The 144,179-nt window shown below is 35.0% G+C and overlaps 1 protein-coding gene and 1 pseudogene across 2 annotated transcripts; one reads left to right on the forward strand and one right to left on the reverse strand.

The window, feature by feature from the left end:
* Positions 1–3,608: 3,608 nt before the first annotated feature.
* PDF1A (peptide deformylase 1A) lies at positions 3,609–66,726 on the forward strand. Of its 2 annotated transcripts, none has more exons than XM_089820677.1 (4): positions 3,609–4,322; positions 63,920–64,009; positions 64,169–64,236; positions 66,075–66,726. In XM_089820677.1, exons 1-4 carry the CDS (start codon positions 3,858–3,860, stop codon positions 66,340–66,342), a joined length of 891 nt encoding a protein of 296 aa, XP_089676803.1. In that variant the 5' UTR covers positions 3,609–3,857; the 3' UTR covers positions 66,343–66,726. The 2 variants fall into 2 exon arrangements, with proteins under 2 accessions (XP_089676803.1, XP_089676812.1); XM_089820686.1 differs by having other exon boundaries at positions 66,093–66,726.
* A 10,099-nt stretch (positions 66,727–76,825) lies between these two features.
* Positions 76,826–79,507, reverse strand: LOC149576918 (triacylglycerol lipase 1-like; annotated as a pseudogene).
* Between the last annotated feature and the right edge of the window lie 64,672 nt (positions 79,508–144,179).

Consider the following 144,179-nt stretch of genomic DNA (forward strand, 5'->3'; position numbering starts at 1 on the left):
TGTTTGACCCCGATATCGCTCCTAAAACATTCTGAAATGCCATCTGAAGTTTTGATTTTGACTTTCACCTCTTCGTACATTCTATGAGCAGCAGCTCTGAGATGCCTAGGAATCCCCAATTCTTCCATCCTCAACCAAAGCTTGTCTCTCGGAACGGTATCAAAAGCCTTTTTGAAGTCAACAAAGCAACAAAAAACCTCTTCTTTTTTCTCCCACTCTTTTTCAATAATGTGTCTCAGAGTGACACAGTGATCCACTGTCGAGTGCTTTGGCCTAAAACCAGCTTGCCCTTTAGCACGTTTATGATTTTCTTTTGCCCATTTGCTGATCCTGGTTTCTATCATACTGCTAAAAAGTTTAGCAAAGAGGGGATTGATCATTATAGTCCTGTAGTTGGAGGGATTGTTAACATCACCACTCTTAAAAAGTGGTATTGCAAGGCTGATTGTCCAATCTTTCGGAAACCCTTCCTGGCAGATTTTGTTGAAGATTTCAGTGATGTGCGGTGCAAGAGTTTTCATACCCCACTTCAAATATTCAGCTTGAAGCGCAACAAGGTCTTTTGCTTTGCCTCCACCCAACTTCTTAATCCCTGTCTCTATCTCTTGCACAGTAAAAATATTTGTGGTATCATTGACCAAAGGTGGCTGTCCCACTCCACCCTCTTGTTCATAAAGTTTCTTAGCATAATCAAACCATTGGGTGGCAGTAATATTATTTTCAGTTTGCTTCCTCCTTGGTTGGAGTTCTTTCCAAAAACGTTTGGGGTTATTTCTGCCCAAGAAAATTAGCTCCTCTCTCCTTGTGGACATAAAATCGATTTTTTTCTTCTTTAGGATCTGTTTGTAGGTCTTAATGTCAAGGTTAGTTTTATTTGACTCTCTTAGATTTCTCCTAGCCCTCTTGCATTCCTTATCAAACCATGCATTGGCTGGAAAACAATTAGTTTCAGATTTTCTATTTTTTGCTCTCTTGCATTTTGAAAGAGCCTTGTGAATCAGATTTGATAAATCATGACTATTAACACCATGCTTATACATAGGGTGTCCCATACAAAGTTCCTCAAGAGCAGCCCTAAAAGTGTTACTATTTTCTGAAGTTAACAAAATTCTGCCCTGAGAAGGTGGGTGTTGAGGGCCTTGGATTTTTGCCCCAATCCGTCTATCCTTTGCCCAATACAAATTTACGTACAGTGGTCTATGATCTGATTTGAGATCCCAAATGTGCTCTCCAATTTCAACTTCTTCAATATTGTTATACAAATGCTGCGAACAAATTACATAGTCTACCACACTTGCCCCGTTGTATGTGTTGCAAGTGAAATTGCCCGACTTAGCCCATCTAGCCAAACCATTACAGATTATTAGATCAAATGTGCCACACAAAGTGATCAATTCTTCCCCAAAATGATTGCAGCCTTTAGCATCTTCGGATATTCTATCCCATGGATGATTTCTCTCTTCTGTGAGCCAAATAGGGTTATCATTTACTTCGGAGCTGAAAATACTTGCTTGCCAATTTGCTATCCTAGCATTGAAATCTCCAACGAGAAGGACATCCCCACGTTGTGAAAAAACAGCAACATCTTTCTTTAACGTAGCATAAGGGTCATTGTGATCTAAACCACACTTTTTATAAATTTTAGATACTTGTGGAGCAAAGTAACAAGCTGCAATCCTGAGAAGAGTGTTATTTTCCACGATTTTGAGCCATATAAATTGTTTATTAGAATCAGTCTTTTCCAGCTGAATGACACGACCTTCTTTTTCTTTTACTAGAACCATTATACCTCCATAACTTTTATCATTTCCCGCTACCTCATTCCACACTGCCATCTTCCAGTAGCCTTCAAACAATGGGGTCTTACATCCCTCATGCTCATGTGTCTCTATGAGACAAATAATGTCTTTGCCTTCCGCAATAGGCCCTAACCCAGGCCCACGTCTCCACGGATAACCTCTGCAATTCCAACAAACTAAACTTAAGGACGCCTGGGTTAAGCTTGATTGCTATTTATTTTGATGCGAAAGACTCAAAGTTGAGTTATTATCGCTAGGTGTGATTATGGATCTTGTTGTATCGCTGCCTGTTAAGGTGTTTGTTGTTGCACCTTTGTTGCCTTCTTGCTGCCCTTCATTGTAGCGGTGGCCAAAATGAGCAATAACTGCTTTTCCCTTGAACATCCAAGCTCTTTTGCCTTCATTTCTAGCTGTTCTGATTTTTTCCATTTCCATCCTTCTTTCTACTTGCTGTCTCATAGTTAAATCCTCCTCTAAAACGAAGCGAGAACCCCACAAAAGCTGTTTTTTGTTAAGTAGATTTTGTTTGTCGCTAATGCTGAGCATGACTACCTTGATTGGCCTATTTCTCTCAGCGTGTGGTTTGCCAACCCTCCAAGCTTGGCAGATTTGTCCTTGCCACAACAACACATCTTGTAGGGAATCCCTCGTTAGGTCAAGGGTATGTTCACCTTCCCCATAGTCTTTTATCCCCTTGATAATTATATTGGATGCCCTAAGCTGCCTTTCCTTGACCTCTTTGTCTTGCGTGTTCACACGAATCTTTGCCTCTTCTCTTGCCATATCAGGGTGTTTGCTGTTTTTGTCCCAAGTTTTGGTGACTTCTGCAAAACTCCTTCTCTTCTCTTCACCATCTGCCTTTCCTGGCAAACTAGTGTGAAGAATCGTTTTCTCCTTATTATGAGATGACTCGATATTTGCTGTGACCTTGTTTGTTTCCAATGTCACATTCAGGTTTTTCCATTCATCCTTCATATTCTGCCATTCAAGCTTCCCGGCTAAAAGTGTTTCTTGCAACATTGAGATTTGAGCTTTTAAAGTGTTGTTATCATCTGCAAGAGTTTTATTTGTTGCAATTAGCACCTGTATATTGCGGTAACTTTCTTGCTCCTTAGCCTCTAGGAGCTCCAACCTCCTCTTGGCCCTCAAAAGTTCTTGCACATAAAGATCTGGGCACCAAGCGAGAGGTGTGGAGGTAGGGCTGTAACTGACAGACTCATCGAAGTTATTACTACCATACAGATGACTGTCACCACTTAAGTGTGGAGGAGGGCACATTTTGACTTGTTTATGCAATCTCTGCCCGTGTTTTTGCTTGTCCTGTGACCCTTTCATACGAGCAAGTCTACGTTTTAAAATGCCCTTGAACTGTTTAACATTGACCCAGATATATTTTTCTGTCTTGCCAAGTGATGCCATTTTGACTTGCCCTAAATGGTTAGTTTCAAAGTGTACCATAATTTCTTGACCGTTTTTTATCAATGAGATGGTTTGCTTTTCCATGGTTTGCATATCCACCGTTTGTTTTCTCATTTGTGTATCCTCAATTTGTTTTTCCATTGATCAAAAGAAAGAAGGGCGAAACAAAAGCTAACAAGAGCAAATATATAAAACAAAACCAAAAAGTGCACCTTGAAACCCCTGGCTTAAGGCCTGCCACTATCTTGCTGTGGGCTGGGCCCCAGTCTTCGTTTTACCCTTGGAAACGGGCCTACCTAGGATCTGAACCCTGTCTGGTATTGTGTCTGCTGCCCTGGTCCCACTGTTTCTTGTTATTTCCTTGTGTCTGCTGCCCTGGTCCCATAAGCCGTTCACAATCTTCTTCCCTCCTATGAAAGCATGGAACTAAATGAAGGATAATGACTGTTTGTATTGCTATCACCAGGACGAGAAATTACAGGGCACGAAAATGGCAAAAACAGCACCAGAGACACTAATATAAAAACGCTTGTGGATATCTAGCATTTTACCTGAAAATTTTAGACTACACATTGTGCAGTTTTTGCGATAGAAAATAAAGCATCATAGCATTGTTGAAGTTGTTTCCAAGAGGAGAGGATGGGGCATGGATTGCTATCATCGACGGTCTACTGTAGAGCTTACAATCCATCTGCCATTATAGCGACATTGAATGTCTCTAGAAGCTGGGGAAACCTTGTGGTCCAGATAAATCATCTCGCCCCCAGTGGGAGCATTGGCTATAGGCCTGTTCCCAGCTTAGTTTCTAATAGGGTTAGGAAATACACAATTTTGGGAACACATAGGAATAATGAGAGACAAAACAAGAGGATGACAATTGTGGCTTCGTCTGGTGGATTTTTTGGATTTGGAAAGAAAAAGGCCCCTAAGTTGCCAGAAATAGTACAAGCAGGTGATCCAGTGCTGCATGAACCTACAGGCGAAATACTAGTGGAAGAGATTAGCACAGAGAGAATTCAGAAGATTATAGATGACATGGTTGCTGTCATGAGGGCTGCACCTGGTGTTGGGATTGCTGCCCCACAAATAGGAGTACCATTGCAGGTATGTTGTTCCAAGTTCTTAATTATCTTTTTTTATTGGTGTTACTTTGAACAGTGCCTAAATGATGGTTTTTGCAAGAAATAAATTTCAAAAAGAAAGCGAAAAGCTGTTCTTACGCCGTGAAATAGCATTACACGTTTTTCTAGCGTCTAAGCATGTGCCTTGATTTTGATTTATAAGTCGAGGAAGCCTTTTGAGCTTGAGGAAGGTACTTTGTCCTGCACACACCTGACAGCAATACGAACTTAACTGCACACACAATATATACATCATTATTAGTCAAATGGCTACAACAGTATTAATTTGGGCTATCTTGCTGGTAAACACCGTTTCTTAGCATCACTCACAGCTTGACAGATTTTTGGGACCCTCAATATTATAATTACGATTTGATTTGGTAAACCCGTTTAATAACTCGTCAAAGAGAGTATTGAATACCATTTTTACATATATAAGTTTTGACACTATCACATTGGTTTGTGAACTTTGTGATAATTGTAAACATTTACAGCTTATTTTGATTTAATTTTACAGCTTCTTGAGCATTCTTTATCCTAATGATGGATTGCAGAGTGTGATCTGAAACATTGATAAAAAAATGCTACACAATCAATACCAGAAACATTACTGACAACTATAATGGATTGTGGACAACTTATATTCTTAATTGTTATAATCCAGTCCATTGACATTCATTAAATATTTAGTAGCTTACCAGACAATAAGAGTGGTGCTATAATTGCAGAAATATAAAAAATGGGTAATTTGAACCATTATCTGATTGACTACACATCTGGTAGAAACAGAGGATCCTGTTGCAGTACTAAATGCATTCAAACAGAAAAAAAAAGGGGTAGCAAGATGAGTCAATTTCAGAAAATTCAGTTCAATTAATTATTATACCATTAGCTCTCTTGAATTAATGAATATTTGAACTCTTGTATGTACAGTGGCCAATAAAGTTTTAAAATATTTATTATAATCTAGATTCCCAGATCTTATGTTTTATCCTGCACAACTTTTTCTGTAAAATGTATTGCTGCCTTTTAAGTGCCTAAGATGATGTAACTGACTCCATGACGGTCAACCATTCATTGATGATTAAGATGGAAATTATGTCAGGATTTTAATAAAACTTTGGTATTGAAGGGGCAATTGTGAATGCTGTGAAGCTTTGAACCCTTTATTATTTTGTTGCAAATTATCAACAGATTGCATGCAAACTTCTGTATTTTAACTTCTGTAGGCATCAAATAACAAATTTTCTTTTTCACCATACTCTATTCCCTTGGTTCACTCGAGGAAGGAAATATTTTTGCTTACGTTCTCCTAAAATAGTCTCCCTAGGTTCATGCTGTGCCTTAGGTGGATTTTTCACCAAAATTCCTGTCTGGCTGTTGCTTCTCAACATAAACAAACATGTATGCAGGCGCACACACACACACACACACAGAAGCACACACACACACACCCATGCACACCCATATGAATACACATGCACACTCACACCCGTACACACACCCACACGAACACATGCACACGCACCTGCACACACACTTAATACCTGCTCACTTCTATCTAGAGATGCCATATGATCCTAACAGTGTTTGTAATATTTCCAATGCAGCATGCTATTCGGTCACAACCTCAACTGCAAATAGTCTTCTGGATAAGGTGGATGGATTATATGAAAACCCTATAAGCCCCATCATTGTTTGCTTTGTTGGTATTGTATGAAGACATTGGTTAGTGGATGGTTGCATTAATAAATGGCGTCGGTTTCTTTGCTTTGTCGGCATTCTTTATTGTGGACATTGGTTATAAGTTATAACATATTGTTATGCACATTGCTGACTCATTTGTATGTAATGCTTGATGGTTGAGCTCTCTTTCATTGCCTCTTCATTCTCTTTGGGTCACTTACACTAAAGTCAACATTCAAGTTAGAGTGGAAGTGTTCTGTGTATCAGCTTAGTTGTCATTTCAGGATACGTATCCGATTCAGGCATGTGAATCAGATCCTTGGATTCACGATTTTTTTTCCCCAATTAGGATTCGTGGAGCATACTGAATTCTACAGTGTGATCCATCAGTATGTTCAATTTGTTGTATCCAGCATGTTGTAAAGGAGAGGTTGTTCTTTTATTGTCCCTGTTTGCAGCATTTAAAAATTAATTCTGTAGCAGGTGATGAAGATATTATTTAGGTGACAAATGCTTCTAATTCTGAGTCTACCAAACAATCTGAAGCAAAATCTTAAAAACCTGGTTATTGAGGATTGCTTTTGTGTGAGTCAGTTATTTGAGACCGCATTGGATTGTCAATCCAACATTTATAATATGTTGCCTTATCAGAGGTGGCATTCATTATGCTTTGTCAGCTGTCTATAGGAAGTCCAGTTTAATCTCCAAATGTCTGTCGTAATGATCTAGGAAATTGTGAATGAGATAGAAAACAAATTTCTAGCAGCAGCAAGAAAACACTAATTTGAAGGCACCTCCAATGGCTTGATTGTGTGCATGCATTGAAATCGGAAAACAGTTGTATGCTGAATCAAATTATGGTGTTTCTCTAAACGGGGGAATGGGCAGTTGTACTGTTTGGATTTTGGAGCAGCTGGGCGATAATTTTTCTTTCACAGTGACTGGGCATGTTAGTGAAGATGTTGAAGTTAGTCTGACTATTTTGTCATTGCCTTGGACTTAAGCTCCCTGGAAGGAAAGATATGAAGATCGAAATTTGAAAGAACATTACTAAATCGATTGACAATTAAGAGATAAGTATTTCTAAGTTTGTACCTTGAATAATGATCACATACAATTCATGCAATAGTATTGAGAATAGCAAATCATGATTTTTTATATTAATCTGTATGTTTATCTTAACGATAGTTTGGTGCTGTGGACTATCACTAATCACTTGTTGCAGGATTACATCAAGGAGCATAATGATGTTGAGTAGATTGCTTTGTTTGGAATGGTTCTATATCAGTCCAGCTTACTTGGGTCATGGTGGCAGATTTGGCAAATAGAAATGCAACTTCAATCTGAAGATCACAAAGGATGACTCTGCCACAGGTCTAGCTCATTTGGTGTATCATCATCAAAGAGATAAGTTGAGTCAAGAGCTTGAGAGGGATGAAGAGCTTGGCACATCCTGTAGGACTGATTTGTCTTGCAAAAGGTTGCAGATGTAATTGAGACTATCTTGGACGAGTATTGAAGGTGTTGTTTGAAATCTGGTTGCTTTGTTGCACCAGTTGCTGTTGCACACTTGTTTCAGTTTATTAGTTCAGAGACCGAATTATCTCATTTCAGTGATTTCAAAGTTCATTTTTCTGAAGTGTCTACATTTTCATCATGGTTGGAGACTGAAGAATAAAGACTACCGTCTTATGACCAGTTTCTTGAAAGAGGAGGAGATGGCAACTTGAGGTTGTTCATTTCTAGATAACTTAGGTCAAGGACAAGTTCTGTGTAGAAGTGAAGATGTCAGTTAAGAGGGCTGCAATGTTGCAAGGCCAATTGCTTTAATCCATGGTAAAACTCTTCAACTGCAAAGAACAAGAATTGCAAGGTCAATTTGGATTTGACATTTAACAGCTTCTCAAACCTTTAGTATAGTGTAATTTGGGATGCGGTCAAGGAGGACAGTCCTAGACTTTAGTATCTGAAGTTTCAAAGGTGTGTGTGTATTCATTCCTTTAAGAGCATTGCAAGCTACCTTGAGCAATCAGGTCAGGAGGTTGAAGCAAGCGCTTAAAGAGTCAGACGGAGCTTGAGTTGCATAGGGAGAGTGTCAAATCCTTGCAGAAGATCATCAAGCTTGCGCAGTAATGTGACTACTAAAGCTCTTTAATTGGTCAACATTGGATTTAACCCTATTTTTATTGTGATAATCAAAGCAGTGAGAATGCTGCCCTGCTGAGAGGAAGTCTTCATTCAGCGGGAGTTTGATTTTCATTACAAGGAACCTTGGACAAGAAGGTCTAAAGGTTGATATCAAAATGAGAGGGAGTTTCAACTGAGAGGAGTCTCAGCATTCAATTGATCTTTATGTGCTTAATGAGTTCTTCTCTGCAAGAGAAGTTTGAGGTGCAATCCCTTGTTAATGAGTTCTTTGTGAGAGAAGTTCGAGGTGAGATCCCTTGTTTCACCCTCTGCGAGTAGGTATGGTGGATCCACCCTCTGTGATGAGGCATGGTGGAAATGTATTCTTCTCACAGAAAAGTCTGAGGTGAAAGACCTTGTTCCACTCTGCGATGAGGCATGGTGGAAATGCATTCTTCTCAGGGAGAAGTCTGAGGTGAAAGCCCTCATTCCACCCTCTGTGATGAGGCATGGTGGAAATGCGTTCTTCTTTGGGAGAAGTTTGAGGTGTAACCCTCGTTCCACCCTCTTGGACGAGGCATGGTGGGAATGCATTCTTTTCTAGGAGAAGTCTAAGGTGTAAGTCCTCATTCAACCATCTGCGAGTAGGTATGGTGGAAGTTGTGTGTGACTCCATGATATATCTTTTTATTCCAATTCATCCTCTAGGAGTAGCTAAGGTGAACATTGTTATGATGAGTTAATTTCTTATTGATATGATGAGATATTGTTGACAATATTTTTGTTACAACTTCTTGCTTCTGCCATGAGATGGCTAGCTGAAGACCTATTTTTTGCTAAGAGGGAGTGTTGAAGATGCAGCTTCAAAATATGCCTTCAACACTATTTTATTGATGTTGTTCCAGTTTAACACCAATTTATATCTGCTGCTCATCGTGGCTGTATAATGATTCAGCTATCTCTATTCTGAGTTGCTCATCTAATATGAGATTTCTGTGTTCATATCCTAAATCATATCATGTTAAATTTTGGTAGCTGCGAAATAGTCTTCAGTATTGATTATCTCCTCTGCAATTTTGGTTTTCACAAGTTCGTTCATTTGTTGCTGTTCGATGAGTTTCATGTTATGTCAGTTGAAGTCGTGCATGTGCTGCTGATTGGACAATGTTTGTATTTACAGTTGTTGATTAGATTTCGAGCGGGTGCATTCATTGTGTACTGACCATTTTATTTGTCTATTAAAGTCGTCGATTACAAAAGGCGACACTTCACTATCTTTTTTGATGGTCATTGAGCTCATTTCATGCAACTATTCATTTTGGTCTATTGTTCATGCCTTATTATCTTATTCATGCTATTCAAGGTAGGCATGCTCAGCAGTTTTGGTGAAACTATCAGAGTCTAAAAGAAGACAGGATGATTTGGTATGGAGTTTTTTTTATTTAGTATATTCCTTGTTGCTCATATCATTGTTGAATGATGCTTAAACGACATCATGTATAAAAGTGTCATGTCTATACGACTTTTCTATTGCTTGGCAGAGTCTCTACATGGCATCCAACTTACATGGCATATCAGCTGTTGTCAACATTGGATACACATCAGTCACTGTTAGTGGTTGCATTGATGAATGGCGTCAGTTTCTTTGGTTCATCAACATTCTTTATTGTATGAAGACATTGGTTATTGTTATGCATGTTGCTGACACATTTGTATGTAATGCCTGACGGTTGAGCTCTCTTTCATTGCCACTTCATTCTCTTCAGGTCGCTTACTCTTAGAGTAGAGTATAAGTGTTTTACATAACAATGATCAAAAGACAAAAATCTTCTTTAGTACGATTCTTTTGTTTTAGAGATTAATAACTGATTTGCACAGATTGCAATATATGAAGTGTGATGTTTCTTTAACTGAAAGAACACACTTGGTAAAGATTTAATGCACAACCATCGGATCCTTAGAGTACTGAAATGTTTTTACCGTTTTGGTGATACATCATTCCCTCTGTGAAACTATTTGTTTAGTCAGATGTTGCATACAATTTAGTGATTAAAAGGGTCAATCCATTTTCCGTGGAGCTATATATACATTATTGACTTTTATGAGATACCAGTCTCAGTGAAAAAGTCTTTAAATGACTGTTTGAGATATCAAGCTTGTACCAAATGCTTTAATGATTCAATAAAGGATCATTTTTGGTGTGGCTAGGTTTTTCCCTCGAGTAGGAGGGTTTTTCCAGGGCATCTCTTGTGTTCCATGTTTTATAATGATTTGTTCTTTGTTATTTGCTATTCGGTTCAAAACTTAACAACTGTGAATGACCCAGAGTAAAATAGAATCAAAGGTCCAAATTGTGCCACATTAGCCCTAATTAGGATTAGGACAAGAAGAAAGAATCTACAATTAATACACAGGTCAACACAAACCAGTAAAGAGCAAATCACTTACTTAGTGGGGTAACAAATGCCCAGTATTCATGTACATTCAGCAGGAGAGTGAGGCAACATGAATGCCCACTACAAATTAAATGGTTTGTCTTCCTTGAATAGGTTATTCTTGATTCCCTTCCTTAAATGCAGTGAACTTTGACTTGGGGATCTTTAACTAGCCAATGGAGATGATCAGGCACCATGTTAGCATGTTGGGTATCTTGTAGGCTTGGGTGTCTTTTCTAATTGCATCATTTAGTAACACACATCCAACTTTGAATACTCCTTTTGAATCTATCTTTGGAAGAACATTTCCATCCTTCCATGTACTTGCTTGACAATTTATAATTTGGAATCCTTTGTTGATGATTATGTCATTCTGGAATTTCTTCACATAGAACTTGTCTAGGCTCTTGGATTTTTGGATAAACTTTGATCTTTTGAATTCTTGAACCTTGAATGCCTTGAACTGAGTCACTTAAAACCTTGACATCTTCAACACTGCAACTAGAGTTTTGGAACTTGAATGTTGCCCTTGATCATGTGAGACTGGAATGCACATGAAATAATCGATATAAGAATTACATAAAATGCCTTTCATATTTTCTGTTTAAAACTCTTCCTCTTTCAAAAACAATCCTCACTAATATTCTCATCCCTCCTCTGATATTTCAAACTCTTTGCAAATTTATTTCTCTCTCTCTCTCTCTCACTCCCCCCCCCACCAAACTCCACACTTTCCTTCTCTCATGCTTTATTTAACTTGTAATGCTATATCAAATATTGAATTCAATTATTTCATGAATTTCCCCAAACTATGCTCAAAATGTGCCTGAGCGCATACTAGACGTCTAAGCGGACTTTTATTCTTTTGAAGGATTTCCCCACTTACTTCACTTTGTACCCGAGTGTAGTTTTCAAATTTAGGTGGACTTTTCTTGTATTGAAGGATTTTCCTTCATTCCATGGATTTTGTGCTCAGGGTATTTTGTGCTTTAGGAAAACTTTTCTTGTTTTGGAGGATTCTCCTCCACTTCATTTTGCACTTGATCACAATTTTGGATTTTAGGTGGACTTTTATTGTTTTGAAGGATTTTCCTTCATTCATGGAATTTGTGCTTGATATGGTTTTGGGCTTTTGGAAGACTTCTTGTTTTGAAGGATTTTCCTTATTCCATAGAATCCGTGCTTAGTGTCTTTTGGGCTTTATGTGGACTTTTCTCATTTTGAAGTATTTTCCTTCATTCCATGGAATCCGTGCTCAATGCATTTTGGGCTTTAGGCAAACTTTTCTTGTTTTAAAAGGATTTTCTCATTCCATGGAATTTGTGCTCAATGCATTTTGGGATTTAGACAAACTTTCTTGTTTTGCAGGATTTTCCTTCATTTCATGAAATTTGTGCTTAGCAAAGTGTTGGGGTTTTGGCAGATTTTTCTTGTTTTGCAGTATTTTCCTTTCTTCCATAGAATCTGTGCTTGGTGCATTTTGGGTTTTAGGCAAACTTTTCTCATTTTAAAAGATTTTCCTTAATTCCATGGAATTGGTGCTTGATGCATTTTGGGCTTTAGGTGGACTTTTCATGTTTTGGAGGATTTTCCCCTACTTGGTGGAATTTTCTTATTTTGAAGGATTTTGCTTCATTTGGAGAATATTTTTGCATTTAAAGAATTTCCCTTCATTTAGAGGATTTTCTAGCTTTTGGAAAATTTTCCTTCATTTGGAGGATTTTGTGGCTTTTTTTTTTCTTATTGGAGGGTTTTTCTACTTTTGGAAGATTTTCCTTCATTTTGACGATTTTTCGACCTTTGGAGGATTTTCCTTCATTTGGAGTATTTTGCTTTAAAGAATTTTCCTTCATTTGGAGGATTTTCTAGCTTTTGGAAGATTTTCCTTCATTTGGAGGATTTTGTGGCTTTTTTGGGGATTTTTTTTGTGATTGGAGGGTTTTTCTGCTTTTGGAAGATTTTCCTTCATTTTGACGATTTTTCGGCCTTTGTAGTATTTTCCTTCCTTCCATGGAATCCATGCTTGGTGCATTTTAGGTTTTAGGCAAACTTTTCTCATTTAAAAAGATTTTCCTTCATTCCATGGAATTGGTGCTTGATGCATTTTGGGCTTTAGGTGGACTTTTCATGTTTTGGAGGATTTTCCCCTACTTGGTGGAATTTTCTTGTTTTGAAGGATTTTCCTTCATTTGGAGAATATTTTTGCGAATTTCCCTTCATTTGGAGGATTTTCTAGCTTTTGGAAGATTTTCCTTCATTTGGAGGATTTTGTGACTTTTTTGGGGGATTTTTTTTTTGTTATTGGAGGGTTTTTCTACTTTTGGAAGATTTTCCTTCATTTTGATGATTTTTCAGCCTTTGGAGGATTTTCCTTCATTTGGATTATTTTTGTGCTTTGAAGAATTTTCCTTCATTTGAAGGTTTTTTCTTCATTTGGTTATATCAAGGGTGGTTCTAGACTTAACCATTTTTTGATTGATTACCTTGCTCATTTTTTTGGATGTAGAATTGGATACCCTTGTCTCTTTAGCAACCATAGCTTGCTTGTGGCCAAAAAATACCTGCCAAAAGTTGATTGTCTAGAAATAATAAGTTGGTCCAAAGTCAAAATAAGCTCAATCTAGGAGCCAGTAAAACTAGAAAAATAGAAAAGTTAACAATAGCAAGTTGTCCAATCTGGGAGGCAGTGAAACTCAAAATAGAAATTTCCAAAAATTTATGTCAAGGCGTTCAAAATTTCACTAACATTGTTTCTAAAAGATCAATTCTCATTCATACTTGACCTAAAGAGCATAGACAAACACACTGTTTCCTTTCTAGGTGCAAGGTGAACAACACTTTTCTAGACTTGGCCAATTTTACCAATTCTCATTCAAAACTAAGGGAATCTTAGGAGAGTGGGCCCAAAACTACCAAGAACAAAAGACAAAAAGACATGGCTAAGAGTAAAAAGAGGGTTTTCCATTTCAAATGGGGTGTTGTGTGTAAAGGTCACAACATGTGGCGACCCTATAGGTGAAATATGAAAACATTTCAAGGATAAAAACTTGATTCAAACTCAAAATCTTTGGTTAACAAATCTTAAGCCATCACGAGGAGAGAAAATAGAACTCAAAATGGGAGGAGAATCATGTATTGGATTAAGTCACCTTCAATTTTCAATTACCCAAGTGTGTGCATATGTGTTATTCCCACTCAACAATAACACTCAATATCCTTGAGATTAGCCATGACAAGCTATATATCCCTCTTAACTCCAAAAGCATTTGTAACATTCTAATTTTACTAAGATGAAAGTAGATAACATGTCCTAGGGTTAGGTAACATATCATTTTTAGCAATCTAAAAATAGATAACATGCCCTAGGGTTATAGCCGAATATTCATAACGAAATGGCATTAAGTAACAACATTTTGAAATGAGCAACTGAGATTTGCAAGTATTCACAATTAAAACAATGGCTATTTCTAATTCATATGAAAGATAACAGATTAATGTTCATAACTAACTTCTATCATACAATTAGTTAAGAACTAGTAATGAAATCTACATTGACAAGTATACATCTCATATATTGTAAAAGTAAATAAGAACTTAGAATTCATACATGTTTTTGGACTAACTGTCAATGTGTTGTGCAAGCCTTGGCATTTGGAGAAGAGGAGAAGCAATGACATAGGCTTAACCTCCCAACCACGGACCTTACCATTTCCCCACACAATCTCTTATGAGAAAGGCCCTCCCTACCCCGGGTTAGGCTTAGGGCACTATAGTCTAGCCATCCGAGTAGTGTCTGCTCAGTAGCAAATAAGGTTGAGGATATACCTCCATCAACCTTCTCTTTGTCAGTTGGCACCACCGACCTCTTTGTGATCCATTTAGGCAAGCATGCCTCTAATCTACCTTGGCTAAGGATTTAGATGGGCAAATGAATAACCCGATCACCACTGCTCGACTTGACAACAAAGTATAATTAGGACAATCATGAGCTGACTTGGATCAACAATTTCTTTTTAAGATGTTCATGCATTTGAATTCTTATCATAGTTGTTTTCCCCTTGCAAGATTCCTCTCCTCTTCACCCATTCACACTAGCTTCACTAGCCTTGGGTGCATCCTAGGAGATTGCTATTAGTAATGAGATCTTTATCATATGGTTTCTTTGAACACCTTTCTGATTCGTACCACAACTAGTATACAACAAATACCGGTGTGTAAGTTAGAATGTCATAACTTTGGATTCAGATTCTAAACAAGAATATTCATGCAAAATATAACCAAGAATATGTGTTAAGGGAACTATAAGCCGTCCCTATGGTTATGCAATCAACATATAGAGAGCTGAGATTCAGATATAAATAAAATAATAGAGCTTGAAACATATTTGAATTGTTTCTATACTGAAATATGGTTGCATTTTCATTGGTATCTGCAACTTCAACATGACTATCTTCATACCCGATAGAACAAATGCTTAATGGCATTGATAAGAACATAGAATGGAAAGAAGATTTGATTGTGAAAATCCATGACTTGTAATGATACTAGTCATTTGGTGGCAATCGATTCAACATTAAGGCTCCACCTATGTGACAAAATATACAAACCAAGATGCCGATAGAAAGAGGAAGAAAAATTGTTAAGCTTGCAGTTCAGGAATTATGCTCATAACAGGGTGATTGTACTTTGATTTTGAATGCTCTCCTTCTGTGGCCGTGGGAGATTATATGGTCTCTTGCGTGCGGTTACAAGATGGCCTCATAGATTCGAGAGTTTTTAAAAGATGGTGCCGTTATTGAGGTGGCCACTGCTCATCGATGTGGAGTTAAAAAAATAATATTTCCATGGTTTAAAAATAAACATCTATATATATATAAATATATAATTAAATATATTATATCATCATGCTATTTTGTTATATCTATAATTGTACCTATATGTATACATATATCTATATACGTGTGCGATTTAGAGTACATATGATTTATTTCTAACATCATATTCTCTCTATATACACACGTGCATATATATATATGTGCGTGTGTGTGAAAATTCAAAATTTTAATCACTTCTGAGCTATGCTCCACGGGGACGCCTCCCCTGCCTCTGTACCCTAGTACCCGTACCGGGTACGAAACGGGGACGCGGGTACGGATTTTGGCCATACCCTGTGACGTCCCTTTTTGAGGGGAAAGGGGACGGTCCCCGAAATGCCAAAAAAAGTTTCATAGGAAACTTGGGTACGGATTTCCGTACCGAGGATGGCGTTCCCGTCCCTCGCCAATACCCTTTTGCCCACGCCGTCCCCTATTTTCCAGCCAGCCGCGGGTGAGTTAAAAAGTTAAAAAAAATGGTTTTTAAAAAAAAAAATTTAGTCTTTTCTATTCCGCCTAGGGCCCACATGGATGTTAAGTTGTTAACCCTAATGTGTCTTCTTAAATAGTTAAAGTTGGAGTTCATTGCTCATTTGGAGTTGTTTGCAAGTTGGGAAGAGGAAGAGGAAAACATTGAACATTGAACAACAACAAAAGAGGAGTGTGTTTTGGAGGAGGAAGAGGAAAACATTGAACTTTCATTATGTCATTTTGATTTTCATTTCATGCATGATGATGATAGATTGATACTTGGAGCCTTTGGGCATTTTTGCTAATTGTATGCGATATTCGGATATATCATCATATCATATTCTCATTTTGATTCTAATCTTAATGGTTTTCAATTTCCATGTATTCTATGGTGAATGGTTTATCAATGTTATGATTTATCATTGTTATGGTATGCATATCAGAAATATATCTCTAAAGAAGTCTAATTCTCCATATATAAAAAATTTAAAATCCCCTATATTTTATAGCCGTCCCCTGAGGTCCCGTCCCCTAAATTTTGGCTTCGACCCGTACCCGTATCGGAAACACGTTCCCGTCCCCTAAAACGCCCCCGTCTCGGAAACTCCGTGGAGCATAGCTTCTGAGGTCTCAAAACAAGAGAGAGATAATTGTCCTTATCATGATTATTAAATGTTTAACGTTATAAAAGATTGACCAAGTAGCTCATGACTGTCCAAGGTGTACTCTATTGCCTAGTCATTAAATCCTTCATCAAGGTAGTTAGAGTCCATACCTGATGGTCTGATGTTGGACTAAAGTAGTGCCCCATTCCTTGAATTCCGTTTAGCAATGCTTTCTCCCCTTCGTCTGCTCCTGCAACCACAATTGCAACATTTCCACAATAATAACATGTTCCTCCATTTAAATCGAAATATCAAGAACATTATAACTGATAACTGTAACAACAACTAACTACCATTAATCAAGTAAATAAGTATACATAATGAATCAATTGACAAATCATTTTTACATGAAATAAAAGTTAACCATATTTCCATGAATCAAACTAACAAGTCCTTTTCACATGAAATAAACGGTTGACCATAACTTCCATTTCACAAGATTATGACATTCAAAAGTTTTAACTAACCATTGCAATGACTATAAGATTATTTTTTACATAGGTCAAAATTTGGGATGTAACAGCAACCTGGGCATTGCCCCACTGCAAGTCAAGCGTCCATAGCCCTGATGGAGTTGTCACTGCAATACCCACAATGATTTCTCAACTTTTGGCAAATTATTCTTTCAAACACCTATAGAGATTTTTGCGTACCTCCAAAGCCAATTATTTGATCTTTTATCATAATTTTCTTTTCTTTTTTATTTCTTTCATTCTTTTAATATTGTAGTTCTTTCCTTTTACTTGGTCGTGAGCAATGAAGCTCACTAAGTGGCGTTGAAGAAAGATTTAAGATTTTCACTAGCCATAATGTCTCCCAAAGAATCTGAAATGACTCAGAGCAATTGATTAGGTGTTAAAAGATATAGTAATTATGGAATCTTGATGTTAAGACGCAATAGATAATTAAACTTCCAAGTCAAAGACATGTCCTAACCAAATGATAAGGTTGTAAAAGAATAACCTTGGATTCTACAACACTTCAGAAATTGTTACCCAAGAAATAGATTGAACATAACTAAGTACAAGTGCTAGAGTGTCTTGAACTTTCACAAAGTGGAAACCCTCAAACCTTTAGTGTACTTGGCGACAACCGAAACCAAAACCAAACCAAAATGAAAGGGAAAGAAAACCAAAACCACCCTAGTAAAGCGACTTGGGGGAAAAAAAAACCTAAACTAACAAAGCAAAAACAACCTAATCTGCAGACAAACAAAATCCCATAGGGGAAGGGGGAAACAATGAGAAAGAAAAATCAGGGGAAACAAAATCAAAATCCCCTCTAAACTACAATGAAAACTAACATGGGAAACCCTCAAACCTTCAGGGTACTTGGCAACAACCAAAACCAAAACCAAACCAAAATGAAAGGAAAAGAAAACCAAAACCACCCTAGTAAAGTGACTCAGAGGAAAGAAAAACCTAAACTAACAAAGCAAAAACAACCTAATCTGCAGACAAACAAAATCCCATAGGGGAAAGGGGGAAACAATAAGAAAGAAAAATCAGGGCAAACAAAATCAAAATCCCCTCTAAACTACAAAGAAAACTAACATGAAATGCAAAACAAAAGTGAAATCTAGACTATTCACAGCGTAGGCTCTGGAAGGAAACCTAAGGGTGGAAATAATGCTTGAGGAACTGTCCAATGATGGGGATCAGGACTTCCTCTCGTGTAGGAGTCTTCAACTTTGATGCACCTATATCTTACAAATCTGATAAGGACCCATTCACAAATTGTCAAACTTGTCATGGTCACCTTTATTTTCACGGACCTTATCCCAGCAAAGCACCAAATCTGAAATCCCAAAATCTTTGAGCTTGGCCAATGAACCATCTTTTGACCACACCTTGATGCTTTGCAAACTTTTCTAGTGCTTGATCTCTTTTCTCTTCTAAATGTAACAATTGTGTCAAATGTGTCTGCACTTTGTCTTCACCTTCCATGAACTGTAGTTGTGAAATTCTCAACTGAACTGGGAAATATGAATCTTGTCAATGAACTAAGAGATAGGGAGACATCCATATAGAGTTCTTAATTATGATTTTGTTCGCCCAGAGGGTAAATCTCAACTACATATGCCAATTCTTAGGATTCTTCTCTAACAACTTTTTGATTGCACTTAGCAGGTTCTTGCCCATTGATTCAACCAACCCATTTCCTCGTGTAAGGTAATTTGATGAAAACTTCAGTGTTATCCCATAATCGAATGCCTAGTTTGAAAACTTCAAAGATTTAAATGTAGATCCATTGTGATCACCATGGGACATGCAAATCTTGTAATGATAATTGTTTCAAGGAACTTGATGATGACTTATTTCGTGCAGTTTTTAAGAGCTTAGCCTTTGACCATCAAGTTTAATAATCTGTAGCAATTAGGATGTACTTGTGTTGTCCAAAAGAGGGCAAATTAAGCAGACTAAAAAAGTCTTATCCCCACTTAGCAAATTGCTTTACTTTAGTAATCAACTGCAACGGAATAGCAATTTTTTTTAATGCACCTCAACTTCTTGGCATTTGTGACATGTTTTCACATGTTCATATGCACCTTTAAACAATTAGGCCAATAATATTCCGCCCTTGAGATTTGACGAGTGATAGCTAGATTGGTTTCATATTTATGGTGAAAATGTTCAATAATTTGCTTTGCTTCTTGTTTCGGAAACATCTCAGGTAAATTCCATCATGGTTCTTTTTGTATAACATGACTCCTTGAAGCATGAACCTTTGACTCTTCATTCTCAACGCTTGTTTCTGCGTAGAATTAAGGTGGGGATGGGAAAGGGTACTTATGATTTAACAAGTAGTAAACAATGTCATCATACCATTCATTTGGAGATACTTCTTCCAACATGTAGACTTATTACTAATCTAGGACCAGATGTTGCAATTGTTTGGGTTAGAGCTTGTCCTCAAACAAGCTCCATAGGCTGTATCTCCATGTTGTATTTGTGAATGATGGCCATTGATTTTCCTCTTCTCTCTCCTAACTTGTTTTGCATTAACAATATCTTTACTGCTGTGTGAGGAACTATGGCAGACACTTTACTCCCCAAAATTTAGTGTCAAAAATTCTTGATTGCTTTCACTAATGCATAAGCCTGTTTTTCAGCATTCGGGTATTTCAATTTTGTATTCTGTAGTGATAAAATCTTAAGTGCAATAGGATGCTCATCTTTCTCTTGTAATTTCTGAATCGGGATAGCTGCATAAGTGTGTTCTAAAGGAAATGAATATATACAGAATGACTCACTATAATCTGTGCTAAACAATACAAGACCATCTACAATACCTTGGTTGATTTCCTCAAATGCTCCCTTTGCTGCAAGTGGCCAATCTATTTTTGCACCTTTCTTTAACATGTCATCCAGTGGCTTGTCTATCTCCACAAATCCGGTTATGAACTTCCTTACAAAGTTGATATTTCCGAAGAATGATTTCAATTTATTCTGACTATCTTGTAGTCCTATCTTTGAAATGGGTTCAATGCGTTTAGGGTCAACTGACATTCCACTTTCTCTCTCAAATTACATGTCCCAACAATTTTCTTTCAGTGACAACAGGGTTACATTTCTTTGGGTTCTATGAAATTCCATACCTTTTGCATCTCTGATTTTCCTCAAATCACTTATATAATAATGCATTTTCTGCCCAAACCCCTGAAAGTGTAATCCATGGCCCTCTGAAAAGTGGCTCCAGTATTAATTAAACCAGAGGGCATTCTCCTGAAGCAAATGTGCTCCACTTGGTCATGAATGCAGTTTTCATTCTATCTTCTTCTTCTACCATCACTTTGTCATATCTAGAATGTCTATCTAGAAATGGCATCATCTAGGATCCATTCACAACTTGTATACTTCATGCAGTGATTGTACAAGATATTTGTTCTCTGAAGCTTTGTTTAGATTCTGAAAATCAACACACAATCTTATTTCTCCATTCTTCTTTCTAACGGCAACCAAGTTGGCAACCCACGATGAGTGCCTTACTAGGAAAATGATCCTTTCTTAAAGAAGCTTCTTGACTTCTTGATGTATCAATGGTTCTAGCAATGGATTTATTGGTCTCTACCTTTGCCAGAAAGACTTAATATTTGGTTTCAGTGGAATTGTATGTGTAATGAGGAAAGTATCAAAAGTCTTCAAATCTTCATATCCCCATGCAATCACATATGGGAATTCCCTTATAAGTTTTAGGATGCCTTCTTTCTCTTCAAGAGTGCATACTTTACCAATGAACACATCCTTGACATGTTCCTCTATTCCTAAGTTTACCCTTTTACATTCCCCTCCTTCAATTGTCTGCTACTTGAGGGTGCTCTATATGTCTGAATTAAAGATTTTCTGTAGCTCAATCCTTCTCTTGGGAACGATATTTGTCCTTAAATTCATTATCTCATCAATCTCAAATTGTGCTTCTTGTTGCTCTCCTTCATCGATAACTTGAGCCTCAAATACCCTCGAACTTCTCAGAAAATTAAGAATATATTATCATTAAAAACTTGGAGTTTTAAAATATTGTTAGGGACTAATGGTATGGAAGTCAACTCAACTGTGAATTTCTTCACACAATCCATGACCAGTGGTTCTAGCAAACTCGTGGATTGGGCAAGCGAGTTTGCTACATGATTGCTCACTTGATTTATTATTTCAATGTTGAAAGCATCAAAGCTTTCAATAAAGTCCCAAACTCTATTGCAGTAGCAACCCAAGCTTTTATCATGAGACATATGTTTTCAAACTTGTTTGGCTAGTATATCAAAACATACATGCAGGATCTTGGCACCCTTTTGGATAGAAAGTAGTAATCCAATGACTAATGATTCATATCCATTTATTCGTACATGGGAACTGCAATCTATGTGTCACCAAAGAAGTTTCTCTAGTCGAGATGACTAGCTCAATGCCAGCACCACTTCCTTGCTTTGAATTGGATCCATCAAATGATAGTGTCCATGCTTGATGAGATCTTTGTGCATTGGAAAATTTAGCTCCCAATTCTTCAATCCTTTTCTTATGCTTCTCTTCAGAAATTTTCTTTTCAACTTGTTTGACTTCCTTATGTCATGACACTAGAATTGCCACCTATAATAGATTTTCAACTTCAACAATTTCTTCAATGTTCTAGGTTAAGAATGTTCGCAGGACCATCTTTGATGCTTGTGGGATTACAGTTGTGCACATTATGCATGATATTTCTAAGTGAAAAGCGTTATGTATTCTGCACTAGTTAGGTGGTAATAAATTCTAAATGCAGGCATCTTTTCCCAACTCAACTTCTTGCTTAACATTTTTCAGGGCAAAGTTCCTAAAATTCCTAAATATTCCTTCATTCAGTGTTGGCTCTGGATTATTATCAATAGGTACCTCTGTGAACTTTGGTATTACCTCAGGACTTCCTCCTTGATTATAACCTGGTAGCATCAAAATTTCTCCTGTTTTGGGCACATACAATCCCAAAATTGTCTCCCCAAACAAGATCACACAATCTTCTCCATATTTGGTTTTCAATAGTCGAAGCCTGGGTGTGCTTTCTATCCTTATCTGTTTTGGGATTCCCTTCCATGATAGCCACACATGAGAAGTCTGTGGTGATGTATCCATTCAATTTTCTTGCCCAATCTCTATTCAAAAGCATATCATATCCTTCTCAAATATCTACAACGGATATGTCAATACAACTTTGAACTTGGCGGATCTTAAGCCAATTACATATGAATGTTGTTCAATTCTTTTGCCTCTGGGACGCCTCTAGGACTTCAGTTTTATCCAACATTGTCACCTTATGCATTTGCAGTGGGACTAATTCCAAGTTTCTACATATGTCTAGGGGCATTACATTACTTGACCCACCAAAACTAATTAAGTAGTTGTGTAACATTTTTCGAAAAATTCTACATGTCTAGGAGCTCTTCCATTCCCTAATAGAAAATCGCAGGCTTATGTGTTCTCAAATTGAATTCTTTATCGTTTGAGCTTTGAGAGCTACCACTCCCATTTTGCATAATGCTTGTCGTTTGTCCAAATAGGGTAGTGGTATCTCTGGTTATTTCTCTTCCTTAAGATATAGGATCACATTGTGACATGCCTCTGTTAGTTGTAGCCCTCTGGTCATTCGGGAAATTTTGCACTATTCCAATAAAGCTTAGAGGATTTTGAGAAGTATTAGGTGCATTCAATGATGCATCTTTAACAATTTTAGTACTCTGTAGAAAATTGGATTGAGGATTGTTAGGGGTACTTATAGGTGGATGTGATGCACCTTGGGAAACGATCTTTAGAGGAACATCATTCAAACTTCCCAACATTATATTTGTGATCTCAATTATTTTCATTAGCTCAATTAATGGTAAACTCTCTTTTATCTTCTTCTTGAATTCTTCCAAAACATAAGAGCTTAGCCTCTTGAATTCCTCTCTAGGAAGATTTTCCTTCTGGCTTTGTTCTCCTTGTTGAGTTGTAGGTTGCGCTCTTTTATTTTGTTGGGCATTTTTCATAGAAGATTACCCTCTTTCTCCTTGTGAATTAGAAGGTTGCTGAAAGTTGGGTGAGTCTCTTAAGATACTCAAATTACTACTCTCATTAGGATGCAAAGGTGTTGAAAAACTATTTGGAGGAGTCGAGGTTGTCAACGGCTCATGATTTCGGTAATTCCTCTAATGTCTTTGGAGCAACATTTCTAGATGTCTTCTGAAAAGCTTGAACTTCACATGTTCCTTCTACTAGGATGCTATTATAGAGAAAAGTGTAAACAAACCCATCCCTATACAGTGGTTCATTCTTGGATGCAGGTGGAGGTTGATTTCTTGATGGAACATGATAACATGGTGTCTCCATGGGATCATTTGTTGATGCTAGTGGGAATTTCTGATTAGCTTGCATTGGCATCTAATCTTGAGTATCGGTAGGAGGAAACTTAAAATCATCAAAGCTTGATGCCCGATCGCATCTAGGTGCAAGTACTAGTTCATATCCTATAGGTGGAGGGTTCTCTAGTAAATTAGTGGTCCTTGCTGCTCCCTTAAAGATATCAACAACCCTTTGAGATTGTTGACACTAATTCAGAGTATTGAATCGTTTTGTGCAACCTACACCATTCAAACAATGCTACTTTTGCTAGGAAAACTTTATCAATAGGCTGGCTTTTAAATGTTTGCGGACTGTCTAATGGAAAAGGTACTCTACCATTGTTTGGATTTGTGTTCCATGCTCTTTCTTGGTATCCTTGATTGTTGTTACGATGCCCAAAATTGTTTTCTTGATGTCCTTGATTGTTTTTTCAATACCCAAGGTTATTATCTTGATATCCCTAATTGTGTCCGTGATGATTTTCACAATGTAGTAGAGGATTTCCTTGATATCCTCTATTGTTAACTCTATGTGACTGATAATTCCTTTGTGAATTCTATAGTTGATTATTTTGATTTCTGAGGTGACCTCAGCAAACAACTCCTTCACTTGTTCTATCAAATCCTTCATCTTGCCTCTTTCTTCTTAAGTCCTTGTTGAAGTTGTTGTGTTCTAAAGATAAATAGATTGTGTAGGCATTGCCTGAGACATAGGAGCACCAGGATACACCACCAGTGGATTGGAAGGAGGCGGAAGGAGATTGATGGTAGGAGCTTAGCATTTGCAAAGTAACCAAGTGTTCTGATAGCAGTTGCTGGTTATTGCAAGCTAAGTTTCTCAGCCTTAGCATATGCTTGATTCAAACTTTTGAACAGACATGGAAGTCAAACAATCCAAAGACACTAGTAAATAGGTTTCGCAACATAATCATCTATGTAGAAAGGCTAGCGCAATCTTGAATAAGCTTTGTGAAACTTGTTGAAAGCACCAACCAACTCACATTCTTGTCACCATGTCTCAATAAATTGCCTATATAATTCAGTTGGAGTGATAGGCAATCTAAACTTTCCCAAGAATGCATCCTTAAATTCTTGTCAATTTTGTATTGAATTCACGGGCAGTATAATGTACCAGTAAAATGCTTCTTTACCTAGCGAATAGGGAAACAATCTACTAGCAACATCTTCCTCTTGAACATTTTGGTTTTGCAAAGCGTCTTCAAAAATCTTAATGTGTTCATGAGTAGTGCGGTTAACATCATTCACAAACAATTTGGAATAGAAGTACTTTAGATTCTTTGGCATATTGTGGTAAGCAACACATATTGTGAGAGGTGATGCATTTTGTGGATGCCATTGTTGTTGGGCCATTACTAAACTTCTTGTTGAATATATGTAGGTGCAGCTACTTATATAGGTATTTTTACTATTAGCTATTGAATTTGTGTAGCTCCTTTTTGAACTCCTCCTTGAGTTGATCCTTGTTGTGCGTGAGCATTTCCTTGAGCTTGACACTATGGTGGCGGAGTTTGAAAGTCTTGTAAGATCGACTATATTTAGTGACTTTTGACTTCTAGATAATTCTTTCTTGCCTCACCTAGGCTTTGGATAAAATTGTAACTCTTATAGTTCTTTTGCTCCCAACGTGGATCTTAAGATTCTTAAGTGTATCGTAGGCGAGAATGAATTAATATGCTCTAATATGTGAAATCAATGTGTACTGCCCTCCTTCTAGCACCGATTTCTATTGATGGTGCGACGATGGAGGATTTTCACACCACCAATGCTTTAGTTTTCCAAGTATTTTTGAGAATGAATTCCAATTCAACCCTCCTAGCACCAATTTCTGTTAATGTGTGTTTTATGACTCACCAACAATAGAACAAAATATTGAGATATCTTATCCTCTCTTGATTTTAAGTGTTGTGTATGCTAAGATTGCAAAAAGATCATAAAGATATTTCGAAGGTTCCGTTCATGTGGAGTCTTGATTGTGGATAAGCTCGGTGGTAAATGGGATTAGTTGTCAATCATGAGTGGCCTTACGTTTGACTCACTTGGATTGATTTCAAGTCAAACTCGATGGGAGCTATCGAAAGATATTGCAATATGGTACTTTTTTGGGGGTTTCCAACAATATGTGGAAAGCAAAGAAAAATGGTTTAGGAGTTCTTCTTACTCCTAAGGGTAATGACAACAACAAATACTGCTTTGATGAACAAATTCCCAAATAACCAACCTTTGCTTTGCAAGGTTAACTACAATTATGCAAGAACCGGTGCAATCTTAAGGGGTTATGCAAATGATTTCATACCACAACAAACACCATCAAAACAAACAATGTATGTTGAGTGGTAGAAGTTAAGCATACATAGAAATGGGTTCAATCTAATTTTGTACGGTGACTTACAATTAGTAAGCTGTCAAGAGTATGAACCAAGGAATTCATCAAAACACCGTCACATTCTCCATTGAAATCACAACACTTTATCTAACAATATAATCCAAATGAGGTAATAATGAAACCAAGTAGACAACAAAATCTATCAATAAATCACCATGAAACTAACAATAAAAACTCTATTATCTTGGTGGCTTTTAGCAACAATCTCCAAATTCCATTGCCTTAAAAATGAGAAATGAGGCCTTTATATAGGTCCCCAATTACAATGAATGACCTGGATTTAAACATAATCGAAGGTCTAGATTGTGCCACGTTAGCCTTAATTAGGGTTAGACCAAGAAGAAAGAATCTATAATTAATGCACGGGCCCACACAGACCAATAAAGAGAAAACCACTTCTTTAGTGGGGTAATAAATGCCCAATACACGTGTCCATTTGGTACGAGAGTGAGGCGACATGAATGCCGACTACGAATTAAATGCTTTGTTTTCCTTGAATAGGCTATTCTTGATTCCCTTCCTTAAATGCAATGAACTTTGATTGGGGATCTTTGATTAGCTCGTAGAGATGACTAGACACCTTGTTAACATGCTAGGTGTCATGTAAATTCGTGTCTTTTGTAACTGCATCATTTCATAATCCCCATCCAACTTTGAATACTCCTTTTGGAACTATATCTGCTTGAACATTTCCATCCTTCCATGTACTTGCTTGGCAATTTATAATTTGGATTCCTTTGTTAAGGATTATGTCATTCTGGAATTGCTTCTCATAGAACTTCCCTTGTCCATGCTCTTGGATTTTTTGGATTGAACTTTGATCTTTTAAAGTCTTGAACCTTGAATGCCTTGAATTGGGTCACTTGACACTTGGACGTCTTCATAACTGCAAATAGAGTTCTAGAACTTGAATGTTGTCCTTGATCATGTGGGACTAGAATTGTTTTTCCTACAAAATGAAATAAACGATATAAGAATCACATAAAATGCTTTCATATTTTTTGTCTAAAACTTCTTCCCTCTTCAAATAAAATCCTCTCTAACATTCTCATGCCTCCTCTAATTCTTCAAACTCTTCGCAAATTTATCTCTCCAAAACTCTCTCTCTTCACTCCACACCTTCCTCATGCTTTAAATTCACTTTGTCATGCTTAATTTAGTATCAATTATTGAATTCAATTCTTCTGTGAAATTCCAAAAAAAATGTATTTTGCTTCACTATGCTCAAAATGTGCTCGAGCGCATAAGGGAGTCTTGTTGAAATTTTTGTGTTTAGAACGATTTTACCCCATTTCATTTCGCACCCAAGCATAGTCTTGGGTTTTAGGCAAACTTTTCTCATTTTGAAGGATTTGTTTTCATTCCATGGAATCGGAGCTTTGGGTACTTTGTGCTTTAAGTGGAATTTTCTTGTTTTGGAGGATTTTCCTCCTTTCTATGGAAATTGCACTTTGTGTATTTTGTGTTTTAGGCGAACTTTTTCTATCTTGAAGGATTTTCCTCCACTTCATTTTGCACCGGAGCATGTTTTTGGATTTAGACAAACTTTTCTTATTTTGAAGGATTTTCCTTCATTTCATCGAATTTGTGCTTGACATAGTTTTGGTATTTTGGTGGACTTCTCTTGTTTAGGACTTCCCTTCATTCCATGGAATTTGTGCATGTTGCATTTTGGGCTTTAGCTGGACTTTTCTCGTTTTGAAGGATTTTCCTTCATTCCTTGAAATCCGTGCTCAATGCATTTTGGGCTTTAGGTAGACTTTTCTTGTTTTGAAGAATTTTTCCTCATTCCCTGAAATTTGTGCTCAACACATTTTGGGTTTTAGGCAGACTTTTCTTGTTTTGAAGGATTTTCCTTCATTTCATGGACTCTGTGCTCAGTGTGGTTATGTTCTTTTGGTGCTTTTCTTGTTTTGAAGGATTTTCCTTCATTCCATGGAATGTATGCTCTAACACATTTTAGGTTTTAGGTGGACTCTTCTTGTTTTGAAAGATTTTCCTTCATTCCTTAAAATATGTGCTTGGCACATTTTGAGCTTTACGCACTCTTTTCTTGTTTTGGAGGATTTTTCCTCCACTTAGTGAAATTTTCTTGTTTGGTAGGATTTTCCTTCATTCCATGGGATTTTTTGCTTTTGGATGATTTTCCTTCACTTAGAGAATTTTTTTGCTTTTGAGGAAATTTGCTTCATTCGGAGGATTTTTTTGCTTTTGAGGATTTTATTTCATTTGGAGAATTTTTTTGCTTTTGGAGTATTTTTCTGCTTATGGAGGAATTTCCTTCATTTGGAGGATTTTTGCACCTTTTGAAGATTTTTTTGCTTTTGTAGGATTTTCCTTCGTTTGGAAGATTTTTCTGCTTTTGGTTATTTCAAGGGTGTTTTTTGACTTAACAATTTTTTGATTGAGTGCCTCGCTTGCTCATTCTTCTGGATATAGAAATGGATTCCCTTTTGTCTCTTTATTAGCCATAGCTCACTTGTGGCCAAAAATTAATATAGACCTGCCAAAAATAGGCTTTTTAAAAATAGAGAGTTGTTCCAAAGTCAAAATAAGGTAAATTTGGGAGGCAGTGAAATTTACTAAAATAGACTTACTAAAAATAGAAAGGATAAAATAGTAAGTTGTTCCAAAGTCAAAATAAGGCCAATCTAGGAGGTAGTTTCCACAAATAGTAAGTATGTCAAGATGTTCAAGATTACACTAACATTCTTTGTGGAAGATCAATTCTTGTTCATACTTGACCTAATGAGCACATATAAACACATAGTTTCCATTTTAGTGTTAGGTGGACAACACTTTTCTAGACTTGGTCAATTTGACCAATTCTGATTCGAAACAAGGGGAAACTTAAGAGATTGAACCCAGAACTACCAAGAATGAAAGTCAAAAAGACAAAGCCAAGAACAAAAGGAAGGGGTTCCCATTTCAAATGGGGCAATTTGTGAAAGGTCAGAACAAGAACCTAACAACATTTTGAGATGTTGAGCACTAGGAGTAGAGTTTGATTGATGAGGACCAAGATGTGTAGCCACAGTTCAACTGGGTCCAACATGTTGAAGTTAGCATTAGGAGGAAGAACCTGAAGTCATTTGATTGTCTCAAGTGATGCATTGCATCACCTGAGACAATGGTTGACTATCTATTGACTTGTTAACATTGAGAAAGAGTTCTATAAACCATGCTTCATAAGAACTAACTACTAAAAAGCAGTTATGTATTTATTGTTAGCATGAATGTTGATGGTATTCCTTTGGGGAGTATCCTAAGCATGGGAGAGTATTGACATATTGCATTCATGATTGTGTTTGTCATTGATGTCAACATAATAGTAAGTCTGTGAAGATTGACAGAATAGCAGACAAAGATTATAGTTGTACTGTTACATCCCAAATTTTGACCTAATTTTAAATTTATTTATAGACGTTAGATTGAATGGATTTTTCTTTCATAATCGTGTGAAGAGGGTAGTTAAATATATCCGTTGTATTAACTATTTAATGAAGATGGTCGTTATCCATTATTTGTCATGTGATGATTAACCATTGCTTGGAATTATGGTTAATAATTCTTTATCTATATTTGATGTTATCATGGAACTTGTTATTATCGTGGAAATATTGCACGGGTGATTGTAGGAGAAGATGAAGGGGAGAAGCATTGCTAAATGGGATCAACGGAATGGGATACTAGCTTAGTCCAATTATCGGGTTGACAAGTATGACCTTTAATTGCCTTGGAAAGGACCTAGCTACTTGAACATCAGGATACAATCGATGGACTTGCATGAGCTATTAAATAAACATTTAAAATAAATAAATAAATAATTTAAATTAAAAATAATGCTTGCCTCAAATGGTTTTTGATTGATTTTTCCACCACATCATTATAATGTATACCTATGTATGTGCACATAGATATAGGAATAAAAGTGACACCATAATATTATTTTTATAAATAATATGATGCCACCTCATAAATACATTTACGCGCCAAGTAGATAGATATAAATTATAATTATCTTCGATTTACAACCTTCCAATCTTTTTCCATAATTATTCATTTTTTTGCTAAAACCAAATTGAGCATTTGTCATATTTTATTGGTGATCAAGAGCCAAGTCTCTTCTTTAGGAGTTATGACTTTTTGGAAGCCAAAGAGACTTCAATACCTTATTCTATTATGAAGCCGAGAGAGACCGATAGCAAAAAACATATCACCTGACTTCCTTTCACATATCACCTAACTTCCTTTCACATATCACCCGACTTCTTTTTCATCAACCGACCTATGTTTCATATCACCCGATACCTCTACAGATATCACAAATTTCTTTGCAATAATCATTGCATTTTCCCTTCTACGAAGTGCCTTTTATATTGATGTTTTGCTGAAGATGTGATAGATAATCACACTGGGATTTGCGCTTTAAGATTTCTTCCGCGAAGGTTGGGGCTGATTGATAGCGTCCAACAAGATTCCATTTTACTTCCAAATTTTATCAGGTTATGTGGTTGTCCATATTCCAAGCATTGCAATATGTTCCATTATCAGATATTACTGCATTTCAATTACTATAGCAGTAACATACAGTTTTATATTATGATGCAAATCATCTTGCGTAAATATCATTGGTTAGACCCTCTCTAGGATAGAGCTGTTTATGATAAATAAAAGCCAAGTATCCATGACATGATATCATATTTTAGTTATGATATTGAAAGTTTGAACCAAAAGATATTTATTTTGCAAGTCTTTAAGATCACATTTCTCAAATCACAGATTGTGATAAGCTGGAAACATATAATATTGATATATCAGTTGAGGATCAACAGACATAACTGATTGCTCTGGGATTCGAGCACCTAAGACTCATCGTCTATATAGCCTTGGAAAAGGTGAAGAGGTGAAATGAAATCTGCAATAACATGGAAACAAAAGTCAGAGATGACATAACAAATCTAAATTAATTTCATTTTAATAGCTCATGTTTGTTCATACTATTGTTCCCCTATTGTCAAGTCGAGCGGCGGTGATCGGGTCATTGAACCCATCAGAAAACCTTGGCCAAAGTCGTTAAAGGTATGATTGCTATCTATGATCACTTGATGTCAGTAGAGCCAATTATTCAAGCATGTCCGTCCATAACTGTGCAAACATTCTAAACACCGGAATGCTCAGGTGGCTAGAGTAAAAGTATCCCAAGCCTAATCCTAGGGTAGGGAGGGCCTTTCTATTTCAATAGATTGTGTGGGAATGAATATGGTCCGAGGTTGAGAGGTTAAGCCTAAGTCAATGCTTTTCCTCTCACCAAAAGCCGAGGCTTGCACAACAAATAAAAGACTTACCAAATACTCCTCGTATGTTCTTCTTTCTATTTCATGTAATGCATTTACTTTACTTGTATGCAAGGAAAGATAGTAAATCGTTATTTTAGTTATATCAGTTGATCATTATTACCGTTATTATAGTTAATCATTGTTACAGTTATTTCAGTTGATCACTATCATAGTTATTTCAATTATTTCAGTTATTACAGTTGATCATTGTTTTGTTATCTTAGTTAATCATTGGTAGTTAAGAGTAGTTAATGTCTCATGAAAAGGAATTCAATATATTTTGTTCAATAATTAGTTGAGGAAAACTCTATCTAGATCACTCTTATTTTGTTATGAAAATTCGTTTATTACATGTATGGACAAGGTTTTCATTGTCTGGTGATGTGCGGTCAAGGACATGTTCGACACTATATCCTGATGTTACAGTTCAATGCGTGTTAAGTAAGTCGAAGATGTATGGAAGATATGCCTGATTTATAGAGAGCAGTACAAAAACAGTGTACCTGAGAAGTGGTTTATGATGTCTGTATTATATCTTCTAACCAAAGTAACGAGAATCGGAATCGTATCGGAATCGGCACGGCCGAATCGAATCGTGAATCGGGGGTGAATCGCCGGTGAATCGGCGATGAATCGGCAAATTTGAAAAAACCCTTTAAATGTAGAGATTTTAACAATTTAAGCCTTATTTCATGCACCCTTTATTGAATATAACTTAAACACACTATAACATCATCAAATAGAAGTTGAAACTTAACATATATAAACATGGAAGTTTGTGTTTACCACATGGGGTAAAGAGTTTTTATAAGACAGTTTCACATCCAACACCTACTCCAAGTGCTTCAAAGCATATCACCCCTCTCGAAAGGCTTGCTCTATTGTTCTCTCCACCACAGACACTCCATGCTTGCAACAGCTTCAGGTCTCATCGACTGGTGAGACTTCCCACGACTGATAACCGCAGCGACTGGGGGTCTAGGGGGCAACGCCCCTAGCGGGGTCGAGGGGTAGCGCCCTCGCGGGGTCCTGGGGCAGCGCCCTGGGCGCGCTCCCTGTCGCGATACAGGGCGGGGTCGAGGGGCAGCGCCCCCGTCGCCAAAACCAAATTTGCACTCTGAAACCCACACAAAACTATATGGAACATAGTGTTTTTGTGATTTTCTTCTGATCCCACACTCTTTCTGGGAACCGCTGATGTTTTACTACCTGATTATGTCTTTCCCTTCCCTTGGGCATCATCCGTTATGCATTCTAAACATTTTTTTATTTGTTGTCGTTTTTTTTTTTTTTTTTTTTTATAACCTATGGTTCTTTTCTCTTCTCTCTTCTAGTCATGCTTAACAATTAGAAGGCCCTTTAGGGTTATAACAAAGAGGAAAGGTAAAAAAGAAAGCAAAAAACATAAGTGATTTTTTTATTATTTCCAACTAAACATGCATGCTGTTGCCAGCCGATTTTTGGCGATTTCTAATGGCGATTCAGGCGATTTTTTGAGTGAATCGCCGATACATGCGATTTAGGCGATTCACCCGATGAAATCGCCGATCACGATTTCCGACTCCAAAAAAATCGGGGTGCATGAATCTGATCGCTGAATCGGCGATTCACGCGATTTTAGCGCGATTCTTGTTACTCTGCTTCTAACAAAGATATAATTTGGGGATGTGCGGTCAGTCAGTGATAGAAGACAATTTTATGGTGATGTCAACCATTGCGCAAGCCCTAGTATCACACGTGTAAGAAGTTGTATAGATTGTGAGCTGACAGTGTTATTGTAATTATGAATTAATTAATTAGATTATTATAATTAATTAGGAAAGCCTCAAGGCCGACTCAAGGAATTATTTTGAAAATATGGTATAAAAGAAAGATGTTTTCCTTGTTTGTAATATGGTTGAACAAGTGTATCAAGTATATGTTCTATGCGAAGTGCAAAAAGGAGCAGAGTGTTTGGTGAATGCGAGTAAGCAATCCAAGGGATTATTGGATCCAAGATTTGTGATCTAGTTACAAGATCAAAAGGACAAGTCCAATTGACAGGATAGAGAAAGAGGAAGGAGCAGTACTATTCATTTCTATTATTCTACAAAGAATAATATAGAGATCATTTGGACTGTAACAAACGGATTTTCATAACAAAATAAAGGAGAACTAGTATATGAAAAAGTTTTCCTCAACTAACTATTGAAACAAAATATCTCGAATCCTTTTCATGAGACATTAACTGATTTAACTACTAACGATTAATTGAGATTGTTGTCGGTAAAATCTATATTATAGCCGAAGGGTAGAATTGTATCCGAACGGGTGTGTGACGGTTCAGTCATCCCTTCGGGAAAGTATATGTACACCGTCCAGAAGGGACTTTGTAATAAAAAAACATCATGGGAATCATTGTAATGAGCATATTGCATATATGAATGAAGTATCTGTTCTGTGTTATATCTTACTATACGACATGCGTTAAGTATCCTTTTACCCTGTACGGTAAACATTTGGCGCCATTGCCAGTTGAACTTGGAACAAAGGAAATGTTATGAAGATTAATGTCAAATTTGCTTAACAAGGATAGAAATAAGATAAAGAATAAGGATGAAATACGCACATCAGAAGTTTTAATTTTAACACGTGTGGAGCGTAGACAAAAGCTTCAGCAGATTGCTGACGGACACCGAGGGGGTGAAGGGGCACAGACGGAGGGAGTGCATTCACCTAGCAGGCCGAGGAGTGCCGAGGAATTGCTGGAAGAGACTCGACAACGATTGAATTTGATGGAAGAAACAAGGGAGGAGTTCCTTAACTTATATACGTTGGGGGTAGAGCATCTGGACAGAAGGGAAGCAACTCGCACAGCTTGAAGTGCCAGAGAGCACGAGCATGGAGTGAACTCTTCATTCCCGATACACCCGACGAAAGGATACAGGGAGAGAATTGAACAACTTCGGTTGAGGAAGATTTTTTCTCACCAGGTAACGTGGTTGTCGGAAGTAGGACCGTTGTCCGAAGCAATGCGGTTGTACAGAACAGTGCGGGTGTGTAGAACAATGCGGGTGCTTAGAACAATGCGGGTTTGTAGAAGAACGTGGGTGTGCAGAATAACGCGGGTGCTCAGAACAACGCGGGTACATAGCAAGTACCTCAGAATCAAAAGAAAGTACTAATGGTAGGACCAAAGGAGAAGTTGCTGAAGTTTAATGGTGATGGGATGACAGATCCGATTAGACACTGCAAGACGTGTGAAACGATATGGACGGCAAACGGTGTAACAAATGAAGATGATTGGGTCCGGCAGTTTCCAGTGACCTTATGGAAATTGATTGGTTTGCAGACACGGATCCTCAAAGTTAACTACATGGGAAGAAGTTAAGGAGCTCATAGCAGAGTCCCGACTACTAAGGGATGATAACGAAATTGTAGCATAAATATACAACACAAAATAGGGAAAAAACGAAACGGTCTGTGTCTATGCAAGATGGCTGAAAGAGTTGGTGGGGAAGATGAAGAGCCAACCAACTGACGGATTGAAAAAACGATGGTTTGTGGAGGGGTTACAACCGGCTCTAAAAAAGAAAATAAAGATTGAGCCTCCAGCATCGTACACAGATGCGTATAATAGGGCAATGGATTTGGAAAGCGAATGGAAAACAAGTAAAATGAAGAAGCACAAATCTTCGGATTCAGACAATTCATTGTCCGAAAGTAGCAGCAGTGATGAAGAATCAAGCAAGAAAGTTCGGGTGTTACAGAAGGATATGCTACGGATGATGAAAGAATTCAAAAATTTGAAAAAGAATCTGGACTTGGTGAAGGGAGAATTGTGGTGTACGGATTATGAGGAAGGCCACATAAAGGGTTCATGTTCGAAGAAACAATTTTGTGATATTTGCCAGGTGGCGGGACATTCCATAAAGGAGTGCCCATTTAATATGAAGTCAGAAGGACACCAACAAGTGTTACTGATGCAGGAAGTGTCCATCGGAAATAACACAAACAACGATGCAACCTTAGGATGTTATCGCAACAATAACTGGTGTGAAAGGGGTGGAAATAATAATAACAATAATAATAATGGAGGCCGGAGTCGGATACAGTACGACGCGAGTAGACGGCCAATGATACAGTGCTGTGTGTGTAACCTCTGGGGGCACTTCGCTAGAGATTGTACCACAAAGGAGACGCCATAGCTGTTATGTCGATGGTGTGGTCCGAGAGACCATGAAGATTCAAAATGCCCGAAGTAGGGGGTAAATCTATTAAGCATCAAAGCATGTGATGAGAAGGCACTGGCCATTACACATGAGCAAGCTAAGAAGGTGAAATACCCTGATGCAGAAGAAGAAAAGGAGAGGTTACAATAAGTATGAATAGAGCTGGAAAGACAGATGAAAACATGGAATTTGCAATTAAAAGACATTGCCAATACCTCGAAAAGGAACTTAGCTGAACAAAACATGATAAGGCAGGTGATGCAAATAGAAGTCCCTATTAAATTAAATGACCTCCTCATAATGCCCCAGTTATGGATGACCATTCTGAATATGATACCGCTTTCGAAAGCAATGAAGGAAATAGGAAGGGACGGTAGTAGAATGATGGCAGCAGACCAATGCTACTGACACTCACGACGGGAAGGTATCCGACAGTAGTCGAGATGGGTGTTTTGGGAACTCTACTGAAAGACACAATTATGGATGAAGGGTTAGGCGTGAATGTGTTACCACAAGATATATGGAAAAAGTTAGGACAACCTACATTGTGGCCACCTACATTCCAGTTACTCATGGCGGATCAACACAAAATCAAACCGTTGGGAACCTTGATGGCATAGCCAGTAACTATTAGAATGAACCATTTTTATTAGATTTTGTAGTCATTCCACTGAAAAGAAAAGGGTATGACGCTATCCTTGGATGGGGTTGGTTGGTACAAGGAAAAGTGAAACATGATTGGAAATGAAATACCCTATCCATGGAATGCGGAGGCCGAAGATTTATAATTGACTTGCACACATAGATGGTGGGGGAGGAGGCAACGTCGTCAGATTCAAAAGGTGGAGGTGAGAGTGACGATGAAGGAAAGAAGAGAATGGAACCGGACAAAGGAGTGTTGAGATTAGGAGGGTCGAATGATGACGACTTAGATTCCGTGAATAGCCTATTCCACTGGCGGATGGAGGATTACGAGTTCTTTCCGAGCTGTAATATGTTAAGGGTTGACGAACGTGAGAACGGAGAGGAAAATGAATGTCCAAAGGAATACAGAGAAGCGGAAGAAGGAAAGGCAGTTACGGCTGAAGTTGAAGGGAAGAACATACAGTATGAACCCAAAAAAAGGAAAGATTCCATCGTACGGTACACGGTGAATGGATTGCGTGGAAAGAAAAGGTTACACTACACCACAGATATAGTAGAAAGGTGCTAACAGCAAGAAAAACACATCGTATGGTCTACACAAGAAACAAAGAGGAAGGGCTTAATAAAAACTACAGTAGTACGGAGTGAAGGTTCTAGAATCAAGAATACAGTTATTGATAGCAAGGAGTGGTAGCCGACATAATCTATGGTACCAAGTTCGAGGATTGCGATTGAAAACAAGCTTTGAGATATGGAAAGCCTGAGAGAGAGATTGTATAATTTAAATAAACTTAATGAGCAACGATTGCAAGCATAATGGGCCACGAAGGTTATACAGGACAGGCATAATGCATGACACAACAAGCACTTGAAGTTGAAAAGATTTCAATTGGGACAACTAGTGTTGAAGTATAATGAGTGCAACGAGATTAGATCAGGTAAATTTAAAATAAAGTAGGTCGGGCCATATAAAATCCGTGAAGTGGGTGATAAGAGAGCAATAAAATTATGGATGCTTGACGGGAAAGAATGAGTCAAAGCTGAAAGTCTATCATGAAAGAAATAACGCACCTTCGTGGACGAGCAACTGAGAGACACTATAAATAATAGATAAAAAATTTATATCTGCAAATATAAAGAATTAGAATAAATGTGTAAATAAGAGAATTACGAAATAATTAAATAAAGACTATAAAGTCACCATACGACCATCAAGGAGGAGATTAAAGTCATCGTACGACCATCAAGAAGGAGATTAAGGCACTGTACGACCACCAAGGAGAAAGGTAACAACAGAGAATAGACCACACCATACAACTGTATGGGTAGGAGAAGAAAAAAGCAGGGTCCTTGAACACCGTATGATTGAAGGAAAAAAGCACCGTATGGCTGGGAAAGTTGCAAGAAGAGACCTGAAAGTGCACCGAACGGCCATACGGCTAGATTGATTGGAGGTTGGGTGACCGTATGACAAGGGAGGGGCCGTACGACGAACTTGTACAAACATTGGCGACAAAAGAACCAAGTTGTACATTTCGTACGGAAGCAACGGCCAGAGTGGGGAGACCGTATGGCCGTATGGCGTGGAAGAAGCATGGATCTATAATATCAGCAATTTAAGAACTCAAAACCACTATACGACAGGAGCTTGAGAACTCAGAACAAAACAAGGAACAGAGAGAAGGAGCCATTCCGTATGATAGGATCCTGAGAAGAAAAGGCCGTACGACTCTCCAACAAATAGGAAACAACATCAAGAAGAGTGCAAAGTGGATACCGTAGGGAGACAAGGTGACACAGAAGAAAAGTGATCGGAGGTTCTAAAAAAAAAAGAAATGACGACAAATCAAAATAGTTGAGAATGGAAAACATATGGTATCGAAGGGAAAGACATAAACAGGTAACTAAAAAAAATAAGCGGTGGACAAAAAGAGTATGGGATTAAAAGAATATCACAGAAATTGTGTGTTCTATGGACTTCTGTGTGAGTTTGAGGGTGTTAATTTGGTCTTGGTAGTGGCTTGACCCCGTTGGGGGCGATGCCCCCTAGACCCTTAGTTCAGTTATCAGTCGTGGGAAGTGTGACCAGTTGATGAGACTTAGAGCTGTTGCACGCATGGAGTGTTTGTATGCTAGAGGTGGAGAGGGCACTAGAGAAGCCTTTTGAGAGGGGTGCTCCACTTTGAGGCACTCGGAGTAGGTGTTGGATGTGAGGATGTCTTGGTGGATGCATAGAGAGCTCGGGTGGAGCTGTTCATCCAATTGGAGGCAGTAGAGCAACACTTGGCTTAGCATACTTAGGAGTTGGAAGCAGAGAATGCGACACAGGTGGCTATCAAGGTCAGATTGGTTAAGCTGACAATACTGTGTTAGCAAAGGCTACAAATGCAACGTATTTTGGAGACGAATTTGGTGTAGGCATGGGAGAAATGTGAATGTGATGTGACGGAAAAAGATCTATCTTGTTATAGTTAGTCACAGTTAGTGTATTCTATTTTGTTAATCTGTCTTGGATATTTTGTAATTGTTGTTTGGAGATGACTTTACTTTTTGGGGGAAGATGTTGTTGGTAAAATCTATATTATAGCCGATGGGTAGAATTGTATCTGAATGGGCGTGTGATGATTGAGTCACCCCTTTGGGAAACTATATGTACACTGTCCTGAATGGACTTTGTAATAAAAACAATCATGAGAATCATTGTGATGAGCATATTGTGTATATGAATAAAGTATTTGTTCTGTGTTATATCTTATTATACTACATTCGTTAAGTATCCTTTTACCTTGTACAATAAACAAAGATAACAAAATCAACTGAAATAACTGTAGTAATTATCAACTGAAATAACTGAAATAACAATTAACTATCTTTCTTTGCATATAAGTAAAATAAAAACATGAAATAGAAAGAGAAACATACAAGAAATAACTAGTGAGTCTTTAATTAGTTGTGCAAGCCTCGGCTTTCGGTAAGAGGAGAAGCATTGACTTAGGCTTAACCTCCCAACCTTGGACCATATTCATTCCCACACAATCTATTGAATAGAAAGGTCCTCCCTACCACGGGATTAGGCTTGGGATACTTTTAGTCCAGCCACTTGAGCATTCCGGTTTTTAGAATGTTCGCACAATTATGGACGGACATGTCTACATAACTAGCATTACTGACAATAAGTGTGATGGAGCCTTATACTGGCCTCCATTCAAGATATGAGGTTGGAGACTTGATGAAGTATTACGACTTGACAAATATATTCACTATTATCACAAGATGTTTCTCATTCATCCTACTTCAATAGCATAGTTTTTTACTAGTATTCTGCTAATAAACAGAGTTGGTTATCATTAATATCATTTCAGGGCCTCCATTTAACAAGCAGAGGGAGAGATGGTAATGAACAACATAAATAGAGTAACATTGTCAATAACAGAAGCGACACAAAATATGACTCCATGCACTTACATAGGCTACTTTTGAATTCATGCAACAACCTACATAAGCATTGTACTGTAAAGACAACAATCTGATTAGAAGAGTAATCTAGCTGTAAAAAATTCAGAAACGATGAAGGGGAGATGTGTTTATAGCAGTGATAAATACCTCTCTGCTAAACCATGGGAAAAATGTGAGTGAGTACATAATGGAATAAAGTCCATGGTATTGCTTATTGCAGTATATGTATCAAAATCTGGATAAAGACATTATGGAGAAGATATATTAAGGTAGCAATTCTGATAATAAGAAAAGGGCCAATAAAATAAGTTCAAATGTTATCAAGACGTGCCTGCCTGTGCTTTGAAGATGCCGTCAATACACATAATAAGCAATAGCAACAACTATATGGTGCACAAGAGGGCTATGGAATGAACCCATATGGAAATAATTCTTTTGAGTCTCACCCTATGGTGTTGTCTGAAGTTATCCATTTTCAAAGAAATAAATAAAGGATTAAACAACTAATTGCAGTACCATTCAGCAGATGAATCAATATTGTTGTACAGCTAACATACTTGTGATTCACTTCAGGCAGACTCTTCCTTATTCCGCACAAAAGCACCAGTCCATAGCACTTATTCAGAATTCTTCTCAGACTACAAATGATAGGATATATACAACAGTTCTGAAATTATGTAATCTGGTTATTGTTGCTATCAGAATGGTGTGATGTCGGGTGTTAAGCAAATGACTTCAATTACCAAACTTGACACAAACTTGTGGCGGACCATCTCCAGTTGGGGCCATGAATCATGTGAGATGGAGAATTTTTTTGAAATGCACATAGGATGTGAAAGTCTGTATTCTTATCAGGCATCTCATCATTTCCATATCAACGATTAGAGAGGCTTCATGGATAGCAAATGACGGATGACAGATGTAGTTCTTTGCATTGAGAGCCGTTGAGTATATTCATTAATATTTGAAGCGAATTCCCGAAGCCTACAGGTGTAGACATGAGTTTCACCAAATGAGCCAAGGACTGAATATGAACCCACATAAAGATATTTTAAATGCAGAAGCTTATCAGGCTGAGCTTGAAAGGTTTGAAGATAGGCGTATTGTGTGTTGGAACCATCAAGCATAGGATTAATGGAAGAAGCCACCTCTCAAGCTTCGTCAAGAATAAATGAATTCTCCTATGTGCCAATACAAAGTGTCGCTTGAAATAATACTTCATTGAGTTAATAATGTAACTATATATTATTCAGCAACTCATACCCCCGGTCAGAGATAAATTGATAAGTATGGCCATTCAAAGCAAATTAACATGTCGACATTAGAAATGTTATAAACATTTTGATTAAGAGGAAATAGCGATCAATATTTTGGTGAGATTGAAATTAAGAGGTATAATTTATTTTAAAAGAGATGTGACTTTTCTTTTGAAGGGTTGCATCTTCTATTGAAAAGATAGAATATATATAGGGTATTTGAAAATAAAAAATAAAACATATTCGGAAAAACATTTAGATTCTCAGGAGAAAATATTTTATATTTATTATTGTATGGAGGGATAAGGAGCAACATTATGACTTTGTAATGTAAATTCCATTATTTTATTTTGAAAATAAAACAAAATGTTCTTTGTTTATTCTTAAAGGTGTAGAGATTTAAACTGCAGATAAATCGTCCTTTGTAATTATTTTTTGGAATTCTATATACGATTTAAATGTCAGATAGATGGACATGGTCATTTAGCATTTTAAATTGGATCATCACAAATATTGTGAAATATATAGTTGTTTCTGTATTTTGTATCCAGTTTGTCTCCCTACCAAAGGAGTTAAAGTTCAATCTAGACTAATTTAAGATTGTGCATATATTTAATCTGTTGCATCTTGATTATTTAATTGTTGGTAGTAAAGTGTGTAAAACATTATAAAGTTGTATGTGAAAATTCACTAAAGTTGACTCTATTGCTCGGATGAGCAGAGGCACTGGGCTTTCTCTTATTGAAGTCAGAAAATCTATATATATTCCTTCTACAAGCATCAAATCCATTATTAAAACTTTATACTTTTGCAAGACAGCATGGAAGTTGTTATGGTTCTTCAGGCCAGATTTTATCAGACACCATAACTTAAATCTTTTATAGACCACACTTAAGGTGATATTCAAACTTATATTAAAGTTATAATAATTGCTTAATTACCCTCCTTGCTAAAAGGAAAAGTGTTGAGAAATTTAGTCTCGTTATGAATTGTAGCAAATTCCTTATATAATATATGTGTGTGTTGATGGAGTTATGTTGATATCCTTAAATATGTCATTCTAGGAATATCTATATCATCTTCATAGATTCAAGAACATAATATGTTCTATATCAATAATTCTTAACTAAGAGGGAGTGTTAAGTTTTAGTTACATTCATATTGATATGATCATGAGTTTCATTAATGATAATATAAATATTTATTTATATATATTATATATAATATATAATATATATTACATATATTATATTATATTATATTGTATATATATATATATATTGTACATATGGTTAGTTATATTATTTTATACTAACTAATGATGTTTAAACTTTGGAGACATGTCTCTTCAAAAGACATTTCTCCTCTCATATTTGTATGAGATCCAAATCTGCATTTGAAACATATCAATTACATGGTCATATTATTACATTTGCAGAAATGATCTATGTTACTTAACATGGTATCAGAGCAAGGCTACAAATGTAAGAAAGAAAGCAATACCAACATAGAAGCATGGAAAAGATAAAATAGGAAGAAACTTAGTCTCATGGAAGGAGATATGAAGGAAAACATTATCATTAGAGATCGTTGCAAGATAATCCATTGATGCCTCATCTGATGAAATATTCGCTAAAGAGGCTTGATTCGTTGACTAAGGGGATTGGCATAATCTTGGTTCATAAAGTTTTATATATTCCTATATGTAATTATGGATCAAAAGTAATAAGCTTATTTCCATAGAATTGAAACGGTCCCACAATTTCAAATTACGCAAGAGTTGTTAGAGGGCTACTGCACCTGACCAAAATCTTAAGGTTCATAACATTAGTGCAGCTTTTAGAGATTGTAAAGCATGGATCATTATTGTGGATAATTCATGTGAATCTTCCCAACTCCTTATGCACCACCACCAATCTTAGGACCCATATAAGAGATGAACTAGATTTCGACAAAAAGGTTGAAAACAATAACAAATATGAGATTCTGATTATTTCTTAGCATTAGGTGCATCTTCTGATATTCTTCTTGGATTTACATTATACCTTGGTGTGAGTCTTGTTACTTGTATGTGGAATGACTTCACAAGTAACATTTTCAAACAATTGGAAGAATTAACAATGAAGCAAACAAGAGTGAAAAGAGAATGTACGTCATCCTATCAATGTAATGGGTGTACAAGACAAATTAATTAAGCAATCATTTCAGTCAGCAGTTTAAGAAGAAAATACCTTAAAAAGGGCTTGGGTTAATCATCAATTCGTGAGATAACAACACTCCAAACATCTCACGTGCCGCATCATCGAGGATAGTAGGACATTTTATTTATATTTATAAACTATCCACAAACTAACGTGGACATTCTATACCAATACATGGAGAGAAGAGGGAGATACCTCATGCGGCAACTTACTAATTAAAAGGGAACGATCATATACATTTGAGGGGATCACTCACAAGAATTGGCTATGAGTGACTGAGGGCATACTTGATTCACCCTAACATCAGCCAGGAATAAAGGTTACTTAGATGAAGAGATAAAGAGACCCTCGAAAAAATAGTACATGTGGTATCTGATACACCAAAAGGAATTGACAAATCATTTTATGCTGATTCTAAGCAACTTGACTGGTATTAGTTGAAGTGTACGTGATGAATAGAATGAAGACAATTCGTTAAAGGAGAAAGGGGCATTAGGCAGATAATAGGGGAGTAATCAGTAAAGATTATTGAAGGCTTGATTCTATTGAAGTTTGCATCGATGTAACAACACTATCACAACAATGACGTCTCTTTATCGTATTACAATCCATTAAACACAGTGAAGAAAATAAGGAAAATGCTTGCAGATGGAAATATTTGCTTTGTCAATATGAAAATTCCATTCTAATATAAGATTCAAATTGAGTTATGAGATTGACTCACGAAGACTCAGGTTAAGTTGTGAATAATAATAAGAAATATTTTGTCATGCATCCATCGGTGATGATTCCCTAAAAACATGGTATGATTCTTACTGATGTGACATGTTGGGGAAATTAAGTGAATGTACTTCCACTCGTTACGTCAGATTTGACTTATGTTGACGTGTGTTTTATGACCCACCAAACAGTAGAACAAAATACTGAAATATCTTATCCTTTCTTGAATAATCTCGTGTATGCCAAGATTGCTAGAAGATCATACAATGACTTCAAGGTTCCTTTAATGCCAGGTCTTGACTATGGATGAGATTGGTGGTTGATGTGATTTGCTGATGATCACAAGGGGCCTTACGTGTTTATTCAGATTCATTTCAACCCATACTAGATGTGGGAGCTATCTTAAGGTTTTGCAATGAAGTACTTTTTTTGAATTTTCACAAAATATGTAGAAATTCAATAAGATAGGGTTCATGAATTCTATTATAATCTTAAGGGTAGTGATGACAACAAATAGTACTCTAGTGGACAAATTCCTCAATTTACCGAATTTCGCTTCGCCAAGTTATACTACAACTACGCGTGAATTGGTGCAATCTTCAAGGGTTATGCCAAAGATTTTCATATCACCGCATACGCCATCATAAAGAACAGTGTATACAAATGATAGAAGTTAAGCATATGCATGAAAGGGGTTCAGGCTAACTTTACACGAGTTAGAATCACTAAAACGTCAAAAGTATGAACCAAAGGAATTCATCAATACACCACATATTCTTCATTGTAATCACCACACATTAACTAGGCTAAACTTAATCTAATTGAAGAAATTTAAGAGAACAAGCAAGCACTAAGACACATCAAGTATTCACCAAGCTCCAATGAAAACTTTATTATCTCAGTAGCTCATAGCAACAATCTCATAAAAATCTCCCCATACAAATGAGAAATGAGGCCTTTATATAGGTCCTCAATTACAACAGGTGGCCTAGATGATCACAATAACCGATGGCCAAGATTGTGCCATATCAGCCCTAATTAGGGTTAGGGCAAAGGAAAGGAATCTACATTAATGCAACAAGGAATCCACTACAGTAGTGGGTAATAAATGCCCACTATGCATGCTCGTTTAGGAAGGAGTGGGGTGTAATAAATGACCCCTAAGAACACCCACTATGCATTAAATGCATCTACCCTTGATTTCCCTGCCTTTCAAATGTTTCTATCTCTTGAACACTTGGAGTGCGACCGGAGAAGAGGGAGCATTTCCATGTTTCTGCTTCTTATTTTGAGGTTCCTGGATGACTTCCTCAATCCTAGGATGCTTTTCTCGAGGTACCTCTTTCCCTTTCTTGGTTCCTACATCCTCAGATGGAGTTCCTCTTTCCTCAATAGTCCCCTTAGATATTTGTCCTGATCTTTCATCCCTAAGTGGTCTATGACCAAGCAACCTATATGTGAATCCATTAGCTGGTGTAGCTAATTTTTCAAGCTTACGCACAATCCACCACTTTGTAAAATCTAAGATTGGCTTTGAAAGAGCTCTAGATCTGTAACTTCTTTCCTCTTCCAATCATATGGTTGAGCTATCATTTCTTGATTGAATCCCTTTCGCATCACGTTTGGGTCCTCCTCCATTTGATCAGGAACCCTGAATATGTTGCATGTTCTAATAATGTTCAACAGTAATCTTGAATGCATCTTCTTTCTAATCTCATTCTCATCTGCCGCATATGCCCAAAAGTCTTCAAGGTGAACCTTGTGTTGGTACTTTGATCCTCCTACTGATGAGATCTTGTTGTAAGGATCAAAATCATTCCTTTTTGGATAAAGCGGAAGACAGAAGAAGTGGAGTTCATTTGATGATCTCTTTGCAGCCTTTAGACATGGGCATACCTCAGTTTTCCCTTCTCCTATAGAAATTGGGAACTGTAATCCCAACTTCTTCTTCCCTTTCTGAATCTTGTCATAGGCTGTAAGTTGTCGAGTAAGTTCTGACAAGACCATCGTGTCCGTTGGGTACTTGGGAAGTTTGTATGGCTCCATGGAGAATCCTTGAACTCAGATGTATGAAAAGGTGGGAAACTGAATGAACCAGGTGCCATATTCTTTGACCAACTTCATCGCACCCACTAACAATCTTATATGTAGCCTCTTTTGTAATGTTCTTACTATGCGCATGGCAAATATATCATTAACCCTCATGTAATCATCCTTTGAATATAAATGCAACTGTGGTTGGCATTCATGGACTTTGAGGTGTTGGGTTCCGCTTCCAATCGGTCCTTTGCATCGTAGTCCATCATAATTCATTCTCCGTGCTAGCATGTAGATGACATACGAGCTCATGTAAAATTTCCTTGTATGTTCTAGATTCATCAACTATTAATTTAGATTATCACTTATGAGCCTAGCCCAATCTATTCTGTTGCCTTTCTCCATCACCTGCTCAACAAAATACCACATCCAAGATTCAAATCTATAAGAATGAGGCATGCCAAATATGTGACTCAACATCATGATCATGTCACTATATTCCCTGTGCAAGTCAAACCATACTATTTCCTTAGGAATCTTGGAATGATGCGATCTATTCTTTTTCAACCATCTTTTGTTGATTATTTCTTCACAGAAATGGACTCCAGAGGTGTAGATTCTTAGTGCTTGCTCCTATGTTTTTGTGACCATCCTTGGGTTAGAAGGAATTCCAAACGTTTCAGAAATGGATGCCAGAGAAAAATTTGCCAGAATATTTCGTTCAGAATCCCTGATGGTTCTGTTCCTAGGATTGTAGTGTTTGGTACATTCCACAATTAACTCTGGATGCTGAAAATGAGGGAAACCAGCTGCAGCAACAATTCCACTTCTCACAATTTTTGTGGCTAGGTGTGTTGGGTGATGGTCATTGTATCCAAGCATTCTCCGGTTAAAATTTTTCAAATCAAGGCTGCCGAGGCTTGTATCTCCGATTTCTGCCCACTTTGACACAATTTTGGATTTAGGATAGAATCCTCTCCTTTCATTCTTTATTAATTGTCCACGTGTTTCTCCTGTTACCCTTGTAATGCCATTCTCCATTCCTGCAAAATAGAAAATGTCCACACATAAGACTATGCAAAGAAAGTATAAAAAATAGATACAACTTGTCCATAAGACAGATTTTGGATTTTTGCCAAAATTTCCATATTCTCGAGATTCACTTTTCAATATTTCCACGAGAAACATGCAATTTTCCACAACTCACTGAAAAAAGGTTCCTTTCTAATAAGATTCAAAATCCTATGTCACAAATTTCTAGAAAACTCCTCAACGATTTCAGAAATTTCTTCAAAAATCTTCTTTCCAAACTCTTTGAATTTCACTCCTATTCTCAATTTGCTCTTCAAATTCCTGTGTGAGAAGGAATGAATGAGAGGGTTTCTTATATAAATCATCCCTCAAAAAAGATGTCTTTAAAGCTGTAGGCTAAAATTAGGTAGTTGCTTTACTTAGCCATCAAGGTTTCCATCTTTTGTGCCACTTGTCGCTTTTTACTGTTTGTTTCAAAAAGTTGCCATTATTGATGCTTTTAGCTTCAAGATGAAAGTAAGTATTCTTTTATCCCATTTTGATTTTTAAATTTTTTTTATTAATTAAATATCAATTAGAATCAATATTTAATTAATTTCCATATTTTAATGAGAAAATCAATTTTCTTTCGAACTTTTCTCCAATATTTATTTTTTGGATTATCATTTGAACAACCAAATTAAATATCAATAAAACTAATATTTAATTTTCCATGTAAATCCAAAAAATCTCGTTGAAAGAAAATCGTTTTTTTACTTTTTATGAATCCAACTTTTCCATTCATGAAGAATTTTCCATTCTTTTGCCCTTTTTTTTTATTTCGATCGATTTTCTTTTCAAATTTGGGATTTTTCTCAAATTTCCCAATATTTCAACTTTTCATATTTTTTGTACTTTTGGGATTTTTTGCGAGATTTTGGATTTTCATCCTCAAGAATTTTGAATTTCCTTGAGATTTTGGATTCCAAACTTCCTTTTTTCTTCCCTTTGGAATTTTTTGGGACGTCTTGAATTTTCACACTTTCCATGTTTTAACGATTTTTTCACATTTTTCAATTTTTTGAATTTTTGGAAACTTGGGGTGATTTTTATTTTTTTTAATTTTTTGAATTTTAGAATTATTTCAAGTTTTCCAAATTTTAGCGATTTCTCCAAAACTTTTCTCGCCTTTTGGGATTTGAGTTCGTCAAGGAATCCACTCCATAAAAAAAAAAAAAACAAAATTTTTCATCCAACTGTGCGGAGAGCAGGATTTTCCAAACTCGTATGGGTTTTATCCATGTTTTAATAAAAATAAAATAAAATCCTCCATTATGTGAAAAGTGCGCTCAATGAAAAGTGTGCGTTGCAAATTTTAATGCGGTTATGGATTAATTTCCCGTGGGAGACATTCCATGGCCAACCCAAATGTACGCTCCAAAATTTGCAGGCAGCGGGGTTTTTGCCGGATGAAGGATTTTATCCTTCACAAAATATTCCAACACACCACATAAAAACACTCCAAGGTATGCGGAAAGCACATTTTTAAGGCAGTCAGGGATTTTGAAGTTGACCATTCCCTGCAGTTGGTTGACTTGCGCTCCGCCTAACAGGGAAATCCATAGTGGAGGCTTAGCTTGAAAAGCAGGGGTCCCAGGCATGGGTGATGATGACTCTTGGTCACAACAACTTCCTAATTGCTTGTAGACTGATAGAATCAAATTCTTGGTCAACATGTTCTTGTTCTTGTCCTAAAATAGGCACAAGAACTGCTGAAAGTGCTCCAAGAAAGCATGTTTTTATTATGTACAATGTTTGTAGATGTACACATAGAATGGACCAGTGAGAAGGGTTAGAAACTTTCATATAAATGCAAGCGGTTGTTAACTTTGAAACAGTTAGCACATCATTATTCAATTGCATGGTTCTTCATTCTAGAGCAATGAGTTGGTATTAGTTGAAAGTCATGAGACCTGGATATATTCCTTTCGTATAAGTATATAATATGCATGCTTCCTGTGAGAAACTGAGTCTGCTCATTGAAAGGCTTTGGGTAGTGGATAAGAAGCTAGTGGCATATATCTAATTTTATAAACCTTGGTGACTTCATAATGAAATTAATGCAGCTGAGATAGGAATTATGTGATCCGGTTGGATAATGTTTTGCTAACAGAGATCACAGACACATATAAAACTTAACCAATCTCAGACCAGGCATATCAGCAAATTAAAATACTATCAGTAAAAGAGCGAATATAATGGAGAAGGAGAAAAATTCCTAAGGCAGAAATTATTTTATCTAGAAGACCACAATAATAGATTAGCAAGCGCAGCAATGATGCACAAACTATCATGTTGGCTACGAGAAACTCGGACCATATTAAAGGCTGTGATTAATATTCATGGAATAATTTGTAATTATGAAGACTATTGTTTGTTATATAAGGCAAGACCAACAATGTAGAGTGAGAGGCATATAAGAAGTTGCCCATAATGGAAGGATGCATGCTTTAGGAGAATGCATTTCTTAGAAGAAGTCCTCTCTTTAGGAAACGAGAAAGACATAAAAATGGAAGATGTGTAGTAAATTATTCAAAGATACAAATTTTATTGTGCAAAGTTAGATTGATCAAGAGACAATCCAAGTCATTCTTGTAAGCTGCATGGAAATCTAGGGAGTCTTGGTGACTAATTTTGTGTACATAGATATCTACATTTAAAACGATCTCTGATGATAATGAATAGTTGGTTCACCATATGTCATCATTCCAGGCAAAGCGTGATTAAAAGAGTAATCATATTCTATTAGCAAGAAAACTATGAATAGAGTTTGCAGTGATCTACTAGTGTTGACAAAATAAATAAGAAATGTGCCATACTCGAATATGACGCAAAATTGTTCAACAATATAAGAATGAGTGGAAATTTTACATTGTGGGAGGAATAATAATCAATGTTCCATTCCCACTTCAATCTTATTTAGAGGGGAGATGTTCCATTCTCAAACAATCTAAAAAGACAATTTTTGAATCTTCATGTGTAGATAAGTGTTCTTATTTTTTACATTTATCTACTCTTTGTAGTCTCTCTATTATTTGTAATTCTATACATACTGTAAGGGTTATTTGACTTGATCTTTTCTTTTATGTTTGAGGATATTCTTACAAAAAAAGAAGGTTGGTACTTTACATATGTTATCTGATATTGTGTAGACTCAACCTAATGATAGTAGCTCCAAAGACCTTGATAATCAAGATGGATAAAATGAGGCTCTCATCCTTGATGATTGAGGTTATGAGATTCTTTACATTAAGAGGGAGTATGATACTTCTTCGAAGGCAACACAGGAGCTTAGAAGATTGATATTCAAAGGGAGTCTAGAAATACAAATGGGTGACCACATGATGTTGATAGGCCTACTCCTATGTATATCACCAGAAAATCAGAAAATTGATATCAAATTCAGAGTGATTTTTGACAAGCATCTTTGGGAGAAGAGAGTTTCTGAGGAAGTAACTAGAGGACCTGACTTCCCAGGATTGATGTTCAGAGGGAGAAATTTTGAGATGCAATCCTTTTTTGGATGATATCTTCTCTACGAGGAGAAGTTCTAAGAGAAATTCTTTGTAATGCACTCTCCTTTATGAGAGAGAAGTCTGAGGTAAAAATCCTTGCTCCAACCTTTAGTAGCAGCTATGGTGGGTCCACCCTCTGACTTGGTTCATGGTGGATATCATGTGAGTTACTACATGATGCTGTTGTAATTATGTCATGAAAGATGACGGTCCTTCATTGATGTATATATTTAGAGGGGAGTTATTGAAAGGTGATGATCTTGTCAATAACTGGACCTGTTATCATAACAAACTACATTAAGTTGTTGTCCCGGTGTGCCAGAAGTTATGATAATGAACAGAAGGTAACCAGTGTAAGGTGACGATCTTATTAATAGATGACCAACCTTTTAATACCAAAAAGTATTGAAGGTTATTGGTGTCATTGTTATAGGCTCGATTTTGCTGGACACATTGATATCCATCATGATTATGGGCCAGATTTTGCCGAACATCATGAAAATTATTGGTGTCATTGTTATAGGTTGGGTTCTGCCAGACACATTGATATCCATCATGATTATAGGTCAGATTTTGCCGGATATCATGAAAATTATTGGTGTCATTGTTATAGGCCGGATTCTACCGAACACATTGATATCCATCATGATTATAGGCCGGATTTTGCCAGACACCATGAAAATTATTGGTGTCATTGTTATTAGGTTGGATTTTGCCGGACATCATGAAAATTATTGGTCATTGTTATTAGGCTAGATTTTGCTGAACACATTGATATCCATCATGGTTATTAGGCCGGATCTTGCCAGACACCATGAAAATTATTGGTGTCATTGCTATTAGGTCGGGTTTTGTAGGACACCATGAAAGTTGTTATGGTTCTTCAGGCCGGATATTGTCAGACACCATCACTTAAATATTTTATAGACCACACTTAAGGTGATATTCAAACTTATATTAAAGTTATAATAATTGCTTAATTTTCCTCCTTGCTAAAAGGAAACTTGTTGAGAAATTTAGTCTCATTATAAATTGTAGCAAATTCCTAATATAATATATGTGTGTGTTGATGGAGTTATGTTGATATCCTTAAATATGTCATTTTAGGAATATCTTTATGAGATGATATCTCTTCATACACTCAAGAACATAATATGTTCTATATCAATCATTCTTAACTAAGAGGGATTGTTAAGCTTGTAGTTACATTCAGATTGATATGATCATGAGTTTCATTAATGATAATATAAATATTTATTTATATATGTTATATATATATAATATAATATATATTACATATATATATATATATATAATATAATATATATATATATATATATATATATATATATATATATATATATATATATATATATATTGATTGTACATATGGTTAGTTATTTTATACTAACTAATAATGTTTTAATTCTGGAGACATGTCTCCTCTCATACTTATATGAGATCCAAATCTGCATTTGAAACATATCAATTACATGGTCATATTATTACATTTGCAGAAATGATCCATGTTACTTAACATATACAATTCATTCAATTCAAACACAGCATTCAGTTTTATTTTGATTGAGTTTGAGGACTTTGCCAATTGAAGAACTCCAGAAGTTTAAATTCGCTATAGAAAATCCTTGAAACAGATAGTCAACATTTGAGGTGAAGGTTAACCTGCCTGGGTGTAGTGGAGCCTGAAGTGCAGGGGAATCGAAAAATATTCCCGTTCGTTAGCTAGAACTGATTGAGAAGTCCTATTGGAGAAGTGGCAGGCTCTTGGATTTCCAATCTGCGGTTTTGGGAACCAACAAAGTGATCATAGATGGTAAACATGCCTTTAACGACCTTGGCCAAGGTTTTCAGATGGGTTCAATTACCTGATCACCACCGCTTGACTTGACAACAGGGGAACAATAATTATGAACATGCATGAGCTATTAAATGATTTTCCTTTTTCAAATAATTTAGATTGTTATGTCATGTCTGATTTTTATTCCATGTTAATGTAGATTTCTATCTCACCTCTTCACCTCTTCTTTGGCTATACAGCCAAGTGAGTCCCAGGTGTTTGAATCTCAGAGAAACCAACTCTTTCTATTGATCCTCAACTGATATAAGAATATTATATGTTTCTAGCATATCACATTTTTGTGACCTGAGAAATATAACTTTAAGACTTGCAGAATAAATACCATTTGATTATGACATTCAATGGCAAAATAAAGATATGATATCATGTCATGGATACTTGGTCTTGACTCATCATAATTTCTGTCCTAAAGAGGAACTAACCGATGATATTTAAACATAGATGATTTACGGCATATTTTGGAACTGTATCTTACTGCTGTAGTTTCAAAATGTAGTAGTATCTGAAAATAAAACATATGATAATCATTGGGAGATGGGGGCAATCACATAACTTGGTAAAATTCGGAAATATAATCGAGTCTTGGACAGTATCAATGAGCCCCTTCATGAAAAGAATTCTAGATGCAGTCTTAGTGTGATTACTAATCACGTACTTCAACAAAAAAATATAAAATGAAAGGGAAGTTATCGTGGCAGAAATGTTATGTAGGGAAAGAATGAAAGAAAGATCTTAGAGGAATCCACCATAAGAATACTGCAGAGGTATATCATCTTGGTCTCTCACGGCTTCCATAATTTGAAGAGGTATTCGATAAACTTCATGGCTTCCAAGAAGCCGTAATTCATAAAGAAAAGACTTGGCTTCTTCATCGCCAATATAATATGCCAAATGTGCATTTCGGTTTCTAGCAAGAAATTAAATAAATATGGAAAAAGATTTGAAGGTTATAAATCAAGGGTAATTTACAATATATTTATCTACTTGAACGTAGATATATTTATGAGTTGGCATCATATTATATATTTTACCGAAGGCCGTATCTATTATTATGTATATCTAAATACATGCTTTATTTGGAAGATTATTTTATCTTCTTTTACATGTATTTAATGTACGTACTAGATAAAATTTTGTATAAAAATAATATTATGGTGTCACCTTTATTTCTATATCTATGTTCATGTACATAAATATACATTATAATGATGTGGTGGAAAAGTCAATCAAAAGCCATTTGAGGTACGCATTATTTTTAATTAATTAAAAGTAGCTAATATTTTAAATGTTTATTTAATAGCTCATGCGTGTCCATCAATTGTATTCTGATGTTCAAGTCGCTAGGTCCTTATCAAGACAGTTGAAGATCATACCTGTCAACCCGATAATTGGACTAAGTTAGTATCTCATTCCGTTGATCCCGTTTAGCAATGCTTCTCCCCTTCATCTTCTCCTGCAATCACCCATGCAACATTTTCCACGATAATAATAAGTTCCATGATAAATCCATAATAACATTTAATGTAGATAAGAAATTTAATTATTTACCATAAATCCGAAACCAAGCAACTGCTAATCATCATATGACAAACAATGGATAACGACCATCATCATTAAATAGTTAACATAACGAATACAACAAATATATTTAACTACTCTTTTCACATGATTATGAAAGAAAATCCATCCAATTCAATGACTATAAATAAATTTAAATTAGGTCGAAATTTGGGATGTAACATACCCTCCCCCTTAAGTTTTTTCATTGTACCCAATGAATGTCACAACAAAACTTAAAATTAATATCTATCCAAACTATAACATTAATGAAAAGAACTAAAATGTAAAAGTTCAAGCTCTAGCCTTGGAGAAAAGATGAGGGTATTTTTGGAAAATTTCATGATAATCTTCCCAAGTGGCATTATCCTCTACATACTAATCCCACTGGACCTTGCATTGAGTCACATCTTGATTTCGTAAGCGTAGCTTATGCACTTCGAGTATTTTGAGTGGTTCTATTTCCATCACCCTTGGTTTTCGCACTCGTAATAGGCTCTAATCAATTATATGATCATGATGAGTGATGTATTTCTTAAGGTATGACACATGGAAGATGTCATGCATCCTTACAAGAGTTGGTGGTAGGGCAATTCTGTAGGCTACTGGGTTCATAATTTTCAATATTTCAAAGGGTCCCACATACCTTGGGGCCAACTTGGCATTTTTACCAAACTTGATGGTACTCTTTTGAGGTTTTACTCTTAATAGTACCTTTTCTCCCACTGAGAATTCTCTAGGTGTTTCTTTTTGCATCTGCATAACTTTTCTGCCTATCGTTGGTTTCTTTCAATCTCTAATGAATTTGGATTACTTGTTCTTCCATTTCCTTAAGCATTTCGGGTCCAATAATAACTCTATCCTCTAATCGATTCCAAATCATAGGGGTTCTACATTTGCAGCCATATAGAGCCTCAAAGAGGGCCATTTTAATGGTGGATTGATAGGAATTGTTATAAGTAAATTCTACTAAGGGTAGATACATTTCCCACTGGTACTATCGATCCATACAGTAAACTCTTAAAAGATCTTCTAAAACCTAGTTTACTCTTTCTGTTTGACCATCAATCTCGGGATGATAAGTTGAGTTGATGTTTAGCTTAGTCCCTCATACTGAAAATAATGTTTGCCAAAATCTGGAAGTTATCCTAGCACCTCTATTTGAGATAATTTTCTTTGACTCCATGTAGTATGAAAATTTCCTTTATGAATTTATGAGTGATTTTTGGTGCTCCATCGGTCAGATTTCCTGGTATAAAATGTGAGCAACTTTAGTCAATCTATCTACTACTACTAGAATGGTGTTGTGTCTATTCTGTGTCATAGGTAACCTTTGTACAAAATCCATGGAAATTATCTGCCATTTCCATTTTGGTATCTCATTTGCGTGCAAAAGGCCAACTGGATAACGATGTTCTGCCTTTACTTTTTGGCATTCTAGGCACCCTGCCACAAATTCTGTTATTTCCCTTTTTCATTCATTTCCAAAAATATAGAGGTTTTATATCAGACAACATTTTAGTCACTCTAGGGTGTCTTGTATATGGAGCTGAATGAGATTCTTCCAGAATCATTCTTCGAAGTTCAGTTTTGCTGGGTATGCAAATCCTGTCATGACATCTTAACAATCCATCCTTTTCTATCCTAAATTTTGAATACCTGGGATCCTGTGGGTCTCTAATGAGAGCTTGACTGATCTCTACATAAAATTCATCATACTCTAGATGTTGTAAAATCTGATCTTTTAATTTGAAATCTATAATAGCCATTGCGGAAATGTGTCTCCTTCTGCTTAAGGCATCTGCCACTTTGTTTTCCTTGCCCTTGATGTAATTAATGTCATACTCATAATCTACTAGAAATTCCAGCCATCACCTTTGTCTAGCATTAAGGTTGGGTTGGGTAAAAATATATTTTAGGCCGTGATGGTCGGATCGAAGATTGAAAGGTTTCCCAATCAAGTAATGTCTTCATATTTGGACAACATGTACTATAGTTTCTAATTCCAGATCATGGGGGTGTAATTTTTCTTGTAATTCTTCAATTTCCTTGACTCAGTTCATCCTACATTAGTACTCCAACTCCTTCCCGTGATGCATCTGTTATGACTACAAATTTCTTTTGTGGATCGGGTACTCTTAGTATGGGTGCAATAGTTAACTTTTCTTTCAATCATTCAAAAGCTGATTGACATTTTCAATCTATACAAATGTCCTTTTCTCTGAAGTGATGTGATCGAATAAGCTATCTTGGAAAAATTTCTGACAAACTTCCTATAGAACCCTATCATTCCCATGAAACTGTTGACTTCTGTCACATTTTTAGGTATAGGCCATTCCTTAATTGCCTTGATTTTTGATGGATCTACAACTATTCCCTGAGCTGATATAATATGTCCTAAATACTGATTTCCTTTTGATAGCAAGTGCACTTAGACAATTTTCCTATAATTTATGTTCTTTTAGTCTTTGCAAAAGCTTTTCTAGATGCTCTTGATGTTCCTTCTCATTTTTTGAATAAATTAGGATATTGACTATAAAAACTAGTACAAATTTCTCTAAACAATCCCAAAATATGCTATTCATCAAATTCATAAAAGCTGCTGGTGCATTGGTTAAGTTGAAAGGTAGTGAATTCATAATGTTCATACCTAGTTCTGAATGCAGTTTTGTGAATATCTTCATCCTTAATACGAAGCTGGTGATATCCTGACCTTAAGTTAATTTTTGAAAATACTGTAGCGCCTTTCATTTCATTAAAAAGGTCATCAATTCTAGGAAGTGGGTATCGGTTCTTGATAGTAACCTTATTGAGCATTCTGTAATCTATGCATAATCTCATAGTTCCGTCTTTCTTCCTAACAAACAATATTGAGGCTCCCCATGGTGAAACACTAGGCTGGATCAGTTTCTTATTTAGCATATCCTGCAACTGTAATTTCAACTTCATTAATTCTGTGGTCGTCATCCTGTAAGGGGCTTAGGAAATTGGTTCTGCTCCTGGTGTTAATTTTGTAGTGAAGTCAAAAACTCATGACAGAGGTAACCCAAGAAGTTCTTCAAGAAATACATCCTAATATTTCTTTAGATAAGGGTACTTCCTTTCAAAGGTATCTTTCAAAATTTCCTTCATTTCATGTGGGGCATCCCTCAAAACTTCAATCCTTACTGCAAAGATCTCACAACCTTTTCTTCCACATTTCTTATGTTGCATGGCGGATATCTTTTTTGATTTAATTTCATGTATAACCCCTTTTATGTTTACCGGTTTGCCTTGGTCATCCAAACAATCTACAATTTTAGCAAGACAGTCAACCTTGGCCTCATGCTCGCTGAGCCAATTAATGCCTATAATAATGTCGTAAGACCCAAGTGGTGCCACATATAAATTCAATTCAGTGGAGAAATTTGGAAATCAACCCGAGCCTCAAACAGACACTGCTCTACCTTAGCCCTTGACTGGTTTGCATACTCGGCTGTCCATGGTTTTGCCATAAAACTAGATCTCTTTGGAAATCTACTTAATAATTTAGGTGATATAAAACATTCAGAAGCTCCAGTATCAATTAAGATGGTAACAAGGTTCCCGTAGATCTTACCCAAAATTTCGATTGGGCCTATCTGTTGTTTTGCTTGTCAATTGTCAAGGGCTACATGGATCCTTTGCTAATAAACATGCTGTTGTTGTGGAAGGGGTGGTTGGTGTGGCTTATTGGTATTGATCTTAACAGGGCATTTATTCGCATAATGATGTTCACAAGTGAAACATCTTGAAGGTGGCCCCTTCTTTTCACTGTCCTTGTTACTCTTATTTGTAATGAAATTACTTTTGAAATCCTTGATTCTAGCTTGTTAAATTTATAATCCTTAAATAGTTTCTTCAGAGATCTAGTCCCTGCACCTTCTATATTCTAGTTTGCTTTTCTTTTATTATCCCGAATGTAATCATCTCTCTTGATTTTATATTCCTGTTTGACAGCCTTTTCTAGGGCTTATTCTTTGGTTCGAGGAGTGAAAACATCAACTGCCCCTCTGATTCTATTGTTCAATCTCATGATGAATTTCCTCATCTTCAGGTTCCTATCTTGTTGGTATGGTGGTACATACTTAAGTAATTGGGTGAATTTCTCCCAGTACTTTTGTATAGTCATATCTCCTTGCTTAAGAATTTGGAAATCTAGTAGCTTTTGGTCATAAAAGGTTTGGAGTAACCAACGGTTCCTAAAAATGGTTACAAATTTTTCCTAGGTAATCTCAGTGGTTTTAATATTTAGTTCAACTTTGGTGTTTCTCCACCATGTAGCAGTTTCTCCGGTAAAGTGATACATTCCCCAAATTGCTTTTGAGGTTTTTGAAGAGTTCCTAATTTCAAAGTACTATTCTATTTCGGATAACCAAGCCTCTACATCCTCTCTAGATTCAGAACCAACAAATTTGAGTGGTTTGATCTTCTTAATATCTGCAAATAGGTCACTCACTATTTCTTGTTTCTTTTGTTTTTCGGTTTGGGTGGGTGAAGCTCGAGAGCTTTTCTTGTTGTGTTCAGAAACTTTTGTTTTTGTTCTGGGAGGAGGCGAGGATTGCATTTGCTCTTGGTTTTGCCCCATCTGGGCTGCCATCTCATTCATTATTTTTTTTGTATTATCCAACTTCAATTGCATTTCTTGCAAAATCTAAAGTAATAAATTAGTGGATGATTGTGGGTTATTTTCATGAACCATGTCATGACTTGCAACATTCTCATCGTTGCTCATTTTGTTTGTTTACTGGTTTAACTTGAAAATTTGCAAGATTCTTATGTCAATTTGTTGTATATATATGCCTCCGACAAATTAAAAGAGATAGCGAGTGGATATAACACATGAATAAACCAATTTATTTAATCAACATTAATACTTCTATGCTGCATTTACAACAGCCTTTATTTACAAAAATTTCCTCGTTTGAGGATGTTTACATAATGGAATCTAAATTTGTTTCTTAGTATTTAGTTCAGTTTTAGATTTGCACATATCTCGCACCATCCAAGATCTATGGAAGTGCATAAGAGAATTGGCTTGGCGAGCATTCCAGTTTTGAATTAGTTTGTTTCTATATGTTGCTTTACTAGCAGGAGTCCACTTGACTCTTTCCTTCTTCATTCGTTGCAAAGCCTATTTTAGGGTTTCATTGTCTTGAGGCATGGAACAAGTGTAGTCATAGTTTGGCATGTTCTTAATCAGGTACAAAAAGATGGGATGTCGTGCCTTCTTGCGAGGTGTTTTACATACTTGCATCCTATACATTTATTCTAAGAGTTTTCAGGTTTACTAGAAAGTAATGTGCCCTAGGCTCAGTGTCGAACCCAGCTCTGATACCATATGTAACAAACGGATTTTCATAACAAAATAAAGGAGAACTAGTATATGAAATTTTTTTCCTCAACTAACTATTGAAACGAAATATTTTGAATCCTTTTCATGAGACATTAATTGATTTAACTACTAACGATTAATTGAGATAACAAAACCAACTGAAATAACTATAATAATGATCAACTAAAATAACTGTAATAATGATCGACTAAAATAACTGAAATAATAATTAACTATCTTTCCTTACATATAAGTAAAGTCAAAACATGAAATAGAAAGAGGAACATACGAGAAATAACTGGCAAGTCTTTAATTAGTTGTGCAAGCCTCGACTTTCAGTGAGAGGAAATGCATTGACTTAGGCTTAACCTCTCAACCTCAGACCATATTCATCCCCACACAATCTATTGAATAGAAAGACCCTCCTTGCCCCGAGATCAGGCTTGGGATACTTTTAATCCATCCACTTGAGCATTCCGGAGTTTATAATGTTTGCACAGTTATGGACTGACATGTCTGAATAACTGACATCAAGTGATCATAGATGACAAATATGCCTTTAATGACCTTGGCCAAGGTTTTCGGATGGGTTCAATTATTCGATCACCACTGCTCGACTTGACAACAGGGGAACAATAAGTATGAACATGCATGAGCTATTAAATGATTTTCCTTTTTCAAATAATTTAGAATTGTTATGTCATGTCTGATTTTTATTCCTTGTTAATGCATATTTCTATCTCACCTCTTCCTTGGCTATACAGCTGGGTGAGTCCCAGGTGTTTGAATCTCAGAGCAACCAGCTCTTTCTGTTGATCCTCAACTGATATAAGAATATTGTATGTTTCCAGCATATCACATTTTTGTGACCTGAGAAATGTAACTTTAAGACTTGTAGAATAAATACCATTTGATTCTGATATTCAACGACAAAATAAAGATATGATATCATGTCATGGATACTTGGTCTTGACTCATCATAAGAAGTTCATTAAAGATGATTTACGACATATTCTAGAACTGTATCTTATTGCTATAATTTCAAAATGCTATAGTATCTGAAAATAAAACATATTATAATCATTGGGATATGGGGGCAACCACATAACCTGGTAAAATTCGGAAATATAATTGAGTCTTGGCTAGATGCTATCAATCAGCCCCTTCATGGAAAGAACTCTGGATGCAGTTTTAGTGCAATTACTAATCACGTACTTCAGCAAGGAAATATAAAATGAAAGGGAAGTTATCGTGGCAAAAATGTTATGTAGGGAAAGAACGAAAGAAAGATCTCAGAGGAATCCATCGTAAGAATGCTCCATAATTTAAAGAGGTATTTGATAAACTTCATGGCTTCCAAGAAGCTGTAACTCATAAAGAAAAGACTTGGCTTCTTGATCACCAATATAATATGCCAAATGTGCATTTCGGTTTCTAGCAAGAAATTGAATAAATATGGAAAAAGATTTGAAGGTTATAAATCAAGGATAATTTACAATATATTTATCTACTTGAATGTAGATATATTTATGAGTTGGCATCATAATATATATTTTACCCAAGGTCATATCTATTATTATGTATATCTAAATACATGCTTTATTTGAAAGATTATTTTATCTTTTTGTACATGTATTTAAATGTACGTATTAGATAAAATCTTGTATAAAAATAATATTATGGTGTCACCTTTATTTAAATATCTATGTGCACGTACATAAAGATACATTATAATGATGTGGTGGAAAAGTCAATCAAAAGTCATTTGAGGTATGCATTATTTTTTATTAATTAAAATTAACTAAGATTTTAAATGTTTATTTAACAGCTCATGTGTGTCCATCGATTGTATCCTGATGTTCATGTCACTAGGTCCTTACCAAGACAGTGAAAGGTCATACTTGTTAACCGAATAATTGGACTAAGCTAGTATCCCATTTCGTTGATCTTGTTTACCAGTGTTTCTCCCCTTCATCTTCTCCTGCAACCACTCATGCAATATTTTCCACGATAATAACAAGTTGCATGATAAATCCATAATAACATTTAATGTAGATAAGGAATTTAATTATTAACCATAATTCCAAAACCAAGCAACTGCTAATCATCATATGACAAACAATGGATAACGACCATCATCATTAAACAATTAACATAATGAATACAATAGATATATTTAACTACCCTTTTCACATGATTATGAAAGAAAATCCATTCAATTCAACGATTATAAATAAATTTAAATTAGGTCAAAATTTGGGATGTAACATGAACAGTGGGTTCATTGGTCTTGCCCCTGAAGCTGTTTGGACAGTGGGTCCATTTGCCTTCTACAACTCCTAACAGGGATTGATATGTATTGAATGTTGTTATAGACTCCTAATAGGTTCCATCCTCTAACAAGGAATATTTATATTAGTACATCATCTTGTGGGTACCATCCTCACCAAGGTTTTCTCTTTGATCAAGGGTTTCACTAGTTAACATATCTAGTGTTATTGTGTATGAGTATCCTATTGTGGTTTTTGATTATATTGCTTATACGGTTAAAGTTTATTAAGGTTGATAATTGTGATAATAGTTGGATAACTGATTCACCCCCCCAACCCATATCTAGTGTTATTGTGCATGAGTATCCTATTGTGGTTTCTGATTATATTGCTTATACGGTTAAAGTTTATTAAGGTTGATAATTGTGATAATAGTTGGATAACTGATTCACCTCCCCAAACCCCCCCTCCCCTCATCCTATTGGTGGACTACAGATTCTAACATATATTTCATTAAATAGACAAAGTTGTGTTCCACGAGGATGTGTCCCCTAAGCTTTTAGGCTCGCACCCATCCCGGGGATGAAACGGGGATGGATTTTTTCCGTCCCCAAAGCTGTCCCCTTTTTGCCAAAATCGGAAACGTCCCTGAAATGGCAAAAAAATTGAGCAGGAAACTTGGGGATGGCCAGCAGTACCGTCCCCTAGCGGTCCTCGAAACTTCTAGCCATCCCCTTTTTTCTATCTGGTTGGGTGAAGGCAAAACAGTAAATTTTGTTTTTTGTGCGGGTCTGTAGTTGTCTTAAAGATGTAATAAAAATATGCAAACCATATTTGTCCATTAAAACCCTAACTCTTCTACTCATTTTAAGATATGATGTACTGGCTAAGAGGGAAAAAAACATAGAGCAGCAGCAGTAGCAGCTGTGAGGAAAGATTGCATTTAGTATTTCTATTTACTACTTACTATTTTAGTTGCACTTCTCTTTATTCCATTCTGATTTCATGCATAATACTTGGAGACTTTAGGCATTTTGATTCTACTATGTATGTATGTGGTTTGTTATAATGGAGGTATTTAGTATTTGTCATTTGATAATTTTCCATGTATTGATCTTCTAAAATGTCTATGGTGAATGTTGTATCAATGTTATGAAATGCATACTTGAATTTTGTCTCTCTATATTAAAAAAACCCCTACTTTTTAATTGCCATCCACTAAGGTCCCGTCCCCTAAATTTTGGCTTTGACCCGTCCTTGTACCAGAAGCACATCCCCATCCCAAAAATTTCGTGGAGCATAGAAACAAAGTGATAAGGTATGAACTGAAGCACAAACGTAATCACAATTAACTTTGAATAGACTGAGGTGCAAGTTAATTGGCACAGAAACCTTCAATTGTGAATGGATGTGATCCATTCGTAGGCACAGGTATAAGACGACAATCATTGTATCTTCCAAATACATTGAAGAAACACATATCATACATATGAAGACCATAGTATTACTATTGCAGAGGATAATATACTGCAGAAGACAATATTATTATCAGAGGAGAATTCATATATTGCAGAAGACAACCTACAAGTGCAGTAAAAAATATATACGAAGATACATATAAGAGCATAGCAGATCGACATGAGACAGATTGAGTGTAAGAGACCATAATATATATTGTATATTCATATATTTTCGGCCATCACACACACACACACACACACACACATATGGGCAGAGATTATATTTATGATTTACTGGCAAATCGATATATCATTGAAGACCAATATTGACAAGCATATCTATATTGCAGATCCATTATATGGATACTATGAAGTTGTATGCAGACCTTGAACATTTTGATAAATATCAAAGATTATTTTCTGGGGTTTTCACCTTCAAGGTTGAAGGTTTTCGCAGGGTACTTCTGTGCATTTTGTGTGAATTAATTTAAAATCTTCATTGCTACTAATCTGATCATAAAACATGGTATCAGAGCGGGTTTGAAAAAGATTGTGATCAGATTTATTTAGCAGTGAATTTCTTCATCTTTCATCTTTAAGGTGCAATATCAAGATACAAAAATGATGTTTGGGCTCAAGGTCGACTTGAAGGTGCCTCAAATTTCATGGAAGTTTAGAGTATTTATTGCCACTGGATATGTACATTTGAGAATTATATTCAAGGAAGGTTTTTTCCAGTTTAACATTGATACCTGCAGTTGCTTTATTTTAATAAGGTTAGCTGATTTTCTATGGGTGTTATTTGTTTTGCCCTCATAATAGCTGAATTTCATTTTTGTTGTCATCATTTCTTTTATGTTTTCATTATAATCCATTTTCATTTCGTTTTGTTATATGGTTGGTCCAAATGAAATTTAGGATAGAGCTGTTCCAATCTTTATTCTGGGTTGTATTTGGTGACATGCAACTGGCTCACACTTTTTTACCATAGTGAATTGCCTAAAATGTTCTTATTATTGAACGCACTGCATGTAAATGATAAATGCATCCTCTTCTATTGGTACTTAGACTGGAAATTGCTGTTGATGTTGAGCAACACAGATAATTGCTCTGGAAGATACAAAGGAATATATCAGTTATGCACCAAAGGAGGAAGTTGAAGCTCAACAACGGAATTCATTTGACCTTTTGGTACGTTGGCATTGAATTTTACATTTGACTGATATGACAACTGAAGAATACGATTGATGAGGCCACTGATTCTTTAAATTGAAGTCACTTTATTTTTTATTTATATAATATGATGAGATTCCCTCCTAAAATTTGATTGAATCCTATGACTTGATACAGATAATATTAAATCCGAAGCTCAAACCTATAGGCAACAAAACAGCAAACTTTTTTGAAGGATGTCTCAGGTAATATCTTATTTTACATTAATATTGGCTGCACATATGTGCAGTAAATTTTATGGTTGAACAGAATGCATTTGCATGAAGGACTGATGTGGACACGAAGAAGCTTGTTATTTTAAAAAAAAATTATAAACCCAATGAAAGAGATACATGAAGAAATTTGCAAAGGGAAAGTGATGTTTTTCTGATGAACTGATTACTTCATTTTAGGAGTAGAAGCTCACTGGGAGAGCAACAACAGAAAAGTTGAAATTTATTGTGGCTGACAATCATTACCAATCTGACTGGTAACTTCCAAAGATGCAGAATAGATTCCAATCCTAAAAATGAAATAAAGAGGATATAATTGTTTGCAGTCATGATCCTGTCTCTAGCAATGACCATCCCTGCAATATCACTTAAGTAATGACTGTGATGGATGCTTTTAGTTTTGCTGTTACATTGACCAAGTGTGCAGAAGATCTTCTGTTGTTGCATGCTGTGTTTTCTGGAGTTGATTGTGTTCCTGATTTTGCAATTAGAATGGATTGTGGAAACCTACTATCTTCACTTCTGTTGTATTGACCTCTTTATCCAGCATTATAGCCTAGAACAGGCCTTTACATGACAAGGCCATTTACTGCATCTTCAAGGTTATGGAGAAAAAAATTAGAAGATCCCAGGGAAGAGTCTAAAATATGAGGCCGAGGAACGGTGATAATGACGGACAAAATATCAGGCCAGCACTGATATAAGGGATGATATCAATGATAACTGCTAACAGTTTTTAAAGGATGGTGGCTGAGATTTTACCCAGAATTCATAAAAGGGGGGTGTTTGGATTTTGCCTAACAGATGTATTCCATGTTAATAGGATTTTTCATTTTAGCCATTAGTCATGTGTATATGGTTACCTATTCAGCTCAATCGTAAAAGGGATGGGCACTGTGTTGAATGTTATATTTAATAAAATAAGAACAGTGAGAGCACTCATACGTTTTTAAGTTTATACTAAAATTCAAATTTTGTGTTAAAAATCAGTGATTCAGATGTAGATTACTGCAGTCGCAATTTAGTGGTACCTTTTGCAGTGAATGTCAAGAGATACCCTTTCCTAGGTCCCCGTTTGGTGATTATCTTAATCTTTCATAGTTGGGTTTGCCTTTAGCTATTGACTTGTGCTAAATGTGTGCTGCTGCCAAGGTTGTAGGTCTTGTATTACGCATTGAATGCAGTTTTGATTGACAGTCATAGGACATCTTTATTACTTTAGGCTGACTTGTTTGAAGATATAACTGTGGAGCTCAGTATTCACGTATCAGAACCTACACTGGGGAAGAGAATATGTGTGTTATTAATATTCAGAGTTCATCGAAGGCACTAAGTTGAACACAATTCTTAATCATTAAAGTCATTTACCCAATGAATGTATGGTTGATTCTGGGAAATATAAGTACAAACGTCGAAGTCTGGCCCCAAGATCTTGTAAAGATGTCTCTTTTGCCTCTGATCTCTTTGATATTTGATGCACATTGATGCACAACAATGTACATCAATCACCACAACCTGTCTGGGCACTGACTCTATCCATTTCTGTAGATCACCATTTCTATATCTGTACCATTGTCGACTTGCTTTGCAAAATATGGCTAGATCTCATCTAATCTAGCAATACATTATCTGACCACTAGTATCATATGCACTTTATCTTTAACTACTCTTATTCAACTAGTTTAAAGATCTACAAGTTCATAAAAAACCTGCATTATTTTTTGATTGTTAATGTGCCTGTCAGAATGTATCATGTCAATAATTTTTTATTTTCACTTATCCATATACAAATTAATCTGACATATAAATAGACCATTTCTTTTTTGCAGTGTTAATGGATTTCGGGCACTAGTCAAAAGACATCTTGAAGTTGAAGTAACAGGTTTAGGGCGTGATGGACTTCCAATCAAAGTAAATGCTATTGGTTGGCAGGCACGTATATTACAGCATGAATGTGATCATCTTGCTGGCCTGCTCTATGTTGACAGAATGATCCCTAGAACATTTAGAACTGTGGAAAATTTGAGGCTACCTCTTGCAACTGGTTGTCCCAAGCCAGGTGCTGCTGAAGTCACTTGATTATGGATTTCTCTCGAAGTACTAATCGCATGTGAGATTTCTCGATTTTGGTTGAGCAGCCGGTTAAGATTCATTGTTTGCTGATTCTAGTAACTACACCAGCTGTTTGAGAAATTAATTCATTGTTACTTTTTCTGGAAGTTTGTGGAATTAAAACAGTATAGCCAGAGAAAGAAAACAGGGACATTTGAACAAAATTCACACAAGGGCCATTTGTAAACATTGTAAGGATGGAAACAATAAACAGTAGTATATAAATCAATTAATTACAATGTCTGCAAGGAGCGAGGGGCTTTTCTTGATTGCATCCTTGTGTTTGGCACCTCTCAAATGGATAAATTAATGGACAGATAAATAATCTAATTCAGAATACCACCTTTTCAATATCCTCTTGCAGTTCCTCTTTATGCTTAAGCTCTGATTCCTCCTCTTTTTCTTCTTATCCGGCTGCAACATACCTAGCAAGAAACTTCTCGTCTTCTGTGAAACATATGGATAAATCTATATTCAACATTGGATGCAAACAATGTTTCCTTCACCATTGTTTCCTTCACCATTGTCTCCTAATTTGGTAGCTGATTAGCATCCAATGAACAAATAAGTTCGTAGCCTTATCGCTGTGCTATATATGTAAGCTATCTATTATATGTAAAGTTAAATTATTGAAAAAAAAACTATTTTGTACGTGTGATAATTTACAAATTTTCTATTTTGGGTCCTTGGTATTGCCAAGTTGGCTTAGGTATGTAGTTGAATGTTGTCATTAATGACTGATACTATGCATAGTTAAGTTTTCTTATGCTGAAGATATAGTTTTGGAATGTTAGAATGAAGATATTGTCTATCAGGAGAATAAGAGTAAGTATATCAGGCGAATAAGAGTACAGTTAGATTATTTTTGTCATGGAGCTTCTCTAGATGCACCTATAGAGCTATAACTTTGGAATATGGTAGAATAAGGAGTCTACTTGATATATCTATGTCCACTCATGCTAGTATGACAGTTGGCACATATTTTGGATGGAAATTTAGTTAACAGTTTGATATCGTAGAAGCATAGTAGACAGGATAAAATGATCATTTTGGCTAAGGAATTGAATTGACTTGTCAATTCAAGGACTTAGGAATGTAAGGATGACATCCTTGATGTTAACCTTCACTTAGCAGATTTTAATATTGTGTTTTGGTAATGTGTTGATTAATAGTTTAGTTTGACTGAACAAAGAGTTAAGGAAAAGGGTATAAAGGCAAAAAAATCGATAAACAAAGTTGCCAATGATTATGCTATGTTATGATATGATATATGAGCTTTGTTTATGTTTGATAGATTGTGTTTTGATGGTCAGAGAAGAGCATATTGTATATGGGCGTGATCAGATGCAAGGAACAACAAAGGACTAATCAGATATTGATGATATCAATATATTCAGCTTTTGGTATTTCTCTATACTACTGGTAAAGTTGTATATTGTTGTAGGTCCTTGAGATCATTTTGTAATACAATTCCTAATTGGGTTGAAGCCTTTCAACAAGGTCAAAGTCTTCTAACAAAGATATGTATACTAAATGTATGTAATAGACTCCTAACATGACCAAAGCCTTTTACAAGGTACTTTCGATTAGTAGATGATTTTGTGGGTACCATCCCCATAAGGTTTTCCCTTGGCTAGGGTTTCCTTAATTTACAAAATATGGTGTTATGAGTTTCTTTATGACATACTTGTTATTACTATTCAATTTAATTATTTATGGAATTTTAAGGTTTACTTTTTACATCTATAATTGGGAAAGAGTGTTGGAATATTGATTCACCCCCCACCTAGTATTTCATATTTCTAACAATTGGTATCAGAGCTCAATTACTCCTTTAAAGTCAAACAACTTGAGGGATATCTCTATGGATTTATAATATTTGCAAAGAAACTATGAGGTAGCACTTGAGGAATTCGATCAAGCTAATTTTCTGCATATTTTCTGGTTTTGTAAACGTGCGCAGAATTACTGGCACTGGATTCATGATTTTTTCAAGCCCTTTAGGCCTGAACCATTTTCATGGCACATGATCTTGCTAGGTGATTCCCCCAGAATTCCCAGAAAGTACTCCCAGATCTGGCATACATTCAGGATGGAAATTTTGTTTACTCTGTAGAAAGATAGAAATGCTATTTTATTCACACAGCTTTTTGGATGTTAACATTGCAATGTACACTAAAGCTTGTATTTGTAACAATGTTATTATGTAGATATAGGTGCAAGTTAACAAAGTTTCCCTGGAAGTTGCTCACCTGCAGGAGTTGCTCAACCACTGGGGCAATGCCCCTTGCACTGTGGCTTGAGTACCTCCAGATGCCTCGGCTAACACCTCGACGCCTCGTGGCTGTTGGCACCGGCGCCACTCCTTAGGCCGCCACTCGCACACTTCGCGCTCCCAGGCCTCCCGCCACCGCTCTCCTAGTGGTGGGGCTAGTAGCTGGAGGCGCCGCTCTGCCTCCCCACCCCGTGGTGGCTCTAGCTAGTCCCCGCCTCCTCCTCTTGGCGCTCGTCGAGATAATGCTGGCAAATGGCCCCAATTGACGCTGGCGATTTCTCCTTCGCGGCCTGAGGTCAAAGATGCGGAGGCTGCCACTGATCCCCCTACTGTTGTTGCTCCTGATGACGGCTGGTGTATGCCGAGCTCGCACCCCAATCCCATAAATGATTAGGGTTTTAATGACAAAGATGATCCTCCCCCCTTGGCTGCCACTGCTTTGGCAGCCTGAGGTTGCTATAGATGTTTTTTTTTTGATGAATAGTTGCTTTTTCCAATTGATGCCGTGTGTTTAGTTCCAGCTTAGGCCTCTTGAACTCTCTCGCGGGGTGATCTTGTATCCCTCGACCCCTTTTTTGTGAATTGTATTCTAAGTATATTTTTTAATAGAACATGACTATTCATCAAAAAAAAAAAAAAAGAGAGATTGAAAATCAAGCTTAGAGATGCACACGATTTTATCAAGAAGATAAAAGATCATATTGAAAATTTAAGATCCAAAAAGGAGGAGCTAATAGATCGAGTTAAGAAACTAGATTCAATTGTCAAGATGAAAAAGGAAAATGAAATACTAAAGCATGAACTTGAGATCACATCACTAGAGATGAATATGATGTCAGATGAGCGAAAAGAAGAAGCATATCTAAAGATTGATGTCATAAATCTAAGTCATAGCTTACCAAGGTAACATCTAAGTTTGAGGATACAAACTTGAAGTTCATTGAACTTGAGAAGCATAATAGCATTGTGAAGGGAGAACTTGTTCAAACCAAGTTACATCTTGAGAAGCTATATTCAAGCACTAATAAACTTGATGAGTAGTTAATGACACAAAAAACCTGAAGGTGATATGACAAGGATTGGCTACATTGAAGTTGAATCATCTAAAGGATCAAAAGTAATAGTTGAGCATGAATGTGATATTCCCACTAGAATAAGACTTTATTACTAAATGAATAATATATAAAGAGAGATAATATACTAAATAATGATATAGTTACAACCATATTATATTATAATATAATACAATATATACATAATGATGATGATGACGATGACGATGACGACGACGACAACGATGATAGAATAATATTATAATAAATTTTATAATATATGATTTTCATAATGATTAATTAATAGTCCAATATATAATTTGAAGAGTATATAATTGCATATATTAATAATATCAACATTAATAAAATATTGTTACTATTAATAAATAATAATCATAATATTAATATTAATAAACAAATATAACAAACTAAATGAAAGGACCCACCTTTTCTCTTAATAAGGTATATAAGAATATTACACATTGAAAATGGGATCATGGACAAGAGAAAATGACGAAAATGAAAATTTAAATAATGTCTGAAAAGGGGACATTAATTAGAGACCAAGCCTCTAAAGATTTTTTTCAGGTCTTTAGAGCCCACCATACCTTTGTTGGGATTCAAAGGATCAAAGAGGGTCAAGTTGTTCTTAATGAACTTCTTGACATTTTTTTTTGACTGAAACAGAGTAGCAAATTAAAACTTGGGCCTCTACTTGCAAAAACTCCAGCACTACACCTTTGCCAGTGGTTGAAAAAATTGTCCAAGAGAAGTTGGCAGAGGCGCTTCAGGGAACTCAACCTTCGGGTTAGAGGTCTTCCTTCGTCCTCCATTGATTCTCTCCCCACAGGCTACTCATTTCTCAACGAGCAACTGGGTATTTCAGATATTACATTAGATAGAGCATGGTTTGGACACGATGGCACCCTTTTTCTTAGGTTTCTCTCACTGGCTGATTGACTACAAGCTCTCAAGGCAAAGAAGAAGCTCTTCCTTCTTCCCACAAAGATATTTCTTGATGAGGACCTCACAAAATCACAGGTAGCTGAACTAAAGCACTCTAGGAGTCTTGTGGTAGAAGCAAGGAGTAACGGGAAATGGGCAGTAATAAGGAATCTAAAGGCAGTTATTCGTGACTCACCTCCCAAGGGTTGGGATGAGAGACATACCCAAGCCAAATGACACTCTGAGCACCAACAGTTTGGCAAGTCTAAGCCCTCCATTGGCTCTTTGCTCTTTGCTTGTCAATTGTTGGAATGGCAATGGTTCCCTGTGGTCTTTGCCAGGCTTACTTCATGATGCAGTTGGGGATGCTGATTTGTTAGCTGTTACCGAGACTCATGAGAGTCCTGCTCGACCCCTTCCAGGTTACACAAGGTATCAGTGGTTTTCAGTTTGCAGAGAGGAGGTCCGAGCTTCGGGTGGTGTGCGTGGTTCCGGTGGAGTTGCTTGTTTGATTAGAGATTATTTGTTCAGTACTACCACATTGGTTCTTTCTGACACTTATGCCAGATTTATGTGGATCCGAGTTGGAGGTACCAGTCACCGTCAGAAAGATATCTTCATTGCTGTTTGTTACTTCCCACCGACTACCTCACCTTACGTCATTCATAGTGTTGAGGATGGGAACCCTTTTTCAGACCTATTTGAGAGCATCTCCAAGTTTGGGGCTATGGGCGACATCATCATCTTAGGAGATTTTAATGCACGGACTAAAGATCTCTAGACCCCCCAATATGACCGTGGGTTCGATTTCATTTGTACTACTAAGAGGGATCTTACTAGTATGGGGCTTCAGCGTTTATCCGAGGATCACAGTGGACCTCTAACTTGTTATGGTCGTCACCTTCTCTAGCTCCGTGAGTCCTCCAACTTGGTGATTCTGAATGGCCTCTCTTGTGTTTCGGGTTCTGAGCTTTTTACGTGTTGGCCTCATAGTGGGGGTGCAAGCGTGGTGGATTACATCCTCATTGTTACTTCCTTCCTCCCCTCCAAAAATTTTACTATCTCCCGTCTTCCCTTGGCTGATCATGCCCTTCTTAGCCTTTTGGTTTGTGTTTCTTCCCACCCTTTACCACCCATCTCTACTCACCTTGCTCGGTTCCGCCCCCACACTCGTTTCTGTTTCGAGGATAGTGATCAAGACCTCTTCATTTTCCATTTGAGAAGATTTCTCTGCCCAGCTAGCTTCACGGATCACAGTCAGGTGTCCACCATGTTTCACTCACTTGTTACCGCGATTTGGGAGTCGGCTCTCCTCTCTATCCCTCACCGCTCCATTTCCAGCACTCATAGATCGGCTCGACGAAATACTTGTCCCATGAATCAGTGGTTTGATGATGACTGTAAAACTTTCCACCGCTCCTTGCGCTTGGCTTTTAATACCCATTCCCTCGCTCTCACCAATTTACGGCTCTCTTACAAACGCTTTCTTCGCCATAAGAAGCGATTATTTATTGCTTCACAGGGTAGATCCCTCCGAGACACGCTTATTCAGTATCCCAAGTTGTTTTGGTGCATCATGTTCCCCAAGCGTAGCCAACCCCAATCCACCCCCAACCTTCATCTCCTTGCTTCCCATATCTCCACGTTGTATGACATCCCGGGTCAGCTCACCCCCCTTCCCAGCCCGCTCCCCCATTGTCACTTATTCTCCACCTCCAACATTTACGAGGCCATCAGACTTATGAGATGCAGCAGGGTAGCTAATGAGGAGGGTTTTCTGGCAGAACTCTTCAAACTCGGTACCATGATCTTGGGCCCTTATTTCTCTACGCTCTTTAATAGAGTGGTTTGTTTTGGTTTTCCGGACTCTTGGTCGAGACATATTATTCACTTGATCCATAAGTCTGGGCTGACCTCTGATCCCGAAAACTACAGGACCATCATGATTGGACATACATTTGCCAAACTTTATGCTATAGCTTTGAATACTATTTTATCCAGTCAGCTTGATAGGAGGAATTGCAGGGCTAAGGGTCAAGCAGGATTCAGGACAGACTACCAGACCATAGATCATATCTTTACACTACGAGCTATTATAGAGGAGGCTCGATATCACTCGAAGAAAGTCTACTGTTGTTTTGTGGATTTTCGTAAGGCTTTTGATTCCATCCCTAGAGTAGCTCTTTTTCAGAGACTGAGAGACATTGGTATTTCTGAGATCTTATTGACGGCTATTATGAGGTTATATGAGACCGTGATTGGTAGACTTAGGACCACAGAGGGCCTCTCTGATCCTATCTAGAGCACCATTGGGGTGAAGCAGGGCTGCCCTCTCTCACCCACCTTGTTCGGGATCTACATTGATGAACTCGAGGCTTTTCTTAGTGACTCCTCACTTCCAGGTGATGGTTGTCATCTACACCAGGTATTGATCTCCATCCTTCTCTTTGCTGATGATGTGGTTCTTCTTGCTTCCTCTCCTGAGGGTCTTCAGAGGCTTTTAGATAGACTTTCATCTTTTTGTGATATGAGACAGCTGGTTGTGAACCTTGAGAAGACTTGGTTATGCTCTTCAACGGTCTGAAGACTTCACATCTCCATTTTCACTTCCAGGGTCGGGAAGTTGAGATTACATCATCTTACACATACCTTGGGGTTAAGTTTTCTGGATCTCGTTTCAGCTTGAGATCAGTTATTCAACCTCGGATCAGTAAAGGGTTGGGTTCCCTTGCCATGCTCGAGAGACAGTGCTTCAGACACCACTTTCAGGATACATCGTCTAAGCTATCCCTCCTGGATTCCTTAGTAAGACCCACAGTGATCTATGGTTCGATGGTTTGGGGTCCTCTTTTAGACTCGGATTGGGACAAGATCGAGAGTACCCAGATTATGCTCCTCCGTCATATTATCAGATTTCACGATTCTACCCCCCACAGCATTATTTTGGCCGAGTTCGGTGCTCACCCATTCAGACTTGCAGCCATTTTTGACTTGATCTGGTTTCTCCATCGTCTTCGTGGCTTTGCTGACTCAGAGGAAGGCCAACACAGATACCCTCATTTAGCATCCTACCACTAGAGCCCGCGGTTGGTATGCTCAGGCTACTATCCTACTGAGTTCAGTGGGGATCGACATTGAACATCTTCCTTCCTACCAGTTCTCATTGGATGCCCCTGCTCATCTACTCCCTTCTCGGCAGGAGTTGAACGGGCATGTCAGACTTGACATTTACAAGAAGTATATCACACGGACCTGGGTGGATCCTCCAGGGGGACTACGTCCAAGGATGGCTTTCTACGTTAAGCACTTCTTAGTTATTCGAGATGGGATTATTGTATGCCCTGAGTACTTACATAGATACTGGACTCACGCCCTGCGTATCTCCCTTGGCTCCTTTAGGGTGGGCTCGCACAAACTCCGGATTCAGGTCGATCACCATATTGCTAGAGAGGATCGGGTGTGTACACTTTGTACCTTAGCAGATGTAGAATCTGAGATTCATTTTCTTTTCAGATGCCCCATATACTACGAGATTAGAGGGAGATTTTACTGTCTGTTTAGAGATTGCAGATACCTCTCGGATTTTTTTAGGTACATAGATCAGCGTTGCATTGCACTCTATCTCCGCGAGTCCTTACAGCTTCGTGACCATACTTTACAGCTTTCATTTTCCAAGAGTCAAATCCAAGCACAGCTTATTACGACCTTCTTCTCGCCCTTAACTCCAACTTGGGGTGTGAAGCGACCGTACAGTTTCCCTAGCACAGGCGGTTCCAAATCGGTGAGACCCCGCAGGGGACCTTTTTGCTAGCGACACTCCTCTCGTAGCACTCAACTTCATCACAGGGCTTCTGGTAGCCGCACAAATCAGTCACTGTTGGACTTTTTCCCTATGAAGACGGATACCTAATCTTTTCCATGATGTTTCCTGCTTTCTTCTTCTTTTGTTGTGCTTGTTCTTTCTTTTTTGGACACCGTTTGGTGTTTCATTTGTCTGCTTTTTCCTTGTTGTAAGCTTCCAGTCCCATAGACCCACATTGTGGTCTTTTGTTGGACATTAATAAATTTATCTTATCTTATCTTATCTTATCTTATCTTATCTCCGCACTTTTGTCTTCCATTATGAGCAAGTGTTGTTGTAATGTGGAGCCTAATCAGACTCGAAGGTTTATTTGGTGCAACTTCCCCCTAGATTACTTCTACGAAGGTCAAGGGGCAACGCTCCTTGCGGGGTCTTGGGGTAGCACCAAAAATGAATCTATTATTGTAAAAGACATTGACTATTATTTTTCTATTGGACGACTTACTCTAGCCCTAATTTTTTAACAAGAAAAAACTTGTATAAAATAGCTTAGGGTTAGGGATTTCATAATGTATGATGAGATTGTAGCTTCTTGTAGCAGTAATAAGCTATAAAGAATTGCAGATTGTAATCACTAGATAATAATAATATTGGATTTTCTATTGGTGGATGTAGCACAAGGATTGGGTGAACCATATTAAATCTTTGTGTTTTGTGTTCTCTTTTGTGCAATTTTTTTTCTTCTAATGTTGGTTATATTTGCATGTAATTATTATTTATGTTTGTGGTTAATCCTTACAAGTGGTATCAAATTCAAACTTTCATCATTTTTTAGTAGGTTGTCTTTTTGTTTTTAGCTATCCTCTACAAGGTGGTCTCACGGTTGAGTGAGAGTCTCATAGTTGAGTGGGAGTGATAATAGATGAGGGTACATCGAAGGTTGAGAAGTTTAATGGGCAAAACATTCAATTATGAAAAATGCAAATGGATGACTATCTTTATCAGAAGGATTTATGACAGCTATTGGAAAGAAAAGCCAAGCAGCTATTGGAAGGAAAAGCCAAGAAACATGAAGCTTTGATAGATGAGGAGTGAGAAATTTTGGATAGAAAGACACTTGGAAGTATTCAACTATGCTTGGCACCATCAATGACATTTAACATTACAAAAGTGAGGACGACGAAAGAATTGATGCAAACCCTAGCAAAGCTTTATGAAAAACCCTTTGCTTCAAATAAGGTATTTATCATGAAGCTTTTATTTAATATGAAGATGACAGATGGTGGATTTGTTGCAGATCATTTAAATGAGTTTAATACAGTTACTAGTCAATTCCCTAAAATATTTGGGGTCAAATTGCAATGACAATTTGCGACAAGAGTATAATTTGCGGGTGATTTTCATTTTTTTTTTTTTTGCATTTGTCCTCGACATCGTTGCAATACTGATGTTGGTAGGGCAATCACGGCGCCTGTGTGATTATAAACAAACAAAAAGATAACACAACATATATCATTATGCATTTGATTGATTGTGAATTGGAGAGCTGCAAAGACACCAGTGGAGAGCTACAAAGACGCCAATGGGTGGATCAATGCTAAGTTTTCCATGCCCATGCCCTTGAAGGTCTTGTTGTTGCATTGTTATCTACATCGTGCCCTTGCACTGCCATTACCTCGTCATGCCCGTGCCTTTGCTATGCTGCATTAGGTGTTTTTGTATTCCTTTTCATGCTCTACCATTTATTTCATTTTATTCTTAACGCATTTCTAATTTAACATGATTTTCATTCCATGTAGTTTATTCATCCTCCTTCAACGTGCAACAATAGGTTTTTAGTAGTGTCTGCAATTTAAGCTCTCAATTTTAGCGGTGAGTTTCATACCTTCATTTTTACACAATGTCTTTCTAGTTTCTTCTCACATGCCCATTTGAATTCATATGACCATATGAATATAGTGTATGATAAGGTTGATGATAAGGTTTATAGTGTAATAAAATTCTCCATATATTTATGCATAAAAATAATCTATGTTGTGGTTGAGATTGGAAAGACGTGGGGTTTTGGATATCATTTGGCTCTTCAAACTGAGATGACTTAACTGACTTTATGGCTATAACTTGGGCAAAGATGAGAGTAGGGCTAAAAGAAGTTGGTCTTCTAAAATCATGCCATGTGAAGATGGGAATGCATAGCATTAGCACATCATTTCAATATAGAATCAACATGATCTCAACAAAAATAGGAATGCCAAGGTACAATAAGTCCAAGGGATCCTTCCTCTCTACATTTCATTTATTTGTGTGCCATTAGAATGAATAAATCTACTTCCAGTATGAATAATCTATTTATATTCTTCATTCAAAATTGAACATTTATTGGACAACAAAGTCATAAGATGTTGGGGAGCTTCTATGATAATGCAACATATTCTCAATCAATCCATAATCATACTTCTCAAATCTTCCTGATCGTACCACTGTAAAATCCAGATCAATAATATTAATACAATTTAAAAAGTGTTTATAAACAGTTCATCAATGATTTAAGAACAAGTGTTATATAAATATTTTCAACAATTTTTCAAAAAATGGAAAAATGAATTAAGATTGCAGATATAACCTTATAAAGAGTCCAAAGTAGATAATAAAGACATGGGCGAACTGGACTTACACCGAGCGAATTGGGCTATGTTTTTCATTGAGGTGGACTACCCGTATCTGTTGTAGTAGGCATTAAGTGATTTGTTTATACAACATGGTGGCCCTGTTGTCATAATAATTAGTCGAGCAATCATATTTACATTTTACATCTAACTAATGTGAAGTATGTCGAGAAACAATCAATTTAAAGATAACTGTTAAATTTCAAGATCATTTTAATAATATTCAAAAGTGGAAAACTACTTTAGAAAGATACAATTCACCCAAATCCACTATCTTTAAAATTCTAATATCCATAAATTAAAAATTACTTGTATCTACAAGTTATAATATATTGTTTAGTTCATCAATTTGTAAAATATGATTGCATGAACTAATGAAAGAACCTGCAATCTTGTATGACAAGTCCAAGTTTTGGCAATCAACATATGCATTTTTGCAAGTTGTACACACCATTTGTGATTCTGATGCACTATAGTATCATACACAAAATAAATTAGTATGATAATATGCAATTTTGTTTTTTGAAATCAATTGTATATTGTGTTGTTTATCAACAAAACATAAGAATCATATAAAAATATCATATATTTTATTCATTTCAATTATTCTAATATGGTATGAAAGTATATGTTTGGCTCAAATGCATCTAGATTGTTATTTCACTTGGGATGACCACTAATGCATTTCCTATCCTTGCTAAGATTGGCAGAAGCCTAAGATTATTTGGTTACCTATAGACATTGAATTCATAGATATCAAGAAGCAAACCCACCTACACAAGTTAGTTATGTCAAAATTACATAGAAAATTGATAACTCATTGAGAAAGAATAGAACTTGACCCCTTGTTATTTGATGTTTACGTAATCTACAGATAGCCAGGTAGCTGCTCTGACTATAGGAGAAGAAACATGATCTAAATAAGCAATAGGGTTCATCATAGTAGCCTTCGTAACAAGGCTAGATATTTTATTATTTGTAAATGCAACAAATACAAACATTGCACCCTGGCATTAGAAGACCATCTTAAGTCAATCTATACTAGACTACAATTCGTTGAATGGTTAATAACAAGTGAGCTTCTAAGGAAGCATTGTGTGTAAACTTTGACTTGAGAATAACCAACGTAGTAGAGGGGTTGCGTGGTCATGTAGTTTACAAATTGTAGCATTGATGAGACATCATATTCTACAAGATCGTCCCACTTCCAATCCCAGAATTGCTGCACGTTCACCCATGGAAACTAGTATTTAAAATCTCCAAGTAAAATCATGCATTATCAACATTTTAATGTTAGAATGGAATTGGTGGGGCAGAATTCCTGTAATCATTTTTTTTACATTGAATACATGTAGTTTCATGAAGTGTTTGCAATGTAATGAACTGTATATATGACATTTTGGTTATATGGATAAGGTTGAAAGGATGATAAATGCTTTGATTCTATGATATATGATAGTTAATGATAAGATAAAAATAGATGACGTCTATACTTTTAAGAAAGATTCTTATTTCATCAAACAAACCCTATTACAAATTAGCTACATAATATTGGAAAACACAACTTGCTAAGATGATGAAGGTATTTTAATTTTAAGTAATATGACAACTAGTGAGAAAATAGGATAAGAACATATTACACTTATATATCTTTGAAAAAATTCATATCTCATGAGTAAACTTAACATATGACTGAAAGGTCCTAATTACAAATTAGTTTTGTAGAGTTTGAAGATGTGACTAACTAAAATGTTGACATAAATGAAAAGTTTCTCTCTAGGCATTAAAGATTTTCATTACTCTCCATATCATAAATCATTTACGACCAAGAAAAACCATTAAAATAGGAAAAAGAAGAATAATATATTGCAAAGCAATGGAGGCAAAACAAAAATCTAAACTGCGTAGTATCCTCTGTGTTCTGTTGTAGATAATGTGACCATAAGTGAAAGTGGTTGTATGCCCATTGCCGATCCAAACATCAAATCTAGAATCAACCAACATAAATGCCAAAGATTGTTCAGGCTCATTCAAAAGCCATGATTCACCACTCTACACAAAACCATATTCATGATCAAATGACATTTAAAAATGAAAACAACAAATTCCCACATCCAATTGTAAAGGAATTGAGCCATAAGTTACACAGTCTTTAACACCTCCATTAATCCATGGTGTAAGAAAATAGGTTTCTTGAAGGAGGTCTCAAATGTTCTATTATACAGGTTTCCTAGATTCTATCCCGTGCTCCCATAATATCCTCAATGTTGTCTAGTTGTTGTTTTTGTCGTGCAATCTCTTTTTGAAGCCACTCCTCCTTTTGGTATATTTCCATAGACTCTCTCTCATGCCTTAAATTCTGATCAAACTTTCGAATACCTACCTCTACCATATCTAAAATCAACTTCACATCGTCTTGTAACTCTAGCATAGGTGTTTGATCCTTGATAGCTAACAGTTCTTCAAGTGCATTTTCTTGTAAAACATTAATTTTGTTGAACAATTGTAAACTCTTAGAAAGTGTATTTTTGTCTTCTATTAGTATTGACAAGCTTCCCTTGAATAAAATCAAAATGAAGAGGCATAAATGAAACACAAATTATGACATTTCCTTCATTGTACCCATATCTTCTCTTTATGTCCCTAAGCTAGATAATACTGTCTATTGGTTCTCATCAACAACTAAGATAATTAGTTCTTTGCCACTACCAAAACTTATCAGTGAGAGAAAGATAGTCCAAATAACTAATCAATATGAAATGGGAGTTGTGTTGATGCAATAGGTGGAGATATAAATGGAGAATATTTATAGTAGTGAGATGGGTCGATCATGGGGTGAGAAATGTGATGAATAGGAATGAGATACCAATGTGGGATGTTGAAAAGGAATAATGGTGAATTTGAGCAAGGTGAGGTTAAATGCATTTTCCCAAACTTGTTTTGAGTTTTCCAACCATTTATGAGTTTAATCAAACACCATATTTAAGTCTACCACTTAGGAGTTTTGAGTAAGTTATAAAATACTAACTTGTTCAATGATTCTACCATCTTAAAAACCATATGTGTAGATATAAACATTAAGTACAACATGTCCAATATTTTTGCTGATATGCACATTAATTTTTCTTTCAAAATCATGTGCAGATATAAACATTAAGTACAATGTTCTTTTGCAGATATACACATTAAGTACACCAATTTTTTTTCTTTCAAAACCATATGTGCAAATATAAACATTAAGAACACCATGTCCAATTTTTTCTCAAGGTTTTCTTTGTAATGTCAATGTGTATGTTGAAATGGTTATCAATGATAGATCTAGCAAGTACAACCAATTCAATAAGGGTACACGAATAAGTTATTCCCATGAAGAAGGATCATGTCAGATAATACAAGGGAATTTGATCAAAATAGGGAGATAATTAGTAGATTGTCATCTAACTTTCAAAGAGAAGGCGATGACAAATGTTATTGTCCTTGCAATAGTTGTAACAACCTAAAGACAAGAAGAATCAAAATCAAAACAAATAAGAGACATTGTAGGGAGAATGGGCACATTGAAGGGGGTTTGATTATCATCCATTGGTAAGTTATTTATTATATTGTTTTCGCAATTAATATTCATATGGACCACATAATGGGGGTTTGATTATCACATTGAAGGGGGGTTGATTATCATCATTTTTATATAGGTCGATCTCCCTAGTGTAGTATGTGATATGGACCACCACATCTTAGAGGAACATGGAGGTGTGAATATGGAGGAACATGGAGGTGTGAGTATTGAAGGAGAAAATCATGATCCCATGAAAGATGACAATCATGGGCTAGAAAACACATTTGAAGATGATAGTACAAATGCATTGATCCATGACACATTTGGTACTGGTGTTGCTACTGTTGAAGATGATGATTATGATGAGAATGACATTGAGGTCATCCATGATATACCTCTCACTAATACATTAGGGGTCAATTTGCAACGACATAAAAATGTAATGTGTTTTTGGCTTTTTTCTTTTCAATTATAGCCCGACGACATCGCAACTGCGACGCTAACGGGATATAAGAAAAAAAATGAGCAGCTCCGCAACAAATTCCTCTTAGACCAAAGTGATCACTTCACCGTCCTCAATAGAGCACTCTTGGGTGGACTCTTGGGGATTCTCGGCCAAGTATGAAAAATGTTTACAAATCTTCTTTACCCCTCCTCCAGTTTTACGTCATCAGCTTCAATTGACTAGTTTTTGCCTCTCCATTTGGTAAGAATGTCAACGTTACAAAGTTATATCCCTATACTTGCCCTTTTGTGGGCTAATGTTTATTTGTGTAAGTAGAATGTGTTTCTTGCACTTTTTCGCTCTCTCAAAGGTTAATCAGAACATCAACTAGCCTAGTCGTTTCTAAGGATGGGAAATGTCTAGGTCTAGACATTGAGCAATGCTTTTGTATGATTTGTAGACCTTTCTAAGGATGGATATGGTCTAGGTTTGGATGTTTACTAATGCTTCCTATTTTTTAATTTTCAAGGTCAATTTGGGAAGAAAACATTGCTCATTTGCATTGACACGAAAATGATTGATCTTGGACTATAATATAGGAGGGCATGTCAGATATTGATCTATCTTTATGCGTAGCAACTCATCTGCCTTGCCACTTGAGATCAATTCAATTGTAGGGTTGGTCATGAATCTGCATGCAAAGGAACTTTCTTTCATGATTCCTATCCCATCCACCCGGTAGGTTAGGTGTTCGTAGATTGATTCCGCAACTGCAAAGGTGGGGCTCGCCATTGTCTTATTCTTCGCTACCAGATGCAATGTCAGATGGATGGATGATTTAGGGCAAGTTTGAGGCGAGGCCATTTTCGGACTCCTATTCACATTCTGACCTGAGTTGGCTTTGGTTTTGCTGGTGAAGGGGAGCAATGGAGCCGCTAAAGAAGTAGACAAAGTGGAAAGCCTCCCAGGCCAACCCCCCGTAGGTTTTGCTCAGTATGCTGGTTATGTGAGCATTAATGAAAGGAAGGCCTTGTTTTACTAGTTCTTCGAAGCCGTGAGGGATCCGTCAGAAAGGCCTCTTGTTCTTTGGTTGAATGGAGGTATATTCAATCTTATTAATTAATGTCTTTTGTTTTTATTCATTAGAACATCTTCAATTTATTTATTTTCTGAAAAATTAGGGTTCTAATACTGACAATTAATTTGGGGCTTTTGTAACCCTTGTAGGGCCCGACTGCTGATCCATTGGCTATGGCGCGACGTTGGAATTAGGGACATTTAAAGTGCAAAAGAATTTACCTTCCCCGCGTTTAAACCCATATTCGTGGAACAAAGGTTATATCATTTCTCAATCCATTTTATTTCTTAGTGAACGGATCATTTCTATTTTTGTGATTGTTTCTATTCAAGGACTTATAAAAGGTGGTGTTTTTAAGTAAGGGTAAGAAAGACAGCTGTAATAAGAAGCTTTGATGAAATGGAAATGCTAAATAATTATATCCGGGAATTATGGTTTATTTAAAAGAAAAGGGTAAAAAATATATTATTGACCAATTTTGACTTGAAATTTGAAGAAAACAGTAAAAGAAACATCCAACCAATCAAGCCATAGTCCCAATAAAGACTCTCACTAGATCTTTTAAAATCCTAGAGTACTCCAAAGATATGTCATTTCAATCCCCAATATTGCATAGCCCCATCTCATAAGAGACTCATTTAGCTAGATAGTTGGCCACATTGTTCCATTCCTCCATTCCCTTGAGCCAGACCGAAAAGCTACACATCTCAAATTTTGATTAATCACCACAGCCAATTGCCAATTCATTCCCTCCACTTCTGTCTTATTTAGATGAAAGTTGGATTCTTTATTTTTTAATTTTTTAAATCAATTTATATATGGAGGATTCAAAAATTTAAATATTGATATTTATCAAAATAGTTAGATCAACATTCAACTAAATATAGTTAAATCAAAGTAGTGACCTATATTTTCCTTAAAGTTATAGCAATTTAATTTGATAAAGTAGTAAAGATAAAAATTTAATGGTTATATTTGCCAATGAAATAAGCTTAAAATAATTTTAATGATTTCAAAATTAAAAATCTCATATATAAACATTAGCAAAATTAGAACTTTAAAATAAAAATACTTGGTTGAAATAAAGAAAAAATTTGAAGTGATTACAATGGTATAAGAGTCTTTCATGGAATGAAAATTCTAACTAATTAGATCTAGGAATTAAGGTTTATTTAAACTTGCCAATTCACCTTGCCTTTGTTCAGCTTCCCTCTCCTTGGGAACATTCCTAATTCACCCTTCATCCAACCAACTCTTGATTTCTGTATTCAAGGATTTCCCTGATCCTTATAATGCCTCAATAACCTTCAAACAACATAACTAAGGAGTTCCAACCCCTACCAAGGATCAGTTCTATCTCAATCTTCAAAACTGCCTTCAATAGGCCTACCCAATTAGCCCTATCCCGCAAGTAATCTGTACTTTACTCTCAAACTTCCCAAACAACCTAGTAACCTCTTCATCTTTTCAAATACCCTTTACTTATTTCTTGAAACCCTATGAATCTCAATCCTTCAACCCTTAACTGGTGTATGTTTCTATGGCTGACCCTACATGCTTCTAAGCCTAATTAGCCCTCCATTTACAAATCAACCCTATCAAGGGTATATACTCTGACCCTATAACTTTCAAAAGTCCTTAGTTATGAAGCAAAACAAAGGATTTTGTCATCCTTTGGGCCATGGAACCCCTTGTTACAACCCAGTACACCATTCTTCTCCAATTCAAGCTTTTAACTAGGGCTTTCTCACAAATAACCCTACACTCACTTTTGGGATGCAAACTTTGATCCTACATCTTGTACTCAACATATCTTGACATGTTCGAAAGGAAAAGCATATCCTTATTCAGCCCAAACACTCACTGCTATACCCATGGCCCATGTTCCATGCACCCTTCAACTTGTCAACTTGCAAATTTAGTTAGCCACCTTGCTTATTCTTCAAAATCTTGCATTATTAGAACCAATTACATATTGTACAGGGGTTGGATCCATCCCACAGCCACAGTAACCATAGAAAGTGGATGGATCCACCCAATTACATGTTTTTTTTCAATACAAAATAGTGCACTGTTTCAGGACAATCACCATAAAGAAAGAAAAAGCTGTTAAGAAATGATTGCAAAGGGTTCTAAGAAAATTCTTAGATGTTCCTAAATACTTCCAAAACATTAGAATATAAGAAACATAAGAAAGAACCTTATTTGATACCAAACTAAATCTTAAAAAACTAGAAAAACTGTCACTGTGACAGTGAATAGCAGAATTCCTTTATTTTTTATTTTTTTGATACATTCGCTACTCCCTCGACTACTACTCTTGTGTCTTATAAATACCTTACTTTTCTAGACTTTTTCGCATCTAACTCACTCATAAAACTGAACCAAAGACCCCTTGGTCTCCAACTGTTCCTCATAACTATCACATGACAGTAACAAACACTTTTTTAACAGCACTCATTATTTGTTTCAATATCCTTCATGAAAAGGACTTATAAAACCTTTTTTTTCATTCCTAGGGACTTCTAAAAGACTTTTAAAATAACCTTCACACCCCTATAATCTCAACTAACCCATTCAAGCCTTATTTGGCTTATGTTGCCAACATTGGCAATTTACAAGATCTTGCACTTTTAGTGCATTTTGCACCAGTTAGAGCCTTATTACATTATGTAAACAATATTATTCATTGCCATCAACCTATAACTCTTCCTAGGACACTCTAGGACTTCAAATGAGTTCACAATGACCTCTTACATCATATTGCATGTTCTTGGCAATACATTACAATTTGACAACTTTATGAAATTCCTTACATTTTGATGGCTTCAATAGCCATAATCCATCATCAAATGACTTAACATGTCTTCATTAGGCATTGATTTCCCTTGGTACCTTCATGGTCTCCTTCATGACTCCTGGTGTACCCTGTAGGTTCATGTGTCCCTTGGGTGCCCCTGCACCATTGTACCACTTCACTAGATGTGCTTCCTACATCAGCCTTGTTTTTATCTTCAATAATTACATCTCAAGCAGTAGTTGTTAATGTCTGCTATGAATCATTATCCAGTTGAGCATCGGTGATGTTAACTCCCCGAGCCTGCTGAGAACTTTGTTCTAGCATTGGTGCATCAGAAATATTAACTACAGATGCCTACTGAGAATTTTGATCCAAGTTTGTGGATGTTTGATTTAAATTTTCTATCATTTCTTTAGAGGGCAAGACAAATTCCAGCTGTCCCTATCTAACTATTTCATTTCTTCAATTTGCCCTATGGATGACCATTTCATTTTTTCGATATGTCCTATGGATGTCCCTATCTAACTATATATCTTTTAATTGCATATAATAACTAATTTATGTGCTTTTTCATGACTATGTTTGACTCATATAATTGTGATCTCTCTAGCACTATGATTTCATTTAATATGTCTTGCTAAAGCTTGTACATTTTGTTCCTTTTGCCATGTCATGTAATATGTCTTGCCTTGTAGCTTATAGGCCTTGTAGCTTGTATAGTTTGATTGCTGGAGAGCTTCTACAGCTAAGCAAGAAGGCTGTTGCACGAGTTATAGCCACGCGCTCGGGTATGAAAATTGTATATTTTTTAATCTAATGTATATTTTAACTAGACTTTTAGCTTATATGTTTTGAAATTTCTTTTAGTGGCTTAATGTTGTAAGGTCTCTTGAAATAAGACCTTCAGGCAGTTGGTCAAAGTTTTACAAATATTCTTATCCACAAATTTGCCTAGAGCAATTGATTGAATGTTATAACAGGTGATTGGGTTAAATGTCTTAGGAATAAAGTCAAAGAAAGTATTTTTAAAATATTAAAGTATTTAGCTAGGTCTAAGAATATTTATGTACTTTTGACAATTTTGCTTAGTTTGTGAAAGTTGTAGACCGAAGTTTTCATAGCCTGATTTTTGCTTCCTGCAAAGAACGATCATGTCAGATAATATAAGTGAAGAACAAAATAGGGAGACAATCGCTAGATTGTGGTCTAACTTGTAAAGAAAAGGTGATGGAAAATGTTATTGTCCTTGCAAAATTTGTAAGGGTTTAAACCATAGAAGACTGCTAATCAAAATAGTTAAGAGACATTGTAGGGAGAATGGTCACATTGAAGGGGGGCATGGCTATCATCCACTGGTAAATTGTTCATTATATCATTTTAATAATTTATATACATATGAAATCACTTGATGATGAGTTGATGATCATGGTTTATTTATGTTAATCAATTTTATATAGATTGATCTCCCCAGGGAAGTACATGATATGAACCACAACAATCCGAAAAATATGGTTTTCGAAGTGGAGGAACATGAAGGTGCGAATATCTAAGGTGAAGATAATGATCCCATGGAAGATGATGATCATGCACCAGAAAACACAATTGAAGATGATGGTATAAATACATTGATCCATGACACATTTAGTCCAAGCGTATCTGATCATGATGATGATGATAGCCTCGATGTACCTCTACTTGAGAAGGCATACGAGCCCCTATACAAAGACTCCCAAACAACTCTTCTCTTTGCTAAATTGCTATTGTTGAACTTGAAGGTTATGGATAGTTTATCCAACATAACAATGTCACGTATGTTAAGGTATGTCATATATGTCTTTATAGTTAACAAAGGGTGAATAATGTACCACTAATATTGTTTATATTAACAACTTATATTTTTTGCTGTAGATTGATAGGCGAGTTTCTATTACCACCATCAAATATTCTACCTTGCTCATATCGAGAATTATCTGCTGTTATGAAAGATATTGGAATGGAGTATGAAGCAATAAATGCTTATCCCAATGATCATATTATATATTATAAAGAACATGAATTTGCAATACAATGCCTTGTATGTCATACGTGTAGATATCAAATAGATCAACTAACAAAAAATGGTGCCTCAAAAGGTTCTTCGTTACATCCCCATTATTCCATGGATGTGACAATTATTCAGGTGTAGTAGCTTGGCTCAATTTATGGATTATCATGCAGGCAATAGAAGTCGAGATGACATTATTTGAATCCCTGCGGATGGTTCAACATTTATGCACATAGAGGAAAAGTGGCAACACTTCAAACAAGAGCCTCGTAATCTCAGGCTTTCATTGGCAGTGGACAGTGTCAATCCATTTGGAGAGATGAGATCTGTTTACTCGGTGTGGCATATTTTTGTTATCAACAATAACATTCCTTCGTGGATGTCAATAAAGAGGGAGCACATTATGTTGGCAATGATTGTTCCAGGTATCTTATCATTTGATAGTTATTAATTTACATGTACTTACAAATCTTGCAATAAAATAGTCACAATAATTATGTAATGTTACTGTTCATTCAACTAGGTAAATATCAAGTAAAAGATATGAATGTATATATTGAGCCTCTTATCAATGAGTTGGTAGAGTTATGGAACGGTGTCACTATGTATGACATGTCTAGACCAATAGGACAAAGACAATTTCAATTCTATGCAATACTTGCATGGACAATACATGATGCCCTAGGGCTAACACATTTTTGTGGTATGTTATAGTGAATTCAAGTTGTGCATGATAATTCTAATTATAAAAATCAACATATTTAATAATCCAATTATATCATTATCTTGTAGGTCTTCAAACAAAGGGAAAATTTGCATGTCCAATTTGTGGTCCAAAGATGAAATCTCGTCATTCAAAAAGTTTAGGAAAGCAGGTGTTTGATGAGTGTAGACACTTCCTCCTTAGGAATTATAAGTATCAAAGTATAGAAAAACATATTTTCAATGGGAAAGAAGAGACTACATCAAAGCCACGAAGAATGACACCTCGCCTATGGAAGTTGGAATATAATAGAATTAATGGTCGATGTAATGCCGTTCCACCTAATGGTTTATGTTTGTAATTTATATATTTCTATTGTGATTTTTGTTTACTAATTGTGTAATTGATGATCTTGAAGGTCGTCAAGGCAGTACTGACAACCTTCCAAAGGGACTAAAAAGTTATCCCAGATAATTTAGTAGGTTGCCCTACTGCGAGCACTTACAAATTGTGCATTTGTTTGATACTATGCATATTGGAAAGAATATAATAGAGACATTGTGGAAAATATTGGATGGAAGGCGTGACAAAGAAAAAATTGTCAAAATTTGTAATGTTATTCATGAATCCGATCATGCATTGAAGAATTTCATTCACTCAAATAGCAACAGAGATTAGATTAATATAAGTGCCCTTCCTTGGTTATTAACGGAGCAACAAAGTCATGCCATAAAAGAAGTCATATGAAAAATTTGATTTCCCACAGGATTTGTTGCCAACATAAACAATCTCATATCAAAAAAAAGAATTTGGGCCAGGGCTCAAAATGCATGATTGGTAGGGCTCAAAATGCATGATTGGCATACTTTCGTCAAGGTAAGTTATGTTCTTCTGTATTTACAATATATTCATAAACTATGTGTACTGTTCATTATGTTATGTTAGAAAACAATGAAATGATTGGTTTATAATTATTGTAGTACGTGCTTCCTCTATCTCTTCTAGAGCACTTCAACAATAACATCAAACAAGTGATATACGATCTTGGAAAATACATGAGGTAAGCAGTAATATCTGTTCAATTTGTTGTATATATTTATTATATTCGCGATTTGTTTTTCTTGCTATGTAATCTATTGTATATTATTTTGTAAAGTCTCGTATCTATATATTTTTTGTGACTTGAATCTCTTAATGTAGGTGGTTGTCATCTAAAGAAATCCATAAAGAAGATATAAACTATTGGAAGAGAAGAATTCCTCATTTACTATGTGAAATGCAAAAGTGTCTACCTCCAATTTTTTTCAATGCATAGGAACACTACCTCATACATCTAGTTGAGGAGATTGAATTGTGTGGACCTGTACACAATAGGTCAATGTGGATGGTTGAGAGGCACTTGAAATCTTTGAAGGCTTTGGTTTGACAAAGAGCACATCTTGAGGGTTCTATGGTAGAGGGATATATGGTATACTAGACTGTGGTGTACATTACTGAATATCTTCCTAAGTTTGCATCAAATATCCATGTAGATTGCATTTGGGATCTTGAGCCTTTTAAAAATTTAGAAGGGGAGTACTTTATGGGGAAAGGTACATTGAGGAAAGTGAGAGGTAATAAATTATAAGATGTTATTGTAATAAATTATTTCTTAATCTTCAAAATAAATCGGTTGTAAGTTGTCTATTTTTTTTTGTACAGGTGCTCGAGAGTGGGATGCACTACATTTGTATATTGCAAAAAATCTTGATTGGATGACAGTATGTATTGAATGATGTCAACATTTTGGTGACACATTAACACGGGAAGGTGTATCTTCATTGGTTAAAGAAGCTCATCGTAATGGAGATTCCAATGTTACGCAAAGGGAAATAGATTTAGCATGTGGTTCAAGAAATTTCCAGGTATGTACATATTTATTAATCATCCGTATGTTTATCAACTCATGATACAATAATTTTGACATGTTTCACATATTATTGCAGGTTAAACACCACAAGGCTATGTTCTGTAATGGTCAACAATTTTGCGTCAAAGTGTTGGATGACACGAAGAAAACTTGTGATTCAGGAATAACTGCAGTCTTTCAAGTGACTGATATTTCATCTAGAAATGACTTACATCCTCGAGAGTCTGAAAATTGATACTATGGCATTTTGGATGATATAGTTGAGTGTGACTTTAGTTCCTTCAAATTAGTACTCTTCGTTGTCAAATGGTATAGGCTACAACTTAATCCAAATAATCTTGATAGAACTATTATTGAACATGATAATGGATTTACAATGGTTATACAAGGTCGTTTGAGCCAGTTGGGGATGAGCTCTATGTTCTTCCAAGCCAATGTGAGCAGGTATTTTACTCAGAGGTTCCACATAAACTGGGTTGGTCATTTTTTGTTAGACATGAACCGAGAGGAAGGCCAATAAAGTATAATGCGATGGAAGAAGAAGATACTAAAGAAGTAGAAGATGATGTAGATGGTGATCATGATCGACAGTTATTGGATGATGTTCTTGACACAAATTTTCATGAAGAAGAAGAAGAAGATGATGAGGATGATGCTGCTACTGATGATGATGATGAAGATGATTTTGATGTTGATGATGACGACGACAACAACAATGACGATGACGACGACGATGACGATGATGGAAAGGATGATGATGATGATGACGATGACGATGATGATGAGGATGATGATGATGATGATGATGATGATGATGATGACGAGGATGATGATGATGAAATTTAGAGGTATTCCATCAATCCTTAATCTATTTAATATTCATTTCTTGATAGAAATATATTTGTCTTTTATGGTTACATAGTTTATTCATTATCTATTTAAAAGCTACAATTTTCAACTACAAATAAAATGCTGCTAATCTAAATTAACTATTAATCTAAATTAATTAAATAAAACTATTTAAAACACATATTGATGCGTGAATGTATTGAGCCTTATTTTCTTTCAGGTCAAAAGCATTTGTAAGTGTTTAGTTTAGAAAAGGGAATTCATTAAATATCTATAAAAGGGAGTTGTACCTAGAATAAAATTCATAGGGAAAACATAATATAAGTGCTTACCCAATTTGTTAGTTAATAATTCTGCCTCTATAGGTGATGCAGAGACCCTAGGTGGACTTGCAATCATTCATAACAAGAGTGACTTCCATAGTGTTCTCACAACACCAACCAAGCATCTTCATAAGATCCCTCTCCTCGATCCAAGCCAACTCCATAACCTATCAGAGTGCACACCAAATCCTTATGCCACCTTAGGTTCTACATCTTTGGAATAATCCCATGAATGTCCCTCAATCCATCCAATGGATTCATCCAAGCAATCTAATCAACAAGCTATCAAATGGTTAGAATGCCTTAATAGGCACCAAACTTGACTTCACATTAACTAGGTGTTTCCTCCACCTCCACACACATAAAATAACTTCAAATAGCTTGTCCCCAAGGTGACTAAGCCCTCAACTAATCAACTGATACAAAAACCCAGTTTTAGCCCTTCACTAGGCCTACTTCCCTAGTAGGCTTATAATGTGAGCCTGATTTAAGTGTTATATTGTGTACCTTTTTAATGTTTTAAATTTTTATGTGATGCTTATGATGGATGTGATTATGATTATGATGTGATTATGCTCACGATAATTGAATTACATTTGTAGGAAATTGAACCCCTTTCAGGAGCATCCCACACAGTCTCATGGATCGACAGGTATAAGTCAATACTCCTTATAGATAGTCTATTTAATACACTTATCAATAGTAAGATTGATGTCTTCTAAGATCTCTCCCATTTGCAGGTACCAGCGAATAGGTATTTGTCAGAAGTGTCTTCCTCGAGTGAGGGAAATATATAAATAGAAGAGGAAAGTGAGACATGCAGTTTATCTAGAATAGGGAGATTAACTAGAGGTCAAAGGACTAGAAGGAAATTCAATAAACGCATGAAATTTTTCCTTGCTCAAGGGGGGTCATGTTCTTATGATGATGAGATGGAAGGCGACATCGAGGTGCCCTTGACATACCAACATCTACAAAAACATTGGGTACCCAAGGAACTTCCTCCAATAAACATTGATTTTTGTGTTAACGAGAGGATATATCGCATAACACCATCATCATTACATGGTTTGGGCCTATTTTATATGGACGGCATAAAGGTGTCTTACAAAAAAGTTTCTAAATTGATGGAGTATGTTGGACCATGTTACGATTACAAAAGTTGGATGCATATTGTTCAATAAAAAAAAGTATGCGTAGGTATGCCCTCTTGACAAATTATATACAACATCAAGAAAATAATCAAAATAAAAGTGTGGCTATATACATTGATGGAAGGCCAGAAGCAACAGGGAATATTGCAGGTTTTATAAATAGTACACGACCTCGGTCAACTATAAAGCAACCCAACTGCATATTTGAGGCCCGCGAGGGAAATCGTGTATTCATCTATGCGATAAAATCAATATGTGCAAGGGAAGAGCTTCTTATTGATTACAATTTGAACCGCATAGATACAAGCAAGGCTACTATCATGGGGGTGGTATATACTATTAAGCCAACTTCTAATCAATGACTCCAACATACCATTTAGTCAATAAATTTTTGGCTAACATTTTTATACTTGATCTTTGACACAGGGGCACAATATGGAGCAACTGCCCAGAGGGGATGCTAGCGATGTTCCTGGCTCATCTACACATGAGCAGGTAAAACTCATTGTAATTGTACAAACTAGATAGAAGCAAAATTTTATTTTTTTAATGTTGTTTTCTTCATTGTTTTGGAGTAATTTTGATAATACTAATACTATTGTTGTCACAGAGGGCTAGTGGTCGGAGGGAGGGAAAGGAACCTGCAATCCCTCAGCAGCCCCCCCCTGAGGAGGACCCTTTCTATATTGATTTAGCAGAGACCGATGACCCGATCGGTTCGATTAAAAAGGTGCTAAAGAAAATTGGTAGAGAAATTATATGTTTGGCAACCATAAAGCCTACTACTTATGAAATAAAAGATAGGGGATCTGAATTGTTGCACACCTCTGAAACCTTAAAAGTAAGTAAACCTTAAAAGTAAGTATTAATGAAAATTTTAATTATAACAAGAGTTCAATAATGGTTTTTATGTTATGCTCTTTTATGGCATTAATTAAAATATGGATGAGTTGTCTTTAGAGAGTTTTTTGTGTGATTTCAAGCCCTATTCCCATGATGAGGGTGCTGCAAGTGGTTCAGGTAGATCGCATGTTCCATTCCCCACTTGTGTTCTCCACTAAATATATATAGGAGTGATCATAATCATTGACAATACATGCTCGAACAATCCTTTTTTTTAATGCTCTAACAATCTTGTCCATGCTAGTCCACGCATTCTATATTTATGCATGCTCTAACAATTTTATTCTTCAGCTTCAAATCAATTGTATCCTATGATGACGCTGCCTCCATCCAGGACAACCACAAATCTCTTTTCGACTACTAAGTCAACAACACACAGCTTACAGGCATTGACTGTTGCACCATCTACTGGTACACAAATCCCTCTTTTTCTCTCTTTTGTTATGTGTTTAAGTGTTACATGTTTACGATGTAGATTGTAATGACCCCCCTTTGGTAGTCACTCAACGTTTAAACTTCTCCTTTAATTCATGGACCCAACTCATCACATAAGGCTGCATACTAGTTACTTCTCCCTTGTACCATTCAAGGCCTCATACACCCAACCTTGACACCAAGTGTTTTGGAAAATTTTGTATTTCCTTTTGATATTTTAACTACCCTCCATTGGTTGATGAAACAATGCAAGTAAAATTCACCATACCACGCAAAAATGCAGGGCTTAGAGTTCAAGAGATGCCTCATAGAAGAGGATAAGAGAATTGGCTTCCAACAAGGCTATAGAGCCGTGGCTGAACGACTACGAGCTGAAATCAATGTGGAAGGTTCTAATAATGATGCATCTGAGCCACAAGTAAATAAGCTAAATGAAATTTATTTCAAATTGAATATTTTACCAATTAGTCTATTTGATGTTAAGTTCCAATATAAAGTGAGTATATCTATTTTAAGCAAGCAATGATAACAATGTGTAGGATGTTGGAATGCAGCCTGACAATCCTTCTACACAATCTATGGATGCTGAAGGTTCACATGATGTGCATCTCAGTGGTGGAGGTATACATTTTCTATTAAATTTTTTATATGTAATTGCAATTGGTGTTTGGATTAATGTAACATTTTGTATAGCAGCTGTAGAGGATCGAGGGGTCGACGTTCATGAGTGTGTTGACATTGAGTCTAGACAAAATGATGTGGTTAGATCAGGTAAAGAGCACCACAGCTATGTTATTTAAAATAATTAAATACTTGTAACAATTATAATAAATTATTTTTAATTTAACTCTTTTATTTGTTATTGTAGAGGACCCCCCTTTGCAACAGCATAGGAATTTGAGATCATCAAGAACAGAGAACAGAACAACTGATGAGGGGGGAATTGATGATGACACTGATGCTCCTCTTAGAGCTTACATAGAAAAAAGAAATAGAAAGAAAAAAAGAAATGATTTTCATCTACATACCTTTATTGATAATGACTAAATTTTATGTCTCAATGAATTTAATTATGTGCTAATGAATGTTCATGAATTATGTGCTAATGCAGAATATTGATGAATGTTGCATGTTAATGAATCTAATGTGTTAATGAATGTTATCATGCGAGATTGATTGAATGTTACATTTTATTAATGGCTGAAAGAATGAATGAATGTTAGATGTTAACGGGGAATGTAGAGTGATGTTAGGGGGAGGGGGGTGGGGCCAAATGAGCTTCCACCTTCACGTGGTTGGCCCTGTTTAGTAGAGAATATTAAACTATTCTCGAAACAAAGTGAAGCTCAATAAGATACTAAATGTTTCTCTATTTTTTCCTATGTTTAGACTATTGTCCTATGCATCTAAGGCTTCATGCTTTGAATTGTCATGAAGTTCTAAACTTGTAGCTTTTTTATTGCATCCTTGGATCTCAACACTATCTTGGGACTGTGTTATCACCAATGATACATTTATCATAATTAACTAGGGAAACAATGAGTCCCTATGTTTGATTGGATCTCATGCAACGATAGAAAGGCAACGAGAGTACAGATACTTGTGATGACACTTGAGAAAACCTTTACGTGTCTACCCTGCATTATCATACAATCAACTTACGATTGATGCATGTGTACAAGTTCTTAAAATTTACAGTACAATTTCCTCACTATCATGATCAGCCTCCCTTTTCCAGATGATGCCTAACTCAACAGCGAGAGGGGAAAAAGACTAACCAACATCCACCTCATGCCAATAGATTGTAGTTAGACAATGTCAGAATGAAAAGATCATAATTCAAGTCAATAGAAATAATTAAAATACTGCCTGTATATGATTTGTAAAACACAATCAAATTTACCAATCTTATTTATAAATTATTCGAATAGGAGGACCTATGGAAAAGATTTAGACTAAAAAGATATCAAGTCATGGATATTCGTAAAATAATAAAATACTAATTGACATAAATTTGTATTTAGTGTCATCACATTTAAATCATTGTATCGAAACATCAAATGCACATAGATAAATAGTTAGTTAATAATCAATTTTTTTATTCACATAATGAGTTAATAAAATGGGTTGTGACAAATAATATAGAATGCTCGTGGAATGTGGAAAAGACAAGAAAGCTTATGAATAATATAATCAGGGCCACAAATGTCATACTCAGCGTCTCACCTCATTGTAACTAAGCCTAAATTGGAGAGTTCAATCTTCAGAAAAAATCGCAAACCTTACTTTGATTTCCACTTTTTTGTATCATGGATTGTTTAAGCAGTATAAAAATCTAGTCCTAATGTCATTATTTTTTTTTCTTGTGAAGGTATATGGGCAGGTATGAAAATTGTGCACTATTTTGGATATAAATAAAAGGGTGTCTGGATAGATAAATGTGTTTGCCTATGCTAATATCATGTATCTTTATACCAGGATCATCTCTTTTCTCGCGGAAGCCTTGATGATGTGGCTACAATCATAGAGAGTCTGCATAGAACATGAAATGTACATCATGATCTCACAACAAAATGCCCAACTGCAAAGACTGGCTTATATGGTGGAGCTACCTTCCTGGCTTTAGATGCTTCTTTGTTTTGGCTTATATGCCAAATGCTTGCCCTTAATGCAAGGGCAGATTATGAAGAAGACGAGGAGGACATCAAAGGTTAGTATGGGAAGGTATTGACAACTGAATATAACATTCCAGCTAGAGCTGCTCATGCCTAACCTATGACTGTGGGTTTAACAGTGACCTATATACTTTGTTCAAACTATTCCTTACTGACAATGTGTGTAAACAATTAATGCTTAAAATCATTTGCACACTCTCTAAGGAGTTTAATGACAGATATATCTTTCATAAAAGTAAATCATTTGCCAATACGTGATATATTAGCATTTAAATTTGTATGCATGTACATAGTAAACTAAAAATCTCAGGCAAGCTGACATTATATTGTGGTTATTTTAAATTGGGTTTGTGAAATGTATGATGCACCTGCTTTTAAAATTTAGATCTTAATGCCACATTATTTGGGATTATATTAGCAACTAATAAATTAATGAAGGTAGAACTCTTCCTCTACTCTGCCACTGTCTCTCCACCTGCAGTAAACAATTATATCCTTGAGGCCAAGCTTAGAGAAAAGCACAAGATACAAAGATTATGTTTAATAAGTGATATGTTTTATGTATTTTGTCAATTTAATGAGTGATCAGTAAAATCTAACATTTTCTTTGGTTTCATAAATTTTGAAATTTAATTATTATTTGGCTTTACCTAAAGAGATCCTGAAAAACTTAATTCAAGGTACACAGAGAACGAGCATTTTGTTTTCTGGGTGGTGCTTCAACTACATTATTTCTTGGTGAAAAAAAGCTTTTACTAGTTCTTATTTACTTTGATTTCTATGAATTGAATCTTTCTTTGGGATGTTTATCTAATGTCATCCATATATCTTGAATGTCTCTTGAGGGATAGCAATGCTTTCAGAGCAGTAGTTATATAGATCTGTCATCCAGATTGTTCAGCCTTTAATTTTTCGCTTGTGAAGTGCACATTACAATTTGTGCTATGATATTTCAGTACCTGTTTGTTATACTATTTTTATTATATTCCAAATGAATCATTTTTATTGCACGGTCAAATCTTAGTGTCAAGATATAGCTTGCATTGTGTCAATCATGACAAAGCAAAGTCAATCATTCTGCTACAAGCATTGGACATGGCACATTACAATAATAATAGGCTTTACGATTATGTAATGTCTCATTTGGAAATATGATTTTTTCTTACAGCTAAATAAGGGGTAGTTAAAGCCAAGAGTTTTATATTGAAGTATGATAGAAACATCTTTTGAAGTAACAGTTTCTAAAAGTAGTTCAAGCCAAAAAAATAGACACAAGTTTAGAAAATGAGTCTAAATTTCGAGCTGACTCCACTAGCCTAAAATTTGATCTTGATAAACTAGTAGAGAAACATTAGAAGCTACATGACCACTTTTTCAAAAAAAGAAAATAAAGTAGAGTAAGGAGATTTTGATCTATTACTCCTCCATCTGAGGAATTCAAAGATCCTTTTTCCTCTTTGTCCTTTTGTGGGTTCAATTCTTGAGAGTCATCTTGGCTAAACCATCCGCTAAACTATTTCCATTTCTGTAGATGTGGTAGATGTAACCTACTCTAATTTGTTAATAAAAGACAACACAACTTCCAATAGAGAATGCAATCTCCAATTTGGGTTAGCCTTTGATCTTACTACATTTATCACAATCAACGAGTCCCCTTCAATTTCTAATTTTTTGCTAACTTCAATTCTAGGCACAGGGATAATCCTTTTAGTAAGGCTTTGAATTCCACCATATTATTGGTATCCTCAGCTAGGGGTAGTGCTAACCTTGCTACAGTCTCTCCATTGCTAGAGTGAATGATACATCCAACACTCGATGGGTTGCAGTTTCCTCTTAGGCTCCATCAAAGTTTAACATGTACAACCATTGGCTGGCTAGGACCATTTACAATTCTCTCTTTTCCTCGAGCTAACTTTCCCTCCTTTACCTATAACCCAAGGGACAATGAGTTTGAACCAATTTAACCATCCCATCCGGTATGAAATTTTGGGGAAGATTATTGAACTGAGATTCATGAATTCATTGTTTCTAACTTTCTACCATTGTTGCTTCTATTTTGTTTAACAATGAAATAATGCCCATGCCTTTGTTTTGGAAGATTCTCCTATTCTTTTCCTTCCACAATTCTTAGATAAGGATTGAGGGTGATATAATCCACAACTTTCCACATAAACTCTCTTGGTTTTTTAATGTTCATGATTGAAAAAGGGACAACATATCATTTGGTAATGCATAGAGCCACCCTAATTTTGCACACAACCACTACCAATGTTGTGATGAAAAAAAATGGGTGAGTAGTAGATGATTGGCATACTCCTCGTTCATTTGGCAGAGGGGGCATATTGATGACCCTTGGAATCCAAACCTTTTAAAGTTGTCTGCAATCAAGATCTTGCCTTGTAACACCATCGAAGAAAAGACTCTCACTTTTGACAGGGACACTTTTCTCTAGCATAACTAAATTGGCATTTGAGATTTAGTTTGATTTTTTTGATTGGAGATTACCTTGTATGCTTCCTTCCCACCGTATTTTCTTGATTTAGCACCATTCCAAATGATTTCATCACTACTTGGTTTAAGAATGAAAAACCTATCTTTGAAGATTTTATTTAGGTTGTCTATGTCTTCCCGATGCAATCTTAGACTTTCCAATTGTTTCCATTTCAACATACTCTTAGGGTTAGGCTCTAGATTGTAATGTTGTCCTTGGCATATTTTCCCCATCTTTCAAGGCATTTTTTTCATCCTTCTGAATTCAATAGTTGTCTAACGATGGGTATCCTCCCCATGAATCATCCCAAAATAAAGCTTTACTTCCCTCCATTATGTTCCATGTGGTGTGGTCTCGTAGTATTTTGCTAGAGTTAGATATAAAGATCCATATTTAGGATCCTTTGGGAAATTTTGTAATTCTTAAGGTTTCCTCCCTATTTAGGTTTGCAAGGTATATCTCTCTTAAGATTCTAACCCATTTGAAATGTGGTTCATGATGAATTTTCCAAAAATAATCTGCCCCTAAAGCTTGGTTTTGATGTAGTTGATTTTTGATACTAGTTCCACCATATCCCACTAGTTAACAAATTCTGTTCCAAGCCATAAATACAAATTTCTTATTGGTATATGTTCCTTTTAAAAAAGAATTTCCTCATTTTCTTTACAATATCCATATAATTACCTGTTATTAGCAAGATGCATGACATCAAGTATATCAGGACTGTTGTTAGTTTAAATTTCTAGGGACCACATTGCATTTTACCAATATGCTTTAGTATTCAGAATAAATTGATTATTCGATTATGTATGCAGAACAATTTAAATTTAACTTTTTCCCTTGTATTTGAAAACACTGACTTAGTTTTACAAAGCTACAGTTAATATTTTACTTCCTTTATGTGTTTTACAGCTTGCTTCGAGAACTGCTATTATAGGGAAGGGCATTGTCATCTGCAAATACCCTTCTGATCCAACTATTGCATTGGGTAGCTTCTCAATCATATTGTCATTCTTATCAACTGTGTTTGGGGTTGTAGCTATATTTTATCCCTACAAAGGGAAAGCTGTTCCTATGTACGCTCTCTAAAGGACCACTTCTCTGGTGGTGTTTTTCGCTATTGCTGTGTAAGTAATCGCAAACATATGTCTTGATAGCTTTTGAATTTAATCGTGTTAGCATTTTTTATCATCAATGTTTGGAATCTTAAAATATAAAATAGAAAAATGATAGGTGCATTTTCAATATACTAGACAACACATTTTTAATATTCTTTGTCTATAGTGTACAGTCAGTTTCTTTTCCCTATTTAGGTGTTTGAGGACGTAAATGTTGAATGGAAGAGAAAATTCAAGGATTGGATAACATTGTTATAATTTAACGTGAGATGAGCCAGTGGAGTTTAATCAACTAGCTATTTGAAACAACTTACTACTTTAACCTTTTCAATTTTGGATATAAATAAAAGGGTGTCTGGATAGCTAAATGTGTTTGCCCGTGCTAGTATCATGTATCTTTATACTAGGGCCGTCTCTTTTCTCATGGAAGCCTTGATGATGTGGGCTACAATCACAGAGAGTCTACATAGAACACGAAATGTGAATCATGATCTCACAACAAAATGCCCAATTGTAAAGACTGGCTTATATGGTGGAGTTGCCTTCTTGGCTTTAGATGCTTCTTTATTTTGGCTTATATGAAAAATGCTTGCCCTTAATGCTAGGGCAGATTATGAAGAAGACGAGGAGGACATCAAAGGTCAGTATTGGTAGGTATTGACAACTAAATATAACTGAGGAATTTTTGTTTTGTTTTACTTTGTATCCATCGCAATTGCAATGTCAACCACAAGCATTGCGATGGGGTTGCTGTAGCAGTGACGCCAACTACCGTCGCAATTGCTAGGGTGTCTGTCGTAACTGCGACATCAGCCACAAGAATTGTGACGAGGTTGCTGTAGTGGCGATGCCAACTGCCATAGCAATTGCCAAGGTTTCTGTCACAATTGCGACGTCAACCACAAGCATTGCGATGGGGTTGTTGTAGTTGTGATGCCAACTGCCATCACAATTGCTCGGGTTTCCGTTGCAATTGTGACATGATCCACAAGAATTGTGATGGGGTTGATGTCACAATAAAGTGGTTGCGTAGCGATGGATAAGCATTGTAATTGCGACGGTATAGGATAGATGTCGTAATTTGTGACTAAAAAAAACAATTTCTATTACTATTGTAGTGGCGACACATTGCTGTCATAATTGCGACACATAGCCATCACAAATCAATGCCAAATGTATTAGTATCTACTTGAGAAGGAAAACACAACCCTTTACAAAGGATCCCAATCAACTCTTCTCTTTGTTGTATTGTTGTTGGTGAATTTGAAGGTTATGAATGGTTTATCCAGCATAAGAGTGTCATGTATGCTAAGGTTTGTCATATATGTCATTATAATCTATAAAAGATGAAACATGTACAATTAAGATTTTTCATACTAATGACTTATATTTTTTGCTATAGATTGATAGGTGACTATTTGTTACCACCATCAAATGTTCTCCCTTGCTCGTATCAAGAATTATGTGCCACTATGAAACATATTGGAATTGAGTATCAAGCCATAGATGTTTGTCCTAAAGATCATGTTATTTATCATAAAGAACATGAAAATGAAATAGAATGCCCTAAATGCCATACAAGTAGACATCGAGATGATCAAGTGAAAAAGAAGGTGTCTTGCAAGGTTCTTCATTACATCCTTATTATTTCATGTCTTAAACACTTATTTAGGTGCAATAACTTGGCACAATTTATGGATTACAATGCATGCAATAGAAGTCAAGATGACATTATTTGAATGCATGTAGATGGTTCAACATTTATGATCATAAAGGAAAAGTGGCCACACTTTAAAGAAAAACCTCAAAATCTTAGGCTTTCTTTGGCAATTGACGGTGTCAATCCATTTGGAGAGATGAGATCTCTTTACTCAGCGTTGCCTTTTTTTGTTATCAATAGTAACCTTCCTCCATAGATGTCAATAAAGAGGAAGCACATTATGTTGGTAATAATTATTCTAGGTATTTTATTATTTTATTGTTATCTACATGTAATTATAAGTCTTGGAGTGAAACAACCACAATAATTATCTGATGTTGTTCATTCAACTAGGCAAGTACTAAGTGAAAGATATGAATGTATATATTGTGCCTCTTATCGATGAGTTTCTAGTGTCATGGAACGGTTTCACTATGTATGATATCTCTAGACTAATTGAAAAATAACAATTTCAATTCCATGCAATACTTTAGTGGACAATTCATGATGCCCCAAGGTTGACTCATTTCTGTGGTATGTTTTGTTGAAATCTAGTTTTACGCAATAACACTAATTCTAAAATGAACATATTTAATCCAATTATATCATTAAGTTGTAGGTCTTCAAACAAAGGGAAAATTTGCATATTCAATGTGTGGTCCAAAGATGAAATCTCATCATTCCAAAAGTTTAAGAAAGTATGTGTTTGATGGGTATAGACACTTACCTCCATAAAAATCATAAGTATCAAAGTGCCAAAAAATATCTTTTCAATGGGAAAGAAGAGACTACATCAAAGCCATGAATAATGACACCTCACTATGGCAGTTGAAATATAATAGAATTTAATGTAGTATCACTTCACCTAATGGTTTATGTTTGAAAATTATATATTTTGATTTTTTTTTGTCAGCTAATTATGTAATTGATGATCGTGAAGGTCATAAAGGTATCACTGACCACCTTCCAAAGCGACTAAAATGTTATCCTAGAGAATTATGTAGGGTTCTTTACTATGAGCAACTACAAATTGTGCATTTTTTGATACCATGCATATTAGAAAGAATGTAATAGAGACACCCTAGAAAATATTGGATGAAATGCATGACAAAGAAAATATTTCCAAAATTTATAGTGGTATTCGTGGTTCTAATCATGCAATGAAAAATATCATTGAATCAAATAGAAATGGAGACCAGATTAATGCAAGTGCCCTTTCTTGGTTATTAATGGAGTAGTAAAGTAATGCCATAAAAGAAGTCATATGAAAATTTTGATTTCCTATAGGATTTGCTACAAATATAAGCAATCCCATATCAAAGAAAAGTGAATTTGGGATAGGGCTGAAAATGCATGATTGACATACCTTCATCAATGTAAGTCATGATATTTTGTATTTACAAATATATTTGTGAAACTGCATTCAATTTTCATTGTATTATGTTAGAAAAGAATAAAATGATCAATTGACAATTGTAGTATGTGCTACTCCTATCACTCACAAAAAACTTCGACGGTAATATCAAACAAGTGATATATGATCTTGGGAAGTACATGAGGTAAGCAATGATATTTGTTCAATATATCAAATAGGTAATACATTATATTGTCTCATATTTATATGTTTTGGTGTCTTGAATCCCTTGTAGGTGCTTGTCATCTAAAGAAATCCATAAAGAAGATACAAAATATTGGAAGAAAAGAATTCCTCTACTAATGTGTGAAATGAAAAAGTGTTCACCTTGAACTTTTTTCAATGCACAAGAACACTACCTCATATACCAAGTTGAGGAGATTGAATTGTCTGGACTTGGACAACCTAGATCAATGTGGATGGTTGAGAGACACTTGATTTTTTTGAAGGGTTTGGTTTGACAAAGAGCACATCTTGAGGGTTGTATAGTTGAAGGATATATGGTATACCATATAATGGTGTACATTATCCAATATCTTCCTAATCTTGCAACAAAGGCCCATATAGATTGCATTTGGGGTCTCAGCTCCATTAAAATTTTTGAAGAGGAGTACTTGGTGGGGAATAATAGATTTAGGAAAGTGAAAGGTAATAAATTATTAGATGTTATTGTAGTTAATTAGTTCTTAATCTTCAAAATAAATCTATTGTAAGTCATCTATTTACTTTTGTACAGTTGGTAAAGAGTGGTATGCAATACATTTGTTTATTGCAAACAATCAAATATTGGATGACAATATGGATTGAATGATGTAAACATTCTAGTCATAGATTAAAATGGGAATGTGTGTCTTCATTGGTTATACAAGATCATTGTAATGGAGGTACCAATGTTACACAAAAGGAAATAGATTTAGCACATGGTTTAAGAGATCTCTAGGTACTTATAAGTTTGTTAATCAACTGTATGTTTTTGAACTTGTGATGAAATAATTTATACATTTTTGACATGATTGTAGGTGAAACATGACAAGGCTATGTTATGCAATGGTTATAAATTTCACATTAAAATTTTTGATGGCACAAAGAGAACTTGTGATTTTGGGATAAGTGCAATCTTCCAAGTGACCAATATTTCATCTAGAAATGACTTACATCCTTTGGAACCTCAAAATTGATACTATAGCAGTTTGGTTGATATACTTGACCGTGAATTTAATTCCTTTGAATTAGTTCTCTTCATTGTCAAATGGTACATAATACAACTCAATCAAAATGATCTTGATAGAACTATAATTGAGCATGAGAATAGATTTCTAATGATTAATACAAGGTTGTTCGAACCAATTGAGGATGAGCCCTATGTTCTTCTAAGCCAATTTGAGTAGGTATTTTACTCAGAGATTCTACATAAATCAGGTTGGTTATTTGTTGTTAGAAATGATCTGAGAGGAAGGCTGATAAAGTATAATGTGATGGAAGAAGAAGATACCGAGGAAGAGGAAGAATTGGATCATGACTGAGAGTTAGTCAATGATGCTTCTAATGCAAATGGTGCTACTAGTGATCATGATGACGATGCTTCTACTGATCATGAGAATGATGATGATGATGATGATGATGATGCCAACCATGATAATGGTGGTGATGATGTTGATAATGAAGATGATCTTGATGATGAGATGGATGAAGAATAATTTCAATGACAGAGGGGGTTTGATTAGCTAACATTGAAGGGGGTTTGATTATCAATGACAATAATGAAATGTAAAGTTATGTGATAAATGTCTATGCTATTCAATATTGAGTTCTTCATAGATCAATGATTAATTTGATTAACTTGTCATGTACCTTTTATTGTTTATAATTCATATGTGATGCTAATATTTGATCTAATTTTGAGAATATATCATAATTTTTAAAGCTAGCATAAGACAATTTATTTACATATGCAGAAACCCAAAGCCCTTTCAGGAGCATCCCACACAATGTTGTGGATCATCAGGTATAGGTCACTACACCCCATAGAGATTAATGTTTTTTACCATTTGTAAAATATCTCTCCTTGTGAGCTATCTCTCTTATTTCATGGAGTGTAGGTACCAACAAATAGGTATTTGTTAGATTTGTCTTCCTTGAGCGAGGAAAATGTAGGAATGAAAGAAGAAAGTGAGACATTTAGTATGTCTAAATCAAGTAGATCAACTTGAGGTCAAAATATCAAAAATAAATTCAATAAGAGCATGAAATTTTTCCTTACTTAAGGGGGCCATGTACTTATGACGATGAGAGTGAAGGCAACTCTAATGTTCCCTTTAGGTACAAACATCTATGGAAATAATAGGTCCCTGATGAACTTTCTCCAATAAGCATTGTCTTTTGTGTCGGAGAGAGGATATATTGCATAACACCATGCTCATTACATGGTTTGGGCCTATTTTCCATGGATGTCATAAAGGTCACTTACAACAAGGTTATTGAATTGATGGAGTATGTCAGACCTTGCTATGGTTACAGTAGTTGGATGCAACTTGTTAGATATAAAAGAAGTATGTGTAGGTATGCACTCGTGGAAAATTATATATAACAAAAAGTTAGTGAAAAAGTAAAATAATAGCTATATACATTGACAGAAGACCAAAAGCATCAAGGAATATTGCAAGTTTTATAAATTGTACACGACCTGCGTCAACTAAGAAGTGACCTAATTGCATATTTGAGGCATGCGAGGAAAATCATGTATTTGTATGTGTGATAAAATCAATGTGGAGGTGAAGTGATTCTTATTGATTACAATTTGAATCACATAGATACAAACAAAACTACTATCATGGGCAAGGCGGTACATACTATGCACATTTAAAATCAACTCCAATCAATGAATCCAACACACAATTATATATATATTTTGCCAACTTAGAATAATAACACGTGTTTTAACATGTCTTAATGATTTTTTTTTGAAATACAGGGCTATAGTATGGATAAATAACCACATGATACACACCACAATGATGGTTCTCATGTGACTTCTTCTTCTTCACAAGTAAAACTCATTGTTGTTGTACAAATGAGATATAAGAAATATGTTAATGCATATTTGTTATTATGTTTTATTCTTCACTACTATTTTGGATTGATTCTAAATATAGTTCTAATAATATTATTCTCACAAATGAGTGTTGATAATGAGAAGGGAAAGGAAAAACCAATCCATGAGAAGCTACACAATGAGAATGATGAATTCATGATTGATTTTGCATTAGCCACTAATCCTATGGTTGCACTGCAAAAGGTGCTTGATGATTTATCAAGAATGTTAACACAATTAGCATCAACTTGAATGCATACTCTTGAAATACAATAGAGAGAGGATGAGTTGATGCTCCTAGTTGAGACATATACAATAATTATTAATGCAGAGGTTTTAATTATAATAAAAGTTCAATAATAGTTTTTACAACATACTCTTTTATTTATGTCATTAAATAAAATGCATGTGTTATTTTTACAAAGGATGCTGAAGATATTAAAGGGAAATGCCCAAGAGGATGATACTTTAGGTGGTTCAAGTACATCACATGTTCTATCCTACACTTGTGTTTTTGTCAAACATTTTTTTTTTAATAGCTCTAACAATCTTGTTTTATTGTGCTTTAACAATCTCATTTTTCATCTCCTATCATTGGTCCTATGTTCACTATGTCACCTACTACAAGCAACAAAAGTGAAGAGGTAATGCTGACTGCAATGTCAACAACATGTAGCATGGCCACAAATGTGATAGAAATGCCTATTGGTAAGAAGATTCCTCTTTTTCTCTGTTATTTTTTATGTGTTTATTTCACTTGAACTATTATTTCTTTTGGGGGTAATTTGTAATATTGGATTCATTTTATGTAGGAGGCGATGAGGATATTCCTAGGTGTACCCACATTAGATGTACAGGAACACTAAAAAATTGCGATCAATTTCTCATGAGAAATGAAGATGAAGTTCCCCTAAGAGTAGCCCAACTTCTAACTTCCAAGTACTTTAAAGATTGATCCTTTCTTTTAGTTACACTCTTATACTCATAATCAAATGCACTAACCTCCTGTGTAGTCCCTTTCAATAAAAAATAATCCCATTATTATTTTGTAAGGAATAATGTATTTTATGAAAAACTTAATGATAAATGTTTGTGCATATATGGGCTAACCATATGCATAATGTATCATATTTTGATTTCATTGCTAGATCATGTTTCCTTTGATCAATTTCTTTAAGTAAATTAAAAGGTAGCTTCAATTCATTTATGAATCTAACACTTTTTTTATTTTCTTAAAAGGTGGAATTTACAAACTAAAGAGTTGAAGGATACACTCATTAATGCCATGACAACACTTTTTGGACCCAACATCTTTCAAAGACTTAGGCTCCTTGAGAAACCGAGAGAAGATTTGAAGTATATTAGGTACAACTATAGGACCCAAATGGAATTCAACCCTTATTATGAGTGACACCCCTATTATATTCCTATTATTTAGTGGGAGAATCTAAAAAAGGATGCCACTAAGAAAAGCACAAGAAATGGTGGAGAAATAGTACCACTAAAGGAAAGAAGGTATGTCATAATATTAATAATGAAATTATGTACTAATTCATCTTAATACTTATGTGATCTAACACATTTCAAACTTCACAGAGGTTTCTTGACACATCAAAGATAATCGATGCAAGAAAACAAAAACATGAGCATCACAAGCTCGGTTCAGGAAAGATCACAATCATCATTCTAGAGTAGTTATCAATAAATAGAATGAAATATATGTCTCCATAATAGCTTTGAACACCAATAGGTCCACATAAGTCGGTATGAACCATTTCCAAAATATCATTAGATGAATATACCTTTCTCTTGAAATTTGACTTTATCATTTTTCTCAATTGACATTGTTTACACATAACATGGTTAAGTTTCTTTAGTTTTGGAAACCTCTTAGTGTTTTTATTTTACTAATGATAAGTAGATTGTCAAAATTTACATGACATAACTATTGTGGTTTCGTAATGTACACCCCATCTCTCCTAGAAATGGGGACTTCCTAGTTGAAATTTCTCTACTAGGCTCCTAGTCTAGAGCACTGGTCATTTGGGACTCTACCTTAGGGCTGGGTCAAACCCTAGTCTCTAATTGGGAAGAGTTAGGAAATTGGAGAGGATTAAAAATCATTAGTAGGGGCCCTATTTTTCTTTAAGTGTGCACTATCACAATTAAGCACATGTGCCCATGCACACTTGCGCATGTGCCCAACCCCAGTAGGTGCACTCCTTTGCAGGTGTGCAGGTGCACACCTTCCCACATAATAAAGAAACCTAACAAATGCCTAACTTATAAACTTCTAAGGCCTGATGAAGTTGCACAAATGTACACAAATGAAGACAATAAAAAAGAATGCATAAACCCTAGAAAGGGATTCATGAAGGTGTGCACATGCACACCTCTATGAGGTGCACATGTGCACATCTCTATGAGGTGTGCATGTGCACATTTCTATGCTCATATGAGAAAAAGTTAGACTCCCTGCCAATTTTCACTATGCACATGCACATGTGCACACCTTTTCAAGGTGCACAATTGTGCAAAAAGCCATTCAAAGGCTAAATACAGTGCACCAACACACCTGTAAGGGTGCACTTGGTGCATTGAAGTGCATAACAGAGCATTTTGAGGGGGGATTGCATTTTTTGTGTATTTTGAGTGGTTTGGATCTATTTGGAGTTAGTTTTAGGTCCATTTTTTACCTTTGGACTAATATTTGCCTCTTATGTGTAGATCAAATATAGCACTACAATGCTACTTGCCTTGAGATTTTTGAAGATGAGTCTAAGACCAATATTTTTGTAGTGAAATCAGTTATCCAAAAATTTAGAGTAACATTTGAAGATGCTTCATCAGATGATGACATAAGACAAGCATTCAAGACCAGATAGGTATTGTTGGAGCTGGACACTGAGCTTGAAGACTTTTCTAATACTCAAATAGAAGTTAGTAATGATTGGCAGCGAGTAAAGGATAAGCATGGAGCTTTGGATTTTCCAAAAGCTAGCCTAGTGGCTGAGATCATAGAGAATTTTAATAATAAACATCTAGAAATTGTTTTGGTGTAAAGATAGGAAAAACCTAAATGCTAGAAATTTATTTTTGGACACTTAGAAGAAATTTTGGATTTTTGGAACTTGTCACCTACTGTGTAGGTGCTCTTTTCATAGAGGTGCACCAATATTTTTGAAGAAGCAACAATGCACCAATAGTTAATTGCCACTTCCTAATTTAGAGCATTCCATGCACTAGAAATACATTTTCATGGTAGTTCAACTTCTAGAAATTCCTAGAGAAGGCTGAGATCCCATTTTTAGAACTTCTAGAGACTCCTAGATCATCTTACAACTGTATTCTTCTTATCTTCTCATTCTTTTATTCTTTTGTGTCATGTAAAGGCTCATGCACCCATTAATGAATATAAACAAGGGTGGAGACCTACTTAGCACCATTTAGAGAGTCAGTTTGTATATAATTAGATTTTTTAAATTAAATTTTAGCATGAGTTTGCATTTTAAGATCTCTCACTTCTAACACAAAGGAAGGAGATGTTTTCTTATAAATACATGGATGTATATATAATCTGGGCCATTATTTTTATGCAATAATATATGCTATTAGTTCTCTAATTCTAAGTGTAGTTATTCTTGTCAGAGTGTGCTATTTTTTTGAATACATGCTCATGAATAATAATTGATCCAATGGTTATATTGTGTTTTTATGATTATGCAATTTTTTAGTTCTGGTGTTTGCCTTGTGTTAATGAATTTCACTGATGTAACAAATTGGAAAAAGGATCACCTATTGTTCTTTCATAACATCTTGTCTCACATGTTCACACTTTCTATGACCTTGAAATTGAATAAAACATGAAACATCTTTCGATTTATATCGAGTTCCCATCGACAATTGCATCATTGGAGTTGAGGAAGCATTGATCCTAATTTTATTGGTTTCCTACCTGATCTTTTTCATGATTTAATTCACATATGTGTTGTTACTGTTAGGAATTTTACTTTTAGTTATTTTCTTTAATCTCTCATTACCCTATCTTTTCTATTTTCTTTTCTAGAACTTGGTTAAAATATGAATTCATATAGTTGTATCGATAAACTGCATTCACCATAAAATATAAAATACCAAAAATATATCTCTTTTGTGGTTTGTTGCCTAAGTTTTAGTCCATATGTTTTTGCTTTAGGGTTTAAACTTAAGTCAAGTGTCAACGTATTGAGTCTGAGTATAGATTGCCCATAGGATGGCCTTTCTTCTCATCTTCCCTTTGAGATAACCTAATGCGGGAAATCATATGAGCAATACATTAATTCTTGGCTATTTGATTAGGTTTGGGAGGGTTTGTTATGCATTTTCCTAATGAGAAGAAGGTTTAGATATCTCTAATGATTCATATTCTTTGTTCCTAGTCATGTTGAATACAAGATTCATGTTGAGAAACAGTTCTTTATGAAATCATTTCTTCATCTCTGAAAGTTTCTAACTCCATGGTCAAAGATCTATATCTAAAGAAGGATACATTTTCATAGATATATACAGAGAAAATGTAGAAGAGAACACTAAAGATTGATATACAGATCATTCAAATAGTTTAGAATCAAGTTTAATTGAATTCAATATAGAATGAATGCTTAAAAATGCAAAAATGGTGAAAGAAACCAATCAAAGGTGATACAAATTTTTTTGAAAATAAATTTGATGTCTCAGATGAAAATCACAATAAACTACATGATGGAGAAAAGTAAAATTAATGAAAAATTGAAGGTCATTGGCCACTTGACAAGTCAAATAGTTTAAAGAAAGACTGCAAGTTGTGTATGTTCTCAACCACCTGATTAGAACAGATCTACGATTCTCGCTATGTTGCTATAAAAAGTTGATCGATCTTAAGTAAGGAAACATAGAAAAGGAATGATATGTGTCTCAATGGGCCCATTAAACCCTATAATGTAAAAATAAGTCAAAGTTTGATACTCCATGCAATGAAGTAATGCCACATGTATGCCATGATGTACCTAGTTGGAAAGGTGGACCCACACTACGAAACAAAGAGATGTAACGTCATTTTATTACCACCATTAGATTGAGAGGGATCCAATGTTGTCACTATCTCACTATAAAATAGTTGTTCAACTATTATTCTATGCAACAAAGTGACAATACAACACATGTACAAGGAGGGACCCGCAATGGAAATTATAAAGGAAAGTCTTAACATTTAAATTACAATCGTTCATTTAACATCGACGATCATAATTTGGAAATGTAGTGACTATTGGAATATGAAATAAGAAGTTTGGCATGAAACCATTGAAAATAAAAGAAACAATGGTTTTTCGTAGGATTTTCTAAAGATTGTTGGAAGCTAAATGGTCATCGTGTGTTTTAGAGACATAATGGATTCAAAATTAGTAGTGGAGAAGATGCCACATGTTCATATGACTAGATAATTTCATATTTGATTTTCTTTTTATTCTATGACTGTTGTTCTGTTAGAATTAAGAAATGATAGAGAACTATAAATGTAACTTCATTTAACATAACAGGGGTCAAAAAAATTGAGAGGGAATGAATCTGTAATTCCATTTACAATATTTTATTTTCATGTTTTGTAGTCCATGCATTAGATAACTTTGCACTTAGAGTTGAAAGAAAATTGTGTATGATCGTGTAAATAATCAGATGGATTCCACTTCATTTTGATATTTGTAGTACAATAATTCCTTTTGTTATTTCATATATGGTTTTGTTTCTTCTCTTGATAGTTTCATACATGTTAAAAATTTAATTGGGAATTAAAGGATAATGTATGCAAATCTATTGGATACTTTTTGAATTCAATTTTTGTCAAGACTAATAGCCAAAGCATTTCCACTTGCCCTCATATGTATAATCCTTTCTTTCCTACTTCTGCATTTAGATGAGTAATTTTCATTTAGAATAGATTTAGAAGTCAGAAGATATCAAGATAATCTACTACAATTATTCCACTAAGTGTGATAGATTATTTATATACATCCTACTTGAGTTGTTTGTGCCTACAAAACAATTTGGTTATCCTTTACTGCTCTCAGGTTAAGAGCTTATAATGTCAAGATTTCTAATCTCATAAAAACATATTCATTGCATATCATTACAAATCATAGGGAGCTATACCTAATCAATTCAGAGGGAAGTGATAAAGTATATACACTAACCTAGTTGTTGGTAAACATCCTTGTCTTTCCAAGCATTGGGTATTAAAGAGTCAAGATTGTGAAATCTAATAGGGGGACAAACTATTAACCAACGGCTTTTGGTAACTCTACTGGGGAGAATTTAGATGAAAGTTATGAAGAATTTCCCTTCATAACCAGTTGTACTCTAAATATTTATTTGAGTTGAAAGAAATGACTTGTGGTATTTAGGTGTTTTCCATAAGACCTTTATACTAGTTTACAACCTCAACCTACCGAAAAAGGGGAGCAAATTAAAAGTTGAAGACTCGTAAGATTAATTTGAAAAACACCGTTTATCTAAACATTTGATACACTTTGGATTCAAAATATACCAGGAGTGCCAAGGAGAAAGGAAAGATTGACCCAATATACGAAAAGCTCAAGAAGGCTAACTTTCCTCTCCTAGAAGACCTTTGTTGAAGATGAAGAACATGTGTAAGGGAATATGCAACCAAATAACTTCAATATACTCTATTGTCTACAATTTTTCCTCCAAATAGAACACAAAGAAGTCAATCTTTTGCTCCTCCTATTGTCAAAAATTCTATTCCTTCTATTTTTTATGCTTTGTTATTGATTGGTACTGCTTTTCCTATTTTTGTTAATTTAAAACAAATCAAATCATTATACCAACAGTTATGGCACAACCATGGGGAAATGCTATTGGTCCTCTTTCCCTTGGGGATAATAATGATTTGCCAAGAGCATCAAGGAAGAAATTTCCAAGATTTAATGGAGATGGATCTACTTTTGAAGAACAACACTTGAGTGCTTTCCATAAGGCTTGTGGTGTAGTAAATCCTCAACATGAAGATGTGGCAATTAGAATATTTGTAGATACACTGGTGGATAATCCTACTAATTGGTTTCAAGAGCTACCTACAGGATGCATCACAAATTGGAACACCATGAAACAAAGGTTTGAGGAAAGATACAAAAGCACATAGGATGCACAAACCTTGTTATTACAATTGGCACAAATAAAGAACGAAACCTTAGTTTCTATGAGAGATTTCAATGAAAAATTCAATTAAATTCTCAAAAGAAATCTTGTTGCAAGTGCACCTACTGATGATAATAAGAAAACATTCTACATTAGCTCCATGGTACCTAATCTAGGATACCAAATTAGAAGAGAAAATGTAGCCAACTTGTAAGCTACTCAAACACTAGTTGTGGAGATGGAGGATGCCATGATAGCCTTTGGTAAGTGGAAAAGAGAGTTTCAACCTAGAACTATGAGTAATATAACTAGTATTTCTAATACTGCAGAAGTCGTGCTTCAAATTTTTTCTAATGAGCTCATTTCATTAAAAAAACAAATCAGTAGATCTGCTTATCAACCTCATCAGGAAGGTTATAGAAATCCAAATGGAGGTAATGCTTTACAAATACCACCTATTCAACATAGATTAGCAATTGAACATACTCCAAAAAGACAAAATATGTGTGTTTTTCACTTAAGAACACATCATGATGGAGATAGATGTACTGATATGATCAGACATAGATAGATGGTGGATAAAAAAAAACAAAATAATTGAATATCCTGAAAGTGAGGATGATCATGCTCCTTATGATAACTCTGAAAATGATTTCTTGGAGTATGAATTAGATTGAGGAACAAGAGGTGATTGTTTTGAAACTCTAGAAAGACCTAAGTTAACAGTAATGACTAGAGGTTAGAAAAATAGAAATTAGGACAACAGCTCAGTTCCTATCAAGAATAATGCACCATTATATAAAGTTGATAAAGATAGTGGCATAGTAACTTCATCTTCACAAAAGGAGTACAAAGGTAAGTCAGCTAATTCCTTTGACATAGTACAATATTGTGAAGAAATGAGAATCCATATATCTCCATTGGATTATTTGAAATCTAATCCTAATCAATTGAAAATATTTTTTGAGCATTATAATAGTAAAGAGACAGATCAAACTAATATTAATGCCATTGTTGAACATAATAATAAAACTAGCACTAGTGGAGCTTCTTTTGATAATGAAGATTTTGAAATTCCTAGACTATTTCAACAAGAAAAATCTATTGTTTTAGCTACTTGCTCAAATAAAAACTCAAATCCTTTTTATATTTTTTTGTTCATCAATGGAAATAGATAGAGTAATTGCATCATAGATTTAGGAGCCTCTGATAATGTGATGCTTTCTTCTATTGCAAAAGCTTTAGGGCTCCCATTGACTAAATTTTTTGGTAGATGCTACTCAATGGATGCCAAACAAGTGCCATTGCTAGGATAGATTAAAGATGCTCAAGTTACCCTTACTGTTCACCCCTCTTAAGAGATTGAAACTTACTGTTCTAGTAGTAGATATCCCTGCAATGTATGGAATGCTCTTGAGTAGAAGTTTTTACAAAGATATGGGGGAAGAAATAAAATTAGATTGGTCTAGTGCCATTATACAAGTTCGAGACAAAAATGCGAAGCTAGAACCAGAAGAGAAAGCAAAATTCACTATTTTGAAATTAGATGATGCTAGATCTCAAATCTCATATCATGAAATGTAGTTTGGAAATTATATGTTGTTCTTTTATACCCTTGGGATCTTAGAAGAACCCAAACTAAATAAAGGTGATCAATTATGGACCCTACAATTTGATGGCAGTTGTGCAAATGATGGTTCAGGTGTAGGTGTGGTGTTGATATCACCTAGTCGAGAAATGACTTATTTTTCTTATGAGTTGGACTTCAAAACTAGTACTAATAATGAAGAATATGAAGCTCTCCTTCTTGGTATAATGGCAAAAAAACAAAAGGGAGTCAAGATGCTTAAAGCACAAGGAGATGTAGAGTTGGTAGTAAGACAAGTCAAAAATCAATATTTAGTGAATAATTCAAGATTGAGAAACTACCATAGTAAGGTGTGGGATGAAATTGATGGTTTTGATGCCTTCTCAGTTACATTAGTACTGATAGAATTTAATTCAAGAGCTCATTCTTTGGCAGTCTCTGCATTATTGCTCTTACCACATCCTGATTTCAAAAATCAAACCTATAAAGTATAAGTTCTATTCAGGCCTAATGTCCCTGATAATGAGGAGTCATGGAAAGTATTTGAAGATGATAAAAAAATACTCAAATTTATTAAAGGGGAAGGTCATTTTGAATTTTTGAATTTTGTAGGAAGCACTAATGCAAAAGGTAATGATTTAGTGGCAGGAGATGAAAAGAAGATAGGATTTGATGTGTTTCAATTGAAAGGTAATAAGATTCCACCTCATTTAATCTCTTTAGAGAAACTCTTTGAGAGGCATGGTGCATATATAAAGAGAGAAAGAGATAAGAAAGGAAACACATGTGGTGAATATGATGAAATCAACATAGGGATAGAAATTAACCCCAAGATGATAAACATAGGAAAATGTTACAGACCAGAAGAGCAGGTAGAGATCAAGACATTACTTATTGAATTTTAGGATGTTTTTTCTTGGAGTTATGAAGACCTAAAGAATATGATGGGTGGGAAGTTCAAACATGAAATCCTTCTTAAACTAGATGCAACACCATTTAGGCAGAAATAGAGAAATTATAATCATATAGTTGAAGGGGCAATCTTCAAGGAAATTGGTAAAATGTTGTAGGCCAGGATTATATACATTATTCATCATTCCACTTGGGTGGCTAATATTGTACCAATGAGAAAAAAGAATGGAGAAATAAGAATTTGTGTAGATTTTAGAAAATTAAATCAAGCCTCATTGAAGGATAATTTCTCTCTCCCTAATATAGATCATCTTTTACAGACTATTGCAGGATCAGAAATGATGTCCAAGTTGGATGGATTTTTTAGGATACAATCAAATTAAGGTAAATGAAGCAAATCAGTTCAAGACTACATTTACCACACCATGGGCACATTTGCATACAATAGAATGTCTTTTGGCTTAATCAATGTAGGAGCAACTTTTCAACGTGGAATGAATTAGGATTTTTAAGGTTTGACATAGAATTATTGTCATATATCTTGATGATTTGACAATCTTTTCCAAGAAGAGAAAAGATCATATCAGGGATCTAGAAAAGGTGTTACATAGATGTAAAGAATATGATATCTCCCTAAACCTAAGGAAATTAGTATTTTGTGTTATAGAAGGAAAGTTTCTAGGTCATATTGTATCTTAAGAAGGAGTGAAGATTGATCCAAATAGAGTTAAAGCTATTGAGTAATTAAGTCTACCATTGAGTAAAACTGGAGTGAAGTCCTTCTTTGGCTAGGTAAATTTCTTGAGAAGATTTGTTCTTGATTTCTTTGAAATAGTTAAATGTATAGTTAATATGATGAAAGGAAATAAAACTTTCAAAATGGAGTGATATTGGGAAAAAGGCCTTTAAAGATATCAAGGATGCCATTGCCAAAGCCCTTGTGCTTGTTCATCTTGACTACAACAAAGAGTTCATCATCTACTATTATGCTTCAAAGAATACTATGTCATCTATATTGATACAAGAAAATAAAGAGAGAATACAAGTTCCAATAGCTTTCATGAGTATAACATTGAAAAATCAAGAACCGAGATACTCGCAAATGGAAAAACATGCATATGCAGTAGTGAGAGCCCTCAAGAATTTTAGATTTTATGTGTTGCATTCTCATTCAATAATATATGTGCCAGATCTTGTAGTGAAAAGTATTTTGGCACAACAAGATGTTGGACTACGAATACCCAAAGTTCAAGAATATGATATAGAGATTAAGCCAACCAAACTTGTAAGAGGGAATGCACTTTGTAAAGCTTTGGTAGAGAACCAACAATTCAAAGAAGAAGTTACACCAAAAGTTCTTATGGTAAGTCTTTAGGATCCCTGGTTCTCAAACATTGCTTATTTTCTAACATGTGATGAATGCCCTACTAGATTGACTACTAAGCAAATGAGAGATCCAAAAACTAAAGCCTTGAAATATGTACTTCATGATGATTTCTTGTATAAGAGAGATATTTATGAAACATTTATGAGATGTGTGGATAAGAAACATCAGTTGAAGTTGTTAAGATCTTTTCATGATGAAGCATGTGGAGGAAATTTTTCTAGCATTGTTACTGCATTCAAAATTTTGAGACAATGTTATTATTGTCCTAGTATGTTTAAAGATGCATATAAGTGGGTGGCTAATTGTGAAAAATGCAAGATGTTCACAAATAAACCTCAACTAGCTACCTTACCTCTTAGGCTAGTAGTAATTGAAGCTCCTTTCCATCAATGGGGTTTAGATTTTATAGGTCCAATTAATCCTCCCTCTAGTCAAGAACATTCATACATACTTACTCCCACATATTATTTCAGCAAATGGTTAGACGTAAAGTCAATGAAGAAAACTTCCTCATAGATGGTATGCGAATTTATCAAAGAACATATTCTAGTAATGTTTGGAGTTCCTATGAAACTAGTAATGGATAATGCATCTTACTTTTCCTCCTCAAAAATTATTAAATTTTTCTATGATAATGGTATTCAAGTTGGTTATTCCTCTAATTATTTCCCTCAAGGAAATAAACAAGCTAAGTCCAGTAATAAGAAGCTAATTAATATTTTGAAGATATTGGTCTTAGATGATTAGAAAAGTTGGCACAAGAAGATTCATGGTGCTTTATGGGCTGATATGACTACACCTAAAAGAGCTATAGGTATTTCACCATTTGAATTAGTCAATGGAATGGAAGCTAATTTGACATTACCTCTAGAATTTTCTACATGTAGATTAAAGACTATCATTGAAGAAGATGCTTTCAAAGATGGATTAGAGAAAAGAATCATGTATCTCACCAAATTGCAAGAAGAAAGAGAAGAGATGGTTGACAGAATCATTGACATCAAGGAAGGATAAATAAATTATTTGATAAAAGGGAAAGGCCTAGAAAATTTATGGAAGGTGATTTGCTATTGTTATGGGATAAGAGACATGAGCAGAGAGATATGCATTCCAAGTTTCAATCCTTGTGGAAAGGGCCTTTTCAGATTATTAAAATGTCAAAATAATTCATTCAAGTTGGCATATCCCATAGGGGAAACCCTACCATCTTCTTATAATGGGCAAGATTTGAAGTTTTATCAAATGCAAATTTGAACGTAGGTAACCCCTACATAGTAGCCTAGATAGGTAGGTTTTCCTTTCTTGCTATTTGCTTAGTTTAGTTGCTTGTTTTTACTTAGGTAGTTAGTTGCTACTTTCTTAGTTTAGCCTATTCTTTTTGTTTCCAAGTTCTCATCCTTTGTGTAGAACTAGAGATTTCTTGGATTCTTTCAAGCATTATCATGCTTAAATCCCTAGTCAAAGCTAGCTCTTATCTAAGTTTCAGTCCATATGTTATTGTTTTAGGATTTAAAGTTAAGTCAATTGTCAATGTATTGAGTCTGAGTATAGATTTCCCATAGGATGGCCTTTCTTCTCATCTTCCCTCTGAGATAACTTGATGCAAGAAATCATATGAACAATACATTGATTATTGGCTATGTGATTAGGTTTGGGAGGGTTTGTTATGCATTTTACTGATGAGAAGAAGATCTAAATATATCTAATGATTCATATTCTTTGTTCCAAATCATGTTGAATACAAGATTCATGTTGAGAAGCAGTTCTTTATGAAGCCATTTCTTCATCTCTGAAAGTTTCTAACTCCATGGTCAAAGATCTATATCTAGAGAAGGATACATTTTGACATATATATAGACCAAATGCAGAAGAGAACACTAAAGACTGAAGTTGAAGATTGATATACAAATCATGAGAATAATTCAAAATCAAGTTCAATTGAATTCAATATAGAGTGAATGCTTAAAAATATAGAAATGGTGAAAGAAACCAATCAAAGGTGATATGACTTCTTTTGAAAATAAGATCAACGACTCAGATACAAATCATAAGAAAATACATGGTGGAGAAAAGTCAAATTAATGAAAAACCACACATCATTGGCAAACTAACAAGTAAAATAGTTTAAGGAAAGACTATAGGTTGTATATTTTCTTAGCCACCCAATTAAAATAGATCTACAATTCTCGTTGTGTCGCTATAAAAAGTTGATCGATCTTTAAGGCAACATAACAAGGGAATGAAATGTGTCTTAGTGAGCCCATTACATCCTATGGAGTAAAAATGAGTCAAAGTCAGATACTCAATGCAATGAAGTGATGCCATGTGTATGCCACGATGTACCTAGTTGGAAAGGTGGACCTGCACTATGAAACAAAGAGATGTAACATCATTTTATTACCATTGTCAGATTGAGATGGATCCATTATCGTCACTATCTTGCTATAAAAGGTTGCTTGATCATTATTCTATGCAACAAAGTGACAATCCAATGAGTGTACAAGGAGTGGACCCATGGTGGAAATTATAAAGGAAATTCTCAATGTGTGATCTCACAATAATGGGTTCCACTTTTTGACCAATTTTGACACTAAAATCAATATTTTTGAAACAAACCTCACATTTGAGTGACTATATCTCTAAAACTATGAATAATTTCAAGGCAATGCAAACTACTGATTTCTAGTACTCTATTCCTACTTTGTAACCATATATTTTAATTTTAAATTTTTTTATTTATGTCAAATTTTTCTTATCCTCCAAAAAGTGGTACATATGAAAAATCAATATTTTTAAAGAATGACAGTATGTTTTACATGCATAAATTTTTTTTCTAGAAATGATAATGAGGTAATTCTTTCAATGTTGGATTCATAACATCAATACCCAGAGGATGTATTTGGTTTGATTTAATTTGGTTGAATATTGTATAGTTTATGAAGTTTTGAGTGACATCAATCGTAATTCAGACATACGTTCATTTTGACATAGATAACTTGAACTCAATTTATCATAAATATAATTTTTTTTTAATAGAGAGCTACCTCAACAACCTATTTCCTAGATATTTTTCAAAAAAAAATTTGGCCTAATTTACAAATTTTCCCAAAGTGTCGAAGTTAGTTAATGTTCAACTATTAATGAACCTATAATGAGTTAAACTCATATTTGAAAGTCTTAATTAATATAATATGTATTATAATTATAGTCATTGGAAAGCTTGCTCCAAGAAACACAAATTGGCATTTTTTATTTTATAGTAGGAGATCATTCAATCTCAATTGTATTTATTTTATAGCTACCCCTTTTTGGAGATCCAGAAAATGACACCAAAAATTTGTAAATTGACATGTTCCCATGAACACTATGTTCACGCGAACATATTAGACATGTTCACGCAAACATATGTTCATACAAATGTACGAGAAAAATAATTTGATGGTAGGAAATTTAAGTTAACATGTTTGCATGAACATGTAAAATAATTTGTGTTCGCGTGAACATACAAAAAAAGAAAATTTATCAAGATCTCAAACGAAAAAATGAAATTTCCTTTGTCCCCCAAAAGTTGTACCTAGTATTGTGGGTTCATCTAACATTTAAATCATAATCATTGATTTAACATTGATGGTCAGAATTTGAAAATGCAGTGACCATTGGAATATGAAATAAGTAGTTTGGTGCAAAATAATAGAAAATAAAAGAAACACTAATTTTCCACAGGATTTTTTGAATATTGCACGAAGCCGAGTGGTCATCGTGTGTTTTAGAAACATAATGGATTCAGAATCAATAGTGGAGAAGATGGCACATGTTTGTATGACTAGATAATTTCATATTTGATCTTCTTTTTATTTTGTGATTGTTGCTCTATTAGAATTAAGAAATGATAGAAGCTATAAATGTAACTTCATTTAACATAATAGGGTTCAACAAAATTTAGAGGAAATGATTCTATAATTCCATTTATAGTATTTTCTTTTCATGTTTTGTAGTCCATGCATTAGATAGATTTGCACTTAAGAGTTAAAAGAAAATTTTGTATGATCTTGTAAATAATTAGATGGATTCCACTTCATTTTGATATTTGTAGTACAATAATTCCATTTGTTGCTTCATATATGGTTCTATTTCTTCTCTTGATAGTTTCATACATGTTAGATATTTCATTGGGAAATAAAGGATAATGTATGCAAATCTATTGGATACTTGTTGAATTCCATTTTAGTCAAGACTAATAGCCAAAGAAATTCCACTTGCCCTCATATGTATAATCCTTTCTTTCCTACTTCTTCATTTAGATGAGTAATTTGCATTTAGAATAGATTTAGAAGTCAAAAGATATCAAGATAATCTACTATAATCATTCCACTAAGTGTGATAGATTATTCATATACATCCTTCATAAGTTGTTTCTACCTACAAAACAATTTTTTTATCCTTTACTGCTCTTAGATTAAGAGCTTATAATGTCAAGATTTCTGATCTCATAAAAAACATATTCATTGCATATCATTGCAAATCATAGGGAGCTATACCTAATCAATTCAAAGGGAAGTGATAAAGTATATGCACTAACCTAGTTGTTGGTAAAAATCCTTTGTCTTTCCAAGCATTGGGTATCAAAGAGTCAAGATTGTCAAATCTAATAGGAGGACATACTGTTAACCCACATGGTTACTTTTCAAACATCAATAGATCAACCAGATTATCCAAAATTGTTCAAAACCAACAAGACCTCCTCATGAACATACATATTTATCTTCAACTTGAGTAGATTATAGTAGGTTGCAAGATAGTCTAAAACCTTAGAGTTGTTCCTCGGTCAACTTTTCAAGAGAGGGATTCGAAAGGATACCTATCGTTCAATATCATGCAAAATGATAGCTTAGCAATAACCTCTTGGGCCATAACCATATATCCTCATATTGTTAAAAAAAAAATTGTCTCATCAGGTAAATCTAGGTATAATCCAATTTATATAGGATATCTAATCTTTTTTGAAAGTATTTTTCATATATATTTTTTATAGTTTTTCTATATCTTTTTGTTTGGCCTTTTCGAAGGTCTTCTGCTCAAAATTTCAAGGCAAAACTATAATTGATCTCCAAAAAGGGGTAGCTGTAGGCTCACTATTTTAGGGATTGAACTAGGGTTTTAGTTCTTCTTTCCAATGACATAAGCAATTTCAAATTCTGAGATACGGGTCAAAAGTTATGACCCCAAAAAGTTGGGGTTATTAGACACCTACTTTCGAATAGTTTAGTTTAATTTGTTATTTTTTTAATTTTAGCCACATATTTATTTTGAATTCATGGTTATGGTGTCATTTATATTCCATAATTGTATATATTCTTTCATTCTCAATGAATAAGATGGCTTTTGGTTTGCATACAACTCTTTTGAGTTTTTGCAAGAATCTCTAGAATTTGAACATTGATATCACAGGTAAACAATTCACCAGATATCATGTTTGCAACCCACTTCATTAATTTAGATCAATGAAATCCAAGTGAGAACATTCCTATATGCCAACTAATACAAGAACCTCATATCAAAGACTAGGATTGGCTATAATAAATCTGTCAGAATGCCTTCCTCTATGGTGCACAAAATCAAAGATGTCGACTACTTCAGCAGACTCTATGAAGATGTTGGAAGAGGTTTTGGCTAGGTAGTGAAAAGATATGATGAGCAAGTTTTTAGAAAATTTTAAAACTAGTGCTAAATTCAATAGCACCATTTCATGGGAACACCCCTTTTAAGGTATAAGTAAACTTTGATATCCCAAATTTTGAAGGAAAAGTCGATGTTGATTCTATTGATAATTGGTTATCCAATTTAGAATGATATTTCTCTGTAAATAATTTTTTTGATGTAGAAAAAATATCATTTTCCTTCTTGAAAGCTGAAATTCATGTCAAACTATCATGGGAAACTAGAGTATTGAATAAAGAAAGTGAGGCAGGAGAAGAGTTGGAAATACTATCTGATAACAAACCCACTTGGGGGAAATTTTTGGAATACATAAAAGAAGCATACTTGCCTAAAGATGTATATGAATAGAAATATATAGAATGGCAGTTCCTTTGAAAAAAGAGGGACCAATCTGTGCAAGATTACACCAATACATTTCATGCACTCTCTACAAAACTTGGTATAGGAAATTCATAGAAGCATCAAATTCTGAAATATCATAGTGGGCTTCATAGATACATTCAAACTGAAATGAAATTCTTGAATGTTGAAATGTTGGAAATTGCTTACAAATATGCTACAAAAATTGAGTTAAAATAGAAAGGAAAAAGGGATTAATTTTCAAATAATAAGCCAAGGGGTGAAGGCAGTAATAAATTTAGGAAAAAACTAGTGGGGAAGGACCCCCCCCCCCCCCCCCCTTAAATCCACCCAAGAATACATGGTGGGCTACAAAAAAGACACAAACAAATACAACCATGTGGTTTGAGATACATAGGAGTCCAACTCATAACACAAAGGATTGTCAAAGAATTAAGAATTTAATGAAAAAAATATGAGGAGAGGAAGTTGAGCCTAAATCCACACCAATGGAAACTCCTAAAAATGAGTTAGTAATAGAAGTTGATCTGTATGCCATTATTGCAATAGTGAAAGTAGTTCCACGAGAAGATGAGGAAAGATTGTTCCATTCATAGACGTTTATTGATGGAAAGCCTCTACATTTTATTGTTGATAGTGGGAGCCAAAAGAACTTAATTTATATGGATACAACCAAGAGATTAAGTTTTAAAATGACAAGACACCCACAACCATACTCTACAAGATGGGTTAGTGAAGGAAAATATATTCAAATAAATCAATAGTGTCCCCTATCATATCCAATCAAACCATTCAAGGATGAAATAATATGTGATGTAGCACCTTTAGATGTATGTGATGTTTTGTTGGGACAACCATACATGTATCAAAGGCATGCGGTGTATGAATCTAGACCATGCAGTTTGACAATAAAGCTTAGTGGAAAAAGATATCGAATATCAGAGGTATGCCCAACTCAAGCTACTTCTTTAATTACTACTAAATAATGTAAATGTTTAATTGCTCAAACCAAAATTTTTGTACTCCTCATGATTTTTTTTGAGAAAAAAAAGTTAGTTGTTCTTAACACATATACTAAGGTGTTGACCAAATTAGACCAAAAAAAGGAGATGAATAAACTCTTAGAAGAATACCATAGTGTGTTCAAATCATCGGTAGGGGTCCCAACACACTGCCAAGTCAAACATTCTAATGATCTAATTCTAGGAACACCATTGCCTCATGAAACAATATATAAGAGATCAGTTTTGGAAAATGATGAAATTAAGAGATAGATTCAAGAATTGATTGAAAAAGGACATATCAAGCCAAGATCTTCACCTTGAGGAAGTCCTATAGTTTTGGCAAGAAAGAAGGATGCGAAATGGAGACTTTTTATTGATTACAGGGAAAAAATTACTGTGAAAAACAAATACCCAATTCCTCAAATTGATGACCTTTTGGATCAACTTAAGGGGGCTAAATTCATTACAAAAATTGACTTGAAATCTAGATATTACCAAGTACCAATTGACCTAGTAGATGTATGGAAAGCTACATTCAAGTCCAAGGAAGGTTTGTTTGAATGGATGGTTATGCCTTTTGGCCTGTTCATGAGGTTGATGAATGATGTTCTTAGACCCTTCATTGATTCTTTTGTAGTTATGTTTTTGGATGATATTCTCATATTTAGTAAAACTTGGTCTGAACACTTGCAACATGTTAAACAAATACTCTTGAGTTTGTAGAAACATAAAATCTATGCCAACATTGACAAGTGCTCTTTTGGTATGCAAAGTATCCAATACTTAGAGTACATCACTGATCATGAGGGTGTTCACATGGATCCTAAAAAGATACAAATAATCAAAGATTGGCCACCTCCTCAGAATTTCATAGAACTTTGTAGTTTCTTGGGTCTAGCCAACTTTTATGATAGATTTGTATTTAGTTTTTCACATTTAGCATGGCCTCTTAATCAACCACTCAAAGGTGGAACACAAGAAAAATTTTAGTGGATAGAGGAAAAACAAAAAGCATTTGAGGATTTAAAACTTAGACTATGTTTAGCTCAAGTTTTGATTCTTCTAAATTTGCAACAGTCATTTGAAATAGAAATAGATGCATCAGATTATGCTCTTGGTGTTGTAATCATGCAACATGGGCATCCTGTTGTATATCATAGTGAGACATTTTTTGAAATAGTTTGCAGGTACCCCACCTATGATAAGGAGTTGTATGCCATTTTTTAGGCCTGTAAATAGTGGAAGCACTATATTTTGGGAAAAGAAAATGTGATACATATAGATCATAAACCTCTATAATTCCTACAAACACAAGGGAAGTTGCAGAATGATAGGCATCAATGGTGGTTAGCTTATTTGTAATAATTTCACCTCAACATTCATCATAAAAAGGGCAACACTAATAAGGTGGCAGATTGTTTGAGTAGGCCCATAATCATCGGTTTGAAAATGGTGTTGGATTCATGTGGCCACCAAACAGAAACTTGGGCTCAACTATATGGTAAGGATCCTAATTTTTGAAACATTTACAATGCAGCCTTAGAAGGGATGAATGTTCCTAACTTTTATATAGAGGATGGGTTACTTTGTTATATCTATCATGTATGTGTCCTTAATGAAGAAAGAAAGAAACTCATATGGGAAGCACACTATAGCCGGGTGGAAGGACAATTTTGGTATTGGTAAGACTACTGCAATTCTTAAAAAGTATTTCTATTGGCTAAAAATGAAACATGATATCATTTCATATATAAAATCTTGTGTTGCTTGTGTAATTGCAAAGCCTACAAATCGTAAATTGGGCCTCTATCTACCATTACTTATTCCTAAGAAACCATGGCATTCTGTTTCAATGGACTTTATGTTTGGGCTTCCAAGTAGTAGAAGGGGAAATGATTGTATATATGTGGTAGTAGATTCATTTTCTAAGATGGCTATCATGATGGCTTGTAAAAAATTGATTTCAATAGAAGAGATTGCTAAGCTATTTTTTGAACATGTTTGGGTTCATTTTGGGTTGCCAAAAAACATTATTTCAGATAGGGATAGCAGATTCCTCAACAATTTTTGGTCTTCATTATGGACTAGAATGGACACCAATTTGACAAAGTCTACAGCATTCCATTCTCAAATACATGAGCAAATAGAGGTAGTCAATATAATTACTATCCACATTCTTCGAATGTACCACTCCAAACATCAATGCACATGAGATGAGAGCTTGCCTTATGTCCAACATAGCTACATCCATGCACTCCACACTACTATAGGACATAGTCTATTTGAGGTTTTTCTTGGGTATCAAACCTTGGTGCCCATAGATGTAGCACTACCCATCTTGCAATCTAGTTAGCCACTCAATACTAAAAAGGAGGTAGATAAAGTAGAGAAATTTATTGAGAAGATCAAATAGTTACAACAACAAGTTCATGATATTTTAGAACATAGCAAGAATAAGTATAAGGAAAGACATCATTAGAATAGAACTCCCCATCATTTCAAGGTTGGTGACAAGGTATGGCTACATCTTTAGAAGAAGCACCTCCAAGGACCTTATCAAAAGCTTCGTCCTATTCGGTATGGGCCATATACCATTAAGAAACAAGTTGGTGAGAATGCTTTTGAACTTGATCTGCCACAGTTTTTGGGAATACATCTAGTTTTTAATGTGGAACTATTGTGACCCTATTTTCCTCCATTATTGGACATCTCTCAAGCCATTCAACATATTCATGCTATTGAATTGAATCCATCCACTACTATGCCATTATAGTGTGATCATGTCACTAAAGTCATGCTGAAATCTTTGAGAAATCAAAAAATTCTGCTAAATAGGGTTGTTCAAGTTGGTCAAATATCTCATCAAGGAAAATGGTTAACCAAGGAATAGGTTGCAACACAATTCCCTCATTTACTGTAGAAGATTGATATAATGAGGCCTGTTGCCTCTTAATGGGGGAGGAATGATTCAAATTATATGGAAGATCTAATATTTTTTAAAAGTATTTTTCATATATTTTTATAGTTTTTCTATATCTTTTTGTTTGGTCTTTTCAGAGGTCTTGTACTCAAAATTTAAAGCCGAGACTATAATTGGTCCCTAAAACTAGGCAACTATAGGCTCATTTTTTTAGGGATTGAACTAGGTTTTTAGTTCTTCTTTCCAATGGTGTAAGTGGTTTTGAATTTTATGCTACAGGTAAAAATTTATGAGCCTGACAAGTTGGGGTAATTAGACACCTAGTTTTGAATAGTTTAGTTTAATTTTAGCCACATAAACATTTCAAATTCATGGTTATGGTGGCTATTGATATTCCATCATTGTATATATTCTTTCAATCTCAAGGAATAAGATGGCTTTTGGTTTGCATAGAACTCTTTCAACTTTTTGCAAGAATCTCCAAAATTTGAACATTGATATCATAGGTAAACAATTCACTAGATATCGTGTTTGCAGTTCACTTCATAAATTTAGATCAAGGTAGAACAAGTTACCTCTCGTTTGGTCACCACTTCCAATCATTTTACCATCAGCATAAAATATCATTTCCTTTCTCTAATGGAATTCAATTATGTAACCTAATTTTCTTTAACTATGAAACACTCAATAGATTATAGTTAAGTCCTTCAATCCTATAAACATTGTCACACTTTATATTTTTAGTCAACTATATTGATACTATACCTTTCACAAGAAGTGATACATCATTACCAAATTTAACATAGATACCCTTTTATGGTCCAATATTTTCAAATTTACTTCTATCGCCAATCATGTGATTTGAACAACCACTACCAATTATCCACCTATCACTTTTATTAACATAAGATATTAAAGTAGTTTTCTCATCTTCATCATAATATTCTTTCATAGAATCATGGAAAACATCTTCATCATTACTCTTAGATTTAGCATCAGTTTTCTCTTAAGCAATGTGACAATATGTCTTACCTTTACTTTGCAATCCTTGTTTCTCTTGTTGTCTCAATCATCTCTTTTTCCTTTATACTTGTTTTCCTTTCTTTCATCCTTGTCTTCTCTATCAAGGCATCATGTAGAGAAATATGACTAAATTTTGTACATGAAAAACAATAGGAATTTTACCTTTGCCTTTTGAAACTATTCTAGCCATTAGTGGTTCAAGTTCATCATCAAAAGTGTCACTGTCAATTTTTACATGTCTTCCTTTTCCTTTCTTGCTAGGAACTAGTTGTGATTTAAAAGTAGATTCACTAGTAGTAGGAGTGTAATTATCAAAACTAGAAATCTCAAAAGTAATACATTTACTAATCACACCTTCTAGGTTTAGAGCAATACCTAGAGTATATCTTAGTTCTTGTATTGCAGAAATCCTAATAGCATAAATATGAAGTAGAGTTCACAATACCTTTCTTATTACTATTTCATCCTTAAGATGTCCATTAGCAACTCTAATAGAATTAACAACCTCTTTGATTCTCGCATGGTACTGAACTATATTTTCACCTTTTTTTATTCTCATTTCATCAAATTTTCCTTTCAAGCTTTTTTCTTTGGCTCTTAGGACATTATCATCTCCTCCATAGATGGTCTTTAATTTATCCCACATTTTCTTTTCATTCATGCAATCCTTTATGCTATCAAACTCAACATAGCTTAGGGTTGATGCAATCTCCAACATTACCTAATTGTATTCTTTCTTCTCTTTTAGTTGTTGAGTGGTTAGAGGGACTATTTTTATATCCACATATGCATTATCCACAAAAACTAGTGCAACATTACCAATTATAGTTATATATAAACTCATGAATCTTAAAGATGTAGAAAAATTATCTTTGTTCAATCATGGAAACTTCTTTTTATACATCTTGATCTTTAGCTTTTAAGCACCTTCAAACTTGAGTGTTATCAAGCAGTAACTTCTTAACATTCTTTTCATTTACTAGTATATTTCCTTCATTGCATAATCTAGTAACTTCATGAATAAGGTTAGCTAATATTTCAACCACATTGTCTCCTAACCAAAATTTCCCATCATGGATTCTTCTCAATATCACTTTAGTCCATTCCTCATTATCAAATTCATAGTAAAGCATAAAATTAACTAGGTCAATGTCCTAGGTATTCAAATCCTTATTGGTAACTCATGTCCTAGTTGTAAATATGGCCAAATTCCTTAGAAATGTGTTCTTCTCCTATAGTTTCAAAATTTCTTCTCAAATAACTACTCACATCCTCTAAGTGAATGTCATTCTTAGGCATTTTTGACAACACATTGCTAGGGTCATTAATTAATTGTTTTAGAGGGTTTATCTTCATCTTAAGTATTGCTACCTCTTCAACATTGTGAATCAATGACTTATCAATTTCAATGCTTAAGTTCTTAACATAATTTACTGATCAAATCCTTTCTTGAGAGTGAAATACCTTACTTTGACACATAACTTAGGGCTTTTTAATCTTCACACTACAAATTGTCTTGAATTACCTTTCAAATCACCTTTACTTTGCACTTTACTACTCCTTAACTCTTCACACAATCAAATGGTACATAGCATCTCATTTATAACCCTAAAATATTACTAGAATTATGTCTACATTAATTGTACAAGTACACAATTTGTAAAAGCTATTCTTGATAACCAATAATCTTTTTTTCATTTGCACACACACGGGTGATCTTCAAATAAAATATTCTCTTAACCATAGTATACTCATGAGTTGTTCTACCTCATATTAACTTTGAAAATCTTAATTTCATCTCTAACCTTACTTTTTATCTTTCTAGTATTTAGCCTTCAATAGAAAAGAGCTTAATTCAAATAGGATGAATCACATGCAATAGCTTACTTTAATCTTTCATTAGGGGCATCAAAATATTGTTCTTCCAATACTACTTTTGAACTTGATGGATCTTTTTCTTTGACAAATACCTTTTTGAATTCTTGCACATGTTCTTTCAACTCATGTTTTTTTATTGTTGTTGCTACTATAATTCCTTTTGAAGTTCCTATTATTGTTCCTTCTAAAATTATAGTTCATGCCGATGTTCCTCATTTCAGTTTTGTAAAACCTTTCTGTAAAACACAATGTTACTCCTTGTTCCATTAGATATTTCTCCTTTATTATATGTCCTTTCACTGGAACTTCTTCTTTTATTATCTGCAAGGTTAGTATCTCTAAACATTCTACTATTTCTATTATTACTTTTTAAAAAAAGCCTTCTTACAATCAACTACTTTTTGACCAAAACTATGACAATTATAAGAACAAAAAATAGTAATAAGTTTGAATGACTTACCTATAAAAATCCTCTTCATATGATAAACTTTAATAAATTTAAAGCATATACCTTTGAATTCATACCTTACCTCTTTAGGTGATTTAACTTGCTCTATCTGCTTAGGTTTGTCACTTTTCTCAAGTTGATTGTTGGAAATAATCAAGACTAGCTAAGTTACTGAGAGGGGAGGGGTGAATTAGTAACTTTGAAAACTTTAAATAAATATGCATGGAAAGATAAACATTCATAATACATGAAAACAATGATTTGGTGACCCAAAAACCTTCCAATTAGAAAGTAAAACTGGGGTGGGGATGATGCCCACAATACTTCAATATTGCAGTATAAAGTTAACCTGTTAAAGCTTACAATGATCACTTCTGGTGATCTTCCCTATTAGGAGCAAGTAGGACTACTAGATCCACCTTGTTAGAGGATTTACAAACATACAGTAAAGTATGCACTTTGTTAGGAGATTTACAAAAAGATTGTTAAGTCTACCCTATTAAAGGATTTATAAACTGATTCACCTATTAGGATGAAGCAGTGGATCTGCTTACAACTATTTGCTGATAAGATCCCTTTTTGTACTGATCACTTGATGTGATAGATATAACTTTTTTTCTCCTATGTTGACCTTGCTATATTCTTTTTACTCTGCTACTAATTCGCTTTCACTATTCTCAAAATATAGCAATACCTTCTTCATATATGCGAACATTACTCTCTTTATATCTTCATATGCATCCATTCTGCAAATGATATCATATGTTACATATATACCATTCCACTATTTACAATTTCAAGGTCGGCCAAAACTAAGAGAACAAAATATTATAGAGTTGGCCAGATAGTAGAAAACTCGGGTTTCTCAAGCTAACTTGGTGACCTTCTGATACACAGCATCCATTATGTTACTCGACATTGTCATGCACTCGATAGGAGTAGAGGCTTGGTTCATACTAGCCACACAGTATTGCTTGAAACTTGGTAACCATTGGTGATTTGGTAGATATAGTGTCACTCTATAGAAACTAACTTCTTCATTTAACTTTCTTTACTTGGTAAACACTGAGTCCTTCATTTACCTTCTTCATTCGGTAAACACTAAGTCCTTTGTTTACCTTTTTCACTCGATAAACATTGAGTCCTTTGTTTACCTTCTTCATTCGGTAAACACCGAGTCATTTGTTTACCTTTTTCACTCAGTAAACACTACTGAACTTCTCATTCACTTGGTATCCTCTAGAATGCTCAGTGAGAACTATTTACCTACTAAACTTATAAGGTAACCACTGAATGCTCGGTATACACTATAGACTAAGTGATGAGCTAGATAAGCATTCAGAATTGAATAAGTGTTTGCACTAATGACAAATATAGCATAATTTCAAATTGTTAGAATTATGATATATTTTTCATTAGTGCAAACACTTATTCAATTTTGAATGTTTATCTAGCTCATCACTTAGTCTACAGTGTATACCGAGCATTCAGTGGTTACCTTATAAGTTTAGTAGGTAAACAGTTTTCACCGAGCATTCCAAAAGATATCGAGTGAATGAAAAGTTCAGCAGTGTTTACCGAGTGAAAAAGGTAAATGAAGGACTTAGTGTTTACCAAGTGAAAAAGGTAAATGAAGGACTCATTGTTTACCAAATAAAGAAGGTAAATGAAGGACTTAGTGTTTACTAAGTGAAAAAGGTAAAAGAAGGACTCAATGTTTACCGAATGAAGAAGGTAAATGAAGGACTCAGTGTTTACCGAGTAAAAAAGGTAAATGAAGGACTTAGTGTTTATCGAATGAAGAAGGTAAATGAAGGACTCAGTGCTTACCGAGTAAAGCAAGGTAAATGAAGAAGTTAGTTTTGACCGAGTGACACTATATCTACTGAGTCACCAATGGTTACTGAGTTCTAGGCAATGTTGTGTGGCTAGTATGAACTAAGCCTCTACTCCTACCGAGTGCATGATGATGCCAAGTAATGTAGTGGATGTTGTGTATCAGAAGGTCACCAAGTCAGCTTGAGGAACCCGAGTTTTCTACTATTTGGCTGACTCTATGATATTTTGTTCTCTTAGTTTTGAACGACCTTGCAATTGTAAATAGTGGAATGGTATATATGTAAAGTATGATATAATTTGCAAAATGGATGCATATGAAGATATAAAGAGAGTAATGTTCACATATATGAAGAAGGTATTGCTATATTTTGAGAATAGTGAAAGTGAATCAGCAGTAGAGTAAAAGGAATACAACAAGGTCAACATAGGAGTAGAAAAGTTATATCTATCACATCAGGTGATCAATACAAAAAGGGATCTTATCAAAAAATAGTTGTAAGTAGATCCACTACTTCTTCCTAACAGGTGAATCAGTTTATAAATCCTTTAACAGGGTAGACTTAATAGTCTTTTTATAAATCTCCTAACAGAGTGCATACTTTACTGTATGTTTGTAAATCCTCTAACAAGGTGGATCTAGCAAGTAGGACTGCACATGTATCAGCCCCTGGAACTCTTGAGAAAAATGGAATAGCTAAAAGGAGGAATAGATCTATCATGGATTGTGCAAGAACCTTAATGATTGAAAGGAGCATTGCTATCAAATACTGGAAGGAAGCTATCAACACTGCAGTTCATACCTTGAACCGAGTATAGCTAAAAAAGGACTCATTCAAAACTCCCTATGAGATATGGTATGGCTATAAACCTAATGTAAGTTATCTAAAAGTATTTGGAAGTAAATGTTACATTTTGAAAGAATTTAGAAAAAGAAATTTTGATGTGAAAAGTGATGAAGGAATATTTTTGGGATACTCTTGCAAAAGTAAAGCATATAGATGTTTGAACTTGTCTACTTATAAAGTCATAGAAAGTGCACATGTAAAAGTTGATGAGTTCACAGAAAGGATTGAAGAAGAAAGAAAAAGGGAACCAGAAGATTATAGAAGGTTTGTTTTTATTGAGCCTAATATAGTACCAATCAATAAGGAATCTTCTACTCCCGAGTCATCAATAACTGAGTTACAGGAAGTTCAAACTGAGCTATTGCAACCCGAGTTACATTTAGATGCTACCGACTCTAAAGAAGCCGAAGTAATGTCTATCGAGCCAGAACAACTAGAATTTGAAGTTGAAGTGCAAGAAGATAAAAATAAAATTCATTCAAAAGGCAAGGAACCTATATTAGCAAAATATGTCAGGAGACATCTTTAAGCAGATCAGATCATTAGAGATAAATCGAAAGGAACCATGACAAGAAGTAAGTTGAAAGGTACTTGTTTACTTGCTGATTTTAAACTTAGAAATATCAAAGATGCATAAGGAAATGATAGTTGGATTGAGGCTATGAATGAAGAGGTAGAGCAGATAGAGAAAAATAAGACATGGACTCTTGTACCCAGGCCTAAAGATAAAAATGTGATTGGAACTAAGTGGGTATTTAGAAACAAGTTGACTAAAGATGGTAAGGTATCAAGAAATAAAGCTAGACTAGTATGCAAAGGATATGCTCAAGAAGAAGGAATAGACTATGGAGAAACTTTTGCTCCTATTGCAAGATTGGAAAGAGTCAGAATCTTACTTACATATGCTGCTCACAAAGGATTCAAAGTTTATCAGATGGATGTCAAGTCAGCATTCCTCAATGGTATATTGGATAAAGAGGTTTACATTAAACAACCTAAAGGTTTTGTTGATCCAGATAAGAAGAACATGGTCTACAAATTACATGAGACATTGTATGTTCTAAAACAAGCCCCTAGAGCATGGTATGAAAGATTGCATAACTATCTTATTTAGATTGGTTTTCAGAGAACTAATGATAACAGTAGCTTGTATATAAAGGAGAACCACATAATAAGATTGTCTTGGCATAAATATTTGTAGATGATACTATTTTCACAAGGAATGATGATCTTTGTAAAGAATTTTCAGAGAAAATGAACAAGGAATTTGAAATGTCTATGTTTGGTGAGATCAAATTCTTTGTTGGTCTTCAAATTTAGTAGAATAAAAATGGTATCTACATCACTCAATCAAAATACATCAAGGAGATATTGAAAAATTTTGGTATGGAAGACTATAAACCAGTTGGGACTCCTATTTATATTGGATTAAAACTTACCAAGGAAGGTGAATCAAAAGAAGTAGATGAAACATTGTATAGATCTATGATTGGAAAGTTGTAGTATGTAGTTCATACTAGGCTAGATATTGCCCTTGCATTTGGTATTGTAGCAAAATTTTCAGCAAAACCAAGAGAAAATCAAATGATGGCAATCAAAAGAATAATGAGATATTTGAAAGGAATTGAAGATTATGGCTTATGGTAAAAATTTGGAGGTGATCTAGATTTGAAAGTGTTTACTGATGTTGATTGGGCAGGAAACCTTGATGACAGAAAAAGTACAAGTAGAGGAGCATTCTTTCTTGGAAAGAGGTTGGTTTCTTGGACAAGCAAAAAGCAAAATTGTACATCCCAATCTACAACAGAGGTAGAGTATGTTGCTGTAGCTATAAATTATTCTAATATTGTTTGGTTTAAACAGTTGTTGGAAGGCATGAAGGTGGAAATCAAAGAACCAGTTGTTATGTTCTGTGATAATACAAGTGCAATCAACATATCTAAGAATCCAGTGATGCATTCCAAAACCAAGCACATTGCAATAAAATATCATTTTGTCAGAGAATTGGTGCAAGATAAGGAGATCATATTGGAATATGTCCATACAAAAGAACAAGTTGTTGACATATTCACAAAGCCATTACCTAAGGATGCATTCTTGTATCTAAGAGGTAAGTTAGGGGTCACTCCTCTATCTAAAGTTCACTAAAATGAAGTTTTAGTGATGCATCAACGCATACCAAGTTGAAGATCTATCAGTTGATGCAACATAATTAGGAAATATTGCATATGAATCAGTACTAAAGGTACATTAAAATTTATTTGAGTTGTGTTCTCTTTGGCATGTGTTGTCAAAGAGGGAGAATTTTATTGTCATATCTTTCTAAAATTTGTTTGAGAGGAAGATTTTTCTATGAAATTCCTTCACAGACAGAGATTACTAAAAGAGGGAGAGTTTGCTATCTAATAGACAAAGTTGTTCTGACAGAAAAAGACTTGTTTTCAAATTTCATTATGCTATGACATGTTATGTTGCCATCAATGCCAAAGAGGGAGATTGTTGGATACAATTGTTAATTGTGTATTGTCTTTGATGTTACACAAATGTCATATTAGTCATCAGATAGAATCTACTGAGCTCAGATGATCAGCAAAGCAATTTACAGTGTCTACCGAACATTCCTAAACATTACATAGTAAAGTTAGTTCTTACCGAGCTCACCTGGGCATCAAAGGATTGTGTAGCAAAAAGTTAGTGTTAACCGAGCTCTCAAGGTTAACAAAGGAAAGTTAATGTCTACTAAGCTCACTCGGGCATCAAAAGATTTTGTAGCAGAAAGTTAGTGTTAATTGAGTTCCCAAGGTTAATGAAGAAAAGTTAATGTCTACTGAGCTCACTCGGTCATCAAAGAAAATGTGGAAAAAAGTTAGCTTCTACCGAGCTCACAAGGTCAGCAAAGGAAGGTTAGTGCTAATCGAGTTCACTCGGTCTCTAAAGGATTTTTGCAGGGTTTGCAGTGTTTACCAAGCTTCACTTGGTTAACACTAGAAAACCATTCTGGAGTAGTGGTTACCAAACTAGGTCGACCAATGAAGGATTTTATTAGTTTCATATTAAGTTCAATTGTTTGATGCAATAAATGTAGCCGAATGATGTAATGATTTTTTTAGTTATTGTAACTTATATTTAAGCCAACTTGATAATCTGAAAGGTATATATAGGTGTTTAAGTTGTGAAATCAAGTGTGTGTGAGAATATATGGATGAGGATGGAATAAGAAAATATTGAGCAAATTTTGATGAAGGATTAGATATCTTGGAGGAGCTACAAAGTTGTATTCAATAAGTAAGGATCTAGTAAAGCATAACAGAGATCTATAATCAGCAAAAAGATAAGTTGCATATCATTCAGATCACTTCATTGTTGCTTTCTAATCATTGTAACTGTGAATCCAGAACCTCTTTACAGAGTTGGTTTAACAGCCATTATGTAAATCCTCTAAACAAGGTGACAGTTTAGTTAAATTTTTCTAAAAACCTCTAACCAAGCCACTCCTAACAGGGTGATTAAATCCTCTAACAAGGTCACACCTAATAGTCTATATTTGTAACCTTTAGCAGGGTTGGCTCTTAACAGGGCTCACTTCAGAAGAGTGAAAAATTGGTGACTAGTTACTTGGTGGTTTTTTCCATATTGAGTTTCCACATTAAATCTGGTGTCTCTTGTGTTCATTTATTCAACCTTTGCATGCATATTAATAACTATGAATGCTAGATGATCAGTAACTAGTTAATCTACCAAGTTACAGTATTCCTGTACTATTTACTGAGTATCAACCGAAAGTAAAGTATTATAGACATCTAAAGGATTTTTGGAATTGTTTTTGTGGTAACTTATTCACCCCTCCCCTCTCAGTTACTTCATCTATATTTCCAACACTTTTTTGCTCAGCTTCTTTTGGTGCATCTTTGGATTGAATTGATTCAATATTACTTTGATTAGACTTCTTATGTTTAGAGGTTTCAACAATTGGATTAGGCTCCTTTCTTGCTTTAAATTTATTTGTTGACTTTTCTCCAATGAAATATACAAAGCTGATCTTATCATAAGAAGGCCTCTAAAAATATAGTTGCTCATCAATTTTCTCACTATTGGAATATAATTTTTTCTAACTATTGTTTCACCTAGGTTTACTCTTCTTTCATAATAGTAATATATCTCTCAAGTTCTACATACTCTAACTTGATACATTCAAGTTTAGATGTTACTTTTGTAAGATGGGATCTAAGATCTAAATTTTCAGATTTCATATCTAATTCAACTTTGCTATCATTTTCTAGATTTGAGATGATCAATATTGTCTTTAAATTTCCCAATGTAGTCTTTTGCATCTTCATATCTTTCTTTCAAATTATCTCTTTCTTTGGTAAGAAGAAAAATCTATTCAAGATTCTTTTGTAATGGTTTCATATTCATACAGATCTTACGTAAGATATTAAGCCTCTTTTGAGTAACTCTTCTCTGGTACCAATTGTTAGGAATAGGAAGTATTAAGAGGGAGGTGAATTAGTATTCTACAATATTTTCTCCAAAATTGGATATTATTAATTTCCTTGTAGCATACATGTTAAAGTAAACTAACAATGCTAAATAGTAAGAATAACCATACACAAAGAGAACTCATAACACCATATTTTTTTAACCAGGGAAACCTTGGCTAAGGGAAAACCTTGGTGGGGATGGTACCCACAAGATAATCCACTAAACAAAAGTATCTGGTTTAGGATGTTGACCCTATTAGGAGTCTATTACATACATATAGTGTCTTGGTCCTTGTTAGAGGACTAGGCTCTGTTAAAAGAGTCAACCCTATTAGGAGTTGTTATGTACAATAAAAAATGTATACAAGATGATCCCACTATAGAACCAGAATCAGTATGCAAAGAACATTAACAAATAAAGTAAAAATTCACAAACCAAAAACTAAATTCACATATATGCTTAGACAAAGGAAGAAAACAAGAAGTGAAAAACCTCACAAGAAAAAGCACTCCATGCTTTCTTGATTCTGTAGATGTGTCCTTTTGCTGTGGATGTATGCTCAAGATGCTCAAAAGTTGCTTCAATGGAGATGGGTAATGGCAAATTGGTAGCTTTGTGAGCTCTCAATTTGGCATTATAAGGGTAATATTGATAGCTTTGGTTCTCAAAATAGCATGGTAACTTTAGCTCAAAGATTGTTGATGAAATGGCTTGGGATGGGATTCAATTTATAGGCTAAGGGGTAGAGGGATGGAGGGCTTAGATGCAAGGATGGATGAAGGTTTAAGGAGGGCTAAGATGCACTCAAAGGGGAGCACATGGATTGTGCTTATTTAGCACCAATGGGAAGGTGACACTTGTCACAAGGAGGATGAGTGTGAGAGGGTAGGGTTAAGGGTTGGTTAAGGGCATGATGAGTGGGGTTGAGTATGTAAGAGGGATGTAAGAGGAATGAGTGTGGAAGAGGGAAGAGTGTGGAAGATGGGTGTAAGAGTCATGAGTGGTCTTGTAAGAGTCTTTATGTTTTGTAAGAGCACTCATGACTTAGTGGTTGGGTTTTTTTGAGGGGAGACTTTGGTTTGGATTAGGAAAGTCTTAAACTTGTTTAAGGAATGTGACAACATTAGGGGGTGGATTAGGCTTGGGTTTAGGATTAGATTAGGGATGTTAGAGATGTGCAAGTGGATGGCATTAATGAGGGTGGGTGAGTTAGTGGGTAAGCTTGGTTAGTATGGGTGGATGGGGTGGATTAGGCTAAATGGAGGATTAGAGATAGGTTAGGGGTTTTTGAATTTGAGGATTTCATTTATCAAATAGATTTATTTAATAAATGGGGATTTTTGGAATTAGATAGAAGAATAGGATTTAATTGATAAATAATAGATTATTTGATTTATCAATTAGGACTATAGATGATTAATTAAATTAATCAACTAGGGGATGACAAAGGATTAATTAAATAGAAATTTAATTAATAATGCCTTTTTTAGATAACTAAATAGGATTACTAAAATAGTGTAATCAAATTTAGGTGTTTACACCCACTACTCAAACATGCAATATATGATACAATTTCTTGATAGAAAAGACATAGATAACAAAAGCTCTTTACAATGCTGATATCTTCAATATTTGATCTTTCCTTTGCTGCTCTTCACATACGTTTAATCATACATCAAGGTTTGTATCTTATATATTTTTTCATATCATACATAAAACCTTCACAAAATTCCTCATATCACTTACAACTTACAACTTCACATATTGCTATCTTTCCTTTATACCTTTACAATTTATAAAAACTATCCAATCGACCTTCAATCTTTCACACACTTAGCAAAATACAAACTTAAATATTTCTCTCTTAGGGTTAACATCTAGGATGTCATCCTTAATTATTCAAGTAATTATTTTTGTAAACAAAATCATTCCTTAATGCATAATTACCCATTTACTATTATGCTACGTTCTTCCTGTATACTTCCGCAACTGGTAAAACTGTGATAACTCCTTTTGTATTGCCTTGTGCTCTTACAAATGTCATCCTAACAATCTGTACTATTTGTACCCAACTATGCATGTGCAAATAATGTCTCTTCTAATTGTACACATCAGAACTATCTCTATTCTATTGGATAACTATTTGATGCTTAGACGATTTTCCATGGCTAATTATGGAATCTTCAAATATACATAGTATCTTCTTTACACAAAGTATATATTGCCATAAATGAAAAAACTATTACTATTCCAACTTACCCTATTTAGCCAAATTTCCAACACTAACTACTAATGACATCCATAAACATGAAAGTAAATGATCAACACATAACAAAAGGATTTTGGTTACCAAGAAACCCTCCAAGGTGAAGGTAAAATTGGATTGTGGATGACACTTATAAATATTCACTACTCTAGTAATAAAGTTTGTATATTAGGGCTAAAAATTTGATCACTTCTAGTGATCTACCTTGTGAGGGGTCTACCCTATTAAGATCTTACAAGAATTATTTAGTCTACCTTGATTAAAGGATTTCAACTTATAGCAAAGTAAGCACTCTATTAGAAGATTTACAAAAGTTTTGTTAGGACCACATTGTTAAGATATTTACTATGAAACACTTGCTAGAATTTATCAATTTTTGATCCTTTGGTTTTCACTTAATATGATGATCACATATCTTCTCATTCAAATATCTGATTTGATCTCTAATATGATGTTTCTGTATTCTTCCCTTCACCACTCTCCTTGGTTTCCCTGTTTGATTCATCTTCAAACTTAGCTTCTAGAATCCAATGTTTCTTCTCTTGCACATACATAAAATCAAGGTTTATATCCTTCTTTTATAAAAAACTAGAGAAGTTTCTAGATTAAAATCAACAATCTAGATCATTTACTTTTTCTGCTTATATTTTCCATTTTCCTAATTGGTCAATCATGTTGCATAGGGATTAATGATCCATAATAGAAATTTTAATCATCTCCTTAAATGACTCTATGATCATAAAATCATGCATACAAGTTAGCCAAAATATGGTTTACATCAATGTTTGTGACATTCTAAAAAAAATGTCAAAATTGGTTTAGTTGGAACATGAATACTTTGATGCTTAGTCATAACTAATATCCATGTTTTCCATTGGATTTTATTGTTGAGAAAATATTAATACAAGTATGAGGATATTATTTTATCACTGATGTCAAACTTGCTACTTGCTAGTAAGACAACTACTTAGTTGATTTGAGTACTATGATTTGTTTTATTGATGAAGAGGATTTGATCAAATGAGATAACAAGAGAACCTAAAGGAAAGGTTGAGTTATGTTATTAAAAAAAGAGTGCAAAGATCAGTTAAGACAATGATGATATAATGTATTATTTATCTACTTAAGGTTGCAAATGTTCGATAGACTGATTTAGTCTTGAAGAACAAGTAAGAAGAATTGTGACTACCAAGCTTGCCGAGTGCATAGCAGGCACCAAGAAAAGTTAGTGCAAGCCAAACAAAAAATCAATTGGAGCCAAGAATAGTGAATATTCAATGTATGTTGAGTGAACATAGTGTTAACTGAGTAAATTTTAATTGGTGTAGAGCATCAGTAAACTTTAGTGTGTACCAAGTGAATTTCTAGTCGATGTCAAGCAACATAGTGTGTGTTAAGCATTAGAGGTTATTTGATGCTGAGTTCTAGTATTCATGTTAAATCAAATATTTGAAAAATCTAAGCAAACTATTTTGTTTTCTTGAATTGTGTGAAGCATGTGGAAGATAACTATGATGAGTGCATGGCACATAATTCAAGGCAAACCATTATAAGGTGAATTCAAGGAAGATTGAAGAAGAAGTTTCTAAAGGAACCAAATGGAAAAGTGGATAGATTCATTGTATCCTACCTAATCTTTCCTAACTCTAAAATGGATAATAATGGTGAAGCGACAAAAGATCTTAAATATCTATTTATAGAGAGAGCTAGTCTGAAGCAAAGGTTTTCATGTGTTGTGTGAAATATAAGAGGAGTAAATTAGAGGGGAGGTGTGAATTAGTTACCACTAAAATAAGTCCTAGATCCCTTAGATGTCAACATAGAATATAAACTCCACTAAAATATTGTTGCTCAAAAAACACACAGGCACTTGATAACCACTGAAATAACAACTGTAACTCGGAAAATTCTTAACACACAAATCTTAAGATATTATTAGTGATTAACCTTACTTAACTTAGTTGCATAAGCATAAAAGAAATAACATGAACATAAGTGATACCAAGATTTAATGTGGAAACCCAATTTGGGAAAAACCACCAATTGCAACTAGTTACTAATTTTCATTCTTCTAAAGTGGGCCCTATTAATGGTTAAAAAACATATTGTTAGGTGTGACCTTATTAGATGATTTAATCACCCTATTAGGAGTGGCCTTGTTAGAGGTCTTTGGACACTTCAATAGAAATGCCACCTTGTTAGAAGATTTACAAATAGTTGTTAAGCCAAATCTGTTAAGAGATTAGATCACTACTACAATGCTTAGATATGAGCAATGAGATGACCTAATTTTTGATGCAAATAAATTAATGATTAGATCTCTTAATTCTAGCTTGAATACTTTATCCTTCCTAATCGAATGTATCTTTGCAGCTCCTCAAGGATATTCTTTGTATTCTTCTAATTTTCTACCTCTAAGCATCTTTTATTCTTCTATACTTGCACACATTCAATCTTCAACTTGACCTTATACTTATACCTTATGCATTATCAAGTCATCTTGAATACATCTTAGAATAATTAATATTCATCACCTTAGTTGGCTAGAACCAACAAATAAATCCATTAAGCTTAATATTCCAAAATAAGAAAAACCCATGTAAGCTGACCCTACTCGATAGACACTAACTTAGAAATGATTTTCCTATGTTAATGAAGTGAACTCGGTTAACATTGCAACTTCAAAAAATTTTGTTGGCAATCAAGTGATCTCAGTTAACACTAGTTCCATTCAACTTTTCCTTCTTTAACTGAGTGAGCTTGGTTAACACTCAACTTCTAAAAATTTCTCTTTGATGTCTAAGTAAACTCAGTAAACATTATTTCTAAACTTGGCAAACACTAGAATGCTCAAAAGATACATGAAACTATCTTTATCACTCGAGTGATCTTGACATACACTGACTGGAAAATATATGACATTTTGTGTAACATCAAAGACAATATAGAATTAATCAGTTAATTTCAACAATCTCTCTATTTGGCATTAATGGAAACACAACATGTCACAACTCAATGAAAATTTTAAAGAAAAACAATAGTAAGGAAAATATCCTTAGTTTCATTTTGATTCTCATCCATGAGAACTCCCTCCATCAGTGTGAACTCCCTCTATCTTTAGTTTCTCCCTCTATCTTTAGTTTCTCCCTCTATCAACAAACGTTATCTTCAACATCTTCTTCTGATAACAAACTGTCCTTCTTTGATATTAGATCATGTTCTCCTTCTTTGACATCTTTCATAGGATCTCCCTCTTTCACATCTTCAAACAAAATTTATGTGATATGATACATCAAAACTTCCCCCTCTTTGACATCTCATTCCAAAGACAATACTTAATGAATAGCAATGTACCTCATGTACTAATTCATATGTAATCTGTCCTTTCAATATTGCATCAACTGACTGATTTTCAACATGCTCTGGTTGATGCATCACTAAACTTCATGTAGTGAGCTTTAGATAGGGGAATAAACCCTAACTCACCTCTTATATACAAAAATACATCTTTAGGTAATGACTTAGTGAATATATCTACAATTTTACCTTTAGTATTCACATCTTCCACTCATACCTCTTTATCTTGTACCAATTCTCTCAAAAAATGATATTTTATTATAATATGCTTGGTCTTGATATGCATCAAATGATTTTTTGATATATTAATTTACTTATGTTATCATAGAAGATAACCACTGAATCCTTGATCTCTACCTTCATACCTACCAATAGTTTCTTGAACCAAAAAAAATTGGAGAAATTAACTATTGTTGCCACATACTATACCTCTAGTGTAGCCTGAGAAATGCAATTTTTCTTCTTACTTGTCCAAGATGCTAGTCTTTTACCAAGAAAGAATGCTCTACCACCGGTTCTCTTCTTGTCATCAATACTTCCTACCCAAGCAACATCTATGAAGGCTTTCAAATCTAGATTTCCCCCTTTCTTGTACCATAATCCATAGTCTTTAGTACCCTTTAGATACCTCATGATTCTTTCGATTGCCATCATATAATTTTATTTAAGATTTGTTGAGAACCTTGCCACCATACCAACTGCTAATGCAATATTAGGCATTGTATGAACTACACATTGCACTTTTCCAATCATTGATTTGTATGTGGTCTGATCTACCTCCTTAGATCATCATTTTTGGAAAGCTTATATCTAGCAGACATAGGTGTTCCAACTGGTCTTGAATCTTCCATTCCAAACTTCTTTAGTATCTCCTTGATATATTTGGATTGAGTAATGTAGATACCATCTTTCTTTGATTGAATCTATAATCAAAATTTTATTTATTTTTATCTCTCCAAACATGGACATCTCAAATTCTTTACTCATCTATTTTGAAAAGGTTTTCCACAAGTCATCATTTCTAGTAAACAATGTGTCATCCAAAAATATTTATGCCAATACAATCTTTTTGTTTGGTCCTTCTTTGATATATAGGCTATTGTTATCATTTGTCCTTTGAAAACCAATCTTCATCAAATAGTTACGAAGTCTTTCATACCAAGCTCTAGGAGCTTTCTTA

The sequence above is a fragment of the Cupressus sempervirens genome, chromosome 1 (assembly GCF_028749045.1).
Source record: "Cupressus sempervirens isolate cs-2001-9-10 chromosome 1, ASM2874904v1, whole genome shotgun sequence".
Taxonomy (NCBI): Eukaryota; Viridiplantae; Streptophyta; class Pinopsida; order Cupressales; family Cupressaceae; genus Cupressus; species Cupressus sempervirens.

Excerpts from the sequence above, each read along its gene's own strand:
- PDF1A (XM_089820677.1), top strand. The coding sequence starts at position 3,858 with ATGGGGCATGGATTGCTATCATCGACGGTCTACTGTAGAGCTTACAAT. Across the intron at positions 64,010-64,168 it reads GGAATTCATTTGACCTTTTG|ATAATATTAAATCCGAAGCT; the intron begins GTACGTTGGCAT and ends GACTTGATACAG. Across the intron at positions 64,237-66,074 it reads TTTTTTGAAGGATGTCTCAG|ACCATTTCTTTTTTGCAGTG; the intron begins GTAATATCTTAT and ends ACATATAAATAG.